Consider the following 111,192-nt stretch of genomic DNA (forward strand, 5'->3'; position numbering starts at 1 on the left):
TATATGGAGGTCAGCTACTTTGTGCTGTTGGCATTGACCCAAATGATGAAACATGGGTTATAACGTATGCAGTTGTAGAAATGGAGAATAAGTCCAGTTGGATTTGGTTCTTAGAGTTATTGGCCGTTGATGTTGGGATTGTCAATTAAGAGGGATGGAGATTTATTAGTGATCAGCAAAATAGGTTAATTCTGGCCTTTAGAAAAGTCCTCCTTAATTCCCACCACAGATTTTGTATGAGACATTTGTATACCAACTTCAAAAATTTGTTTAAAGGGAAAACATTGAAGGATGCTTTGTGGTCAATAGCCAGAACAACAACAGTTGCCTACTTCAAAAAAGCAATAGAGGATATGAAGAAGCTTGATGAAAAGGCCTACGATTGGTTGGTGAAGTTGCCTGCACATCATTGGAGCAAGTCTCATTTTGAAACACATCCCAAGTATGACATGTTGCTGAACAATCTCTGTGAAAGTTTCAATGCCGTCTTACTTATACCGAGACAAAAACATATTGTTACCATGTTGCTCCTTATTCACGCACTCTTGATGAAGAGAATTCAGATGAGAAGGGATATAATGGTGAACAAAGTTTGAGATCTCTGTCCTAAAATCAAGAAAAAGTTAGAGGAAGCCAAAATTCAAAGTGGCAAGTGCATTGCACAATGGTCAGGGGGCTTTAAATTTCAAGTTGATGCTGGGAGGGGGGAGCAATATGTTGTTGACTTGGTTAAGAAGACTTGTTCTTGCAAAAAGTATGCCCTTGACAGGAATCCTACGCAACCATGCAATATCGGCCATAAATTTCAAGAGAGAAAAACCGGAGGACTATGTCAATGCTTATTATTCGAAGGCGCAGTACTTGGAGGTGTATTCTCATTTAGTAATGCCGATGAATAAGATGTCTTTGTGGGAGGAAACTGATAAACTACCAATATTGCCTCCTACATATACAAGGCAACCTGGAAGGTCGAGGAAGAAGAGAAACAAGGAAGCTGTTGAAAGGGACAATAAGGGTGAACAAACTCCCACAAACCCAACCAATAATCCTCAAGGTCCTTTTTAGCCACTTAAGCTAGGAAGGAAAGGGCAAGTCACCTTGAAATGTACCATATGTAAAAAGGAAGGTCATAATGCAAGAACCCATCATAGACATCTTCCTCCAAGGGACAAACAGGTAACATTTTCTACTTTATATGGTTTTTTAAATCCTTTAACATCATATTACACTCTTAATTCTTTAACATCATTTTTTACTTTGTAGGCATCCACATTTGTTCAAGGACAAACTGCACCTAAAAAAGGACAAGGAAAACAAAGGTAAAAACTTAACCATTTCCTTAATTGTAAAACATTTGGATTTAGTTAAAAAGCTTGCTTGGTCTCTAAATGAACTTTGGATTTAGGCATCACAATCAATAATTGAATCACCTAGAAGCACCAAGCAAAGAAAGACCAAGCAATCCACTAACTGAATCATCCAAAGGCACCAAGCACAGAAATACCAACCAACCCAGCCATATCCACGTTTTTGGCACAGATGGTTGTTTTTTGTAAAAGAATTGTGAAGTTAGAACAAGTTTTATGCCTCCAATAGGTCTTTTGTGAATTGAATGGATGATGTAGTAGGTTTTTATGAATTCAGTAGATTTTGTAATGTTGGTTGGAGATGCTAGATGAATTATGTTAGTTTTTTTAACAGGTTTAACAATTTCTGGATAATCAAGCAGGTTTTATGCTTAATTTGGTCTATTTCATATTTTTCTTGCAAATGATGAGTAGTTTGTGTTTGAATACACTTGTTTTGTTGTTGTTGTGGTTATATCATTATTTTTGGGTGAGATTTTTCAAATTTGAGGTCAAGGATGATATAATATGTGCTTAAGGATGATAATCTGTGCTTAAAATGGTATATCACAGGGTTTTTTTTTTGGGGCGGGAAAATTCAAATTACCAAAAAAAAAAAAACCCAAATATATTTTCTGACGTGGATGCCATTTGGCGGGGAAACATTGGGTGTGGTGCCACGTGGAATCCATCTCGGCAAGGAACTAGGCCCCGAATCAAGCCATGTCAGCATTTAACTAACCAATTCATGGACAAGGTAAATGAGGTATAACATTGGACCAAATTCTAAAGATGAGGTATGACATTGTCAATTTTAAAAGATGAGGTATGAAAGTGTCGTGATGCCAATAGTTGAGGTAGTTTTTTGTACTTTACCCTTAATTTTATGAACATTTTAATGTAAAAATATTTAAATTCTGATAAATATTGAAAATCACTAAATCTTTCCACAAAGCAAGCCGTCAACTTTCATCAATCGTTTAACTTTCACCAAACTTTCAACGTAAGTACTTCTTCCTCTCTGGAATGTATTTGTTGAGGTCCTCCCGCGTCAAACTTATTTTGAACCTCTCTGGCTCCCTATCCCCTTCTTTCTTCATTTGCAAGTGCATTTGGGTCACTTTTTTAGTGAATTTTGAGTTAAATAATTTTTTTTAATTATTTTAACCGTTGGATTTAAATTTGGGCCATTAGATCTTTTTTTTTTTTTTTTTTTTTTTTTACTGTTAGATTTGATTATATTCGATGGGTTGGGTTTGGTGGCCGACACATGCGCTGATAGCGGGGCCCACCCTGTTGGGCGTTGAAGGGCTTAGCCCGCGTGCGGCGAGTTGGGCGCATGATCGGGCCGAGAGTGGGCTGGGAAAGGGAGAGTCCACGTATTTCTGGGCTATTTCTTGGGGGGAATTTGGCCCTCAATTGGCATTTGGCTTGGGTTGGCTTGGGTTTTGTTTGGGGGGGGGGGGAATTTGACATTTAGCCCAGGTTGGAGAGAGTCATAGAGTGAGCTGAGTTATGAATGAATATGGTTTGCGATGGGTAAATATAACACATTCTCATACAATTAACAGAAACCAACTAAAATGCATATATATATTGAATGTTTTTTCCTTTTGAATACAAGCAATTTGAATTTCCACTACGATTTAAACTCGTGGTACAATGGATTGAAAAAAATGACTCTAATCATCAGAATAATACCTGTGCATATGCACGATCGTAGTTGATAACAACCAAAATTATGTTAGTGGGTTAACTTGAAACCTAATAATCTAATGATTTTGGCCTTTTGCCATTCATGAGAAGTCAGGTAGCAGGCAACTAGTATATATGATTGGATCCTTTTCCCCCCAAAATCATATTCTCTATCCTTAAATATAAAAAAATAAGGGTTTGATATGAGTGGGGTTGGCTTTTGGCCTTTTTGTCTGGGATGATGGCGGTGAAGCTTCCACTGCAGCAGCAAAAATGGAAGACAAGAAAGTAGAACAGAAGGCAAGATTTTTAGGGGACGGCCTGGATTTTACGCGTGCCCTAATTCTAGCTTATGACTTCTCGAATCTCACATTCACCATAACATAAACACCTTCCCGACTCTTTTTCCAGAAACATGGTATCAAAAGGTTTATAGCTTTGTAGATAGATTAGATAGATGGACAAACACAAAAGACAAACAGGACACCGTGGCACTTTTACCAATCTCACCCTTCCAAGTTAACTCTCTTTATGGTTAACAATAGGGAACTGGCTTAGTTTCAAATGTTTTGTTCTAAGATTTGGAAGTTGGGGTTTTCAGTCAAATGTTGTTAGTGAAATGCTTTGATCGAGAAGCATGCGTTCCTTAAGATAATCATGTTCTTAAACACTAAATCTGTTGAGACAGCATGAGAATGTCACATAGAAGGATGAAAGTTTAGTATACGATCTTAAAAAGTTTTAAGCTTCTCCAGCCGTCCCTATATGATTTTGCATTGGATATTTCATTCAAACATGGTATCATAGTCAAGATTGTAAAGGTTCACGTCTCACCTATTAAGAATTGTCTACATGTTAGACTCAAAAGATGTCATAGGCAATTGGATATATTTTATGTAAGGATGTAGAGTGTTGTCCGGCGTAAAAAAAGTTCATTCTATATCATCACGCAACCATCATTCTGTATATAAAATTTTGATTCCACCAATGCATGTGCATGATTATAAAGAATAAAATGTTTTGACGAATACAAGTCCAGTATAGAAGTTTAAAAGAGATTTTGAACTTGTCTAACCATTACCTAGGTTAGGAACTCTCTGTTCTAGCAAATATTATTCATCTGCATAAGCAGAAAGAGGGGCAAAAGTTGCTTCCAAAGGAGACATGATCGAGATGACGATGATCGTGGGTTGGCACTTACCCAGCCAAATGCAAACCCTAGTGCGGTATTACCAGGATTAAACAAATTAAATAAACCCATGATCTATCCAAATTTGGTATATATCCTGACGATCACATATATTATCAGAGTCATAACTCACTGATCACCTGTTACCTGCATAGCCTGTTCACTAATTAACTAGATTACTTAGTATGGCACTAATTAATTAAGAGTCCAAGGAGTTAGATAGAAGACCACATTCACAGACAGCAGTCAGCAAACTATTGTGCCAAGTACAAACAGACAAATATTTTACTCGTGAATGCGAACATCATCGGGAATTGTTGAAAGTGCGCAACACAATTTGGCCAAATTGCTCTTCGATCTTGACTAGCAATTAACAAATCATATATTAAATACTATTCAAAATCTTGAGAGATCAAACCATGCATGCTCGAAGACTTTTCTTGGGATTTTGTCACAAACGTCTGAATTAAATGGATCATGAACCATTATCCTCGTTTTGAAGTAATCAATAAGGTTCTAAATATTACCGTTCCTAGTTTAACTTTATTTTCTTTTTAAGTATTGGAATAAATTTCGAGTTTGAATTTTTTTTTAAATAAAAAATAAAAAATACAAAACTTGATAAGATTAATAGCATGCATACATTCCATGTTAATTATAGTTCATTTTACTTAATTATTTTCATTCATCAAATGTTTAAGATTCATTCTATTTGATTATTGGCTTTGTTTGATTAATTAGTTGCTCATGGTTATGTCTATTTGCTCCTCTTAGAATTGATTGATCCACTTATTTTAAAAACCCTCCTCTAGCTACTAGCTAGGGTTTCTTTGATCTACACTTTGTCATGCACTCGTTTACCAATGAAACTTATATATGTTCATCGGCAAAAAAGAATAGCATGTGTTACGTAAATTAGTTCCTTTTTCCTTCTTGAAAGTTCAAACTTTCAAACTCCACATAAAAAAATAAATCGCAAGCAAATCTCATGGCGTATATATCATGCTTATAACCATTGTTCAAACTTTTCATTCAAAATAATCCCCTTGTAGGGACAAACCCTAAAGAACAAAACTTCACCTACACTTTTGATCACTCCCAGAATTGGATAGCCTGCTATCAAATGAGAAGTGCGTTTCTAAAATTTTCAATATATATTTCGAACCCTAAAGCAAAAGATGAAGCAAACCGAGTGACTGGAAAAAGGGGGATGTAGTTGCTTACGACAGGAGGCACATGACATAACATAATCCAATATGTCTCCTCTTCTCTTTTCCCTTTTTGGCTGGTCATGAGTTGTCTGTCCCTCCTAAATTTCAATTGTGGTGGCTTTATTGTCGCTTTGTTTATGTTCCCACACTGCGCATCCTTAAAAGGAGGTTTACGATTTCCCCACCCTATTTGACTGAGCTATGATCAGTCTTTAGGGTCAACCTAACTCAGTATCTTTGTCAGTCTGTTGCGAACAAAACCGTTCAATCCAAATCAGACAATGTGTAATTTTGACTTTCACTTGCATCGATCGATCTTTTTTTGCCCTGGATAATTACCTTCATGAGATTTGCACTCTTCTGTATGACCTTTAGCAGACACCAACTAAATTAACTATGAAGCTTGGCCTTACTCACATGTCTTAATTATCTTGGACTTACTATATTAATTATGGACTGTTTGAAAATGATTCTTTAAAAGGTACTTCTGCCAAGAAGTAGGATGAAATTTTTAAGAAACATATGCAAGCGTTTATTAAAAACACTTGAAATACTTGCTAAAAAAAGCACATACACAGAAAGTGTTATTCCAAAACGACTATTTTTTTTAAAGCACTTTCAAATTTGCTCTTATCTAATGTTCCGTAGCATGAGAATTATAAAATTGAAAAGCACAAAAAACCGAAAAAATCTATACTGTGCATATGAACTCAAGAAATATATACAAACCGTAAAATTGTATTATAGTGAAAACTTTCATCTTGTCTGCTCGCCGACCAATGTTGAACATTGGCAGCTTTCGCGCATGTCCCTCTATTTCTAATTTCTATCTCTCTGCGCACAAAAAACGGGGAAAAGATAATTAAAACGAACAAATCCACATAATTATTCAATCTCAAATTCCCTAAAAACAACGCAGACAAATGTATAAACAAAGTGCTGATTTCAATAAATCAAAAACCTTTAAACAATAAAAGATGTAGCGCAAAAAAAATTATAATAATAAAAAAAACCAATGGATCCACTTTAGGGTATTATATATGCACACGGGTTCACACTGTTTGGAGTTCAGAGGCTCAGAAAAAAGGAAGTTCCTGAGGCAGCAGGAGAGACCGGTTTTGTTTCTAGCCATTTGAAGCTGAAATATGGACGATGGCATGCCAGGGTTTTGCATCAAAGGATCGAGTTTTCGCAGTGGTGGTGGCGGTGGTAATGGTAATAGTGGAACCAAGTGCGGGCGTTGGAATCCAACCATTGAACAGGTTAAAGTGCTGACTGACCTGTTCAGGTCTGGACTCCGAACGCCGAGCACTGATCAGATTCAGAAAATCTCTTCTCAGCTAAGCTTTTATGGAAAGATCGAGAGCAAGAACGTCTTTTACTGGTTTCAGAATCACAAAGCCAGAGAAAGACAAAAGCGGCGTAAAGTTTCTATTGATGACAAGGATATCATTCGTCGAGATCAGGAGAACAAGCCGTCTCCAAAACGTACGTTAATTAATCATTAGCTGTTAAAATTTTATCTTTTTTGATGTTCTTCACTTTAGGGTTTTCTAGTATGCACCGGAATTCTGGGCCGCACATCTAATCATGAGTGTTCAAACTCTCAGTTAATATTTTTCTTTGCTGATGTCGTGGTTTTATGTTCCGTTCATTGCAGAAATAAATCAGGTTTCGGAGCCGGCGAGAGTGATTGAGACCCTTCAACTTTTCCCGATAAACTCTTTAAACGAATCTGAAGGAGAGAAGCTGAGATTTCATGCAAATGAATATTGCAAGGAGACATCAGCTTTTACTTACACTGTTGGGGCAGAAATGGACCTTCCACCTTTGGATCTGCGCTTAAGTTTCCAATAATTTACATGCTTCAAATTTATGAGAAAATGAACGAAAAAAAAAAGAAGCTCCAGCTAGCTAGCTAGTAGCCATGGCTGCCATTTGTAGAATTTAGGGTTTAGCAGCTGGCATGAAGGGTCAACAGAAAGGTAAGGAGGGAGAGATAGAGGTTGAAAAGTTTACGCAGTATTGACGCTAATTTGAGTTGTTGAATTAAAATATTGGAAAATTCTTGGACATTCTTCTCTGCATGTGCACTTTCTTGTTGTTATTAATTTCTCTGTGATTTACTCTGTTGGGTTTCTTGTTTGTATGAATGGCTTGGAAATCGGAACTTTCTCTTGGCCACGTGAGAAATGTCTCCTTGGGCTGCAAAATTGTGAATGGAATTGCTACACTTGGCCTTGGTCATATGACTCATATACCTTTTACTTACCTTGGGTCTGCTTCCCCACTTGCCCACAGCTCTCATTTTATCCTTACCAAGTAATGGCAACTACCAAAACTATTCTTAAATTTCATTTGGAGATTCTAAACCTGCTCTTTCATGCGGATCTGAGCGTATTTACATTATTTGATCGGATGTGTTATCTCTTATGCACTCGAGTTTGAATTCTTTCTATACAATTGGAATTAGATTAAAATATAATATTGTCGTTCAGAAAAATTGGCCATTCATGAATAACTTAAAGCTCCGGTTCTGGAATCTCATACATTGAGAGTAGTTTTGGAAGTTGTAATAATAAATAGTGATAGCATAAGAGTAATTTAACAAAAGGGATATTCGAGCTTAATACCCATTTCAATATTGAAACGAGAAGTGTGACTCTTCTAGTTCAAATTAAAGGGGAGTGTATACAACTTGTTTACTTCTTATTTACCTATGACATTTCAAAGAGTGAAATTGTTGTATATACTGTGTCATTTTATTTAGGAAAATTATAAACACACACTTTAGATGGTCCGAACACTCTAGATGGTCCGAACCACTTACAAGAGGAATTCTGGACATGGCCTTATGCAAGAGGAACCAACGTTCCTTCATGTGCAGCGTCTGCTTATATTCATGATATTTCTGCTTCTACCAGCTATCGTTTTAGATGATTTTTTTCATGTGTTTTCTTTGTAAGTGGGGTTCCCTTATCGTGTTACTTGCTATGTTATTTCCATCAATGAGGCTTGGCTTTATGTCCCCCTCATTTGTATTTCCATTCTTATCTTAATAAGATGATGGGGTTGAAAAAAAAAAGAAAAGAAAAAAAAAGGCCATACAACCATACTCGTAAACCTGGAGTCCCCATGTTTAATTTGCTGACCTTGGCTCACCCAAATAGTCTTCCTGTGTGCCTTGCTTATGCCCCATCCGCCAGGGCGGACGTAAGAACCTCTCCTCATGTAGGTACAAACTTCATTGCAAAGGTTCCGCTCTTTTCTAAATGAGTGGGACAATCTACCTAATCTGATTGTGGGACGTAAGAATCTCACCCTGCCATGGAATGGTTTTGAGACGAGCATGTATGAGTACTCTGATACAAGTGTCAGGGCCATAACAATAACATGACCGGCTAGAATGATTTGTTTTTAGCATGTCGGTGATATCTTATATTTGTGTCGTTGAAACTAGTCTATATATTTTCGACAAATTATCTCCGACATTTTAATTTTTATTTTCACAAAACCTGAGACTAATAATAGAAAGTGACTTTTTTATAATCGAAACATTTGTATTTCAACATCACTTTAGCCAAAAGCTCAAAAAAAAAAAAAAAAAAAAGGATAAACAATTTGCGAAAGGCCGAAAAGCAATGAAGTTTACCGTAATAAAGCCCATAAATCTTAGGCTCAATGTCACAACATGGGCTTTGCGGCCCAACGCATTTCTCCAGAAGCAAACAAAAGTATTTCACATATAATATTGGTGTGAGAACCGGAAGGAAACAGAACAACAGCCGAGCAAGCAGCTTTTTACAGACAAATTATAGGGAGAAAGGTTTCCTGCGGGAGAAGCTAACTCAAAAATTTCCGCAAAAAAGCAGGAAAATTCAGAGAAAGCAGAAGAAATCTAGCAATGGATGTGATCAAAACGCAGCAAATCTCATCGAGGCCGATCGAAAAGGTGATAGTTCACCCGCTGGTTCTGCTCAGCATCGTCGACAACTACAACAGGGTCGCCAAAGACAGTCGCAAGCGCGTCGTCGGAGTTCTGCTCGGCTCGTCGTTCAAAGGCACCGTCGACGTCACCAACAGCTACGCCGGTTCGTTTATTTCTCGCTCTTTTACTCCCGCAGCTTCTCGGCTCTGTCTGGATCTCGTTTGCTTTTATTTATTTTTAAATAATTTTATTGAATTTTCGATTTTTTTATCTGATTAAGGAAGTTTTGAATTTGAATTTGAATTTTGCTCCGGCTGTTGTTAATTATTGTTTGCTTAGTGGGAAAAATTGGTCTTTAAGCTCTATATATCTGCTGCTTTGCGCTTGAAATTAAATTGGCTGAACAAATTTATCTTGCATTTGTATGCTGATATATGAATTAGTACTCACGTAATTTAGACCAAGTTTCAAAATTTAGATGTACAAAAGGTAAAGTAATGCAATTTGATAATTCATTTCGGGTTGAACTCGGAGGTACTGATGTCTTTGTAGCATAAATGTGCAAATATTTGCTTTCCGAATGCGTAGACTCGTGCAATTTGGAGATTTATTAGTGTATGTACGGCACAATATGCTTTCTATTTCAGCTTCCTATTGAATTGTACGTTCCTTCGTTGTTGGTCTCTACACTTGCGTTCTTGTACTGCTTTGACTTCGAGATTGCTTGTTGGTTTTCCGAGAGATTGTGATGTAGCGTCAGCCTCGAGCTTGTCCCCTTAAATTTAACTTGTTAGTTTGGTTTGTGCTCTTATTAGACTAGAAGATTTCTTATTTTGCCTTTCCATGTTTTATTTTATAATTTTTATTCTAAAACCTTTTATGTTTCCAGTTCAAGCACGTTACTTTTGACTCATATAATACATGAATTTCTGTTCTCAGTGCCCTTTGAAGAGGATGACAAGGACCCAAGTATCTGGTTTCTTGATCACAACTACCACGAAGCCATGTATTCCATGGCAAAGAGAATAAATGGTACTAATCAAGGATACATCTCTTATTTCCGATACATACATTATATGTTATGATGAAAAGATTGACACATAATTTTTTGCAGCTAAGGAGCATGTTGTGGGATGGTACAGCACAGGGCCCAAATTGCGAGAAAATGACTTGGACATTCACGGTTTATTTAATGAGTAAGTTTCTCAGCTCTATGCAAACAGTGCTACTTGGACCTGAGATTCCATTAGGCTATGAATATCATGAATGCTTCCTATAAGTTATAACAAGGCTGGTCAACAAAATTAATTTGAGGGACTTCATGGAGATAAACTGAGACGTGTAAGGTTCATATTGCTCACACTGAGATTGGAGAAACTAAGTCCTCCATTGACTAAAACTAGAAGAAGCAAAAGTGCACTTCTTCCGGTTCTCCCCTTCTTTTTTTTCTCTTTACTCCTCATTGTGTTATACCGTTTTGTTGGTGTAACTTGAAGTTTGGTAAAAACAGTAACTAAGATGGCTGAGATTATGGAAATTTTGAGGTTGTGCATCAGTTATCTGTAAATTATTGATGGTTGGTTAAGAAGAAGCACTATATCTGTAAACAGTAACTATTGATGGTTGTATTTAATAAAACAGTTGAAATATTCTGGCATACTTATTTAGTTTTTTATCTCTATCGCGGCAGAACATTATTAAATTTAGCATCCATCTACAGGCACATACTTCCCTTTCTTATACTTTCGTTAATATTTATCTTTTTGTCCCCCTATATCATGTTTTCCTTTTGATTTTCAGCTATGTTCCAAATCCTGTCTTGGTCATTATAGATGTCCAACCTAAGGAGCTGGGAATACCCACAAAAGCTTACTGTACTGTTGAAGAGGTTAAAGAGGTAGAATCACAATTTTTTTACATTGCTTTTCTTAACTTGAAATCTGGTTTTAATGCTACAAACTTGAATTAACATTTCGGTATGGGTACAGAATGCTACCCAGAAAAGTCAGAAGGTGTTTGTTCATGTGCCTTCTGAAATTGCTGCCCATGAAGTTGAGGAAATTGGTATGCCCTCCTTTATTTTAACATTGATTGGAATGACTTCTAACTTATTGCGTTCACATTTTAATTTTTGCTTTCCTTTGTGCGTTGGTGGGTGTCATTTTGATCCTACATATGGTTTTTATTTACCATTTTTCCCTTTTAACAGGAGTGGAACACTTGCTTAGAGACGTAAAGGATACAACCATCAGCACTCTTGCAACAGAGGTTCGGTTTTATTAGATTTTCATTTAGCATTTTCGCTTTTTATTCACTCACAAACAGACATGCATGTCTGTGAATATGGATGTGTGTGCACCAGTGTATGTTGTTGAAATGATTAGAGTTTCTTATGAGTATAAAAGGCAATACAAAAAACTTAGTATCCTATCCTTGTACAGGTTACAGGGAAACTCACAGGTTTGAAGGGATTGGAAGCAAGACTTAAAGAGATTCGGGGTTATCTCGACCTTGTTATTGATGGCAAGCTCCCATTAAACCACGAGATATTGTACCACCTACAGGTCTGGCTTTGGCTTACCATATATATAGTACAAGCCATAATCTGATATCTCTCCAACTTTTATGAGGTTTTGGTGCAAGTTTGATTTATATCTAACTTTTGTAGCTCCACAATGAAATATGGTTCTTCTATGTATTTGCCGCCTATTGATAATTAGTAAAACTAATGAAAAGGGCTTGAAAACTTTGAGTTTAACGAAAAGGACAAAAATGTGTTATAAGTGAATAGTACCAGGATTGACTCTTTAGAGTAAAAATGTGGTTTTTCGTTAAAGTGAACAATACCGGAAGCTTTTCGTTAAATACTTTTGTTGCTCCAAATGAAATATGGTTCTATATATTCGCCCCTATTGATAATTTCACCATCAAACTTGGTAATTTTTCTTATTTCGCTATTCAAAATTCATGCAGGATGTGTTCAATCTACTTCCAAATCTTAATGTTTCTGATTTGGTCAAGGCCTTTTCAGGTAAACCCAACCTTTCGCATAAACCGCTTTTTGGTTAGATTTGTTCTTGTGCAAATGCTTCTTTTGTTAGAGAGTTCATGTTCTTGTTGTCATGTGCAGTGAAAACAAATGATATGATGTTGGTTATTTATCTTTCATCCCTCATCCGAAGTGTTATCGCTCTTCACAACTTGATCAACAACAAGGTGAGATGCATTTCCATGAATGTATTACTTTATTATTAGGATTCCTCTTTTACATCAATACAAGAGACGACATCATTCTTTGTCTGCTCATCACGATTTTATTGTGAAAATTTTGGAATATTTCAGATGCACAATAAGGAGCACGAAAAGGCAGAAGACTCTAAACAAGTTGCTGTATCAGCTGCCGCTGGAAGCTAGAAGTATTTAAATTTCGCTCGGACTTTAGAGGGGCGTCATCTGTTGGACGAAGATAACCGATGCGCTTGATGGATTTTGAGTTTGATTTGGAGGGATGCATAGGACATGCCTCCTTAGCAATCAACCTAATCTTTAGCTATGCCCCAGACGCTGCTCACTTCCTTTCGAACATATGATTTCCGGGTTCTCGAGCGATAATGGAGATACTTGTCTTGTATTCTAAAATTTCCGTTGATTTCCTTCTTTTTCCTTTGTTGACGCCTTGTTCCATCCGTGTTAGTAACCTAATGAAATTGGAACCGAAATATCGATCCTTGATTTTCCGTTCATTTCCAAACGCATAGCGTTTGAAGTATTCAGATTCATGATTTCTCGTGCGTTTACAAGCAACCAGTGCTTAAAAAGTACAGGGGTTCTAAATTACGATTCGGTTCAAACCGAGAACATCATTAGAAAATAAGTACGTTATCAAATTAAGTCGAAACGATTACAAAATCAAATTCATATGTTTCTCTGAGTAATTTTTGGAGGGTACAGGATTTGAAGTTAAAACATGATGTTAATTTGCAGATGTTGAGTTTTTTTTTTTTTCACTCTTTCACTCAGTCTTCTTCTTCTTCGGTCTGAAACGCTTGCTGGAACTCGGCATCCATGACAACCCCATCCATAACATGCACCACGCTCGCCTTCCTCCTCACATCAACCCTCTCCGACCGAACTCCGTTCACCACCACCGCCCCGTCCTCCTCCTTCGACAACCACAGCGTAAACCCAGATATCGAATCGTACGACAGCTCCTTCCCAATCGGCACATTGTCCGAAGCAATACTCCTCGGCACCGTCGAGAACCCCAGCACTCGCGAAATTATCGCGTAAGTGTCGTTCATCTTCTCGGGCGACAAGCTATCCTTCCATCTCAGCCGCAGATCGCGCGCGAAGGCTCTCTCCGAAGGGAGGAACACGGTGAAGGGAAGATCTTCCGGCAGCATTTCGAGCGTCATTTCTCCGAACTTCCCGATCGGTAATTTGTCGTTTTGTGAGGCTTTTCGGCTGGCTTTTGTGGCGACGTATGGTCCGAGCGGGATGTCTGGAAGCCGCAGTATTGAGATTGTGAGGATTACGAAACAAGAAATCGACACGAACCCGAATACGAATACAATCGGGTTTCTGAGAATCCGGGTTCTACTCATCGTCTGAGGTTCAGGACGGTCCGGATCTGGAGACGCGGCGGCAGGGAAGGCGTTTGATTCAGCCGAGATGGAGTTGCTGCTGAGGTCCAACTCCAGTTTCCGGCTGTCGAGAAGTTGAGACGAAGGCTGATGAAGCCTGAGATTTTGGGTTGTAAGAATTTTAAAAGCGTCGAGATTGATGCGACGTCGTACTCTTGCTGGACTCAGTGAAGAGACTTAACATCAATGCGGCCCAAACATTAGCCTCAAAACTACATCTATGGTTTGATTATAAACTAGGTTTACTGTTTGACACATAGTACGTTTATAATAACAAAATTAAGAAAAATTACGTTTATAAAATATGTCAGTCAATAATTGAAGCTACTGAGATGTCATATTTATTTTAAATGCAGAAGATTTAATCTCACTTCAGTTGATTAAGATAATATGCTTGTCTTTATCCTAGTTGACTATCGTACTTTGCATATATGTAGGTCTTGAAGGAAAAAAGGAATTAAAAATTGTAACGAAAATTAATACACATCTAAAATGACATAAGAAAATACTTATATTACAAATAAAAAGGAATTCACAAATAGACAGCAGTACATCCCTCCCTTTGTTCTTCCAGACCAGATTAATCACCCCCGTTCAACCCAATCCCACATCAGCACCCAGGGGCCCATAGTAATCCAACGGTCATTGGAGACTACTGATCGAATTTCATTCTTTGATCAAGGAGAAATTTTTCAAAATAACTGGAACGCGGATGATAAATTACATATTTTTATATAACTAGTTTAAAATTTTATTTTTTAAATACTGACACATAATATATTATCTTATATTCTGATCACATTGAAAAATCTCTCTTGACGAGAAATTTTTCGATGCGACTAATCCTCCCTACATTCACCCACATCCTATCTTTTTACCTCTTCCTTCTAAGCTTTAAACAAAATATAACGTCATTTTACAGGCTCAGCTGGACACGTATTGCATGAACTCAGAATCTGTTTCGAGACCAGCCATTGCGTCAGGCGCCAAAACCACCTCGAGGTCAACGCTGCCACCTCCTTCCCTCCCCGGAAACGCCGATATCTTCCCGTCGAACTTATTCGCCCGCCCGCTCCGAATCGCCATCGGCCGCCCCCACCCGAAATCGTTGTCGTACATCGGGAACCTCGGCGAGCTCCCCATCGTCATCATCGCACCGTCGAAGTTCCCAAGCGGGAACACCCGCGGGTTCCGTTCCCAATCCTCAATGACGCCCCGCACACTATTATTATCGTGCGCCTTCACACTCTTGTTCAGTTGCTCCGCGCACCACTTTGTGTCGTGCGACAGCACCTCTTCCGCCGTCGCGTACGTCGGGATGCTCTGAATCGCGTTCCCGAAGTAGAATGCGTCCAGTTTTGGCTCCAGCCTGTGACGGCAGTTCACCGCCATTCTGAACGTCGTCATTTGGGACGACGGCAGGTTCCTCGCGCGCGTCACGGATCGCCAGAGCAGCGCGCAGAGCGACTGAAACGACGAGATCTCCTCCGTAGTTTTGGAGTTCGCGTTCGAAGTTTTGAACCAGTTTTCAATAATTGACGTCACTCTCGCGCCGTTATCGTTGTTTTGGTAGGGGTCGTTACTCTGCTTCCCAAGAATCTCGACGGCGCTCAGCAAAACGTCTTCGCTTTCAGACCATTTTTTGTTGTTGGTTCGGGCCTTGAGCTTTTGTATAGCTTCTCTGCTGAAGCTGAAAATTCTCTCCCGCAATGGCTCGTCCACGTCGAATGTGACTTTCGGACCGCCGTCTGGGAATCGTAGCACTGCAGGCGAGATCAGAACCGAGTTCCGGCTGAAGTCCGGCTGCCTCGTGATTGTCAATTTTTTGTAGTTATAATTCTCATTCGGTGATAGTGAAGATGCTCGGCAGAGCTCCGCGAAGGTGTTGAAGAAGTTCCAGAAGGAGGTGCCGTCGGTGACGGCGTGGTTGACGGAGCATCCGATAAAAACGGCGTCGTTGAGCTCAGTGACCTGGACGGCCAGGATTGCGTTGTGATGGCCAGTGTAGCTGACGGTCCTGTCGAAGGCGAACAACTCCTTGACGCAATCGGGGACGTCAGCAGGGCCCAAAACATCTCTGATTGAGAGACTGGGGGCGGACGCGTGGATGAAGTCGGCGCCAGCATCGTTGCAGCTGATGTACACCTGGCCGGTGGGATAGGTGGTTAGTCTGCCAGCCAATGGGTGGAAGCGGGAGAGGGTTTGGGAGAGGGAGCTTTTGAGGAGGGGGATGAGGGTGGAGGGGATGATGGGGTAGGGAGGGAGGGGGAAGAGGAGGCCCTTCTGGATGTAATGGCAGGAGAGCATGGGGAGGTCGGAGACGGAGAGGGGGAGGTCGTCGAGGGAGGAGGGCAGGTCAGGGAAGACGGTGCATTTGGAAATGATTAGAGACATTGGCGAATCGGAAGAAGGCATTCTTTGAAATTTTTAGGGATAATCGAAGAATTGTTGCTTCGTCTTCTTCTTCTTCGGAGGATGGCCAAGTCTGTGTAGGTTAAACTGGAGTAGTGAGGAGGAGTGAGGAAAAGTGTGGGAGTTGGGAGTGGTATTTATAGGTGGGATTGGGGATTTGGGTTCATGAATGTGCATACGTACGATTTGTGGTTTAGCTGATGTTCCCCTTTGTTATTATTTGCTGATTTGGCTATCATGGACTTCTTAATTTTTAATTTTTGTGTTCCATGAGTATGTGTGTGTGTGTGTCTGATGATACATTGACTATGGGCTGTTTGGGGTTACTTCTAAATATATTTTTTTTAAGAAAAATGCTCGGAATGTTATATTTATGTTTATATTGGTATAATATTTGATTTGATAAGTAATATGTTTATGCTATGTTAATTAATGAATTTTTGGTATTGAATTTTAGTCATATCAATCATTTGTCATATTATATGGTACACTAATGTAATACAAATATATGGTGATGCAACGCATGCGTAAAAGGGATACAAACGTATACCCTGAAGAACAAAGTTTTCTGAATCCATTAGAGTTTAAGAGAAAACCCAAAGGTCGTTTAATTAATTCTGAAATTGATGATTACAATAGGAGCCAAAGGGTTTAAATAGACTTAATCTGACCTTGGTAAGTTTATAGGAGGTCTTAAGAAATACAAAACGTTAATAAGATGGAAAAATGAAAATTTTTATTTTTATTACAAACTTTAAAACGCTATTTTTGAAGCCTAAACTATCATTTTGACCTTAAACATGACAAGCTTGTGATCTAACCATGAGGCGTTCTTCTCACAATTCCCTTTAAAACGACATATATATGTGCAATTCTGACACCCGAATATTTCTTGATGGCTTTTTTGTCGCCATATCGATTAAATCCAATATTTCCGAACCTTAATTCTTCTTTTCCAAAATTTGAGACATTTTATTTTCTTTATCTTTTTTCATCAGAATTGACTCATATCTCTCCTACATCATATGATCTCCATAATACTCTAATCGAAGCATTTAGTACGTGCTTTTTCAAAAAGTTTTTTTTTTTGTTTATGAACTAGACACATTAAAATTTTTTGGCCTCTTAAGAACAAAATTTGAAGGATTTGGTCAGGACTTTCTATCTCTCCAAAAGCTCTCTCCCTCGACAAAACCCTAGCCGGCTGTTTCCATCGTCGCCAAAGGCTATGGTTGGGGGCCGATGGCAGCTTCCCTCCTAGCCTTTTCTCCCTTCTTTTTCCCCCTTCTTCCCCCTTTTTCTCCATCTCAACCTTCTCCTCCTCGACATCCATGACTTTCTTCCCCCCAACATCATGTTGACTTCTCCTTTTCGGCCTTCACCTACCTCATCTCCCCTCCTATGCTTATCTCCTACCTTTTTGTGTGTAGCATTCATCGGATTTATGCCTTGTACCCTGATATGGGCATGCCCTTTCAAGATTTTTTTGTTTTGGTATTGGCTTTTCTTGGCGTGGGGTGGATTCGAGCTGCAGGTGGTTTGGATCCATCTTCTTCAACTCTTTTATAGGGTAGTATGACCTTCCTCATTTGGTTCCAGTGGCTGCACTGTTGTGTGCACTCAGATTTGACGGTTCGACTTGTTCTGACGGCTTAGCTTGATCTGGTGGCTAGGCTTGTGCGGCTCGGACCTGGTGGCTCTACTGCCTGTTACAGTTAGCCGTTTTGGTGCTCGATGTGTGGATGCCAGTACCTCACTCAGGCGAATTTATAGGTGGTCTTGGCCTGTGTGCCTCATCCCCATCTGTGATGAGTGGACCAATGGATTCCTTCTCGGAGTAGTGCAGTTGTTTTCACTCGCCTTATGTGCACCGTGGTGGCGCTGTTGTTTTCGCTAGATTTGTCTTCACCTTTGTGCGATGCGTTATGTAGTCTCGTCTATCAACAGTGACTTGATGTGGTCTTGCTCTACCGTGATAACTTTATGTCACTACTACAAAAGTACTCAGTAGTATCGTTCTAAAAAACGACAAGAAAACCCTATTTATGTCGGATATTAGCAAAAAATCCGACAAAAATTCATGAAGTGGCAGATAAAATAACCAACAACATTGCATGAGTCACGACAAGGCTTTTCCTGTCAGATATGACTCTTAATCAGCCAAGAAAATAGTATCGGATACAAGTGACATTAATACTCCTCTCGGTTATAGGGGACATCAATTGTTGAGAAATCCAGTTAGATATAAAGGCAATGATGTCACATTTAATAAAAATATAAAAGAATATAAACTAAATTTATGTTTTGAATAAAAGTAAAAATAAACAAAAATGCTCCTTTATCCGACACCCATGCTCATTTAAAAAAATTAAAAAATTAAAATTCCATATCTGTCATAAATGCTTCCATTGGTAATGTTCTTTAACAATAAATCTCATTATACAAAGTGTTTATACAACAAAATAAAGAAAACATAATGATTTTATTTTAAAAAAAGGGACAATTGGTAGCAAGTCACGGTTATCCACTTCTGCCGAGGGCCGGGAAGACTCACAGAGGTATTTCAGTCTTCCCTTGGCCACAAGTCTGGCTTCCACTCTAGCAGCGGATTTCGAACCTGAGACCTCCAATTTTTAGTTTTAAAGAAGCCTCGTAATCCGCCTTTTACCACTGGACCACCAGTTCGTAGTTAAAAAACATAATGATGACTTTTCCTTTTTCCTATCTTCTTTTCCTTTTCTTCTTTTCTTCATCAGTGCTACCTTTCTCCTTTCCCCCTCTTCTTATTTCGGTGCTCTTCACTGCAGAACAACAGTCCATCACATGAGAAAACATGAATTAAGAAAATCTCAACAGCAATTGATGCCAAAAACATCACTAAATACTAACAAATTAGATAAAATAAATATGGTTTAAATAGAACAATGTATGAGAAATTTGATAATTAGCAAATTAGTATAAAAATAGATTGAATTGCACAAAAACTACAAAACCATAATAAAATTAGGGAACTAAAAATTTTTAGTTAACTCGAAAAAGTTGAAACAAAATCCATCACTAATTACCTCAGATAAGCAAAATCTCTTACACACAATAGAAAACGGGAGTAGGAAAGCGAGACATTTCTAGTGTTTCACATAAATCCTGTGTTGTCATCCTAGAGAGAGAAGACGGGGAGATGAGATCGGCGACTATCATGGAGAGAATGATGGAGGAACTGAATGAAGTGGATAAAAAAGCATGCTAAGAAGATGAAATGACAAGAAGGAAGGGGAGAAAAGAAGAAAGAGATGCCAAAAAGAAGAAGGGGGAAACGAAAAGGAAATGAAGGTGAAGAGGAGAATAAGACAGGAGAGAGGAGAAGGGGAGAAGAGAAAGAGAAGGAAAGAAGGAGGAGAGGAAAATGAATGCAGCGAGAAGGAGAAGAAACTGGGGAAGGGAGAAGGCAACAGTGCAAGGAAGAAGGAGAGCGGTTTTATAATGTAGAATTGGTAGTATTGTCGGTTAAAACTAACAACAATGTAAAAATGTGTTCGACACACTTTCCTATTATCGTTGAATAGAACCGACAACACACTTTTCAACGTAAAGAATGGTGGGAAATATCCCATCCAAAATTTGCCACAATTTAAAAATATAAAATAATAATTGTGTCGGATATAACCGACAAAGTTATTATAAAAAATTTGAAAATATTTGTGTCAGATATAACCGCCAGAGTTAGTATTAAAAATTTGAAAATAATACAATGTAATATGACACATTACTTACTCATGTTGGATATATCTGCTAGAATTGGTTAAAATTATTTAAAAAATAAATCTAGTGGAGTTAAGGTCCCGCTTCATTATTCTTGTTAGAAAGTAGTGCATTAATGTCGGATATAAGCGACAGTAGTACTTTGTTATCCGACACTTTTTAAACATGTTGTCGGAAATATTTTATCCAACAGTAATAGTATAAAACCGCCACCACTCTCTGACACATTAAACCAATTTTGTAGTAGTGTGTGGCCTCGTTGTTCAGGGATGACCATTATGGCTGCTGGTATTGCTCTGTTGCGGCTCTCGTTTATTGTGAGATATCTGTACTAGTGGCACTTGTGAGCTTGGCAGTTGTGTGTTCATGCTTGTGGTAGTCTACTAGGGGTTTACTCTTATTTGTCTGTTTGCCCAAATTCACTCTAGATCAATTTGTTGGTCACTGGAGCTATGTACCCAATAAAACCCTTGTATTTGTTTCTGTTGATTAATGAAAGAGCATATTATCGTTTCTTGTCAAAAAAAAAAAAAAAAAAAAAAGAAAAAGAAAAAGAAAAAAAAAAAAAGAAGAAGAACAAAATTTGAAGACATGCCCGCTCTCTCTCTTTCTTACTAGCCCTGATATGCTTGAAATACTGTCAAAATAGCATCAAAACTGCAGATACGTTTTTTTCATTCCATATTAGGACTAACTTTGGTAATACGATAGCATTCTCGGTAAGTTTCTCTTTATATGTGGTTCTCGTTTTATCTTTATTCTCACAAAATCCTTGTGGAAAGAAAGAGAATATATGCAATGGAGACAGAGAAGTTTTTCTTCTCATTGCGGCGCTTCTTATTGGATTTGGAAACTATATGCCCAAAATCCCTAGCGAGCTAGCTTCTTATTGTATTTGCATCCTGCACCGGAAGAGAAGTACAATTTGATCAGCTTGGTGCCATCTTTTGTTGACTTCAATTCAATTTCCACAGCCAAACTAAACTGATGACCTGCAGATCTCTCACCACCGTGGCAACTTTAAAATATTGTACGCGTTGACTGTTGACGAGCTAGCCACAGTATTTTATATATATATATATATATATATATATATATATATATATATATATACACGAGAAATTAGATTATTATCTCTTCTTTTGTTACTTCATTGATTAAAACCTTATTATTTTTCAATTTTTGATTAAGATAGTTGGGTATTAATAACATCATTAATTATTTCAATAATACAATATTTTTTATTGTTAAATATATTCATTTAGTGTTAAAAATGCTACAATTAGTATATTTATATTTATGGCTAAATTTTTTATCATATATTTTTATTTTTAGTTTGTACCCATTTTTAATTTGCAAACCTTTTTTTAATTTGCACCAATTTTTGTTTTCAATTTTAATTTGTACCCATATATTAATTTCTTTTTATGCCCATATTTTTTAAAATTTTATTTGTATTTGTGTCCATGTGTTTACCGTCACGTGACATTGTATAATTAATCAATGATAGAAAAATTACAAATAGTATATTTATGTTTTATGGCTAAACTTTGTATCATATATTTATATTTTTAGTTTGTACCCACTTTTAATTTGCAATCTTTTTTAAATTTGTAGTATTTTCTTTTTAGTTTTAATATGTACCCATGTATTAATTTCTTTTTGCACCCATATTTTTTAAAATTTTCATTTGTACTCATAATTTTTTAATCTTTTATTTGTACCCTAATTTATTTATAATGTACCCATTCTTCAATGTACCACTTTGTTATATGTGAAATGTACCAATTTTTTTTTTAACACTATGGATACATTCTTTTGCCATTTACTATTTCTTATTGTTACATAGTTTTTATCCATTTATTCAATCAAAATGTTTAAATTTTTTTATTGTAGCCGTTTCTAATAGTATTATAATGAGGGATTTTAAATTTGTAGGATTATAAATCTCATAAAATATCAAACAATTAATGTCAAAACTATAAAAATATAAATATTAATAGTAACATAATGAGGTGTACAAAGTCAATGGACTTTGATCAAACTTTGAATATCATTAAGGTTTTAGTCAAAGGGTGTTAGAGATTAGAGATCGCATCCAAAGTATCCCATATATATACACACACACTATTAGAATTCAATATTTTTGGAAAGGCAGCGAAGCAAATGCAAATGGGTGTTTGGAGGATTACAAACTAATTAAGCATATCGGTGTGAGATTTTCTGATATAGTTAAGAATCTGCAGTGAGATGTGATCTTCTACTTGCAAATCTGAGCTAATATATGCAGCCAACGGAGTCCTCCAGCAATATCCAATGGAGTCCGCCTTGGACTACACAATTCCCATACATAAAGAGATACTCATGCTTCCCCACGTATCCAATTAATACATATCTGCGATTTCACACCGGCACTCCTTCCCATCAATATACTGCAGATTTTGCAGTCCATGTCATATATGCATGCGAGTCAATGCATATATTTAGGTCATATAGGGGAATGCGGATTGGATAGCATTCTTCACATATTTATTTTTAGCTCTCAGACATTTTTATTAATTATTGATATTCTTCAATTTATTCGATCTGACGGCCGAAAATTGAAAGGGATGTGTAAGAAGTAAAAGTAAATGTGTAGATAACACTATTCTTTTGATACGTTCATATATCAACGACAATATTACTAATATCAACGACGTATATCAGTAATATTAAAATGTTCAAAAGCAAAGCTAATTAACTAGCTTAACTTTTTTTTTATATGTTAATACATATATCAACAATATAAATAATATCAACGACATATATATCATTAATTAATATATCCACAATATAAAATAGGGAAGTCTTATTGGCACACTTCAAAAATCTCATTCTACACTACTCACAAGTGTATTTTTTTTTCCTAATATAGAAAGTTTGGAGTGTGGAATGAGATTTTTAAAGTACTAATAATAATTCCTTATAAAATATTATAGTTAACCGTACATAAAAATACATTATAAAATTATATAATGCAGCATCATATACCCAATACCAAAAAATAAATCAAAAGCATATATTGGTATTGTAGTCACAAGTTGTCAACTAGCTAGGGTGATTGATGTTAATTTAAGTGTATAAATTGTTTTATTTTTGGTAGAATTAATCCCTATGGCAATATATTTATCTTCTTTCTTAACACTGCCAATTAGCTTAAACAGCACTCACTTGCCAGTCAGCGTACTTGTGATTGAGTTAAACTTTGTGAAGATTCCACGATAATCATATATTTTCCTCATGCAAAAACTTAATTATCCATTTAATTAATTAATTATATTAAGAATAGCGCCGACTATATACATTCTGTAGGTTGGCTGTCATTCTCCCGATCCCTAGAAAGGACGGCCCCAGAGAATCTCAACTGTTTAGTTAGCTAACCTTGAACTGTCCTCTCCAAATTAATCAATTAATTGTGCTTACTAATTAATAATTTTTTAGCTTATGTTTGAAATTACCTGAAGGAAATGGTCGGCTAATTAATTAAGTTATATTTTCGTGAGAATCTCCTAATTAAAACCCTCAATTCTGATTTGTCGGCGTGGGCCAGGTTTTTATTGCTAATTACTATTAAATTGTCACTAGTGAGATGGCAATATTTAAATAAAATTAGAAAATACTCCAAAAAAATGGAGAATTATATTAATAGAAAATAGAGCACAGTCGGTTGATGAAGTAGCTAACTGATGTATGTGGATTAAGTAATTGTTTGACTTGAGAAGGTCCATTGCTCCTTAATCTTTGAAAAAAATATATAAATAATATTATGCAGCAACCAAAAAGAAAAATATAGTATTGTGACAGCCCGTGCTGTCCAAATACTAAGACCCCATTTCCCAATTTGGGTTTTAATTGCTGGGATCGACGTAAGGTTTGGCTGCAGCTTCCCTGGATGTATGCCACCTGGATGTGTCCCAGCTTCCCTGGGATCAAGAGTTACCAAGCGTTGCAGTAGAGAGATTTTTCAGTGTGATCGGTACACGGAATAGTACATCACGTGTCATTATACAAATTGTAGAATATGTGTGTTAAAAAGTTAATAACTTAAAAAATAAAATTTCCCACTACTCCTATTCAAGCACGTGGTGTACCATTTGTGTTTCCGTCACAATTAAAAATTTCTCGTTGAAGTGAGCCTTGACATCTGCCACGTGTATGACAGTTCAAAGCCAGCCATGCATGGGATGTATGAAATGGCCAATTGGCAACGCATGTACTTCTGCATTTTTTTTTTTGTATTTACTTCTGCATGCATTTGCCTGGAAAGCTCAATCATCGGGTGTTAAGGTCCTTTGAATCTGAGACATTTTGGAGATTTTTATTTCAACTTGGTTTCTTCTTGGGGTAAAGTTCACGTTAGGGTTTCAGAACTATAGGAGCGTGGAAAATTGAGTAGAACTGGATAACATTATCGGCTAAGATAAAAATAGTTGAATGCAAGTGGATGCATGGTTGCAAATATTGGTTCATATATATGGAAAATGGTTTGATGGTATTTTTACTGCTGGTATTAGAATTATTTTGATTTTTCACGCGTTTATTAACATATGTGAATTAAAGTATACAAGCTATGTATTACAATTTACAATCCGTAATTTAAGGTGACTTCGGGAAATGCGGATAAAAATAAATTAAGGGAAGAAAAAGAGAGGAGCCAGAAAAGTTTTGGTCTTCATCAGCTCAAGAACACCACGAAGAACCCAGTAAATTATGAAGAAGGACAGAGTGGGTCTAGTTTATAATTAAAACTTGTTTTATTTGTTTTTATCCACGTGGCACAAATCTTGTGGTCTCTATGATGGCCATGTAGGCATATATCGGAGGCACTGATGGAAACTATAAAAATAAAATGAAATAATAAGTAAATGTATGAAATTGAAATGTTTTAAAGATATTGTATAAGGTTGCAACACAAATATGATAGAGTCAAATATAATTACCTTAAAATATATATTTAAATAGTCAAGGGCTATGTTTAACAAAACATTAGCTAGAGATAACCTAATGGGTTGACAAACATAGCAAAGGACTAAAACATAGAGAATGGCTACATTTTAGGTAAGAGCTACATGTAGCCTTTCATTTTTCCTTCTACCCCTAATTAGTCTCCAACTCTCCTTCCAAAAAAAAAAAAAAAAAAAAAAAAAAGTTTCTTTTAACCTAATTGTTGTTTGTTTGAAGCGCTAAAACCCCGACTACTGCTCATCACCACCCCCAACCTCCCCTCCCAAATTCGGTTCCCAATCTATCGATTCCTGTCGACGGTGGTAGTTTTTAGAGTTTGGTTTTTATTGGAAAGGTAGCTAGTATACCTCTAACTTTTTTGGAGTTGCTAAAATTAATGTGAATTTGCCATTGCAATTTATTCTATATAGTTTCATAAATAAAGATTGCATTACCGCCAACAACTCCCCAAATTTTTACATTTACTCCAACTCAATATTTTTGCATAATATACCAACTTGATTGGCTCTTTGTAACATTAAATAAGAAGTCTCCCAGTAAATAAAAGCAACTTGTGCATTGGGAGTAATTTTTAATTGTGCCGATAACACATTCCGGTACAAATTGTAAAATACATTTGGTTAGATTGTATTATGATATTTGTGTATAAGACCGTATTTTCAGCACACTGAAAAATTTGTCTTGCATTGAGGTTATGTGCTGTATCCCATTGAACGTTTAGTTCCATATAGCGTACGGTAATCAACGGATGATGACGAATGTGTACACAAAGTATTTTTCGGCGTTTCCAATCAACACATTTAAATTTTTGAACCAAGCAATTCAGCAACCATCACAATCACCACAGTCCAGTTTGTATATAACACAGTAATGGACAAAATAAAATGGAGACTAACTTAGATTTATTGACATATATGAAACGCTCGACCAAAGTGATTTAAACGTGTTTGTGTATTTTTTTTTTCTTTTTTTACAACCTTACCTTCTTTATATTTTATCTTTACGATAGATAACCTACGTCTACTATATTCTTGTAACATCTCACTATTTTTTGAGTCGACAAATACATTATCTCGCATGTATTTTTGTGTATTTGGGTGCAACCAAAACTTTTAATTCTGCCTAAAAGAAAAAGGAAAGAGCAAGTGACCCTTTACCACAGTAGTGGAAAAGTGTTATGCTCTTGCATGATGCCGTTGGTTCAAACATTGTCGATGGCTAAGCTAACATTTAATTTACTAACGTTATCGCTCGACTAAAAAAAAAAACAAAAAAAAAGAAGAAAGAAGATCAAGAAGAAGCAAAAGAAATGAGTCAATGAAGCACAAATGCAACAACAACGTTTATCTTTGCCACCCTCACCCTTTTCCTACATATTTTGGACTTATATTTACAATTTTTTTTTATGGTAATTATCTTCTCTGGTATGTTCAGGGTTTATGTGCTAACTATAATCCCCCTCTTACTTTATATTTATTTTGAAATTATTTGCATCCACCTTAATTGTAGAGTACACTACTTTATAATTAAAATCCTTGATTCTCTTTAAAGGTCACCATCAAATATTGTTTTTTCATCTATATGTATCAAACAAATGCAAATCAATGTAATTTATCACATATAGATCATAAGAATGGATTCAGGATTCAAAACTCAAGTGGGCCCGAATTTCATTAGTTGAGTGATTTTTTATAAATTTCGATAGTATCTCGTTTGTTTATAAGGAAAACTAATAAAAATGGCTTGAAAACTTTGAGCTTTAACAATAAGGACAAAAATAAAGGATAAAGTGAATAGTACCATGATTGACTTTTTAGTGTAAAAATGTGATTTTTCGTTAAAGTGAATAGTACCGGAAGTTTTTCATTAAAGTTCCCTTGTTTCTATGACTTTTCTCATATTTTATCAAACCTGTTAATTGACTTCAAGTATAACATATATAAAACTACATTAATAAATTACGAATTCATAATTAAAATTTCTAGTCGCACAGATTAAGAAAAAAAACAAATAAAATTCACAATTGAATTTCCAATTGTAGCTTGACCGCATATACATATCCCTTCGTAAATTTTCATAAAAAGAGAAACAATAAATGTTAATATATAATTAAGTTGTGAGTCCATGAAGTACCATTGAGAACAAACACTTATAATTACTTAATTAAGTTGTGAGTCCATGAAGTACCATTGGGGACAAACACTATTAGTTATTTATGGTCGGTTTGGAGGTGATTTTAAAATGGTCGAAAACATTTTTTGTGAAAATGTTTTTTTATACCAAACCTTAGTAAAAATTCAAGTGGATTCTGAAAAAACACTTGAAGTGTTTTCTCTAAGAAACACATATCTTGTACTTCTTTCAAAAAGCATTTGCTTTTAGAACCCAAGTTCAGTTTTACAAAATTTTTTTTAATTATTTTAAAAATACTTCTAAACAAACGTTTAATAAATGATGAGTACCACGCATTTGAACCAAAGCACATAAAATGAAAGAGCAAAGTACCTGCGTTATTCATGCCACCGACCCTAATACCAAAAATAAACATCGTTTCTCAAAGAATATTTATGCCAGTTTTATTCTCACTAACGTCTTTGTTTTGACGTGACCATTTTCTAGGGTTTCCTTTTATGTCTTTTTATGCATGAGCATGAACACATTGACGAAGGTCAAAATGTCTACAGTACAAAGTATATCAAATATTTGTTAATATTTTATTAACGTTCATGTACCTGGTGGGTTTATTTGGCAAAAAAATTGGAACAGTCCTCCTGCGTGAATTAAATATATTCCCCGTTGACGTTCTTTGAATTAGGGCATCGCCTCACTCGGCCGGCCAAGAAGCGCCCACAATTCTGAAAGGTTCAGCCCACCAAACTGCATGCGGCCGGCCGATGCCATGAGACAAAGACATTTAATTTCTTCTTCTTACTATTATCTTTAATTATTAATTCTTCATTTTAACCACCATTACGTATCATTGTCGTTGATGAGATTGAGAGTAGTATTTCTTAAATTTTATTCCAAATGATGAAATCATCCATACATTGTATAGATTCATGATCAATCAAGGGATAAATCTTCTTGCGTCTCAAGTAGCATAAACAATGATCAATCAAGTGATAAGTCCTTTTTGATAATATATAAAAGGCCTAGTTGATAATTAACTCTGTACAGTGAGAGAATCTCAGACGTATTCAATGCACAATCATAATAGCCTCTTCGTCACTATAGAGAAAACAATCACCATACACTCGTGATTGGGTAGGAGGCGTGTTATGTAGTGTAGTGTTGTTGGTACATGAGAGAATATAGATCATTAGAAGGAAAATAAAAAGAAAAATTATAGAAAACGAAACTACACTACCTAGATCATTGTATCAAAGTTTACAATAAAAATTGAGCAAAAGTAATAAAGGGGAGGGTAATATAGACCCATATTATAATGAAAGCTCAAGTAGTGAATTAATGTCCCTCATATGATTATCTTTTGTCATTATATTGATGATATACAGAAAATTGATTGTTAAGTTGGTTGAAGAGTATAGAGGTAGTTGGGGGAAGAAGGTAGTTAATTAAGGTACGTAATTTGGATGATGATCAGCATGGTGACCCAGGTTTGTAGGGCTTCATTGTCCAACTGATCTAATAATTAACAGAGATTTTAGTTTAAAGGAATATTTGAGATTCCAAGAATAAGTACGTAACTATTGTAAGTCTATTTTAGTGAGGGAATAAAGAGAAAATGCAGCACAGGAAGAAAGAGAGAAGATTGTTGGGAAATTTTTGTGGGTAGTTCTTACCACTTTGTGCATGTATTTATAATAAACATAGCGGGCTTCCTTGTTCAACAAAAAATACAAAGTACAATACAAAAGATCTAGAGCATAATCCTAAGTACAATCTATTAAGATTTACACAATTATACTCTTAATAAAATAAAATAAGTAACAGTAACCACACTCATCTTTCTCCAATATTCGAAGAGCATGAACCTCAAATTATTGAAAAGGTGATGCTCCGGACATGGTCGTTTTCTGTCACATTGTTACCCCCCATCAACTCATACAAATTGCATTCCGACAATCAAAACCAACTCTGAACCTCAGCCTTTCCCGTTGACTACATATAAATTTTGTTCATGGTCGCTGAATTATTACATCCATGGTTAAATGATATATTATTTAATTGATTGTTTGAAGAATAAAAAATAATATTATTCGTATAGAGAGTTCTTGGACTACCAACTACTTTCAACAACAATACAATACTTCATACATAGACGAAAGAAATATTTCAAATTACCTTGAGGTGTGTTAAAAATTGTAGGAAAGCCTTCTGAATGTGTGACCAAATTGCAGTAGGAACATATTCGCTTGGATTGTTGATAAATTTTGATTGCTTGTCAATTTCGTTGCATAGCTCGCGAAATAATTGATCATAGCATAAATAGGAAATTCTATTAGAGTAACTTCCATCAACTCAATAATGGAAGGAGAAAGATGTAACTTGCATAGAAAATATGTCATTCTTCAAGCTCTAAGGGTTTTTAAGTGATGACAGATGGCGAGATAAAAAGTTTGGATTAGGACATTTCACGATCACAAAGTAATAGTGCTCTATCTCCTCTAGTATTGGGAAAAGAAAAAAAAACTTCATTCTTCAACAAAACTTAGAAATCTCATGTAATTAATAAATCATCACTAAAAAAATTGTAGCGTAATAATTGAATACAATCACATGAAATAATCAATGTGTACATATTTGACGATCAAGAACTTTTTAACAAGGCACTTGATTAGTGAGGGTAGGCATACAAATTGGTACACCAAGAACAATTTCTACTTCAAATAATTGGATAGAGTATCCTTGTCCTCCACTTTGATGAGTCGGTCAGTGGTTCCGTTTTCGGAGTAGCGTACATTGTCTTGTTGCGGTTGCGCTTTTGCGATGATTGTACGTTGTCGTCTTCATGGAGTGATAATGTGGTCTTGTCTTCCAACGATGACTTGATATGGTCTTACTCTCGTTAGTGTGGCCAATATAGTCTTCTTTGGTAAAGATTTGTTGTGTCTATCATTATTTTGCGCATATTTATATTGGTGATGTCGGTATGTTTGTGTTTGTAGTAGCCGTATAGGGTTTACTCTAATTTGCTTAATTGTGCAAATTCATTCTAGATTAATTTATTACTCTCTGAAGCTAGGTACCCGACTAACACCGTTGTACTAATTTTGTTGATGAATGAAAATAATTCTATCGTTTCTTGTAAAAAGAAAATTGTGGTCATGATAATGAACGTCATTATACTTTGTACAGGATCCGTGAATTTCCTAAATGCATGCATGTTATCGTTGAAAACAAAAGGCTAGCTAGCAATAGCAATATTAGCATGCGGTGGGACGGTGAAAACAAAAGGCTAACTAGCAATAGCAATATTAGTATGCAGTAGGGGTTAGACTGTTCAGTTTGCATAAGTTTTACCTTTAAACTACAACCGAACAAATTAATTTATACTAAAACTAGTGGAGAAACCAAATTTTCAGTGTTTCATGTTCCTAATGGTTCGCTTCAGTTCGAGATTACACTTTTTACTTTAAAAGTGTACGATATTATTCAGATTTGTTTCATTCAGTCGGTTCTTTGCTCACCCCTGGACCATGCAGCGTTGTGGTCCAAAAAAGAACAGCATGTTATTAATTAGGTGAATAAAACTGGTAAGTTTTTGCAGTTTTGTTGTTGGTGCATGGTATCTATATATACAGAAAGTCGTAAGGTTAGATAGATATCTACACAGATGTTTCAGATCACGGAAAGTATAAAGCTAGAAACAGATAAAGGAAATGGCAATTGTAGCTTGATTATTCGAATTAAAACTAGAAATTCACACTTAATTTAACCAAGAAGCAGCAACAGCAGAAATTGACACTTTTGCTTTTGCGTGTGACAGCTAGCTCTTCTCAAAGTATATGTAATTACAAGTCCCGTTGATTCGACAGGCGATTAACGGAAAAATCTAGCTAGAAAAACATATAGAATAAGACTCAAAAAAACATAAATCTCCAAATAAACATATTTCGTCGGTCGGGGGAGTATAATTTTAGTAGGGTATATGACGAATTAAAAGAACGATCGATTGCAGGAAAGAAAGCATAAAAGAACCACAATGTTGCTATGATAACCAAAATGTTAGATCTAAGAACATATTGTAATCGCTTCTTGATGAATAATATCCATATATCTTTTCTTATATTCATGCTTGTTTTGTGAAGATAAATCGATAGATTTCATTTTTTAGGAAGAAGCACAACACCCAAAGGGCATCATAAGCTCACTAATCATTATATTCTTCCAAGAATAAATATGAAATAAGGTCATGAGGTTTCTCAAACCAAAACAGGAACAAGACGGATCCACCGGAGAAGCTCATTTCCCTTCTCTTTTTTCAGAACAAAAGGAGGATACGGACAAAATCGTGTCAAAATGAAGAATGTAGCAAGCAGTGATGAGCAATTCTGTTAGCCTAACGAGTAGAAAAAACTCCAATAATCCCAAGCAGCAAGCTTTTGATTAATCAAACTGAGATAAATCATATACCCTACTAAAATTTGAAAAAAATATTAATTATATGTTAGTCTTGAACGAAGAAATAATACAATAGCTTGTATATATCTGATCACATAGTCTGTTTTGTCTTCTGTATGTCTTAATCTGTCTTTTCACAATCAATCTAAGTCAAAGAAAAAAAAACAACAAAGATAATATGAATCTTACGTCTATACATACACACATACATTGAAAGGGGATAGAAGATGTTCATGTTCTCCTCCCCCACGAGTCACGACTGGATAAGCCAACTTTGTTTAGCCTAATCACGTCTAAGTTCTAACATCATTCATCCAATATTGTATACATATAGCTAAAAAAAAAAAGGAAAAAAAAAACAAAAAAAAGAAGAAGAAAGATGTGTTCTTGATAACAAAGTGGATTGGAATTCAGTTCCGATTCCACTTGAGCTTTCTTTCCAAGATCTTTTTGGGACAAGTAGATTGGACACCATGATTTCGTTTCAACACCCATATCAGCTGGGGAATTGGAAATGTATCTGCAAACAGCTCCCTCATCTAGTCTATGCTCCACTCATTTGGAATAAGAAAATAAATTGCTTTGCTGTGATAAGAGTTATTATGCTCTTGCATAGACGACAAATCATAATAATATGACATGTCTGCATATTTTATTATTTTTAATTTATAAACGAGTTGTGTTTCATATACATGCGAGACAATAATTTGCATACAAAAATAATATATAGCTTTTTCTTAGTCAAAATGATTTCGTTAACACCACAAATCAAGTGGAAGTTTAGGGATTTGGCATGGATACGGATGTGACAATTTGGTATCAGAGCCAATCTCTGGTTGGATGTGTGCCGACGACGACGTCGGCCCCGGTGGATTGTAACATCCCACATCGTCCAGGGAAGTGGATCATGTAAGCCTTATATATATATATATATATATATATTTCCATCTCTACCTAGCACGAACCCTTTTGAGAGCTCACTGGCTTCGGGTTACATCTGAACTCCGAAGTTAAGTGAGATCGCGCGAGAGCAATCCCAGGATGGGTGACCCACTAGGAAGTTCTCGTGTGAGTTCCCAGAAACAAAACCTTGAGGGCGTGATTAGAGTCCAAAGCGGACAATATCGTGCTACGGTAGAATCGAACCCGATATACGGTGGGGATGTGTCAATATGTGTTTTTGTCGTGTCCATTTCGAGTGGTTGTGGTTTTACAAAATCTGTAAACATTCCCAAATAAAAGTAGAGGCAAAGCTAAGTAGATATCATATATTCTATGTTTGTAATGATGAATTTTTATTTATTTTTTTGATAAACTTGCAATTTAGGAATACAAATATTTTATTTCTTACAAGTAACATATCTTTAACATATAAATTTTCATAGTCGAAACTGTTTAGTTTTTTAAAGTTTATGATTCATTTGAACCAGAGATCATTTGTTATCCAATTATAACAAATAATGAACGATTCATCATGAATATGTTATTTAATACTCACGTCAATTTATTTTATACATTTGGATATATAAACAATCTCAAATTCAAATCATTTTGATAGATAACCAAATTAAGTTAATAAATTAAATAGTTTTGGTTATAAAATTTATACGTTTAAGATACATTATTTGTAAATAGGAAAGAGGATCCTCTCTGGATCCACTTTGTAAGGATCCTAGAGATCCTCACATCCTAACCGTTTATCGTACATCATACAGCCAATTTTTGTCAGATACTATTTGTGTTTAATTTTAAATAAAAAAAGTCAAATAATTTATGACTGTACGATACACGATGAATGACTAAGATGTGAGGATATCTAGAATTCCCATAAAATGAATGCATATGGGATCCAATCCCTATAAATAGTGGGATCTTGCAATTCTCCCAATGGAAGGGTGCAAGTACTATCCCTTTTATTACGGACAGAGGATCCTCGCCAGATCTTCTTTGTGATGTGATAAACAGATGTGATTTAAGGATCCCTGTATCCTCACAAAGAGGATCCTCACTCTTTATTATGCAACGTGCCAAGAAAATAATAATATATTAATAAAAGGGCCTTGACAATCACGTGGGCTTCAGCGACGCATTCTTTCTCACGTGGCTTATGCATGGAGTCTGCCTTCTGATGATAAGCCCATTCGGCTACGCCCAAAATAGAGTGTTCAGTTGATTTTGGGCCCAGATACGCAGCGTGGCTGCTGTCGGCTTAAGAAAATACGTAGCTTCAACATTGAGAGCTTAAGGGGGAAAAAAAGTATAGGTACTTGAGATACAGTCTAATGATGTTACTCTTCGTTTATAAGTGAGTGATCCTAAATTTAAATCTCATGGATCGATTCGACACCAATTTATTCTCTTTGTGCCCAAAAAAAAAAAAACGAAAAAACCGAATGGTTAACAATGAAAATTGATTTTATCTTATTACAACCGGGGTTTTGATTATTCGGTACAAAAAGTTACAACCCGAAAGTCTATCTAGTTGTTATTATCGTTGGTATCCAGCCAATATCACGTCAACCGTCGATCTACAAGTCACTAGTACTTGATCGATATGCAATCAGTACTTGATCGATATGCAGTCAGTACTTGATCGATAAGTTGTTTGTCATCAATTTAGAGATTCAAAATCCTCCTCTTAGTCACCCATCCCGCCGCCCGTTCCTCCCTCGCCATCTCCGATAGACCATCGGCATCTGCAAAATCGGAATCGGATCAACTACCACAATAAAGCCCAACTCTTCATCCTCATATTGGATCTGAGAGACTTCACTAACTCGACGTCAAGATCATGAGAAGTTAGTACGAATGGAGCGAATTCATACCCTAAATGTCAATCACAGAAGCTCAAACGAACCGTCAAATATCAAAAAGCATGCCCTTGCTGCACCACATATAAGATCAGTTGTAGGAAGACGAAACACTTAGGGGTCCGTTTTATAACCATCCGATTTCAGTTTTTAATTTCATTTTTTGTGCTAAAGATAGACAAAAACGAGGAAAATTAAAAACTAAAAACGAAATGGCTATAAAACAGACCGTAAGATAACCTCGAATCAATATCCAGCTTCAGCATGAAAACTAAAATCACGGCCTTCCTGACTGTAGTGATTCAATCATCTAAACAAAAGCTCAATGCCGACTGAGGCTAGCATTCCTCTTCATCCTAAATGGCACTTTCATCCAACTCTATGATTTCCTCTACCATGCTAAAAACTACTCTCTGTATATAAAGCTTCAGCATGCTCCTGGAACATACAGTTCCAAACCCCCTCCGGAAACACGACCCTTAGCGATGATCATCGCTAGTAAATCAAACAACCAAACCCGGAACTGTACCAACTATTCGGGATCAATCACACAATTCATTCCAAGATGATCAATCAAGCAATTCACCCCAAGACAATCAATCGCGCGCGATTCATTCTAATATGATCAATCGCTGAATTCGTTCCAAGAATGATCAATCACACGATTCATTCCAAGAATGATCAAACACAAAATTCATTCCACGATACATAAACACTCATTCGATTAAAACGAATCAACTAATCACATTACGAGCTCCGCATAAATTTCAATAGCAAACCAGCATTTATTTCATTAAATGAAACGCTGACTTAACAACAAAGTTTAAATCTTTGTCTAAATTCATTCAGCAACAACCATCCAAAGATCCAAAACAAATTCCACATAAAACCAGATAAATATACAGTGTGAATTGTGAAACCGCCCGTTTACCATTGCGCTTTAGTAATTAAAGCGTACCTAAACCACGATTCAATCAGTAATCGGCACAATAATTGTTGTACTCATCACGCTCACGCATGTCATTCTCGACCCTCTCCGCCATCTTATCTTCTTCATACCGTAACCCCTCATCCAATGCCAGTGCACCAAGACCTCCGGCCACTGCGCCCACAGCCAATCCGGTGCCCAATCCCATCTTCCCACTCTTGGGCTTCTGATTCTGATCATAATTCGAGTAGTCCAATGGCGCTGAAGGCCCACCAGGTCCACCGGTCCCACTAGGCCCGCCATAGTTCACCGGTCGGTCGAAGAACGGCCTTGGTGGAGGCGGTGGCGCGCTGGAGTAGTACGCGGGATAGTAACTCGAGTACGGATCGGAATAGGAGCTGTAATGGTAAGGCGGAGGCGGTGGCGAAGGCGATGGACTAGGAGCTGAAGCTTGTAAAGTAGAGCTGTAAGGCGACGGCGAGTATGACCTGAAGTCGCGAACAGGCGGTGGGGGCATAGGGGCACCACCGTAAAAATAGCCAGGAGGAGGGGTAATATGGTAATCTGGCGGCAGAGGTCGCTCTCGAACGGCGAGCTTTACGCGGATCTTGCCCTGGGGACGGCCGGAGGGACGGACGAGCTGGAAGGTCCGGATTCGGGTCGAGTCGTCCTGATTCAGCAGGTCCTTGAGTGGGACCCGGAGGGTGCCGACTAAGGGCTTGGGAGTGTCGGAGGGTTTGGAGTGGAAGATTTCGAGGGTGAGGAACGAGTCGTGGAGGGAGAGGGTGAGGGGGACGGTGAACCGCTCGTTCCAGACCGGGCAGGTGGAGCCGGAGTCGTCGGACTTGGTGGCCAGCCGGCGGTCGGGGTCCGCCCAGAAGACCGCGTAGGGCTTGAGGTCGCCGTTCTTCCAGTTGACGTTCTTGAGATGCTTGGCGGAGACGATCGTGAGGTCGAGATCGAGAGGCTTCTGCGGCGGAGGGCGGGAGGAAGCCATGAGGTTAGGCGTCTCTGTGCTAACGTGCGCGAGTGGAGAGGGTGCTGAGGGTGCGTAGGATAATGGGCAAGAAGGAGAGAAGGGATTGAATTTTTGTTGGGCCATGGTAATGGGGTAGTCAAAGGGGGTGCGCGCATGTAAGATGACGATAATACCCTCCCTTGTATTTTAACTTCTTTCGCAGAAAGTAAATAGAAAAATTACTGAATAGAAAACGCATTTCTCAAACATATAATTGAAAATCTACCTTATCACGGAGAGGTTGACATATTTATATTAGTTGTGAGAGTATTAGGGATTAAGAAATTTTTTCGGTAACATGATCTAATTCTAATCCCTTGTTAGCTCGTAATCTTGGATTGGGAGAATTTTGATTTGGACCGCCCTCGAATAGAGAAAAACATAACAGAAACTGAAATCATTATATTCTACATATTTATTATCACAGTAACGTGAATACAGCTGGAAATATGGGGTGAATTTTGTTTATCAAATTACCATACCACTGAATTATCAATTGTACCATACCAAATTTATACCGTAATTTTATTCTAATTAATATTTGTATTGAACTATATATTTTTGCTATGATAATGGTATCCAAATCCATTATTCCATATCGAACCAATACTATATATGGGGAGCCTTACCTATATCTATAATTTATATACATTGTAATTACTATTTTGGTCACTCAAGTTAGCATAACTTCTCATTTTGATCTTATAATTTAAAAATTAATCAACCTCATCCCTGAAATTTGTTGTTGCGAAACTATTGGTTATTCTGTCTAGTTTATGTCCATTTTAGCATTAAAAGTGGTCATGTACGCTCATGTAACCACTATTTGAAGGGCAAAAAGGTCAAAAACCCAACCAACGAAATAAACCATCAACCAGCCCAATTTAATCACCATCAGCTATTCCATCTTTTCTTTTGACATTTGTGTTAATTAGACTTGGGAGCTCCTCATTCTACCAAACTTAAAAAAGAGTTAATTAGACGAGAATTAGACTAGTTGATCAAGAACATATACGCCGCAAGCTTGCAACGCATCAAAGCTCCTCACCGGTGCATTCGTTGTCGCCTTCATAAAGATGAGGTTTATTGCTCATCTTAACGGTGCCGACAGTGGTTGTGTGGACCAGCGACTTCTCCATTATGTTAGGCCATCTCCAACCGAAGGGTCCAGAGGGCTGAAAATAGTCCGAAAATCGTCTCCAACCAAGGGCTAGGCCAGAGGGCTTTAGAATCTGAGAGGGCCCCATGGAATCGGAGAGGGCTGGAGGGTTGGCCAGAAATACTGGGAATCCTGTCGGTTATAATCGACAGGAATACGTTTATATTATTTATATAAATGTATTCCTGTCGGTTTTATGCTTAAGAAAAATAAAATTCATATGCAATGGCTAGCTGACATCAGCTAGCCATTGCATTTGAAATTTTTTTTTTTATAGTTTTATTATTATTTTTTATTTACAAAATTTTTTCCTATAACTTCTATTTTTAATATTTTTTTTAAATTCTATTTTTTCCTATAACTTTTATTTTACAAAATTTGTTTCATTTTTTTTAAATTCCATTTTTTCCTATAACTTCTATTTCACATAGTTGCTTTATTTTATTTTAAATTCTATTTTTATCCTATAACTTCTATTTCACAAAATTTGTTTGATATTTTTTTTAAATTATATTTTTTTCCTATAACTTCCTAAGCCATTATACAACATTAAATTAAATTAAGTAACATGAAACAACATGAAACAATATGAAATAACATTAAATAACATTGACCAACATACAAATTATACAACGTAAAAAAAAAACATTTAACAACATGAAACTTAAACAACATTTAAAAAAACATTTAATAACATAAAACTTAAACGCCTACTCCATGCTTCTTTTGGTCCAAAGATGTGCAACAAGATCATGTTGTAGGTACTTATTTGTGGCATGAGAACATATCATTCTATAGTGCCTCATGTACTCATTTATAGAGATACTACCAGTTCTTGGATTGAAAGGCAAATTAGGCCCATCATATATTTTTGCACGAGCCATTCTTGACCTATTTGGATCTTCTTGGTCGTCATTAGACTCTCCATCAATATACTCATCTTCCTCATCCTCCACTATCATATTGTGTAATATGATGCAAGACATCATGATGGAGTCCAAATTTTCTCGACTCCACCCTCTTGCTAGTTCGCTAATAATCTTTCACTGTGCTTGTAGAATACCGAAAGCTCTCTCAACATCTTTCCGGTATGCCTCTTGGTGTAAGGTAAACAACTTTTCTGCGTCATTCCTAGGGTTTGGAATTGCTTGGACAAGTGTCTCTCACTTTGGATAGATGCTATCTGCCAAGTAATACCCCATATTGTATTAACGGTTGTTGATGTAGTAGTGAAGTTGAGGTGCTTTACCTTTCGTCAAGTTATTGAAGAAGGGTGAACGCCCAAGAGCTGTAATGTCATTTTGGGATCCAGGGACTCCAAAGAAAGCATGCCAAATCCATGTGTCATATGAGGCAACCGCCTCTAACACAACAGTTGACTTTCTCGACCTTCCGCTAAAGCCTTCTTGCCATCCGGTGGGACAGTTCTTCCAATCCCAATGCATGCAATCTAATGACCCTATCATGCCCGGAAACCCACGGTCTTCAGCTTTGCGAAGGAGCTGATTCAGTTCTTCTTGATTTGGCTCGCGGAGGTACTCGTCTTTGTGAACTTGAACAATTGTGTCACAGAATTGTTGAAGAGTATCAAGGCATGTAGACTCAGATATACCATGGGTTTCATCCATCAAATCAGCTGGGGAGCCATATGCCATCATTCGAAGTGCAACAGTAACCTTCTGATGAGGTGAGAAACCAGGGCGGCCTGTTCTATCCAGCTTTTGTCGAAAGTATGGATTGACTTGCTAGACATCACGAAGTAAACGCTTGAAGACATGACGCCTTATCCGGAGTCGACGTCTGAAATCTTCTTCTGTGTACACCGAGTTGGGGTTGAAGTAGTTGTTCATCAGATTAGCATGCGACATCGCTCTGTTTCGTGGTTTGTAAGAGCGACCAGCAATAGAGCCACCTCATTGAGATTGTTCCTCAGTTGGCTGACACACCATGGCTGCAGCCATGGCTGCTGCCATGTTTTGTTTGTTGCGCCTTACTTGAACTTCTTCATCACACTCCTCATCTTCTCGGCTCATTTGCGCCCATTTTGCTTCCAATTTGGAATTGGATGAGGACCCCCAGTTGGAATCCGAAGAGGATCCAAAGTTGGAATTCATTGCAAACTTGAATTGAAAGAGATTGAATTGAAATAGATTGAATTCAAAGTTATGTGAATTATAGCCCAATATCCACCATATTTATAGCAAAAGAAAAATTCAAATCCAACGGCTAGCTGACGTCACTTAGCCCTTTTTTTGAATTTAAGTTGTAGTTTTTAAATAATAAATTATGTTTGGCCCTATGGCCCTTTGGCCCTCGGTTGGAGACCGTTTTTTGTGGCAGGGCTAAAACGAGCCATCTGGCCCTCGGTTGGAGACGGAGACAAATATGGCCCTGTACTGTTCATTAAAATATTAATATCTTAGAGAATCTTAGAGGGCCAGAGGGCTAAAACGAGCCCTCTGGCCAACCATCGGTTGGAGATGGCCTTAAGTGTAAGATTTAAGTACGAGAGTTTGGGACCTTAATCAATCAATGTGGTTTATATTATAGGAAAACTAATAAAAATGACATGAAAACTTTGAGTTTTAAACAAACTGACAAAAATATGCTGTAAGTGAATAGTACTAAAAATGACTTTTTAGAGTTAAAATGTCGTTAACGTTAAAAATGAACAGTACCAAAAGTGCTTCGTTAAGACTCTATATTATTATTATTACCAAGGCTCATAATTTATAAATTGCTGTGCGGAACAGCGGCCTCTCAAGTATTTAGGTACCACCGGTGCCCTTAATTTATAGACTGTTTTGTGGACCAACGGCTTCTTCATTAAGGTAGGTGTAAGATTTAAGTTTGAGAGTTTTACCTCAATTCATTAAGATTCTTCTAGCATTCATAGCTCTCAAGTAAAAATACTTCATTAAAACAAGAAAATTACAAACAGAGTTTACAAAGGATTTTCCCTTTCGGAAAGCTCCTTGAAAAGCTTAAGATTTTACAAACATACCCTAAAAACACTCTCCCTAGACACGTAACAGGAGAAGAACTAATTTATCAATTACTTTATTTGTGAAACTGAACCATATATGCAGCAGGTTGGTAAAGAAAAGCACAAGCCTAACACGCACACTCTCTGTAATGGTAGGAGATAAAGGGTCAGAGATTGATTTATAATATAAAAAACTTCATTTTTAATTCTTAAAAATGATGAGTTTTAGACTATAACTTTGTGTAAAATTGAAATCTAATTTTAGTCCATGATACGTTTAATCATCTCATTTATTAATTACATTTTGGTGTTTTATTTCCCTATTTTCAATGTATAATTACCTTTAATTTTCATTTTCATTTCATTCATCATAATATATTTTGATGGAGACGTCTCCATTTAGGTAAACTAATTCTTTTATATAATACATTCCAATACAATTTGTATAATCTTTCATTTAGACACATTAATTCATTTAATATATTTCTGTATATCCATCGATACAAATATATAAGTACACTAATTCAATATAATACATTTTGGTACGTAAATTCTGGTACACTAATTCAGTATAATACCTTTCGGTATTGACATTTAGGTACATTAATTCAATATAATACATTTCAGTAAATACATTTAGGTTCATTATAATATATGTAGGTACAAACATTTCAGTTCTGTCATTTCTGTACACTTATATGTATTTACATATTTGTGTGTCACTAATTTCTTTTAATATTTCTCATTTATGTTCATTTATAATTGAAAGAACTAATATGTGCATATCAATAAAATTAAAATTTTAATGTGGAGACATTAAATAAAAATACACATTAAATAACAAAAATAGAATATAAATTGTAATAAAAATACACTTTAAGAGATTAAATTGAATATGTAATCTAGCACCATTTTTTTATTTATTTTAATTCTAATATTTTACAAGGACTAATGTTCAAAAACTCTTTCATAAAATTAGGCACAGAGATTGTGACATATGCCCTAGCTTCCAATTAGCTAGTATAAATAAAGAACTTCTGTCATCGATCAGTCACAACATTTTCAAGCCAAGCAACCACATAATCACTGTAATGGAGCAGAGCAAACACCGGAGAGTGATACTCTTCCCCTTGCCTTGTCCTGCATCACATATAAACCCAATGCTGCAACTGGCCAACATTATACACACCAAAGGCTTCTCCATAACCATTATCCACACCAACTTCAACGCTCACAAGTTCAACCCATCAGCCCATCCACACTTCACGTTTATCTCAATCCCTGACGGCTTATCTGAATCCGAGGCGGCCTCCAATAACATTCTCCATCTTTTTTCTCTTCTGAATGTCAAATGTGTTGAACCGTTCCTCGAACGCTTGGCTAGCTTGTTATCTGCTGACGCTAACTCAGAGGAGCCTATTGCTTGCTTAATTTCTGATGCTATTTTTGACTTCACACAACCTGTTGCTGAGAGCCTCAAGCTCCCAAGGGTTGTGCTAAAGACCGAGGGTGCCACTTGCGTTGCTGTTTATTCTGCATTTCCTCTTCTGCTTGAAAAGGGTTACCTTCCCATACAAGGTTCAACCGTACAAGCAATTTCATTCTTAACATTGCATATCACTCAATTCGAAAAATTTATGTGTAGCACAGTCACATGATATTACTAATTCATGTATACTAATGCGACAACTAATATTTAGTTATTGCTTTCCAAATAGATTCTCGACTAGAAGAGCTGGTGAAGGAGCTTCCACCTCTCAAAGTCAAAGACCTTCCGGTGGTCAAAGGGTACGATGCCGATAAAAATTTTGAGTTCGTTGTTTACGTGTCAAGTAAAACTCAGGCCTCAGATGGACTGATTTTCAATACTTTTGAAGACCTTGAAGAAACTTCACTGGCCAAAATACGCCACGAATATCTACCCAATACTCCGATTTTCCCAATAGGCCCATTTCACAAGTATTCCCTTTCCCCTTCTTCAAATAGCCTATTGACACAAGACCAAAGTTGCATTTCATGGCTAAACACTCAAGCACCAAAGTCAGTTGTTTATGTGAGTTTTGGGACCGTTGCCAAAATGGAAGAAGCTCAATTTTTGGAGATAGCTTGGGGACTATGCAATAGCAACCAACCCTTCTTGTGGGTGGTTCGACCTGATTTAGTCCATGGATCGAATTGCCTCGAACAATGACCTAGTGGGTTTGTGGAGACTTTGAACGGGAGGGGACACATTGTGAAATGGGCGCCACAAAAAGAAGTGTTGGCCCATCCGGCAGTTGGAGCTTTTTGGACCCATAATGGTTGGAATTCTACATTTGAGAGTGTTTGTGAGGGGGTCCCCATGATTTGTACGCCAAGTTTCGCCGATCAAATGGTTCTTGCAAGATATGCGAGTGAAGTTTGGAAGGTCGGGTTGCAGATGGAAGATGGGATTGAGAGAGGTGTGATTGAAAAAACAATTAGGAAAGTAATGGTGGAGAAGGAAGGGGAAGAGATGAGAGATAGAGCCTTGAAGCTAATGGAGAAGGCAAATCTTTGCCTCAAGCAAGGTGGCTCCTCAAACCAATCTTTGGATGGGTTGGTTAAACACATTTTATCATTCATATCATTTGGTGTTCTACAAGAATGACATATAAATAGTGCATCAAAACTGTTTTGTTCCCTTTTTTTTTTTTTGTTAAACAATTGATTTTGTTAGATTAATCACTGAAAGAATTTGAACCCACGTCGTCATATAAGGACTCAACACATTTTTACGACTATTTCTATTTTAACTTGACATTTCTACCAACAATATTTATTTTATTTTTTGTCACAAATTAACATTTATTTAAAACGAAAGAAGGGGTTGCACGGGGCCAATCCAAAAAAGGCAAAAACCCAACAGAGATTGAGGAAATCCAAGTAGACAGAGCCCAACTCAATAAGCAAAAAACAAAAAAAAAAAACGAAAGGGTATTCTAACAAACTATGAATGTTTTTTTCTTTTTTGACAACGATAGCAGTAATAGGTCAAAATATTACTCATTAAAATGTGAAAAAAAATCGGTAGAGATCGAAGTAGTATGATAATACATTATCAGGAATGAGAATCATCTCTGGATTTACTTTGTAAGAATTTAGAGGATTATTTAATCGTGTCCATTTATTATAAATTTTATGATCAATTTTTATGAAATACTATTTGTGTTAAATTTTAAATAAAATATTTAAAATAATTTCTAACCGTTATGATATATGATAAATAGATATAGTTAAAAAAGGCATTGAATCCTCCAAAAAAAGGATCTGGTGACTATGCTTCTTCCATTATCAGAATTACTTTATGCAAATGGGATCCAAGATTTCCTCCACTATCTTATTTGCGAGTCTTAAAAGTCATGAGCCTGTAGTTCAGAAAAGAAAAAAATCAACGTCAGTGACCCATTCAATCAGAAAAAGTTTTAGGAGTTGCGTGAGTAAATAGACGGCTGCTCTAGTTTATATTATATAAAAGGTTTGTCTTCGGTTCGTTTATTTTTTTATTTTATTTTTAAGGATACTACCAAATGAACAAAGCTGCTTTAAAAATACAAGGGTTTCTGCTCTTACTCAATAACGAGAAAATTTTCAATGTGATTGGAATACGATGTGGTACATTACGTGTCATTATATAAATAGTAAAATATATGTATTTAAAAATTAATAATTTAAAAAATACAAGTTTTCATCACTTATATCCATTTTCCGATCATAATGAAAAATTTCCCTCCAATAACAGCTTAACTAGCATCCGAGTTGTTTGTTCAAGCTCTAAATTTTCAATGATTTGGACACTTATCAAGTTGTTATTGGATGAAAGCTCCTGCTTTTTAAAAAAAAAAAAAATAACCAAGCTTTATTCATACCAAGTTCATATGCTATGCAAACAACAAACAATCTCGATTCACAAATGGAGCAAAGCAAAGGCAGGAGACTGATCCTTTGCCCACTGCCATTCCAGGGGCATATAAACCCTATGCTGGAACTGGCCAACATTCTCCATTCCAAAGGCTTCTCCATAGCCATCATCCACACCAACTTCAACTCCCTCAATCCTTCAACCCGAAACCCACACTTCACCTACCATTCAATCCCTGTTGACTTGACAGAAACCGAGGCCTCCATCAAGGATCTCACCGTCGTTCTTTCTATTCTAAATGCTAAATGTGTTGAGCCTTTCAGAGAATGTTTGGCCGAGTTGTTATCCGATGGCATGAATTCGGAGAACCCCATTGCATGCTTGATCTCCGACCCTCTCTTCAACTTCACTCGATCGGTTGCGGAGAGCTTTAAGCTGCCGACGATCATATTAAGGACCGGGTGTGCCGCTTCCTTCGCTGTCTACATAGCATTTCCACTTCTCAAGAAAAAAGGATTACTTACGAATACAGGTACAATCTCAAGCCAACAAAACCCTATTATCAAAAGTCTTTTTATCTCATCATTGTTACGAATCCACATAATATGAGTAGAATGATAATCGTAAAACCATACCGAGACTGATGACTCGTTTAAAATTCTTTCTGTAAGTAGCATTTTTGTTTTTTGTTCATAAGAGATTATGCAATATAATATGTGCTTTTATTATAAGAGAAACTAATGGAAAAAGCTTGAAAATCTTGAGTTTTATCGATAATGATAAAATAAAGAGTAAAGTGAATAGTACCAGGTTTGACTTTTTAGTGTAAAAACATGTTTTTTCATTAAAGTGAACAGTACTGAGAGTTTTTCGTTAAAGTTACCTTTATTATAAACATGTTCCAAATTCTATAAAAAATGTTGCTTGAAAAAAACACTTGAGAAGTCATTTTTTTCTTCTTTAGAAATAACTCTATAGATCCAAAATGTTTTTGTTTACCAAAAGAACTTTTAATTCTTCCAGAAGTGAATCCAAATTGATACTTAAACAACTTATGTAGAATTGAATTAAGCTAATTAGCCAGGTTAAGCATGTTTATCCCTTGCTCTCCCTCCTCATAAATTAACATTTTAGAATGTGTAAATGACCAAATATATATAACTATAGAAAACTTATAGTTGGCTTTCTATTTTGACAATAAACATATACTTGCTACAAGTGTTTTAATTGCCTAAATATATAATGAATGGATCCTGACTCTGTGTATTATTTATTAGTGCACATAATTGGGTAAGGATATCTAGTGCTAGTCATAATTTCCTTGTAGCGGTTACAATTGCCGAAATATTATTGTCTTTTTATTAATTCATTTTTATATAATAATATCACTTCACGTATTATAATAAGAACGTACGAAGATTTACCCAATTTATATTTGACTTTTTATTTTCACAAAACTTAGGTTCTCGACTAGAAGAGCCAGTGATCGAGCTATCACCTATCAAAGCTAGAGACCTACCCACGATGCCCAATTGTGACGCTGAGGATTTATATCAACTGATAACCAACATGGTAAATGAATCCAAGGCTTCTTACGGACTCATTTTCAATACTTTTGAAGATCTTGAAGGACATGCACTTGCCACAATTCGCCAAGAATATCACCCCAATATTCCAGTTTTCTCACTAGGTCCATTTCACAAGTGTGGCCCCACAACCTCTTCTTCTTCAAGTAGTTTATTAGCACAAGACCAAAGTTGCATTTCATGGCTAAACGCTCAAGCGCCAAAATCGGTTGTTTATGTTAGCTTTGGGAGCATGGCCAAGATTGATCAAGCTCAATTTTTGGAGATTGCTTGGGGGTTGGCCAACAATGGCCAGCCTTTTTTGTGGGTGGTTCGACCTGGATTAGTTCAAGGGTCGGACTGGCTTGAAACGTTGCCTGACGGGTTGTTAAAAGCTTTGAACAAGAGGGTTCATGTAGTGAAATGGGCTCCACAAAAGGAAGTGTTGGCTCACCCAGCAGTTGGAGCCTTTTGGACTCACTGTGGTTGGAATTCTACATTGGAGGGTATTTGTGAAGGGGTCCCTATGATTTGTACACCATGCTTTGGTGATCAAATGGTGAATGCAAGATATGTGAGCGATGTTTGGAAGGTAGGGATGCAGTTGGAGCATGGGATTGAGAGAGGTGAGGTTGAAAGAACAATTAGAAGACTAATGGTGGAGGAAGAAGGGGAAGAGATCAAAGACAGAGCCTTAAAGTTGATGGAGGCGGCAAATCTTTGCCATAAAGAAGGTGGCTCTTCATACCAATTCTTGGATGGCTTGGTTCAATATGTTTTGTCGTTATAAATCGTTTGTTTCTAAAACTCAGCATTATTCAATAAAATAAAAATGTTTTGTTGGCTTGCAGCCTTGCACCATGTGTATTAATATTGTTGATATTTCGATAATTTTAAAATTGCTAATATGCAGACATCATGCCTAGTTAACAAATATTAGAGTTTTTTTATAAGATGTCTTAAGAAAATCTGTAGCTTTTGATTAATAAGGTTTTCTTTTACATATTTTTTAAATAAAGTTAATCTTCATTAGACGTGGAAAGAGACGTATAGCAGCTGATTGCGTTAAAGATACCAAAAATTTAAAATTTATCCAAACTTTTAATATCTTTGTATTTGAGGTATAAATGTGAAGATATAAAGGGTTGAGATGTTGTCATGTGTCAGAAGATGGAGTAGGCAGTTAGTCTCTGATCGTATTAATTAGCTAACTCCTGGTTTGATATTTCTATGCTTTGAAAACAAGTTATTTATGTTGTGCTATGAAAATAAGTAACTGTGAAATAAAGTAGAAAAATGTTTGGTAAACTTTTTTGTAAAAGTGTTTTTGACAAAAAAAAAAAAAAAACTGTATTACAATGTTTGATAAACTTTTATATAAAACTGATATGAAAAAGCTAGTTTTTCAAAGCTGGGTTTTACAGCTTTATGTTTTTTGCTTCTTTTTAGCTAAAATTATTAAAAAAAAAAAAAAAATTAAAACTGAACGAATTTTTTTACTTTGTATGATCATTTTTTTTCAGAATCACATCAATATCAAATTAAACCTATGTTAGTAAATGGAAGTTATATAAGCTGTTGTAATGAACTCATTTGTACAGTGAATGAAATATGCAGAAACAATTGATTCCTTCTCTCTCTAATATTCTCTAAAGGATTCGTCTTTTGCAAGATTTACATGGTATCTACGCCATGGATGGAGCTCTCTTGATTTTGGCTGAGCTTCTTCCATCCCGATCTCTCTACTGCTTCCGCATTCTCTCTTTCTCTGGTATCTCTCAACTCTATCTTCGATCTTGATTATTCTTTGGAAATTGTGCGATTCTCTCTGGAAATTGTGATCTTCTTCTTAAGGTTTTTGCATCTTAACTGTTCGATGCAATGTCTGAATGACTTGATCTTTCTCTAAGGCTGTGATTCTGCATTTCAATCTCTGTTAATTGATTGTTCTCCGAATTTCTTTAAGAAATTGTGAATTTCTGAAACCCTAATTCTTCAAACTCTTCAAGATTTCTCTTATTTCTCCTCAAATTACAAGAATTACAAGCATGATGGTGACGACTGATAAGTTGCAGATTGTTCGGTCTCCGATCACGAATCTTATTCCTAATGTTTCTACTTCTGTGACTGAAACGTGATGATACGAATTACTTTGTTTGGCATTTATCAATTGAAGTTACTTCTTGAAAGCCATAGCATTCTTGGCTTTGTTGATGGCACATGACGGTGTCCTACTCGATTCACTGGCGATGTTGACACTGTAGTTGTTGAAATTGAAGCTTTTCAGATTTGGAAGATGCATGATTGAGTTTTGATGCAGCTGATTATTGCAACTCTTCCTCTAACAGCAATGTCTTGTATCATTGGCTGTTCTAATTCTCTGGGAATGTGGAATAATTTGAAGCATAGATTCTCCACTGTTACTAAGACTAGTATATTCCAGATGAAAACTGAGTTACAGAATATCAAGAAAGGTTCAGAATCTGTTTCACAGTATCTTTAACACATCAAAGATACTGGTGTCCCCTTTGAAGATGATGATATTGTGATTTTAGCACTTAAAGGTCTGCCTTCTGAGTACAACACTTTTCGAACGGTAATCAGAGGTAGAGATAATGTCATCTCCCTCAAGGAATTCAGGTCTCAACTTCGTGCACAAGAGGCTACACTTGATACCACTTCTAGTCCAGGCACATTCTTACCTGCAATGCTAGCTAATGATTCTTCTTCGAAAGGAAAAATGTTGTTGCTTAATGAAGGTTCAAAGTTCAAACAATTTTTGTTTGATAAGGGCATAATTCATCACAAATCGTGTCCTTATACACCTGAACAGAATGGTCTCGCTGAAAGAAAGCATAGACACATTCTTCAAATAGCAGTCACTCTTTTGCAAACTGCTAAATTGTCCTCCCAATTCTGGTTTCATGCTTGTGCTATTTCAGTCTATCTTATCAATAGAATGCCCTGCCAAATTTTAAAAATGACATCTCCTTATACATATATGTTTGGCAAGCCTCATGTGTTATCTCATTTAAAAGTATTTGGATGTGCATGCTTTCCATTTCTCAGACCCTATAATTCTACAAAACTTCAACAAAAAACAACAGTGGCTTTTTAGGGTATGCAGGGCAATATAAGCGATATTTGTGTCTTAATCCAGTTTCAGGGAGAATTTTGTCTCACGGCATGTTCTTTATGATGAGTCTGTTTTTCCCTATACATCATTATGTCCTCTTCCTCACACACAGACACATTTGAACTTTCATTTGTTTTTTGGCAAAAATCTTATCATTTTTTAATTGGAGTATATTTCTTTAAATAATTAGAGTTTTTAATGTTTTAAAATGAATTTTTAACGCTAAGATAACGAAATAGATTACATTGGCTAATGGTATAAAATCCAAAGACTACACTAAAACACATGGATTAAATTGACTAAAGTGTTAAAACACAAAGATCATTTAGGCCATCTCCAACCGAAGGCTTCAGGGGGTTGAAAATAGTTCGAAAATTGTATCCAACCAAGGACTAGGCCAGAGGGTTTGTGGGTCCCACGGAATCTGAAAGGGCCAAAGGGCTGGTCGCATGCAGCGAGCCAGGGGCTGGCTAGAAATTCCAGAAATTCTGTCAGATGTAACCAACAGAAATGCTTAAACAAAAATTTGAAAGCTGTCACCAATTACTGTTGGATTTAAATTTTTGGGCCTTTTTTATTTTTATTTTTTTAATTCTTAAAAATTCTAATTTTTTTTTTCCTATAAATACCTAAACCATTCATTCACCATTCTTCACAAAATTTTCACCATTCCTATACCATTTCAATTCTCATATAAGTTGTTGTAGTTTTTAAATTTAAATAATAAATTATGTTTAGCCCTCGATTGGAGATTTTTTTGTGACAGGGCTAAAACGAGCCCTTTGGTCCTCGATTGGAAGTGGAGCCAAATATGGTTATGTACTGTTAATTAAAATATTAATATTTTGAAGGATCAGAAAGTTAAAACGAGTCATCTGGCTAACCCTCAATTGGAAATGGCTTTAGACATTTAAACCTACAATAAACAGTAAACCTTTGGGCTTAGCAAAGATACTTACAATAAAGTACCTTGGTCTTAGCAAAGACACTTACAATTACGTAATGAATCCCTTCATCTATGGATTATCAGCACGATTTATCGTGTAAACACTTCATCACTTCCCCTCCAATCGAAATATAGTCGTGGGTTGTACTTGCAATTGTCGGTTAAGGGCGTACGGCCACCTATACGATAACAATTAATAATAGACTAGGATTCTCTTTTCTCATCTTTCTATCCCCTTTCATCATTTCCTCTTACATTCTTTATTTTGTCTTTATTTTTCTATAAAAAAAAATTAATATAAGATGTTAACGTAGTTTAATCGTGACCGTTCAAATAGGAGAGGAGGAAAGGGAAGAGGAAAAAAAAGGGGAGAGAATCTTACTCCACTATGTGAGATTGGTTGTATAAATCTTAAAAATGACATTGGACTTGATTTTGTACAAAATTTTTGGTTTGCCTCAAATACTCCACGTCATTTCTTAAAATCTCTTTCTAAATCTTCGTCTACCTCTTTATATTGATAAAAAAACGATATGAATGATCCCTTCTACAACTAATCTGATGTTACCGAAGTCATAATCTCATTATGAACCACCTAATGCATGCTACCAAATTAAATATGAGACTACAACTTCTCAGTCCTGCATGAAAATTACAATAATATTAAAGGACCTAAGAGCATCTTTCTTCTTTGAAGATGATCTAATATTGATATATTTTATCATTTTGTGTCGAACGTAGTTCTGCTTGACGAATCTTATGCTACTGGTGCTAGTGTTTTTATTTTATATATATATACACACACACAGAGATAGTGACATATAGGGTTTGTTTTGTATCAGCTCGTATGTTGATCATACTGAAAAATCTCTCGTGAAGTAGGATTTTCTCCCTTTTATTTTTATTCCTTTTTCTCTCCTCCTCTCATACTTTGCTCTTTATCTTATTATCTCTACAAAATATATATATATATATATATATATAATATTAACGTCATATAATCGTAACAATTCAAATAGATGAGAAGAGAAAGAGGAGAGAATCGTCCTCCTTGCCTTATAGGTACAGAGGAAGATATAAGTGATTAACTACTCAGGAGAAACGAAGAGAGTTACAAACTTACAACAATGGAGGAAAGGAAGGGCAGGAGATTGGTACTATTCCCACTGCCCTTGCAAGGCCATATAAACCCTATGCTAGAGCTGGCCAATATTCTGCACTTGAAAGGCTTCTCCATAACCATCATACACACCCACTTCAACTCCCTCAACCCTTCAACCTATCCCCATTTCACCTTCCACTCCATCCCCGACGGCTTATCCGAATCCGAGGCCGCCACGAAGGATCTTGTTCTCCTTCTTTCTCTACTGAATGCTAAATGTATTGAGCCTTTTAGGGAGTGTTTGGTTAGGTTGTTATCGGATGCATCGGAGGAGCCAGTTGCTTGCTTGATCTCTGATGTTATCCATTTCTTCACTGAATCTGTTGCTGACAGCCTTAAGATCCCAAGGATTGTGTTGAGGACGGGGGGTGCTTCTTCTTTTGCTGTTTTTGCCGCCTTTTCGCTTCTGAGGGAAAAGGGGTACCTCCCTATTCAAGGTTTGGTTTTCTTGCTTTTCTTTCTTTCTTGGTAATTGGTTGGTAAGATGCAGATTTAATGGTAAAATTTGTACCACCTTAAAATTGCCTCAGGCCTAAGGTTGATATGGTAGAACCTGATGCGGCCACGTTAACTAGAAACAGTGTGAGCGCTCTTCTTTCCATCAAGTTTGAACCCTCTTTCCACACTAGAAAAAGCTGATCTACTAAAACCCATGAGTCCGACAAAAATTATATGCTATTCGCCTTTTACATGTTGCTTGAACTAATCAGTTAGGCCGGTTATTCATGACAGTGTACATACTCACTTGCATCCAAACTCAGATGTCTCTACTTGTAGATTAGAGTAGTTTAAAACATTGCACCTTGTCAAAAGAAATCTAATCATAACTTATTTACCATAACAATAGGACAACTAATTTTCCTTTTCAACTGTGTTCTTCACAAATAATCCCCTCAAATCTACCGTTCATGGGCAAAGCCACTTAAAGCCCTGTTTTGAAGGAAAATAACTATAAGTGAAGGATGCTTCTGTAGTTTGAATCTTTAAATGTTTGTCACTAACATTATCATATCGCACGAACTAATTAAGTATTTTTAATTTGTCTTAAGAGTCTCGACTAGAAGAGCCAGTGATAGAGTTTCCACCTATCAAGGTCAAAGACCTTCCATTGATCAACAGGTGCATCACAGAGGAATATAGCAAACTAGTATCTGGCCTGTCAAACGGAGCCAAAGCTTCATGTGGAGTTATCTTCAACACTTTTGAAGACCTTGAAGAACATGCACTGGCCAGAATAAAACAAGAACTCCCCAACATTCCAATTTTCCCAATAGGCCCGTTTCACAAGTTTTACCCTACATCTTCTTCAAGTGACTTATTCTCAATAGACCACAGTTGCATTTCGTGGCTAGACAGTCAAGCACCAAAATCTGTTGTCTATATTAGTTTTGGGAGCATTGCTGCAATGAAGGAAGCTGAATTTTCAGAGATAGCTTGGGGGCTAGCCAACAGTAATCAGCCCTTCTTGTGGGTGGTTCGGCCCGGGTTAGTCCAAGCATCAGAGCCGTTTCCGAGCGGGTTTCTCGAGACTTTGAATGGGAGGGGTCACATTGTCAAATGGGCACCTCAGAAGGAGGTGCTCGCCCATCCAGCAATTGGAGCGTTTTGGACTCACAACGGCTGGAACTCGACACTGGAGAGTATTTGTGAGGGGGTCCCTATGATTTGTATGCCATGTTTTACTGATCAAATGGTGAATGCAAGATTTGCAAGTGATGGTTGGAAGGTAGGGTTACAGTTAGAGAATGGGATGGAGAGAGGTGAGATTGAAAGAACAATTAGAAAGCTAGTGGTGGAAAAAGAAGGGGAAGAGATCAGAGAAAGAGCCTTGAAACTAAAGGAGAAAGCTAATCTGTGCTTCAAACAAGGTGGCTCGTCGTACCAATCCTTGGATGGCTTGGTCAAACACATTTTATTGTTAGAATCAGTTGTCTTTCAATCTCAGAGTCATTAATGGGGAGAATCTATCTTTTAACTGGTTCAATGTCATTTTGTATCACATGGAGAAAAATAAATAAATAAATAAAAAGAGATAAAATCAAGAATAACTAGAATCTCTACAAGGAAATCCTAACTCAGCCTTCGGAGTTGTATGTTGAAAATCAGATTACATGTAACGAACGGATGAACAAACGGATTACAAAATTAGAATATTATGAAAAACGAAGGAATACTCCAAATTCGTCGAAATGGTTACATAACTCAAATGGACTACATTATGAGTGACTTGTTATTGTATGGGGTTACAAAATATTATATATATATATATATATATAACTAATATAATCCTAATAAGCAAGGAAACGAAACCCTAATACTAACGGGTTAGGCCCAAAAAACCAAACATTAAAATAAATCGAAATACTAATATTTTCCAACACTCCCATCAAACTCATTGTGGTACACAACATGAGTTCGCCAACAGACAGATATGGATATAAATTCCGTTATGCTAACTTCCGATGCTAATTCTCTTACGAAAGTTAGTGCAACTGCAAGATTCCGGTGGCAATGCCAATGCAAGATTTTGATGCTAGTGCTAGTGCAAAATTCTAATGCCAATACTAGTGCAAGTGCAAGTGCCATTGCCAATTCCAATGCCAATACTAGTGCAAACTTCCCTAAAGCTAAGTGCGAACTTCCAAACAAAAGAAAACGTTTATTCACCATGTACAGAACGTCATTCAAGTGGTCAACATTCCACGTTCGAACAATCATTGTGTTAGAAAAGCAACAACAAACTTCGAACAATTCAAGCAAATGAGCAACCAAATCATTCAAACAAACTAACATGTGTGTGGGCCTTAGGTCATCTCCAACCGATCCGAGGTCAGAGGGCTGAAAATAGCTCGAAATGACACAAAAACGATCTCCAATCCAAGGTTAGGCCAAATGGCTCGTGGGCCCTATGGGGCCAGAAAAAGGAAAACATGCCAACCAGCTGGCCCAAGGAAGCCAGCCAAGTAGCCCTGGGTTGGCCCAAGAGGTGAATCCAACGGCTACTAACGTGTAGCCCCGGGCTAGCCTAAGAGGTGAATCCAACAACTACTAACGTCGGCTAGCCGTTAAATTTGAATATTTTTTTTTCTTTACAACTTTTTTTAAACAAAAATTAAAAATTCTAATTGTTTTCCTGTAACTACCTAAGCCATTAAACAACATTAAATAACATTGAGTAACATTAAACAAAATTAAATAACATTAAACTTAAACAACATTTAACAACCTAAAACAACATTAAGTAAAATTATTGACACTCGAAATCCGAGACGTAAATTTATTGAGATTCCAATTCGAAAAATTATTGACATTTCATCTTGAAAAATTATTGAGGTAGTTTAATTTAAGTAACCATATTAATTCAATTAAAATAATAAATTATATTTGGCCCTATGGCCCTTTAGTCTCCTCGGTTGGAGATGATTTTTTTGTCACAGGGCTATGGTTGGTCTATGGCCCTCTGGCCCCTCAGTTGGAGATGGTAAGAAATATGGCCAGCACTGTTCATTAAAATATTAATTTCTTGAAAGGGTATAGGGCTAAAACGAGCCATCTAATCCTATTTCGGCTGGAGATGGCCTTAAAGATTCAAAAAGGCCAACCTTTTCTCCTTGCTGGTGTGGGTCTCAAAACCTCAAAAACAAACAACTATTTTTCTATTTTCATTGTCTTTTTCCTCCTTTCTTCCTCCCCTCATCTTTCTTTTTGTCTTTGAGAAATGCAAGAGAGATTAAATGTGTGGAGTAAATTTTGTAAAGTTAAGTAACATGAAAATTGATGATTGAACTATTACTTAAGTGTTGATTAATGTGCTTATTTCTTATTGGTGGGCGACACATCGTTTAGTTTACAAGTTTAATCCCAAACATTACTCTTTTTCTTTTTCTCTTTTTTTTTCTTTCCTCTTTTTTTCCCTTTTTTTTTTCTTCGTTGCCTTTCCTTTTCTGTTTACAAGTGCAGCATCAAAGCAACTCCAGTGCAAAACAAGCGAGGTGGAAAGGGTGCAGATGTAGTGCGGGAAATAGTGTGGTGATGCAGCTGGTGACGTGCATATCAGAGTGGCGACGATGCGGAAGTTCATCCGATTGAAATGGTGGTAGAACGAATTTGGGTACAAGCAGACGGAGAGAGTGCAGAGGGTGAGGACAAACTCGATCCGAGTTTGTGGTTTTTGGGTTGAGCACCAGTGGTTTTGGGGCAGCGGATACAGGCGACAGGCAGATTGATACCAAACAAAAGAAGCTCAATACCACGCTGACACCAAGTTGAAAATTTGAGTAGACATAACGTATTCGTCATTGGCATTTAGATTTTAAAGTCGATGGAGTGATAAGACAATTGGGTGGCTTAACACCACTCTAATTTTATGTTTAATTTCAGATATGATTTTTAACTAATCTCGTGATGTCACATATCATTATCTAGAGTAATAATTTTGCGGTTAGATTGTTAACTAATTCTATAGCGTCATGTATCATGATCCTGTAATTTTTATTTTTTTTAATATTTTTCTACCCAAATTAATACGGACTATTAGATTTTTTTTTTTTCCTTTTTCTTTTTTCCAATCTAACAACTCATATTGTGCCACGTGAGCCCACCAGTAAAAAGATACTTTTTTGAATTTTTCTTTTTTTTTTTTTGGAAAAAATATGGGCCATAGGATACATAGCCGTTGGCTTTTTGCGCGCCAACGTGGCCCCAACGCCTGGGTTTTGGGCAATTGACTCACCATCACACGCACGTGAAGCATACGCACATGACGCAAAAAAAAAAAAACTATAATGTGGTTGACGTCAGCCTGATATCTCATAAACTCAGGCACAAACACAAACAACTCTTACTCGATTGCATGGTCAAGAATTGATGGGCGCACGAATAGCCCGACTTTTTGAACTGGGGTGCAGAGGGTGTTTTGTGTTTTGGGGGATTCAATTACCAATTTCCTCGGCATATGGAATGGGGTAGAGCTCTAAAGGATAATGCAACTAGGTAAAGTCATATATTATCTTAGTATTTGCTTATACGTAGCTCACATATCCTTTCAATTGCTTATACTTTGCTGACTCACACACACATTCCTTTTTCTCGTATTTCTATTTAACTTTATCTCTTGATTTCTTCAATTAAAAAGCTAAAAATAAGCAAAAGTGTATTACTAAGACTCACTCTAATTCTTAATATAAAACTCAAAATTTAGCTTCTAAACTCATCCCAACTCACTCAAACCTTTGATTCAAAATTGAATTTTGCGTTAAAACTTATTTTTGGGGTAAATTTAACACAAGAAATCGGCTTGAGTAAAAAATATTGGCCCACTGTGGGCGTAGACACGCTGAGAAAAAGAGAGAGCGTGCTAGTTGACGCGCTAAAAGCATGGCAACACGCCAAAAAGCAAGAAAATGGGACAGCTTTGAGGGGAAGTGAGGCCCAACCTGATGGGTTGTCGGCCACCCATATGCAATCCCATCTCTTATATTTCTATCAGATGAAATAGATTATTGAGTCGTTGGATCACCACCAGTCTAGATTCAAAAGTATATAATTTTAAATTTTAAATTTACAAATACATTAAATCCAACGAGTGAGACTGAATATGATCAAATCTAACGATCCAAAATTAAATCAACAACTAGGTGCAATGCCTTGTTTCGTCGGTTTAGTGATTTTTCAATATTTATCGGAATCTAAATTTTTTTAGGTTAAAATGTTTACAAAATTAATTATGATAGTGTAACAATCAATTCCTAAATGTACGACTTTATAAATTTTAAAAATGTGAATTGATGAAAATGCCCTAGAGGCGAGATTATTGACTTCCATTGACCGTTATTTCGTGACTCGTGTGAGCCATTATTTTACCGTATTCTAGAAGTTCTTGATGATACGAACACGTACGCGCAGACGGAATGGAAATCGGAGTTACGTTGGAGGCTTTACGGAACTACAAATCGGAATAATACTTTTGTAAAAATTACTATTTATTATTTCTCATAATTATTATATTATTATTTTAACAATTATTGTTGAGATATTTTATTAATTTAATATTCTTTTTGGCCCGTGGGGCCCACACATCACAAACTCACCACTCACTCTCTACCGCGTGTTCCCCTCTCCCTCACTTTATCACTCTTGTTTTCCCTTAGCTCTCTGTCTTTCAGACACCCTCCTATCCTCTCCGTGGAACCTAGCAAGAACCGAGACCACTGGCCCTCTAACTCTAGTGAGAGTTAAAGACATCCAAGCCACCAACTCCTACTCTGTTTCCTTGTCCAAACACTAAAACCAGAAATGAAGTTTGCTGTGCTCAATGGCCATTGTCACTGTTCATAATAACCTCCGGAAAATCCTTCACGATTCGAGTTACGATAAACCTAGAAATTGACATCAATCATCTTTGATCACTGTTTTGTATATGATTCTTACCTTATTTGAGAGAAATGTTGAAGTTTTGATGCAAATCAATTCGAGGAAAACTTTCCCCAGTTTTTCGGTGAGAATTCGACGGCTTCGAGCCATTTTCCGACCAACTTCGGCCACAGCTGGGCCTTGAATGGATATAATTTGAATCCTTATCTCCCTAGCTTCATTTTTGTTTTTTAATTTTTTATTGTAGTTGAGTTTTGAACTCGTTATAGCCATTTGAAGTTTTCTGGCCATCATTTGCGATTCTGGCATTCTTTTTCATTTAGCCCCTGCGGGTTCAACCCGCGAGCCCAAACGAGTCCACCCGACCCGATAGGAAAAAAAAAAGATCTAAACCCATATTCAAGCCTGGATTTGACACGGGCCCAAACCCGAGGATCTGACCCGACCTACTTCCCAAGACCAGATATGGAATATTCCTGGGATATTCTCTATGTTGACATTTTTTAATGTTCTTGGAAACCTTCCTAGGCTAATTTCAATGCCTTGAGTTCATTTTTGACATCCATTTAGTGAAATTTTGAAGTTTTAACGTAGTTGATCGGCTCGGTGACTCAGTTGACTTTTTAGGATTGACCATTGATTTTTTGTTGACTTTTTACGAAAATTGTCCGGGACCCTTCTACGCGTATTTCGACTCCCTGATTCCAAATCCGCACTCTGTTTTCCCAACTTTAATTGTTTTAGTTGAGTTTTACTGACGGAACCCAATATTATGCATAGGTGTGATTACTATCGGAGACACCGGCCTTCTTAGTTCGAACTGTTGCGACCTTTCAAGTATTTGTGAGTGGGTCTTTTCTTTTATATAGTATATATAGTATATTTCTTTAGTTTCCATATGTACTTAATACTGAATTTTCTATGTGATACCATAATTAAATTAACGTTTATAAGAAATGTCATATTGATGAGAATTAGGAAATTATTATAAATCCTACGTGATGCACAGGTATGTGTACTATTATGGGATGCTTTAATTATATTTACAACCATGAATAATACCATAGTGACTAGAACTATTGGATTTCTGTGGCAGGTGACACACCCCGACCCAGAAAATCCACTTGGACCCTGAATCGAGCTGTGCTGGCCGACACCTGGAAGGTGACGAAGCCATAAAATGTGATAGTGTATAAAAAGTGAATGAATTTGATTCCAAAAGTGTCTAAATACCAAAGTGCGCTACGAGTGGGAGCGAACCCATTTCACGCGCGATGTCAGAGCATAAGTAAGGTACAGTAATGTGAGTAAGAATCATACCCTAAAAAATATCCATCAATACTAAGATTCGCCACAGATTCTTGTCGATACAAACTCAGCAGCTAAAACCTGGAGGGCACCAAACAGAAGGTGTGAGTAAGCAATAAAACCAAGCTTCCCAAAGTTACTACCTCTCTAAAAGTAATGCCCTTAACTGTAAAACCCGTATCATTTTCCATAAGACAGTACAACATATATACATATATCTAAACCAAACTCGGAAATGACCAAAACCACGGTTTGCCATCAAATTCACCATACATTAATAAGTAGGCCAAATGAACTAAATCAATACAAAGTGATATATCAGTCAGAGTCATCTAAAATGACATGTACAACTTAACCGTATCTCGTCAATCATGGCTAGTATATAAGTCGGAGTCACCTATAATGACCTGTACGACTTATCCACATCTTGTCAATCCTGGCTAGCATGTAAGTCGGAGTCACCTATAGTGACCTGTACGACTTATCCATATCTCGTCAATCCTGGCTAGCATGTAAGTCGGAGTCACCTATAGTGACCTATACGACTTATCCATATCTCGTCAATCCTGGCTAGCATATAGCTCAATAAGTATACCTGCACACGAGTCGGAACCACCTAAAGTGGTCTGTACGACAGGACTAGGTGTAAATAAATACGCTCGAGTGCTACGATCACGTGAAGACTGGGCGAATAATCGCGGGTCACCTACGAGTCGGAACCACCTAAAGTGGTCTGTACGACAAGACTGTGCACCTACCTTGGATCCAAGGTGAGCGTAAGGTGCGGAAGGTGAACATCACGTGAAGAACTGTGCCCTGGCCACGGGCGGGAGCACTAACACCGGGGTGCAGGTTTATGAGCTTTCAATGCATCTCAATATAACATGTGCAACTCATGGCAACCAGTACGACAGTATCGAAGTTGCCTAACTCATAACTGTAGTCGTACTATAACGCAATCGATTCAACTAGTACCATAAACTCACCTGAACTTACGTGGGTGTCCTGAGTTCACCTTTGCACTTGAAAGCATTCCCAATAATTATATGCAAGTAATATACATATGGATATATCATGATGCAATCTACTACTCAACCATGTCGTAGCATTTTCAATTATAAACAATATGGTATGAAGTGTACAATCAATAACGTCCTATTCCCAAACTACTTATTTTCAAGGATAATTATCCATGACAACCCAATTAACTCTAATTTAACTAACTAATTCACAAAACTAAAACTTGTCTTTACCAATTTCCTTCGCATTTCTTAATTTCCCAAGCAAGGCTTTTGTCTCTATTTTATGGCTGCATCTAACGTCTCGTTAGACTGCCTACGTACCCTAAACAGGGATCAAGCCATTCGTAGTTCACATAGTACTTCAAGCATTCACAATAATTATACGAAGGTAATGTACCTAATCAATTTAAAAGTGTCGATAGAACTCTCAATAATATGCACAATAAAAAGGAAAAGATCCACTCACCTGGAGTCCACGTTATACTTCTCTAGCACGCGCATCGAGGCGTCCTGAATGATCGGTCCCTGTGGCCAATTATCAAATCACATCTCAGAACTCTTATCTGAAGAATATGCAATTCACATAAAACACAACCTCAACGACATTCTAAAATAGGTTGAGACCTATTGACCACAAGTCAACCGTCAATCAAAGATCGACGGTAGGGTTTACAACCTTGTATAACTTGACCCAGAAGATCCGCATATCAGATTTCCAATCCGTAACTCCCAACGATCCACAATATGTTTCTAGAATAACATATTAAAATTTCATTACGATCCAACGGTCAGATCTCCGCCAATTGCCTAAAACAAGTGGCCGTGAACATTTATTTTACTAACTTACAAATCCAATTCAGGAAGATCCGTAAGTCGGATTCCTGATCCGTAAATTCCTATAATCTTTAAATATTACGTATTATAATGTATCCAATTTTGGTGACGATCCAACGGTCGGATCATCGTTTCACATTTTTATCAAGTAACGTATCGTAACGAATTTAGGTTCCAACTATCAACCTACGTCATTCAAATGACAAAACTGAATTCAAAACATTTTTCATAGCCTAAAAATAGCATTGGCAGCCCACTGGCCACGCGCCGCCGCGGGTGGCGGTCGGCCGCCCCGACTCGCCGGAAAATCCAACTATTTCCAAAAATTCTCAAACTTCACAGAAATGAAGATCTCAGTGAGTGGAGCAACTTTCATACCTTCCACGAAGTCCAAACATGGACGGAAGATGGTCAATTTTGCCTACGAAGCCGACGGGTGCCCAAAACTTCCCGACGTCGATTCGTCGTCCACGGTGGTCCAACGGGGTCAAGGTTGGTTGTGTTTTGCTCCTGGGATGATGGGCTACAAAGCCCAAGTGGTGGCATCGGCCATTGCTTTGCCGATTTGCCGGAAAATCGAAAAGGGTGGCCGGAGCACCATTGATTTTCGTCAACTTTCGTGGCCTCAAACCGCCTCATACCATGGTTAATCAAGGTGTTTCTTGGGTGGGTTTTGTAGAGGGGAATGAGAGCTTCAAGATGGTGGTGGTGGCATCGAAAAACTCCACCGGAGTTGGCCGGAATCGGCCTCGGAAAATGGGCACTCGCGGTGGTGCGAGTGGACGAAACCCACTTCCTATTTTTTTTTTTTTTCTTTCTTCCAATTCTGATTGGGCCTTTCCCCACAAGGGGGAATTTAATTTAAATAAACGTTAAACCTTGAATAACCAATTTCGAACGTCCGTAACTATACCGTTATAATCCGGACTCGCAAACAGCTTTCGCCGATACGTTCGTACCAATAAGTACTACGAGGATATGCTAAAAGAATAAGTCTCACATCTCTCGAGTCGATGGTCAACGGAAGTCAAAGCCCTTGCCTCTAGGGCAATTTTGTAAATTCACGCTTTTAAAATAAAATAAAAACGTAAAATTTGGAGCGGGTTGTCACAGCAGGACCATATTCATGTTATCTGTTCATAGTTGCTACACTGGTGTTTGTACTTGCCCGGGCTAAGGCCAGACTTCATGTGTATGTTCACATTGCATCGTACGCTCACTTTGGATCCATTATAGGTGCCAGTCCTGTCCTAGATTGTTATAGCTAATTAGGACTCGTATGTGAGCGCATAGCACCAGTTTTTACATGATTGTAGTATTATAACGTAAATCATTATTACACCCAGTCTTGTTCATGTCACAATATCTCCGCATGAACTCGTGTGTCAGCATATGTCGATGAGCACTCGATATGATATGTTTATTTCTACGAGATATTGTGATTACTAGAAGTTATATGCTTATTTACAAATTATTGTGAAATATTGCATTTTTGAGGTATTGATGGCTACGGAGTATTTTCATACTATAAGTAGTATGTTATAATTGGAAACTATACTTGTCTCACGACGAGGGGTTATAGGTTTTCAAAAAGGTTTCTACAAAGCTTTATTTTTAGGACCACTCACCCTTACTTTTCGCCCTTCCAGGATTTAGTGGCAGTGTTCGTGTCGACAAGGATTTCTAGCAAACGTTGATATCATAGACTACTCTCAATGGTATAGCTCTTATTCTAATTTTACTGTACTCTACTTATGCTCTGACATCCCGTGTGAAATGGGTTCATTCCCACTCACAAGCACACTCTTATATTTTAGGCACTTTTAGGGTCAAATTTATTCATTTTTTGCACATCACTACACTTTATGGCTTCGTCACCTTCCTAGTGTCGACTGACACGACTCGATTTGGAGCCTAAGTGGACATCCCGGGTCAAAGTGTGTCAGATAGTCTACATAATTTTAGACTAAAAATTTAATCCAAATTGATTGGAGCAGAAAAGTTTTTGAGTTAAAGTCTAAATTTTCTGGCTGAAATTTTTTAGATTTTAACCCAAAAAAATGTATGGATATTAGGGGTGGGCACTTTGGAACCGAAAACTAAAACCGAAACACGAACCAAATTGAACCACACCGAATAGTTTGGTTTTAACCGCAGTGTAGGAAAACGGTTTGGTTTCAATATTGGCTTTTGAAAACCCAACTGGACCACAAATATATAAAGAACCTTTAATTGAATAACCATATTAGATGTTATGTTTTAATTAGGTGTTTGTTACACTCCATATATTTAATTAGTTGTTTCCTGCTTAGTGCTACTCTCGGTCTCATTTGGCATTGGGGACAAAACATTTTCATAAGGGGTGTGATATCCATACACTCCATTTTACTTCTCACACACCCTTTTAATTTTCGATCATCAGATCGGATGAATTGAAGAAGATCAACGAACAGAAATTAACAAGAGGTGTGTGAGAAGTAATTTGGGGTGTGTGGATAGCACATCCCTTTCATAATATCGGTTCTTGTGTATGCATGTAAATCAGATTCAGATATGTATGTTTTTTGTCCTCAATTGCTCTGTTTGGGCGATTATTACTTTTTTTAGGCGCCGATGACGGGTTCTGGATAAGGTACTAAAGGCTTCAATATTAGTTTTTCTGGGTGATGAATGTGAAATGGTAATAGATATTGACTAGGGTACATTAATTTGTAAAAAATGGTTTATTTTGGTTGAAAATATTTTGGTACAAAATGATAGGAGTGTATCAATTTGTTTCATTGTTATTTACTCAAACTCTATCTGATTTGGTTAGGCCTTTTATGATACTTGCAGACTTTGACTATTTGATTTGGTTTGGTGTGTAATCAAGGGGCAGAGGAATCCTTACGACACTTTGTTGTGGTGGGGAGTGACAAGAGTCTAATTAGTAGTTAGCAGTAACACCTCTCTCTTAGGGTGTGTATGCTTTGTTTAATATTTTTTGTGAGAGAGGGGAGGGGAGAGAGAGAGAGAACAATGAGAAATTTTTTCATTTTGTATGTAAGTGGTTTGAAAACCGAACCGAAACTGTTTGAAACGGCACCAAATCGAACCCAACGATTTGATTTGATTTTGATTTTGACTTCAAAATTGCACCGAATCGAACCGTAAAAAATTATAGTTTCGATTTTGATTTCACTTAAAATCGTAGAATCCAACCGTGCCGACCCCAGTAGATATTGCTTCCCATAAACAAAACCGTTCCATTTCAATGGTGGCAATTCCAACTTGCCTCGAGTCAGAGTCGCATGCAATGTCCAATGGATTTTTTAACTAACAATTATTTTTGTGGGCTCAAAAGGAACTAACCCAATTTATTCATGGACCTGAGATAAGAGCACTGGGCTGCCGTTCTTGAAATTATTATTGTTTTTGTTTCTTAAAAAAAAAAGGCGTTTCGGGAAGTCAATGGAAGCTCGTAGAACTCTCTGTTTTTATCTCTTTTCTGGATAAGTATGGAACTTTCCGTAATTCTTAAAGATCCACGAAAACGCCTGAATCTTCTTTGGAAACCTATAAATACACCCAGTCCGTGCTGTCTCGTCAGATAAAGATCGTCCAAAGCGTTTAAAATACTTCTAAGTTTACACCCAGCAAAAAACCCAACACCCATGGCTCTCAGTCTCTTTGGAAACGGCCGACGAAGCAACGTCTTCGACCCCTTCTCTCTCGACATCTGGGACCCGTTCGAGGGCTTCAGCACTCTGGCCAACATCCCCTCCTCCGCACGGGAAACAACCGCCATCGCCAACACCCGCATCGACTGGAAGGAGACCCCGGAGGCCCACGTTTTCAAGGCGGACCTCCCGGGGATAAAAAAGGAGGAGGTGAAAGTTGAGGTGGAGGATGGGAGGGTCCTGCAGATCAGCGGCGAGAGGAGCCGGGAGCAGGAGGATAAGAACGACAAGTGGCACAGGGTGGAGAGGAGCAGCGGCAAGTTCATAAGGAGGTTCAGGCTGCCGGAGAACGCGAAGATTGATCAGGTGAAGGCGGCGATGGAGAATGGGGTGCTGACTGTGACTGTGCCGAAAGAGGAGGAGAAGAAGCCTGAGGTGAAGGCCATTGACATCTCCGGCTAAACTAGATTCGCATAACCTCGGCTGCTTTTGGGCTTAATTTAAATGTTGTAATATTAAATAACGGTTTGTTGTGGTTTTAATTTCTGTCTTTCGCATTTCCGAGTCTGTGTGTACGTGAGATGAGTGATATGTTGCGTCAGTTTTCATGTATGGTTTCTTGTTCTGAAATGTTATAAACCTCCACAAAAGTTTGAGTGCGTTCTTATTGAAAGACCGAGTCGTGAATCCTCTTCCAATACAAACTCTTGAGTTTGTTTACTTGGTCAGCATTTTGATTGGTTAGCCTTTCTGTTATTATTATTCGATTTTTTCAAAGTTGTTGTAATTAGTTTTCACCGTATGTTCAGTTTATGGTTTATCTTTGAATTTTGAAGTGCACTCTACGTTGTTGAGGGTACGCAATACAGTGAAGAAAAATCTGGTGCCATATTTACATTCTTGCAGAATCAGTTTATTGGAAATTTAGTTCTCTGCAAATCCTAGTTCTTTATGGTATGCCCACCAAAACCCCCCACCTACATTTCCTGCTGCTAAGATGGCGTCTTTCATGACTACCGTCGTCAGTATCAAGCTGGATAAGACTATCCCTTGTGGTTAGCTCAGATCGTTCCAATCCTGAAGAGTCGTGATCTTATGGGTTACGTTGATGGTGTATGCCCTCCCAAACACCTTGTTGGGAGCAATTCTGTCAATCCCGCCTACAACATGTGGATGCAGCAAAGACCAAATGATCATCAGTTGGATAAATGGCTCTCATTGCCTCAGTTCTTTCGATTGTGGCAAGCAAACGATAGGAAGCACTGGAGCAGAGGTATGCGTCCTCATCCCAGAATCGAATTCTTTTCCTCCGCAATGAATACTCCAAAGTAAGAAATGTGAGTTATCTGTCACTGATTATCTTGATAAGATGAATGTGATTGCTGACAATTTGGCTTTAGCTCCTATGTGGACGATGATGAACTTGTCCAAATCATTTTGAACAACATTGGTTCTGCGTTTGAAATGATTGTCAATGCTGCTCAGGCACATGATACACCTATCACATACCTAACTCTTGAAGCTCTTTCACTAGTTGAATCGCCCCCAGTGAATGCTTTTGTAGCAGCAAGAGGAAGTGGTGGACGTTCTCGTGGTACTGGGTGCGGTGGTTTTCCATCCAATCGTGGAGGTGTAAATCCACGAGTCTCTGGTTCTCGTAACAACAACAATTACCAGCGTGTTCTTGGTGGTAATGGTGATCCATTTGGGTCTGGAGACAGTCGTATTACCTGCTAGATATGTGGAAAGGAAGGGCATCTAACCCTTGATTGTTACCCACACATGAACACTGCGTATGAAGGTCGTATTCCCGCCAAGCGCCTAAGTGCAATGGCTTCTTCACCGACCGTTTTGAATCGCCAAAACAATTGCTCATGGTTGCTCGATACAGGAGATATTCAGAATTTGGTGAATCCCAAAGAGTACAATGGTAATAAAAACATTGGAGGTGTAGGTAATGACACTGGCATTTCTATTGCTCACTCTGGTTCGAATCAAATAAATACTACTTCTTGCTCGTTCAACCTTAATAATATTTTGCACTGTCCATCTGCTTCAACAAACATAATATGCTCATAGATTTACCCTAAATAACCATTGTTACCTTATAATTTTTCCATGCCATATTGTTGTTAAGGACCTCAAGACCCGGATGATGCTTTTCCAAGAGAGGTGTGAGAATGGCTTATATCCATTTCAAAGTGGTAATGGAATATCCAAGCATCCTTTGTTTGCATTTGTAGGAGTTCGTGTCTCAGTACAAAAATGGCACTCTCGTTTAGGCCATCCTACCCTTCAAATAATTAAGTTTTTAGTTTCAAATAATCAAGTGCCAGTTCATGGCACTAATGATGTAAAGTTTTGTCAGTCATGTCCATAAATTTCTAAATTGTCATTTAGTACCTCCAAGTCTATTTCTAGATTTCCATTAGAACTTTTGCATTCCGATGATTGGTGTTTTCCTGTGGTTTCAGTTGAAGCAGATAAATATTATTTGCTTTTTGTGGATGATTTTTTACGATATTCATGGATTTTTCCCCTTAAGCAAAAATCTTAAGTCTTTGAAATGTTTGTCACGTTTAAAAAGAAAGTGGAAAATATGTTTACTTGTACTATTGAAACTCTTCAATGTTATGAGAGAGGAGAATATAAGAGTCAAGCTTTTCCTTAATTTCTTGCACTACATGAAATTTCTCAAATATTTTCGTGCCCTAAACACCCTGAACAAAACAGTCTCGCTAAACGAAAACATCGTCATATTGTTGAAACGGGTTTAGTCATGTTGTCTCATGCTCATGTTCCTAATAAATTTTTGTTCGATGCGTTTCAAACAGCCACTTTATTTATAAAATAGACTTCTAACTCGTGTTCTTTCAAATATTTCACCATTTGTAAAGGAAGCCTAACTATAAGATGTTTAAAGTGTTTGGTAGTCGTCATTTTCCAAGGTTGAAACCATATAATAATAATAAACGTGAGTCCAAATCAAAGTCTTGTGTGCTTTTAGGACATTCACTTAACCATCAAGGATATAAATGCTTGGATTTATCCATCAAACGATTTATTTGTCTCGTCATGTCCTATTCGATGAGGACTCTTTTCCTTTCCAGGAACTCACACCTATCGAGGATTGCATGGATAAAACAGGTTTGATCTCTTCACATGATTTGTTTTTTAGTTTCCCATCTTCTTAACCTGCCTCCCATGAGATCATTAACCCCATTGAACCCGTGCCAAATCCCATAGTTCCACAAACAAATCATGTTGTACATAAAATCCTAGGATAGCATGCCATAGTGCCTTCCAATCCTACGAACAATAGACCACCTTTAGAATCCATAAATGAGCAAAAAACAGCGTCGTCCATCCAACAAAATGAACCAGTGAGTGCATCAACTAGTTCCATTGCTACACAAACTCCAATTCATCCCATGATAACTCATAGTAAAGCCGATGTTCAAAACCCCAATCCTAAGTATGCATTGCATATGACTTATGATAAAAAAAATGCTTGAACCAACTTGTTTTACTCAAGCAGTGAAGCATCAAGAATGGAGGGATGCAATGGTGAAAGAGTTCAATGCCTTACAAAGATGTGGAACCTGGAGGTTGATGTCTTACCATTCTTCCATGAACTTGCTTCCTAATAAATGGGTTTACAAGATCAAACAGTGTGCTGATGGCTCATTTGAATGTCATAAAGCAACGTTAGTAGCTAATGATTTTCACCAACAGCAATGGATTGACTACAATGAAACATTCAGTCGAATTGTCAAACATAGTACCATTCGGTTGGTTCTCAATCTTGCAGTTTCGAATAAGTGGTTGGTCCGTCAACTGGATGTTCAGAATGCGTATTTGCATGGCTATCTTGCAGAGGATGTTTACATGAGGTAGCCAGTAGATTTTATTGATCAACAGTTTCCCAATCATGTATGCAAGTTGCAGAGGAGTTTATATGGTTTGAAACAAGCACCTCGTGCTTGGTTCCAACAGTTTTTTGGATTTTTTGCTACAACTAGGCTTCCAGGAGTCGAGATGTGATTATTTTTTATTAGTGTTTAATCATTGTGGAGTCTACTTGATTTTATTAATCTATGTGGACGATATATTAATAATGGGAAGCAGTCAAGTTCAAACGAAGAATTTAATCACGAAGCTTGGCACCTTGTTTTCTATGAAGGATTTGGGGCCCTAAATTACTTTTTGGGAGTTGGAAGTTTAAGAATCATATGCATCTCAATCGAACAAAATGTGCTCTTGATTTGTTGAAGAAAACCAAGTTCACTAATGTAAAGCCTATTTCAACTCCAATACCTTCTGGACATAAGTTGAGTGCTCATGATGGAGACCCTTATCCTGATCCACAAACGTATATGAGTATTGTGGGTGCTTTGCAATATATTCACGATCACCTGTCCTGACTTGTCTTATGTTGTTAACCAGGTTTGCCAATTCATGCATTCACGAAAGAACACTCACTCGACAACTGTAAAATGCATAATGAGGTATTTGAAGGCCACTTATGATCATGGGTTGGTGTATAAGCCTGGTAGTATGCAACTTAGTGCCTTTTCTGATGCGGATTATGTTGGAGATCTAGATACTAAGCATTCTACGGGTGGCTTCTATATTTATTTGGGGTTTAATTTGGTTTCATGGAGTTCAAAGAAGCAAAAGACAGTGTCTCGTTCTAGTACTGAGGCTGAGTATAGACAATTAGCGTATAAAGTTGCAGAGTTATCATGGTTGTGATCCTTATTCAAGGATTTGCAACTACAGGTTGCTCGGCCAAAGATATGGTGTGACAATATTTCTTCAATTTCCTTGGCTTCCAATATTTTTTTTCACTCACGCACAAAACATTTGGAGGTAGATTACCATTATGTTAGGGAAAAAGTGATTCGTGGTGAACTTCTCGTGAATTACATATGTTCTCAAGACCAAATTGCAGATTTGTTTACTAAAGGGTTGTCCTTTATACGTTTCAAACTTCTTGTGTTCAAGCTTCCAGTCGTTCCTCGGTCTGTTAGCTTGCAGGGGGCTGAAAGATTGAGTCATGAATCCTCTTCCAACACAAACTATTGAGTTTGTTTACTTGGTAAGCAATTCTGATTGGCTAGCTTTTCTTTTATTATTATTTGATTTTTCCAAGTTGTTGTAGTTAGTTTCCACCGTGTGTTCAAGTGATGGTTTGTTATTTTTAAATTTTGAATTATACCTTGTAAATAGGATTTTGAAAGTCCTAATGCAATCTGAAGTTGATTATAAATAGATCGCACCCTATGTTGTTGAGGGTATGCAATACAGTGAAGAAAAACCTTGTGTGATATTTACTTTCCTGCAAAACCAGATTACTGGAAACCTAGTTCTCTATAAATCCTAATTCTTTACTTATTTCAAAAATTTTAACAGATAATTTAAGCAAGAAATACTTACAAACTTGCGTAGCGTCACGACTTGGATACAATGCTAATTGAATCCAGTAAGATACAATGCGTTTTGAATTGTAAATCTCGAGTTCTATATTGTATAGCTCTCGAGTTTGTGTCCCCCCGGCGTTTTAGTGATTGTGCCACCTTTCGAGGGTCATGACTGTTTGCTGGTCTAACTTTGTTCGGTGATGGTTGCAGACCTATGGTCGGTTCTGTGATCAAATCGCTTTCCATGGCCAAATATGTGAGACACCTTGTTGGGGTCGTGGCTGGTGCAATCCGGTTGCAGAGGTTCGAGATTAGTGCGCCATGCTTTGTTGTTGCGGAGATGAGCAGACCATAATTTATCTCCTTAGTTGTATTTTGTGTTTTTTGTATATGTTTGTGCGCCTTTTTGGATTTTGATGTGTCACCACTGATCTAGCGTGATTAATTTATACGATCGGTTTTCGCGTTTCTATGCGCATTGTAGTTGCTATATAAGAGATTAATTTTGTTTGTTTGTTGTGCGCTTATTCCCATCAAATCAAGAATGCTTAGTTGATACTTGTTTTGTAAATTACTATTATCGTTGTATTAATAAATTTTCGCCACCACTTCTTTAAAAGAACAAGACATTGAACTAATTATTGTATGTACTCTGCTCGTTTTAATAATTAGGAAGCCTAAGATATAAGGGAGCGTGCATTTATTTACTAAAGTATTGGCAAAGGCCAATTTGCTTCCTTCGAAAAAAATATATAATTTCCTTCCTTACGCCATTTCAACTAGACAAAAAAGCCTCATCAAATCTTTGCTAGTTTATTTTTCCTGGGCATTTGCCGAAGTCTTTTGGATAAGAGATTTTTCACTGTGATCAGTACACAAGGTGATACATCACGTGTTACTTTATAAATAGTGGGATATGTGTGCTACATAGTTAATAATTTAAAAAATAAAATTTATTATCACTTCTATAAAAACATGTGATGTACTATCTGTATTCCTGTTACAATGAAAATTTTCTTTTTTGAGGGGAGTTTTGCCTACGTAGCACACAAATTGGACTTGTCTTAACATTTCTTGGCAAAAACACATAAGTTCGGCGTTTAAACATCTCTGCTTAACTTTATGATTTTGTTCTCTTATTTTTTTAATTGAAATGCTAGAAATGTCCGAAGTGTGTAAGAAGAGGAGAACGCAAGGTCTTTAGTGACCTATTCTTGTGAGTCATCCTCACTAATCCAACGAAATGGGAGATTGGCCAAAGCGAAGAGAAGGATGAGCAGGGGCTTGAGGAATAATGCGTATACTGCTAACTATTGTGAGACTTAGGCAACTCTTTCACCTTCATCTGCATGAACGAACAATATGTATAATTGAGCAATATATGAAATATGTAAGGCAAGAAAAAATTTGGAGTTCATGTATAATTGGTGAATGTTTTCTTGTTGTCAAGACATAAAATATCAATTCCATATTTTAAAATAACCTTGATGAAAACAATAAAAGCTTTTTCAGTGCTAGTTGCAAAAAATCCTTCTGTTCCTTAGCGCAAAACGTGTTGTAGTATGAATTCAGTGAGAGAAGAAAGAGAGAGATCAGCCAGAGAAAAGAGAATGGAGAGAATGGCATGAGGAATTATATAGACCCAAACAGAGTAGTTGGGTTCTTTTTTGGATCCAACGGAGAAAGCCCAAAATTTACAAAAAAAATTAATAAAAATAACTTGAAAAATTTGAGTTTTAACTATAAAAAAATAAAGAGTAAAATAAATTTAAATTAAAGTGAAGAAAACTTTTCGTTAAAAACTTCTAAGTTTCTAAGTACCAATTATGTTTTGGGCCGAAAAAGAAAAAGAAAAACACTTTCAAGAAGTTGATGGAATTGGAATCTGACGGAACTCTCCGTTATCTACTTTTTTTTTTTCTCTTTCTTCTGGATAATTGCAGAAGTCTCTGCAACTCTCGGAGAAATCTTCTATGCCCCTATATATACATATATACACCCCACCCTGATCAGATAGAAGCGTCTAAAGCAGCCAAAGCAAAAATACGTCACTCAAATACTTCAAATTTGATACCCAGCAGAAACCCAGCATCCAATGGCTCTCAGTCTCTATGGCAACGGCCGACGAAGCAGCGTCTTCGACCCCTTCTCTCTCGACATCTGGGACCCGTTTGAGGGCTTCGGCACTCTGGCCAACTTCCCCTCCTCCGCCCGTGAAACCACCTCCATCGCCAACACCCGCGTCGACTGGAAGGAGACCCCGGAGGCCCACATCTTCAAGGCGGACCTCCCGGGGATCAAAAAGGAGGAGGTGAAAGTGGAGGTGGAGGACGGGAGGGTCCTGCAGATCAGCGGCGAGAGGAGCAGGGAGCAGGAGGATAAGAACGACAAGTGGCACAGGGTGGAGAGGAGCAGCGGCAAGTTTATAAGGAGGTTCAGGCTGCCGGAGAACGCGAAGATTGATCAGGTGAAGGCGGCGATGGAGAATGGGGTGCTGACCGTGACTGTGCCGAAGGAGGAGGAGAAGAAGCCTGAGGTCAAGGCCATTGAAATCTCCGGCTAAACTAAGCTCGCATATGTTAAACCTCGGCTTCTTTTGGGCTTAATGTCGTGATTAAGTTAAATAATCATGGTTTGTTTTTTGTTGTGGTGTTAATTTCTGCGCTTTGTATTTCCGAGTCTGTGTGTGTGAGACGAGTGATATGGTGTGTCAAACTTAATGTATGGGTTCTTCCTCTAAAATATTATATACCTTTATCAAAATTGCGTACATTTTAAATTTGTATTTTTGAATTTATTATCTTACAATTACGAGATTTATTTCAATATATAAGTACGAGGTTTATTCGAATATTAAATTTAATCCTGAAAATACAGCACCCACTCCCTTTTTTCACTTTCCAAGGCCTTCGTATATTTCTTTTTTTTTTTTCACCATTCAAGGCCTACAAATATTTCGAAATAGAGAAAATTTCTATCGGCAGGTGCTATTTGAGAACATTTATCCGATTTAAATTTGTGAGATATTATAAATTTTTTGTTGGTAAAATGGAAAGAATTAGGAGAAGAAGCGTCCACGAGTAATAAATGAGAAGACCGAAAAGTTAGGATGGATTTTTTATTAGGCGCATACACTTGCAAAATTACATAATTCCATATCGACTTACATTTATTCCATTACGAAAGTACCAGTTAATACAAAAAAAAAAAAAAAAAAAAACAACCGATCAAACGCATACATGACGCATAAGCTGCACTTGATTTATTTAATTTCGGTAATTAACTGTTAATAGACACGGAAAACTTAAATAACTAATGAATCAACCAGAGATCTCAATGGACCTGACATCCACCTTCTTGGCGTTCACCTTAGGCACAGTGATAGTCAGCACTCCGTTTTCCATCCCCGCCCTCACCTCCTCCACGCTCGCGTTCTCCGGCAGCCGAAACCTCCTCGTGAACGTCCCGCTGCTGCGCTCTACCCGGTGCCACCTTTCCGTCTTCTCCTCCTGCTCCCTCTTCCTCTCCCCGCTGATCTGGAGGATCCGGCCGTCCTCCACCTCAACCTTCACCTCCTCCTTCCTCAGCCCCGGCACGTCCGCCTTGAACACGTGCGCCGTCGGCGTCTCCTTCCAGTCGATGTGCGCGTGGGCGAACGACTCCGTTTCGGACCGGGACGACAGGTCCGAGAGTGAGCGGAACGGATGGTGGACCTGGTGGTCCCACAGGTCGAGTGAAAACGGGTCGAACACGCCCGATCGGCGCCCGAATGGGTTCGGAATCAGCGACATCGTTCGAGAATCTTCTGATCAATCAGGCAATTTGGAATTTGATTTTTCGGATAAGGGGCGGTTTCGAATTTGGGCGAATTTCATAAGTCAGTGATCAGATTTCTAGAGAGTTCAATTACGCGGCACGTTCTCCGCTTTCATCGCACGAAACATAAGGGCCGTTACATATTGGCAACTTTGTAAATATTACGATGTAAAAAACTCTATTCATCAAGGCCCAATGGCCCAAGCCCATGCCAACTTATCTCATTTTTATTGAAAGAATGAAGTGCTACATTAATATCTCATTTCAGTTTGGGGAAAAAGTTAAGACACATTAGAAAAATTCAGTAAGAAGCCTAATTGTAATTGGAAGCCCAATCACTATATATTCGTAGTAAATCAAGCTCTAATTCATGCGTAGAGTCTAAAACGAGAGATATGCAAATTCACAATCATGCCACGTCTAAATAAATTATAATTCATAATTCGAACATTCGAAAAATTCACAGTTACATATACAAAACTACAAATATTCATCATGTTAGGATCTATCAAAACAAGCTTACAATATTAATGCATTAAAATTTTAATTCGAATCATGCCAAGCTACTCTTCACACAACACTATTAAGGGGGCCCAAGTCACATAACAGGGCTTGTCAAAAGAGTTGTGGTGTGAACGATTATAAAAGTTCATTAGGTTTACGTGGAAGTCAAGCTTGTAGAGATTTTGGCCTGCTTGGGAGCACCAAAATTTTAGGCCCACAACTTTAGTTTGACGGGTTAAGGCTATGAGAGATAATTCTCTATCGATTTCTTTACAAACCAACTAAAATACTTCAAACCTAACCAAATTCAGAAACTTAATTCACCTAGATTTATGCGTTGACAGAGTATGATCTTCGGTTGTGCACCTCGTTGTAACGTGCTGGATGAACCTTACCATTTTAAGACAGAAATGAAATCAAAGAAGAAAATAGAGGAGTATAGCCAAAAATGAAACTTTGTTGTGGGACTTGGTGCAAGAAAGAAAGAATTCTGGGCAAAATGGTTAACCTAGCCTTCACGAGGCTACTTACTCTCTACAATACTACCCCAAAGAGGCATGATGTACCTACAACAATGGAAAAGAGAAAGGAAGACTTAACAAAACAAGAAGAAGTGAGAAACCTAAGGGATTCTCCGGTTAGGATTTTGAGGAATTCCCCGGTCGATCAATTGAAGCCTTCAGCACGCTTGAATGGGGGGATGGACCAAGCAGGCCAAGCAATCTCTAAGTGCTGGAAAACCCTAATTCATGAGCTTTAGCCTTTCCTTCATTATGACCTTTGCCATAATAGAAACCCTAATTAGGCACTTCAAAACCAACAACCAAGGATATCTCTCTCACGCTAAAATAGGGGCCTTTTAGCTTCCACATCACACATTACTGATGCAAGTTATAATTTGTTGTTATAGTTATTCAGTCATTGCTATTGGGGGTTGTTGGTTTATCTGGAATATCTCCTAAGACATGCTTTTCTTTTGAGGTATCTCAAGGCCTGGAGTCCGAAACAAACCAAGGGAGTTAAGCATCCCAAAGCCCAAGTTCTGCTTGATCAAAAAAAATCCCTAACAACAGAATGTTTGAAGAGTTGGATAAAGAGTCACTAAGGCTTGGTTTGGTACTGAGGTGATTCTGAAAAAAGTTGGTATAAAAAAAAGCTCATAGTTGTTTTTGTGTTTGGTAAACATTCAGCTTCAGCTTTTTTTCACAGTTTTGGGTGAAAAAAAGCCAAAAACAAGAAGCTGCAAAACCCAGCTTTGAAAAACTGACTTTTTTTCACATCTGTTTTACATAAAAGTTTACCAAACACTATAATACTGCTTTTTTTTTTTCAAAAGCACTTTTACAAAAAAGTTTACCAAACACTTTGCTGCTTTATTTCACAGCTGCTTATTCTCACAGCACAGCAGAAGCAGCTTTTTTTCAAAGCACAGCAATACCAAACCAGCCCTAAATCTAGAGTCTCTAGCACATTTTCTAAATTTGAAGAATCATTCGACAATTTTGTAGGAGCACAAAAAATCAAATGTAGGTACTTCAAATTTAGTTTTGTGAGTTCTCTTGGAGATGCTCTTATTTGACTACCAAACATCAAAACTGCATAACAAACAATAATTGTAAGATTCGCTTAGTTTTTTGTTTAGTGATACTCTTCGTAAAATTATGTACAAAATCAAAAAAATCACGAATTTGCAATTCTTAATCACTGTTATCGTTGTCTTCTGAATCATATTCAACATTGAGTGCAGCGACTTTCGAAGCACTAATTCTCCATGAAGCGGATCGAATTTTGTAGGGCAATTTGGAATGTGCACTAGTGACCATGGCACCACATTTGCCTTCCTTTTCTTCTTTCTTTAAGTCACCGGGAGGCAAGAAGCAGTCCATGGACAAACCCTTTATGTTAAAATCGACTTCCTCGATTTCCCAAGCCTCCTCCATTCGTGTCCTTGAATGGCCTTCCGTGCTGTCACCAAACCTAAACAACGATACACATGTCTTGCCCCCATGCGCAATGCTGATGCCTTCGACATTCCGGTAGTCTTGGATGTAGGACTCCATTGTGGTCTCCCAAAAGATGCTGTGGTCGTTGCCGGCGGATTTGATTCGGAGGAGGTGGGAGTCCTCTAGTTGGACAAGGAGGCCGGTTTTTTGGCTGAAGTGGCCCCAAACTGTGTGCCTTATTATCTCAACGTTGGAGCTGCTTCTTGCTTTTAGGGTTGAGAGTTCGGCTTCTAGTTTTAGTATGAAGCAGTCTTCGTCCTTGATTGCTTTCTCTCCAATGCAAACTGAGTTGCTGAATAAGTTAGCTGTTGACCTTGGATCAAGACCCTGTTTAGTACAAAAAATAGTATGGTTATTTAGTGTATTAAGGTATTTAGTTGTCTCTTTTTTTTTCTTTTTGAATAAAGAAAATGACTTTTGAAAACAAGCAAAGATAAAAAATAATAATAATAAAAAAAGGGCTATGCAGTTAGGGAAAGAGTGGTAAGAGACGTGTAGGTGGGGCATAGAATTATGCTATGGACTAATTGGATGGGGACAGACCAACTTACAAGTCGGTCTTCTCAAACGCAAAGTCAAAAAAAAAACAAACTAGAGTGGAATCCAAAAAGCACACAAATCACCATCAAAATTAGTGAAAAATGTCCCCAAACACACGCTTTTGCTAGAACTAATGAATTGCATAAAGAATCAAATGTTATAGATTGTGAGATTCATATGCATTAACGATTGATAATAATTTAATTATGTCTAGTAAAAGTACTTATTTGTAATTCATAATCGTTGATTGATATCAGACTCAAATGTATAAATGATCTACAATTAAGTTATGGAAGCCTAAGTGGTAATTAATTTTGTTCAAATGGTGAAAATAAAAGAACAACCAATTTTATTTTAAAAGAAAAAACTACCCGGAAAGGGAGAGGTGGGAGGGGTTGGTACCTGAAGGAGACGCCGGAGAGGACGAGGCGGGCCTCGAGAGGCATGAGAGTGGTGCCATGGCGTTTGGCGCCAAGCCACCTTTCCATCACTCCCTGCACTGATCTTGCAACCAGACACCACCAATTCCAAGCACCAAAGCTCTGGTCTTTTCTGCCACAGCACAAACCCACCCATCTCGCCGCCGCCGCCAACTGATCTCAACAAGCTCTTAACCTTCAACTTGTTCTTACCACCATTCAAGCTCCTCTCTCCAGTACAAAACTCTGACGCCGCCATCTTCACCTTCCCCATTGCGCACATGCTATCTACTGAATTCAAAGCCTTCTCTCCTCCCACTGCCGCTATGTATTGCTTCATTATGTACTTAGCCATCGAAGATTCCTACAAATCATAAAACACAAAAATAATTAAGGAACTTCATATGTGACCAAAATTATTTATATGCAACAAGACTTGTGACTTGTCATAATACTGTCTTACTAGTTATAATTATGTCGTCAAACTGAGAATCTGAATTATTAATAGTATTCGTTATTTTCTGAAAGTGCGATCCAAATTTCGGTCTAGCAACATAAGCGTTAATAATTAGGTATAAATGACTTACAATGGGTTGATCTTTCATGGCGTGGCTACTGGGTTGCTGATCGTTGGGAATTGGTAATGGAATCAGAGGGGCTCCAATGACTCCAAGCAAGAGCTGGACTTCGGCGTTTTTGCTTCCAAAAACCGCGTTGGCTGATTGTGATCGGTCGTTGTTTGAGGGTTTCATCCACGACTTCATGTTGTACCATGAAATGGTGGCGTTCTTGTGATTGCCTGAAGCATACATCTCTTCGGGGATTGGGACCTCGAGGACGGTTTCAAGGCCGTCTTCACGGTCCAGATTGGGACAAAGCTTCCTCATGACGATGACAAGAAAGAGCAGAGCAGATTAAGTGGCGAAAGAGAGTTTAGGAGGAGGGAGGAGGGTGTGGGATTGGATAATATTATATGGGATGGGAGTATTGGGTTATTGGTGGAAAGTGCTATTCCATGTAGGACAAGGAATACTAAGAGGAATTAAGGTTGCTGTGAGTTGAGTCTTGGATTCAAAGGGTCCTGTAGGGAGGGGTCTTTGCAGTCTGCAGCTGTTAAACATTACCAACCGACCAATGGCTCTCACTCTAACGTGGTTTGCTTTGTCCATATCGTGTTTGCACGCTCTCTCTCTCTCTCTCTCTGAAACTTGGTTTGTTCTGATTTTATAATTGATATAAATGGGCATCCAATGGAGTAAAACTTCTCATCTAAACTCAAAGAGTGTTGAATTAAAAATGGGTTAAAAGGAAAGTAGTGTTAAAGCCATTAAAGGTAGAGTTATTCATGTGTGTGACCTTAATTTCAACTACCAACCAGGTTTAATTTTTTTTGGAGTTGGATTAGGACGACTTTTCGACGGTTAAAGTTAGTGAATTTATAAAAATTTAATTAAAGCAATAAGTGTTTTTTCGTCAAGGATTTTAGGAATGGAGAAAAGGAAACAAAGAAATCATGGAACTTAGGAATGGAATAAGAACCTACTTGATCCAATTTATGATTTTGAGGAATAGAGAATAAGAACTTTAGTAGATACAATTCCTGACTTTGATTAGAATATCATTATATAAAAAATTTACGGATTCTGCAATCATATTTACATGCAATTTTTCTAAGAAAAGCAATATTGGAAAAGAAAGAATCGAATATAGGATATTAGGCGTAAGACGGTTCTAATCATTTGAACTATACCTTTTAAATCCATGTATTTTTACTTTTTTATTTTTCTTTTGACAAATAACAAGGTAATCTATACTAAATTTATCTAAACTACGAAAGAGAAATTCGAACAGGGACCGTATATTTTTATATTCCCCTATATGTTAGTAAACGAGCAAAAATCGGACGTGAATGATTCTCTCATACAGTAAACAAAGCTCATTCACAATACACCCAAAAAGAAAAAAGAGAAAAAAGATAAAGCAAAAGGGGACCGTATATAGCTCCAATAACTGTGGCATACACTTCGCATGCATGTATTGTCCCCATCCATATAACTGTGGCATACAATTTGCTGCCTTTAACCGCAGCATATAATCTGACGCAAAAAACTTTTTACGCATTAAAACGGATAAGAACATAATCATCATCCAGATTATCATTGGATGCTTGTGCTGGAGCATGCGACCGACATTTTGATTGAGTCGACACTCGATCCAACTTTGTCTCTCAATTCCAATATTTTTGCTGCATGCTGCTGCTTGTTGCTGCTGCATTGCATTAGCTGTATCTGTACGTGATTAATTGTTTTATTTTATGTTTTTAGTTAATTAGTTTGCTTTGTTTCCCTAATTGAGCAATTTGTCTTTTGCAAGACAAGAAACTGGAAGATACAAAGCTCCTGGATTAAAACCCTAAATTAATTGACACGCGTTGCTAATGGCTGCTCTCAATCATGTCCAGCACGTTCCTATGAAATCTTGAAAATATTGTTTTTTTTGTTTTTTTTGTTGTTTATTTATTTGGATTAACTTTTATGATCGATTGGAGCGGCAACGAGGTAACAAAGTATTGTTGTCACAGACATGCTTAGGGAGATGAGAAAACTGACCTACCAAAGATCTGCAACGCTGTCTTGCATTCTTTTTAGTGATATGCATATCTAACCAACAATAAAAAAAACATTAAAAAACAAAGCATAAGGCATCTCTAAGAGATTATATTAGATGAGTTCATTATCTGACCTAAATGAATATTCCTTCTTATACATTTTCTATTTAATTATCCATATTAATTTTTCTTAATGCAAACGTATTGAGGTGATTATTTTGATAATTCACACAATGAGTCAACAATAATTTAATATTAAATTTGGCATTGGAAGTATTTATTTATTTATTTATTTTTAATTCAAACGATAGTTCTACGATTCTAAGATAGACTAAGAAAATGAAGGGTGTAACTTTGAACCCATAATGTGGTTTTTATTTCTCACTTCACCCCTTGCTACTAGGGGTACTTCTACTATCAAGTTCTTGATCCATTTGATTATTATTCTTTTCCTGTTAGTAAAAGCAAATTGATATATAAGAAAAACGAAAGGAGAACGAAGAAAAATTTGAAGGAAAATTTCAATGATTTAGACGTGGATTGTTACAGAAAAGAAAGAAAAAAAAAACCTAAGGTTTACTTTCATGCTGGACCACGTGATGAGGTGAGAAATAAAGACCAATCTCTAAATAACACTAATTAATGGGCAGTGTTTAGATATTATCATGACTAATCTGTTATCAAAATGCACACCCTAACCCCCTTCAGAACCGGTATCTAACCGTATATACCCCTTTGAACTCTCATTTAATTTTGGAAGTTTTAACGAAACACTTCCGGCATTATTCACTTTTAACAAAAATAACATTTTTACTCTAAAAAATCACTTCTAATAATATGTACTTACAACACATTTTTATCATTTTTATTAAAACTCAAAATTTTTAAATTATTTTTATTAGTTTCTTTTTAATTTCCTTAAAATCTTTCATTCTTTCTCACTAATTGATTGGTGAAAGGTCTTTGAAAAACACCACCTCGATAAGTTTCTTCGTACACTGAGAATGCAGCTGTCAGTGTTTGCTTTTCTGTACAGAAGTTGTTATCCAGCTTGGAGAACGGGGCAATCTAATACTGGATCTACGGTGAGTGAGTACCTTTTATTATATGTGTCTCATTGTTATAACGTTTCGTGTCGATAATAAAAGAACGGTTTACATTGTAATATTAAGTATACGTCAGGATGACTGGTATACTAAGTCATGAATGTTTTTGCTCTAGAGTGCACTTACTATTAACCCCTTAAACTATAATAGGAACTCAATGCAACTTAAGAGCATAGCAGGCGTCACCAGCAGTGCAGAGCATCATAATAACAAACAAACAATTACTTCAATTTGTTTTCTTTTCCAATTTTTGGTGTCAGGAAATTATGATGGAGGCAGATTACATGCCCTCCTGTTTGGGTGTACTTCTCATCCCCTCTTATTTGTGTGGTCACGGTTAAGTCACGTTAACATTTTATATTCCTATTGCTTTTTGTTTTATTATCTTTATAAAAAAATCAATATAAAATATTAACGTAACTTAACCGTGACCACATAAAATAGAAAAAGATGAGAATGACACTTAAACAGAAAGGTAGACAATCTGCCTCCAATTATGATTGATTCGTCCACCTAAAAATAAAAAAAAATAAAAAATAAAAACAAAGAGAACAAAACTGAATGATGGAAAAATAATATTAAATTATATATCAATCATAAGAAATCCCTACCCTAATAATAAGAGTTGGTGATTTTTTTGGAGTGAGTTCCCACCAGCACGAGCTGTGTCTGCGGCCTATTAAGATTGTGATCGCCAATCACGGCACCTTCCACGCAGCAACTCGTGCATGGACCTAAAACCCTGACTTCCCCCCAACAACTGACATTGAATTTGGTTGCAACTTCATGTTTGCTTCGACTTGGGAAGTCATGAATGAGAAGACTTAAGAATAAACGAGAAAAAGAATGGGAATATGATCGACTATACTCCTCTAATCGATCTATGGAATTCACATATATTTATGTATATGTGCTAGTTAGGACGGACAAGCAAACACTCTTAACAGCTTGAGTTGCAAGCTTCTTAAATGGTGTCGAAAACTTTAAGCAATGATATCTCATGAAGCATGCCAAGCTTCTGCACTAGTATCCTTACCAACTTTTTTGTCAAACTCTTTACCAAATTTCAGGGTCATTGATAGAAACATCTGAGCAGTAATCATTGAGCTTGAATGTCAAACCATATTATATACATTTGACATTGCCGATGGTCAGTTCCAATGGCCAATTGCAAGAACACTACTCAGCTCAGCAAATACATTGCTTGCAGAGTCAATGCAACTCAATATCCAAATTTGAGTAGAAATGCCCCAGGATTCCCTGTTATGAGTCAAACTTTCACCCAGTTCCAATTACTTGCCTCCAAGAGTTAAAACTCATACCTTGTAGGATAAGAAATCTCCAACTAGTATTTTATGACCGAGAATGTTCTATTTAATCCATGCTACCCAAAAAAGAAAACCGGATTGGACGCAAACTCCAAATACACCCCATGGTAGGAGAGAAACTTCGGTATGATTGCCTGATTAGGGCAACTCTCATACCAATGAGATCATCATGGGGTAAGATGAGACCGAAATGCAAAGAGTCTTGCTTTTATAAGAGCTTCCCTTCGGATGACCTAATCCAAAAGCCCCTCTACAGCGTCTTACCTGCTTATACAACAATACAACATAGTGAAGCATCTGCCACAAATCTTTACATATAATTGGTTATGTTTATCTAATAAAGCATCTTGAGTTAGTACAATAAACTACTCTGGTGATGCAAATTCAATTCAAGTTTAAACTTTTAATAGTGGAAATATAAATTACACGACCTGCTGAAGCTAAGGCTACTAATATATGAACAACAAGTAGACAGAGAGAAACAGCTAACTCCAACATAGTTTTTGGAGGCACAGGTACAAGGAAGGTACCGCTGAGTGCTTGGTTGCTACCTCTCTATCATCACCGAAGGAAATGGGCAACCCTCTACACGAGTTTTTCATGAGGGCACATTGAAGTGAAACAGCCACGAGATGACAAACGCAAAGACCATACAAGCTAGCAAGAAGTTCAGGAAGCGGTGACCCTGCCAGAAGTTTCGGCTCTCTGCTGTCTGCACAGGGGCACCTCCTGCTGTTGTTGCCAGTGCGGCTTCATCATGCCACTGCTCCGCCAACTCAGCTTCACTCAAACCAGAAACATTACGTGCGGTTGATCCACAGATCTCACAGGTTCTGCAATCATATATATTCAGTACGAAAATTGAGCACTAATAACGTAGACATGAAGATGGAAAGGATACCCCAAAGAAGCATGTGAAACTCTACTCTTTTGTTTGGTTACAGGTTAGGCAATTGAAACTAAAAATATGGCATTGGATAGAAGATATTTCTTATTCCGAAGGCAGAACTGAAGAAAGAAGCAGGTGTAAAGAACAACTGTCATTCAGCATCCCTCCTGGGAGCTCTAACAAACTTTTTAGTTAGGGCAGAGTTATTAGTGTGAAACGCCATTCCCTGTATTCATATAAGAAGGTTTAGATTAGAAGTTGTCACAAATCTCATGCCACAGCTGGAAGCCCAATGTCCAGTTTTTCAGAAGTACAATGGGTTTATAAATGAATACATCAAATGGAACCAGTTCACTTCTAACTACGGTGTGGTAAAAAGCACACACATCTCCTTGCTCTATGCTTGGGTTAGAGTTACAAAACCTGCGTGTAAGACTGGGATCTTACCTAAAACAAATAACCTACACGTTTGATTTCCTATGGAAACAAAATAAAAAAACTATTTGCATAAACGCACAAACATTTTAATCCAATCACAAGGGAAAGATACAACTAGCCGGGACCAAATCAAGGTCAAGATACAACTAAGATTTTTTCGATAATGGTTTTAGGATGTGAGAAAAGTTTGACAAGTTGAACCGAATAAGATTTTTACTTTTACATGAAACTTTAAAATCTTTATCTTTTCAGGTATGTACTTGTTTTTACCATCTCAGTCAGATTGACATTGGCTTCTGCCATATTTCCATTTTAAAAACATACCAAGCATAAAGAATCTATGAGATCACCAGAATTCGGTAAGCAATGCACCACACAGCTCTGCTGAAAAGCTTGTCAACTTATAGCAAGGCGTTAATAGATGAAAGGAACAAAGTCTTAAACGAGAAAGCAGACGGAACTATGCAAGCAATTTCAATTTCAGTTATTTTCCTACCTTTTTTCCTTTAACACAAGTACAAGGACACGAGGCAATTTAAAGGTTTTTGTCTAATGGGAGTAGGAAAGGTAGAAACCTTCAAAGTTCAAACATTACAAAACACTGAGAGTAGCTTAAGGAGAACAAAGGAATATAAGCATGTGTTACTTAGAAGCAACGGGCAATGTAAACCTGAGCGAAATAATGATATTCATTCTATAACAGCTTGTGCTCTGATGATGCACAAAGGTGTTATTGAGATGATTGTTGTTTATACATACTCGATCTTCTAATGGATTCAAACAAAATCATATAAACCTAGAGACCAAAATGCAGATTCTTTTCCACTTAACTTGTGGTGCTTCCGAAAAGACAAACCCACTTCAGTTGGTAATCACTCACTCTTCATAAGACGGCTTCTTACAACAATTTGAGCCGTCTAAGTTGGTAAATTCACACAGTGGGTCCATATCAGGAAAACGAAACTGGGTAAAAGCACTTAATTATTTCTAAAACAACCATCATGAAGATAAATGCATGTGTAAAACACATGTTCAATACAGGTTTACAAAGTCAAAGTGATTCAGTTAACATATCATATCAGAAGAAAGTGCAAACAAACCAAATTATTTGACTTTAACAAAGCACACGCCACCAACCGGCTTTGTCCAAGCGGAAAGGCGGAAAAAGCATCGGCAAGGAGTGAGAGAAATGGAAAGTGCAGGCATTCCAACAAGCTAAGAATGGGAGAAGAATCATGTGCACGTTGGAATTCCATGCAGGGCTGCCGGTGCTTTCAACTTTAGTTATATGCTCTTGGTTTACACCAATATGCTTTTTCCTTAAAGCAGCACACAAACTTATTCTAATTTGAGCTTGCATTATAATGTGCAGACGTGAGTTAGGTGGGTTGGTCAGATGAGTGTGCTCGCCTCTAGCACATTCATTTCCCCGTAAATTAGCGTAGATTAGAATATCGCTTTTATTATTATGTTTATCTCACTAAGTATAACATTTTTTCATGCATTATCCCCAAATTACATTTCACAGTTTCACAATCCTCGGAGGAACAACCTAACAATTTAACCTAGCATTTCAACGAATCAATGCAAAACACATAAAAGTAAAAACTTTTAACAGCGATGTAATTACCAAAACACAGAAAGATTTAACCTTTTAGATGTAAAAACAAAACTTACTTGTTACCCTTGATCTTGAACCAAGCCTCAGCACACTGCTTGTGGGCAGCAGCCAAATCAGCCTTACAAGAACACCCCAGCTCAATAGGAATCCCAGATTCCTGATTCGTTGCATCCAAGCTCAGATGACAAATCCTGCAATCCCTCTCCACCTTCACCACGTGCATCTTCACCTCCTCCAGATCCACCTCAACCGAACCCTCCGACACAGAGGATTCCCTCTCCACAATCTCAGACCCTGACTCACTGGAGCATCTCCCCTCCTGGTCCTCCGACCCCTGTGAGCCGGAGTCAAAGTAACTACTTCGACCCGTGGCGGCGCTGCGGCGTCCCACTTCCTCCTCAACCACATCAACAACCACGTGGGATTTGTCTGCGGCTGCCATTTGCAAAACCCAGAGAGAGACTCTTCATGTAATGGCCCTGTGCGGCCGTGATCATCAACGCCCACAGATGTTGAAGAAGCTCTCAACCCAGTAGGCAGTCGGTTTCTTAGATTTTCAGCAACTGGGTTCTGTCGCAGTAGGTAACCCCTCCCTCTCTCTCCTAACTCCCTCTCCGCACTCTCAGCGTCGGTGAGCAAGGAAATATCTTTTATATAGAATAATGGAGGAAAACAGACAGAGAGTAAAAATATGCTTGCAGTGAGCAGGTGAAACATAGTAACCTATAAAGCTTTCTAATTTGTGTCCCCAAAACAGAGGACTTTTGACCCCGGCTCTGCTTTTTCTGGTTAAATTAACAGGATTAATGTGTTGTTTAGGTTAGTGATCATAAACAACGAACAATGTGCCCCCACATTGCCTATTCAACTTTGCCTTTTTGGTTTAACAAGTAATGAGGGAGATTAGTGTCTCTGTTTATTTGTTAATCTCTCTGCTTCATTGAGAAGAAAAAGAAAGGGTCTCTCCTCAAACTAACAATTTAAGGATCAACATATTTAAACCGCATAAATTGAATTTCACGGTTTCCCTTAATTCATTTGGTGGGCTTCGTACACACAAACCAACAATTTGATTTTTTTTTTTTTACACACCAATGAACGGTGGAGATGTGTTGATATGTAGGATCCGAACATTAATGTTCGTAGCGGATCCAATTCCGTATAATTGAACGAAATGGAGCTGAAACCATTATTTTTTTGGAACTTTAACAAAATACTTCCGGTACTGTTTACTTTAAAAAAACCACAATTTTAGATTAAAAAGTCAATTTTGATACTAGTCACTTCATCATTTATTTTATCTTTATTGTTAAAACTCAGAGTTTCAAAACATTGTCATTAGGGAGGAGGATTCTCTACCCTTCTATTCTCATCTTTTTTCATCTTCTCCTCTCACGTATTATTTTTTGTCTTATTATCTCTATAAAAAAAATTAATATAAGATATTGATTTGATTTAACCGTGATTGTTCAAATAGGAAGATAGAAAGGCTAGAAAATCCTCCTCCCTTCGTTAGTTTTCTTTTATTTTTTATTAGAAAAGAAGTGATTGAGGTGACTTTAGAAACTGTTGAGGAGAGAACACAGGAATTGTTTGCATGAAAAGTAGATTTCATTTGGTTTTCTTGACTCAAAGTGCTTTTCTTTTAGGAGGTAGATTGTTTGTCTTTTTGTTTGGGTGTCTTTCTCGTTATTTTCTATTTTGTACAATCACGATTAAGTTATGTAAATATTTTATATTAATTTTTTTATAAAAATAATAAGATAAAAAATAATAAAAATATAAAATATTGATTTGGTTTAACCGTGATCGCATAAGTAGGAAGGGATGAAAAAGACATTCAAACACGAGGATAGACAATCTGCCTCCTTTCTTTTAAAGACATGGTTTCTCTACCCTCCCACTTCCCATACATTCCTATCCCCTTTTATTTATACAATTAAGGTTAAATCATATCAATATTTTATATTACTATTAACTTTTATTTTATTATAAGAAGTCGAAGGAAACGAGAGTGTATGAAAAGTGAAAGAGTAAAGAAGCCAGGTCCTTTCTTTAATCTGCTTCCGTTTCACTTGCGTAACTGGCACGATGACCCCAGCCTTTTGTTTTCTGAGGACAGTCCACTTTAACTTGTGAAAGACAGACATGCCCCTGCATTTTCTGATGTTGAAGGGGTGGTTTTGACTTTTCAAAACGTTAAGCGATTAAAAAAAACATAGGTGACGTGAGCACTGTTACCTATGGAACAGCTGTTCCATCATCATAAATTTTTAGGGTAAGTTGAAAATTTTCGTTTTAACCTAATGTTCGGCAAAATTCTAAATTAAACTTTTGGTTAAAATAAAAAGAGTTTTAACGAAAAATTTATGGTACTGTTTATTTTAACAAAAAAATCATATTTTTACACTAAAAAATTAATCCTGATACTATTCATTTTACTCTTTATTTTGTCCTTATCATTAAAACTCAAAATTTTCAAGTTTTTTTCATTAGTTTTACTTAAAATTAAAATATAGGTATCGTAAGGATGGGCCTAACAAAGCAGACCAATTCGTTAGGCATAAGGTTTTGTCATAAAAAATTATTAGTTAAAATGTAATTAGAATATTTAAATTTTAATACGATCGTGTCATATTTCAACAATTTGTAGATCATTTTTAGCGATTGAATTGTTATTAGCACTCTAAAAATCTCATTCTTGACTTTAAACTTTCTATTTTAGGAAAGAAAAATACACGTAAAGTAAGATTTTAAAACTGTTAATAACACTTCCCTTTAGCAAGAGAAATAATGGGTTTTGGTATGGGTGTTTTTCAATGTTCACTACATAAGTGCCATCTTCTTAAATGGAGGATATGGGTAAAGCAACTGTTTTGAGTCCAAGATCGACCTATCACTTATTTTGGCACCATTTTTCATGGGTCATATAGATCAGGCCAGGTCCTAAGCCCGAAATCTTTTTCTTTACTGGAGATGATTTTCGACACTCATTTTCTTCTTTATACGCCTCTATTATTTATGATCTTCGAATTAAACAAATTAAAGGAGAAACAAAGGACGTAAAGAATGATGAGTGTACAGAAGGAAAATGTGCGAAAATCATTTCTCTTGTTTATTATTTACAAAAGTAATGATTTTCATAGTTCGTATAGATTTTTCTTCACTCTCGTTTTAACTTCTAGCTCTCCAACCCTGAATGTGAACAAGCTACAAAATAATCGATTTGGAGTGCCAGAAGCTAAAATTGGAGTGCCAAAGTTTTACCGATCAAGTTTTTGGATTTGAGATAAAATTGCACTTCTAGGAAGCATTAACTAGTCAACAGCTTCTTTGCTCATGACAAAAGGGGCAGAGAAGTACCTACATATATATCTTGATGTAATGCCCAAGTAAAACGGCTCTTGAACGAGATAAGTCAAAAGTGAAAAGCCTTGTAAATGAAACTGGAGACTTAACTTAATCTGCAGTAAATTAACCGGTCTGTATACATATTCTCCCGCTAAAACCGAAGCACCCCGAAGACCGAGGAAGACCAGCCATGAGTTCTAGCTCAATCCCTCAACTTCAGTTGGCATTGCAAAAGTTTGTCTAGGCACCTGGGTTGATGGCACTTCGGTCATCATTCCCATCAACTTGTTTCTTCCTTCCTCAAAGCGCATATGGTCATTCATCGGATTGTTTGCTGGCACTCCCATTTGCAAGGTAGTGGCAGCCGCTTGAACGACTCTTTGGCTTGCTACATTCTCTGGCATACCCATCGTGCTACTCTCAAGGCTACTCTTAATCCATGCAATCTTGTTCAAATCCGTAGCAATGGAGATTAATTCGTGGCTGGAGAAAGGCGGAGACTCGTCATACTCAACAAACTCAGGCCCCAACAACGAGCCTTGAGAATGCTCCTCAACTCGATCACAGCAACCATGGCTACAGTGCTCAGGAACCATAGGCTCATTACATGCACCTTCAAGGAAGTTGTCGAACCCAAAATCTAGTTTAGTTGTTGGGACCAAAGGGCCATGACTTGGGACTGTCCTTGAAAAAGCTGAAGCATTTGCTGGATCACTTGGACGGTTATAAACACTAAAAGCACTAACACGAGCCATTGGACGACAAAGGGTGGACTGGAGAGTCAGATGGTCTCTTGATTCGGCACGAAGAGTAGAATGCTCTTTTGACTCAGCAGCGCAACAACCGTCCTTTGCTTGACCTTCACAAGTCTTGAATGAACTGATATTCCCAACTGACAAGGTTTCTTCTGAGGATGCCTTTTTTCTGTCAAAGGTGTCATCTTCCATCATTTCCCCAGGTCCCGGATTAAACCTTACTTTATCAAAGCACCTGCGCTTTAGTGTAGAATTCCAATGATTCTTGATTGCGTTATCTGTTCTACCTGGAAGAAGCTTTGCAATTACTGCCCATTTGTTCCCATGGATAGCATGGGCTGAAACTATTATACGATCTTCTTCCCCTGCATTAATTATAACGTTCCAATTGAGAAAACTTCAGCAAAAGCAATGAAGCAAATAAATATGCAACTTTGGATAGAAAGTTATGCCGCAATTTACTCAGCATATTTCTCAAAATGTAATGACAACAAAAGCTATCCATGCAAAGGACAAGATTACGAAGTTCGCAAGCAGATAACTTCCCGCTATATTTGATTCACTAACCTGAACCAACAGCAACATTTTAGCAAAATGAGAACCAGCATGATACTAAATCTTAATGCAATTCCAAACAACAAAAACCGAGGTTCGCCCACAGACATCACGATCCCTTGGGGCCAAATAAAATAGATTTACCATCTAATTAAAATGATTTGATGCGCCAGCCCTACATATACACGATATCCTTTAAAATCTATCACCAAATTGTGACCAAAACTTCATATACGTTCTTCCATCATGGTGTTACAAATCATTCTAAATTCATTCCTTAAACATTGTCCAAAAGCAGCGTATAAAGAAGAATCAAGAGAGCCGACTATACAAATACATACGAAATCACAAATGACCAAACAGATGGATCACGACAAAAACAAGATATGTTAACATTATAGAAACAACGTACGCAAGACTGAAAACCACGCTGAGAAAAAGACCGTGCTAATTGGAGCATTTATGCTACACACTGCACAGTCCAAGCACACTACCAGTTCCAATTTCAACAAAATTCGAACAAATTCGCACCACACTAGACCAACCGCATAACTATCAAGGCTCCATCTTTAATCTTGAACTCATATTCGACACTAACCAAATGCTAGGCTCCTCGATCAACACACTAGGCTTACGACATACAAACATCAAATCCCACTCCTTTTGCGTGCTACTTAGGACCATCTCGAACGGTCATAATTTTTCGCCAAATGACATATTACATCTTTGATTAAACAAACACAAAACCGAGAATTAGTTCACCGAAATAACAAGAAACCAACACGACACTTCCGACATATGTAACAAACACGACACCAACAAACAAGAGTTGGCAAACATCTTCAAATTCGGAAACCAAAGATTCACAATCCGAACATCCTAATCGAAAATCAGTCGCCTTCAAAATCCGGACATGACAAAAGCAATCCAAGCACAAACAAAAACATCAAACAGAAAATGGCGGCGATTAAATTACCAGAAAAGGGTTTACGCTTGACGCAGGGGTCGAGCTGGTTACACCACCTTAGCCGGCACGACTTTCCAGACCGCCCGGGAATTCCGCGGGCGATCAGGCTCCAATTCCTCGCCCCGAAGTTGCTCACGAGCCGGGTCAGCACCGCGTCCTCCTCCGGCGACCACGGTCCCCTCACCTTCCCGCTGCGCACCGCCCCCTCGTTCAACTCGGCGGCGTTGCCGAGTTCAATCAACTCGGCCTCCGTGCCAGGGACGTCGTCGGCTTCTTTAGAGACGCCGTCGTTTGGGACTGTCATTGGTGGTTGGTTTGGTTGGGTGTTTCGGTTTGTTTGTTTGTTTGTTTGTTTTTATGAGTACCTACCCAGCGGAGCAAACCTCTGCCTTTATAACTGCAAATAGGAAAGCGATTAATGTGGGGCCCTGGCTTTTTGCGACCGTTTCGGATTCCGGTTTTGCACGGCAGTTTTTTGAAAATGACCAACGTGTCCCTCGTGTTGCGATACGTCGTCGTTTTAGTTTTGAAGGTGGAGTCTTCGTGCTGACTTTGTTTGGACTTTGGCTACGAAGGGAGGGAAACGGAATCCGTGAATCCAGTGCATGAATTCGGCAAATTACATTGACGTTCCGTCACCAAGACGACGGCTTGGCTTTTGTCGTAAAACGTAAATGCCCTCTGAAATTTTGGATAATTGCCCTTTTTCAAGCGGCATTGTTCGAGGAGTCTCGAGTCATTTTCGAGAGAATCTCGAGCAATTTTGCATATTTTGTATTTTTCGAAACTAAAGCTATCTTTTCATCTTTAAGCCGTAACTAAATTACTTTAACTCTAAAATGTCAAGGTAAATATAATCTTATTGTTCATGATCAACAAAGTTAAAACACTAAAATATCGTTGTATCGGAAAAAACGTTTTGCAAACTACTCGACAATTTAATCATGATCGATTATGTTGAAAAGTGAGAACCACCGTCCACTTGTTTCTTATTTTTCTTGTAAAGTCAACAAACGGTCGAAGTGTGCTACATCATGGTATTGGTGTTGTTTTATCAAGAAAAGAAGCACATATGATTTTTTACAAGCTACCTGAGCATGAATTAGAAAACTCCACTGTTGAAGAGCAGAAAGTTAGACAAGGGTGTGGTTGAAAAGATACAAGTGTTGGTTGAATACAAACCATTTTTCAGTCATTTCAAAGCAAGAGCATAAGAAAGGAAAAAACATGAAATTGATGTCATATCTTTTCTTAATACATTTGATGTTATCTATATTAAGGGATCAAAAAGTGAGCTAAATCTGACAATGAACTAGTTATAGTAATTTAGTTCTTATTCATAGTTTACGAGAATCAAACATAATTTCTCTCACAATTGATATTATACCGGACATGGATTTTCTCCGGATCCATGCATCATCATCCTAGGGATCCACCAATCCGGACCATTGAAATTTAATCTAACGACTACAAACATGGGGCCTACTTTAAAAGTTATAATAACTTTAGTCGTTGGATCAAATTTCAATGATCCGAATTGATGGATTCTTAAGATTCAGATGCATAGAGCCGGAGAGGATCCATGTACATATTATACCTACCGTTGACGAATGTTTTGTGTCTGACTCACCCTCATTATTAAGTATGTCCAAAACCCGATTAAAGTTGTTGAAATGGCACATGTGGGACCAGCTCTTTTCTTCGTGTTTGTGATACAAAGCAATATTTAGGAAATTAGAGAATTGACCCGTGAATTTTGACTCAAGTTGGAGCTTTGGTCTATGACTAAAAACTCATTAGTATTATTCTTGAACTTGCCACAATGTGGTGTAATGGTTATTTTCACCGTTCTAAAAATTCTCATCTAAGCGTTAAGTGGTTAGTTACCACCCCGATTAATGCATAGATATTTGAAAATTTAGAAATGACGTCTAAACTTTTTGAGGCGCCCTCCTAAGCACCCGTCCATACTCACCTAGGTTACAATTCACTTAGACAGAAAAATAGATAATTTTCATTTTGCATTTTTTTAATAAATTGTAAGAGAGTTATCGAATACTTAAATGAACACACATTATGTGCTTGTTCTCCAAGTTTTCATTATGTTTCAATACTTCATTATATATATGTCATTCTATTTTTTAATTTATAATGTAATTAGATATATTTTTAAGTATAAACAGACACTTATTTACACGAAATATAATATATTTACTTAAATCAGCCTAGTCCGCCTAGGCACCCACCTAGGCCCCAGTTCGCTACCCGACTAGCGTCTAGCATCTTTTAGAACCTTGATCATTTTAGATAACTTCGTTAGGTTTGTATCTCTTATTTTCCCCTTAAATTTTTAGGCTTAATGGTGTGATACCGAAAATGATCATTGCTAAAATAGCGATGAGTTTAAGAACCACTTCTCACAAATATTTAATCAATGATCAAAGGTACAATTAAGCCAAAATCTAGGGACCAATATTTCAATTTTTCAAGAAATATTAGCAAATTCAGAAATAATTGAAACATCTAACAGTGACAAAAAAAAAATTGACAAATTTAGTGTCTATAAGGAGAACTGAATTTTCTTACTAACAATTAAATGTCTAAATAATTTCACAGTCAATTAAATTTTCATATAAATAATCTATGAATTAAAATTTAAAATATAAATAGTTTGGATTGTTAACCATGCAAATTAGGCCCTACAAATTAACCGGCCACGTTTCTATAGTTGACTCTACGGACCCCTTGAAGATGAGTTGGAGAGGTTAAGGCCTTTAAAAAATTTTAGCAACTCAGTCACTCTCTATATATTGTGCACCCACACAATTTGCTTGAATTAATGGGATGTCATGTGATTGTTGTCGCGTTGGCTCTATTTCTGTACACAATTTGCTTGTTCATGTTCATGTTAATGTACCTCAACAATTGAAAGATTGAAAGTCTTGTAGAATATGATGTAAGCGTGCATAATTGCAATTTACTGTATATATTGCTGCCGTACACAGAAGAAATTGAGAGCCTTTCTCTCCTCCAGTGATGTAAGCGTGTGTTCTTTTGATTTTTGAGGTCCTTAATTATGTTCTTATACAGAGACAAAGAGTTAATGATGCGATTAGGATGGCTATGGCTGTTTACAATGTTGCAAATTATAATAGAACACACTCCTCTTCAATTACTTGTCATATAAATGCAATAAAATGCGGCGAAGCCTCTATGTGCAACTTTAGATGAGTCGCTGACTATATTAATCTAGTGACATCCATTGTTACTTTGTTGATAAAATATTTTTGCTCAAATGGACAATTGTTATCACATTGAAAACTTGACAAAATAATCTCCAATATCTGTATGTGTGGTTTCACTACTACTAGCACAGAGATTTTTTCGTTATAAAATCTCACACTTATCTTTTACTGTACCAACAAATCATTGGAAGTTTTACAGCCTAATAATTTTTCTTGGTGTCCCTTCTAGAAAATATTGAACTTATTACATAAAATTCTGGAAAATGTATGCGTGTAGAGGTTTAGGTTCAATATTTAACACATTGACGTTAACGTTGGACTTCTTCAAGCCTTCTAATTTGCCCAAGCATTAAGCGCATTAAGGAGTAAATATGCTTAATTTGATGAAAGAATTTCGTTTCATGTGCATTTTTTTTTTCTTGTCGTTGGCCTCAGTACAAACATTCTTTCTACATCATTTATCCATAATTTTGCCCCAGCCCCAAGAAGTCAAACGTCTAATCTGACTAAGCCCTTTTTTTTTTTTTTTTTTTTTTTTGGAAACTTGACTAGGCTTGTTTGGATCAGCCTCTCTCAGCAGGCCCCTCAATAATATATCTGGCTCTCTGTTCTTCCTTTCTCACAATCACAACCAAATCATTCAGCTCAGAGGGAAAAAAACCGTGAAAATTATCACAACATGTTGAGCCCCTTCAACTGTGCCACTTTTAATCACCAAGAAGAAGATGATGATGAGCCCATGATTTCAACTTCACCTCCAACTCCAAGAAAATCATCGAGATCGAAAAGCGCTGGCCTGATTTACAGAAGACACAACAAGGACAGCAAAAACCCTTATTCGGACAGCGGCCTCGACAAGTTTTCTGCACTTGTAGCTGACCTAGAAGAGAAAAGGAAGAAGATTTATGCACAAATGGACCCGAAAGACATATCTTTCGTGCGGTTCGTGTTCAAGGACGAGACTGATACAAGTGCTCCGGTTCCAATCGTGATAAAAAAGAAACACAAAAAGGTAGGCAAAACAAAGACAACTGGTAATCCTGAAGAGAACCGTTCAAACGCTAATTCAGTAGCCTCGGAAAATATTGACCAATCCCACATAGACAAGAAAGACGTGAAGCAGAAGCAACCGGGATCGAAATCCGATCAAGAGAGCAAGAAGGGGAGTTTTTCAAGTTCGAACATGAAGTCGGATGGGTGGAGAAGGCCATCTTATTATTTGCCGGTCGTTGTGATCTTTATTTTGGTGTTGTTGACTTTGTCTGGGCGGCCTTTTGCAATACTGTGTACGTCTATATTCTGGTACGCAATTCCAACGTTGAAACAGAGTTCGAGTAGTACAAGAAGGCCGGCGGCATCAAAGAAGAAAGATTATATTAGAAGATTGAGTGACAAGAAGATGGTAGCTACTGAGGGAATTTAGTCTCCGAAATGTACCAACGCCGTGGCTATACCGCTGTCTCGACGTCATGGTCACTAGAAAAGTTTGTGATGATCGATGATTGAGAGAAATTAGACACAATATCACAAGTGGTGGTAAGTGTTCTTAATTACTTTAGCTACAAGCGTGTTAGAGGAGTTTCAAATATTATTTTATGCATTGGTAAATGTAAATGATGTATAATATGAGTTTAGCGTAGAGAATTACCATGTAGGCTTTAGTATGAATTGTGATTGGAATTCATTTGTCTGATGATGATCAAGTTCTGTTGCCTAATAAGATGTAGAGAAATGCATAGTATTTAATAAAAGCTTGGCCACTTTCTTAAAAAAAAAGAAAAAAGAAATTGTTCATCAAAAAAATGAAAAAGAAACAAGGACACAAGTAGACTCTCTTCAATGGCCTCAAATTTGGGGGTTGCATGATCACAGCCCATATTGTCCTACAAACTTTTGGAGTTGCATCAGGCCGTAACTTGTATGAGCCATATTAGTCCATCTCTCTTGCTTTTTGTTAATTAATGTATGATCTTTGCTAGGTAAGATAAAGTAGAGGGATTGGATGAAAGCTAATAGTAATACCATCCTTATCCTGATTTACATCCTTATAGGATAACTATATCTTAAATAAATAAATAAATTAGGGTGGTTAATCCACTGGTCCAACCCGTGACCTCGAGTCCTCGACTCAAGACCCACGGCAAGTTACACCAACTTGAAACAAATATAGTACTCGATGTTTACAAGATTAATAAATTGATAACTATTCTCAATTTTCCTATCAAAAAATGAGTTATTGTATTATTACAATCTTGTTTTTATATCATTTTGCATGACACGAACTGTGACAACTCGTTCTAAATTTTAAGTTTTTATTTTATTTTAAAAGTGGGACTTTACAAAATTGCCCTAGAGGCAAGGACTTTGACTTCCGTTGACCATCGGCTTGAGAGATGTAGGATTTATTCTTTTAGCATATCCTCATAGTACTCGTTGGTAAGAACGTATAGGCGAAAGCCGTTTGCGAATCCGGATTATAACGATATAGTTACAGACGTTCGAAATTGGTTATTCAAGGTTTAGTTTTAATTAAATTAAATCCCCACTTTGTGGAGTGAAGCCATATCCAAAAATAAAAAAAAATAAAAAAATAAAAATAAATAAAAAAAAAAAGAAAAGAAAAAAAGGCTAAGTAGCCTCCCCATCGACCCACACCCACCTCAAGCTCCCATTTTCCAAGGTTGATTCCGGCCAACTCCGATGGATTTTTTCGACGCTACCAACCATCTTGAAGCTCTCATTCCCCTCTACAAAACTCACCCAAGAACCACCTTGATTAACCATGGTATATGGCGGTTGGAGGCCACGAAAGTTGACGAAAATCAATGGTGCTCCGGCCACTCTTTTCGATTTTTCGATAAATCGGTAAAGCGATGGCCGATGCCACCACTTGGGCTTTGTAGCCCATCATCCTAGGAGCAAAACCCAACCAACCTTGACCCCGTTGGACCACTGTAGAAGACAAATCGACATCGGGAAGCTTTAGGCACCCGCCAGCTTTGTGGGCAAAATTGACTATTTTTCGTCCACTTTTGGACTTCGTGGCAGGTATGAAAAGTTGCTCCACTCACTGAGATCTTCATTTTTGTGAAGTTTGAGAATTTTTGGAAATAGTTGGATTTTCCGGCGAGTCAAAGCAGCCGACCGCCATTTATGGTGGCGCGTACGGCGGCGTGTGGCCAGTGGGCCGCCAATGCTATTTTTAGGCTATGTCGAATGTCTTGAATTCAGTTTTGATATTTGAATGACGTAGGTTGATTATTGGAACCTAAATTCGTTACGATACGTTACTTGATAAAAATGTGAATCGACGATCCGACCGTTGGATCGTCACCAAACTTGGATACATTATAATATGTAATATTTAAAGATCATAAGAATTTATGGATTGGAAATCCAACTACGGATCTTCCCGAATTGGATTTGTAAGTTAGTAAAATAAATGTTCACGTCCACTTGATTTTGGGCAATTGGCGGAGATCCAACCGTTGGATCATAATGAAATTTTAATATGTTATTCTAGAAGCCTATTGTGGATCTTTGGGAGTTGTGGATTGGAAATCTGATATGCGGATCTTCTGGGCCGAGTTATACAGGGTGTAGAAAGATCGACAGTTGACTTGTGGTCAATGGGTCTCGAACTATTTTAGAATGTCCTTGAGGATGCGTTTTACATGAATTACATATTCTATTAATAAGAGTTCTGAGATGTGATTCGATAATTGGTCGCATGCGCCAATCATTCAGGACGTCTCGATGCGTGCGCTAGAGAATCATAGCGTGGACTTCAGGTGAGTGGATCTTTTCCTTTCGTACATATTATTGATAGTTCCATCAACACTTTTAAATTGATTTAGGTATATTACCTTCATATAATTATTGTGAATGTTTGAAGTACTATATGTACTACGAATGGCTTGATCCTTATTTAAGGTACGTAGGCAGTCTAACGAGACGTTAGATGCATCCATAATATATTTGAGACAAAAGCCTTATTTGGGAAATTGAGTAATGCGAAGGAAATTGGCAAAGGCAAGTTTTAGTTTTGTAAATTAGTTAGTTAAATTAGTGTTAATTGGGCTTGTCATGGATAATTATCCCTAACAATAAGTAGTTCGAGAGTAGGGCGTTATTGATTGTACATTTTACACCGTATTGTATATAATTTAAAATGCTACGACATGGTTGAGTATTTGATTGCATCATGGTATATCCATATGTATATTACTTGCACATAATTATTGTGAATGCTTTGAAGTGCAAAGGTGAATGCATGACACCCAAGTAAGTTCAGGTGAGTTTATGGTATTAGTTGAATCGATGGAGTTATAGCATGACTACATTTATGTGTTATGCAACTCCAATACTGTCGTACTGTTTGCCCATGAGTTGTACGTGTTATGTTGAGATGCATTGAGAGCTCATAAACCTGCACCTCGGTGTTAGTGCTCCCGCCCGTGGTCAGGGCACAGTCCTTCACGTAATGTTCACCTCTCGCACCTTATGTTCACCTTAGACTCAAGGTAGGTGCACAGGCTTGTTGTACAGACCACTATAGGTGGTTCCGACTCGTAGGTGACCCGCGATTATTTGCCCAGTCTTTATGTGATCGTAGCACTTGAGCATACTTATTTACACCCAGTCCTGTCGTACAGACCACTAAAGGTGGTTTCGACTCGTGTGCAGGGATATTTGATGAGCTATAGATTAAGTCATATAGGTCACTATAGGTGACTCCCGACTTGTATACTAGCATTAATTGATGAGATATGAATACCTGCACCCTGGTGTTAGTGCTCCCGCCCGTGGTCAGGGCACAGTCCTTCACGTGATTTTCATCTCCCGTACCTTACGCTCACCTTGGACTCAAAGTAGGTGCACATGTCTGTCGTACAGACCACTATAGGTGGTTCCGACTCATAGGTAACCCGCGATTATTCGCCCAGTCTTCACGTGATCATAACACTTGAGCGTACTTATTTACACCCAGTCCTATCGTACAAACCACTATAGGTGGTTTCGACTCGTAGGTGACCTGCGATTATTCGCCCAGTCTTCACGTGATTGTAGCACTTGAGCTTACTTATTACACCCAGTCCTGTCATACAGACCACTAGAGGTGTTTCCGACTCATGTGCAGGGATGTTTGATGAGCTATAGATTAAGTCGTATAGGTCACTCTAAGTGACTCCCAACTTGTATACTAGCATTGATTGATGAGATATGGATACCTGCACCCTAGTGTTAGTGCTCCTGCCTGTGGTCAGGGCACAGTCCTTCACGTGATGTTCACCTCCCGCACCTTACACTCACCTTGGACTTAAGGTAGGTGCACATGTCTGTCGTACAGACCACTAGGTGGTTTCGACTCATAGGTGACCCACGATTATTCGCCCAGTCTTCACGTGATCGTAGCACTTAAGCGTACTTATTTACACCCAGTCATGTCGTACAAACCACTAGAGGTGGTTTCGACTCGTATGCAGGGATGATTGATGAGATATGGATAAGTTATACGGGTCACTAGAGGTGACTCCCGACTTATATGCTAGCATTGATTGATGTGATATAAGTACAGTTGTACGGGTCACGTTAGGTGATTCCGGCTAATGTATCATTTTATATCGATTAAGTTCATTTAGCCTACTTGTTAATGCATTGTAGAGTCTATGGACATGGCATACCCGTGGTTTTGGCCATTTTATTTTGCATGGGTGGATATATATATATATATATATATATATATATATATATGTGTGTGTAGTACTGTTCAATAGAAAACGATAAGGGATTTACAGTGAGGGGTTATTACTGTTAGAAAGGTAATAGTTTTGGGAAGCTTGGTTTTACTGCTTACTCACACTTTCTGTTTTGTACCCCTCCAGGTTATGACTGCTAAGTCCGTATTGACGAGGATCTATGGCTAATCTTAGTATTGGTGGCTACTTTTAAGGGTATGATTCTTACCCACATTACTGCACTTTACTTATGTTCTGTGTGAAATAGGTTCGCTCTCACTCATAGCGCACTTTGGTATTTAGACACTTTTAGGTTCAAATTTATTCACATCTTATACACTATCACACTTTATGGCTTCGTCACCTTCCAGGTGTCGGCCAACACAGCTCGATTTGGGGTCATAGTGGACATTCCAGGTTGGGATGTGTCACAAACATTACACAATATCTTGGTGGATAAAGTGTTGAGTTTCTATCCATACTCCCGGGTTTGAAACTTTCCACTTTCTAAATTATTGTAATGGTTTGAAATCATCACCCTTCCCTTAATAATAACTAGTACATGTGTGTAAGAAATTTTTTTATTTATAGTTTTAAAATTGAAAGAGAGAAGAAGAGAGTGAGAGAGAATGTAGGAGTGGAGAGAGAGAATGGGAGAAAGGTTTTTATTTTTTTTTTTCAAATTAGGGTTGTTAAAATCACTTGTCGGTGATGTTTAAACAAAAACAACAAAATTTTATTTTGCAAAATTACATTATTGCCCTTAACTTTTTTGTTGTGATAGAAAACTAAATAATATTTTTCACCATCGTTTGGTTGACAAAAAAAAAATGGCTCTATTAATGTGTTTGGATAATAATGTTAATAAAAAAAAAATTAGAAAAACAACACAATATAACTAGATAAAAGCTGATCACGACTCATTGTCACCTTATTAAACCTAATCTAATCTAGTAACAGTTGAAATATGATTACGATAACATGGTTTTCACAATATGTGTAATCATGTATGAAGGTACACTATAACATGAGTGTACTAATATACATATAATTGTAGTGAAATAAATTGGCTTATTTGTTGATTTCCCCCTCGAACTTGTAAGGAGCTACCAATTTCTTCCTTGAATTTTAATTTCAGCCAATTGCCTCCCTAAATTCTTATAATTAGCCAAATTCCCCCATGCCATTAGATTTCCTAATTTTTCATCTGATATTCCATTCATCCTGAACAAAAACATCTTTTTACAAGCAGACTAACTCGTTCAACTTAACTCACCACAACCTTCTCCTCCTCCTATGAATATCTTATGAGCCCTTTTCATTTTCTATGCTTCTTTCTCTCTGAAGTTCACAACAAATTACACATGGAGCAATAAGAAATGCCACTCCTGCAAAATTTCCCACCAAATTCGACAGTTAAATCCCATTTCCAATTCTTTCCACCCCATGTCTCTAAACCTCTACCTCTCTCCCAAAACCACCTCCAAAATTCTACTTCCACCAATTAACACTCAAATCCCAACCTGCCCACCACCCTATGCTTCTTTTCTCTGCAACCACCCCACCAACACCTATCAATTTCCACTTTTACCCACATTTTCCCTCCTATTTCCCACAAACTCCATGCATCTCTTAAACCCAACGCCACTTCCACTCCTTAACCCCATGACCTCTTCATCATTATGCCTTCACACCCTCATCCCTCCAAAACTCAAGAAACCCCCTTCCCCACTGCCCTCTATGTCACATCACTCCGGCTTCGATGGCGACCCTAATTCCAATTCCATGGTCCATCGCTGTCCACCGTCGCCTCCTCGCTTCCACCTCCCTCGTCGACTTCTTGTACAGGTTCGAGAAGGACTAGAAGATCGTGCTCCCCAACCCCCACTTCCAGAAACTTTGTGTTCAACAGTTAGACCTCATTTGCCAAATCATCGACCCTGATGCTCTCTCTCGGTCAGTTTGGTTTTGGTGAGTGGTCAAATTACTTTTATGCCTGTAAAATTTTCTGACGTTGACAGAGATGGATGGAATATTTGACGGAAAATTAGAAAATCTAACAATATGGGGGATTTCGGCCAATTATAATAGTTTAGGGGGGTAATTGGCTAAAATTAAAGTTTAAGGAAGAAATTGACAGCGGCTTACAAGTTTGAGGGGAAAATTAACAAATACCTCAAATAAATTCAATAATATAATTATTTATTTAATTCCAAAGGATATGACTGTGGATATAACTAAAAATTGTATTCAACGGGAAAAGAAGTAACTTCCCCTGAAGAATACAACTGCTCCAGAAAGAGTATTTCATGTCTATAAATTCACCAAATCCCCTTCTTGTCAAAGCATTCAATTTCAACAGATAATTGTTTTCCCTCTTTGATTCATATATATTCTCACACCATATTATGATCGATAATCTAAATGACATCAATTTTCCGCTCCTGTTAACTACTCTATTTCCATCAGTAACTTAACAACAATTAATCAAATCTATTCCACCAAGTGAAAACCTGTACGTAATGGTGTCCATTTTCTACTCTTTGGATGTATTTTAACCTCTACTTTAGTAGCTGGCAGAAGTTCTTAATTAGACCACTCTTCACGTCACATGTGTTCCAGTAGAAATCCGTTTTCTACTCATGCAAGTGTTCCAGTCAACTTTGTACATTTCCCTCTTTTCCTATGTGATTTTTTGTGTGTTCGATCTTTAATTATGCCCCAATAAAAGGTCGAAAGAGCAGCATCTGTTCCATCGCACCACTCTTCACATCACATGCCCCCTCCCTTTCGGCCATGACATGGATTTCACACTAAAAAACTTGCTTTTTTTGGTCAAAGCTAGAGAGCAGATGATCAAAAGGCAAAGCAGTTCCGTTCACTTTTGGGTAAGTGAGTGTAAGCAGCAGCATCAATATTAAATGGAGAAGCAGGATGATGACAATTGACAAATGACATAATCAAGAAGTGCATGTTCTTTCCAACCAACCAAAGTGAAAGGTCTTTTCTAGGCAGACACAGATGCCCGGCCGCAAACGCATTCCTGATGGGGATTTTGAGGGCTGGAATTTCTGGTGCTCCATCGATCGATGTGTTTGACGTGATTAAGATTTGCTGTTTCTAGCATACCGTTGTTTACTCTAATTTTTTTGGGAAGTAATTTTTATGTATTATTTTTCTCCTCCGTACATCCTTGACTTTTACGTAAGAGAAATTTAATAAAAAAAATACGTGCGAAAATCATTGTTAACTAAGATCGTGATTAAAAGTACAAAATATTGTGACTAAAACATATATTCACCAAAAACTTCTGTAACTTTGTTATGATTGAAAACCCTGTAACAAAAGGATTTAGTCACAAAAAAAAAAAAAAAACAAACAAACGAATGAACGAACAAACAAACAAAGTGACTAAAATTGTATTAGTCAACATACCTTGTTACTAGAAAATTACACTAAATCTTCACTTTTAGTCACAACATCCTTTTAGTTATAACCACTCTTCATGACTAAAAAGTAATGACTAATAAGTATTTATCACAACCAATCTTCATGACTAAAAATCTTAGTAACAACTACAATCTATGACTGCAAATCTTGGTAACATCAGAGTCCTATAACAAAATCTCTATTAGTCACAACAGTAGTTATGGCTAAAATGTCACATCCCGGCCCGGGACGGACCACTTCCCGGGCCCGCTCCACCACCAAAGCACAATATTGTCCACTTTGGGCTCCGACCATGCCCTCACGATTTTGTTTCTGGGAACTCACACAAGAACTTCCCAGTGGGTCATCCATCATAGGAGTGCTCTCGCTCACTACTCGCTTAACTTCGGAGTTCCCATAGAACCCGAAGCCAGTGAGCTCTCAAAATGCCTCGTGCTAGGTAGGGATGAGAATATACATTTAAGGATCATTCCATGTGCGATGTGGGATGTCACATAAAAATCAAATAATAACAACTAACGAATATAAATGAAGGTATAGGCTTGGAACTTCTTCATATCATGCCTAGTATCTTCTATTCTATCACTTACACCTGTTTTTCAAGACTAACACTTACAGAAATATCATCAATAAAAGACAAAGAAATAGTGAAATACCATCAAGCTAACCAAATCAAATCAGTTTTCAAATTCTAACAATGGAGAAAAGCTTCAACAACAATATCTATAAAGCTGGGTGCATCAAGTATGCTGCTACTGTATACACCAGACAGAGAGAAAGCTCAGGAGCTATTGCTGCTACTGTGCACCAGACAGGTCGAAAGCTCAGGAGGTTGTTCGCTATCCCACATCGGTGAGGGAAAAGTTAAAAAAAAAAAAAAGAGTTTAAATATGATTATCTCACTCTAACTAATACTGAGATCCTTTGTGATAAAATCTCACTTGACGAATTGAGCAGGTGATACTTACTACGTTGTGACAATATCGATGTTATTTTTGGAGTGGGGCCATCGGCCTGTCGACCTAAAAATTCAACAGAGGTAATGATGCTATATTGCTGCTGGTGCCATCCATCTACAGTACTGCTCTTGTCACCAACTGAAACCAATTCCTCTGAGCTTCCAGCATCTGAGGTTAAGAGTTTGTGAGAGAGAGCAACAAACAATAGGAAAGGATAAAGCTAAGTCCATCTACATGTGCTGCTACAGAACTGAACTTTTCAGCGTAGCACTCCATTTAATCACAAGTTCGAAAGTAGCGAGATCAATAATTAATGTACGCTGACGTTTACGCTTGAATGTGAAGTCTTCTATTTCATAAGCGTTGATAGCAAGAGTCCAGCGTGTTGAACCTTTTGTATCAAGTAGTACTCTAGTCCTCCCGTTTTCTAAAGCGCGATATTTAGTGCATCTGATTACATCGAACATATTTGGTGGTATTGCCAACAGCCTAGCATTTTGAAATATACTTAACCTTCGGAAGACAATGAAACAATGATTTAGCTTGACTCTCCTTAGGAAATACCTGTACACATCTCTATGTCGTGTTACGTCACCGAAGAGTGAACTCTTTCTTAAGAGTAAGCATGATTTACCTCTTTCAAGGCATGCTAAATAGATTACATCTTACTGACCAGGCATGCATTAAGTATTGAAAATGATACGATGAAAATAGTAGCAATAAATAGATACTAAAGCTGAAGCAAAAATGAAACTTAAGTTAATTAATTGATAAGAAAAACTTCCAATACAATCAATATCGGAAAACCCAAACAAAGAACGACTATAATGCTTCTATTAGCATAAAAATTAAACTCAACATTTTGAGCAATAAAACCACTGTCGGAAAACCCGAAAGGCTCAAACTGCCAGCTACCAAAGAGACTAAAAATGCAGAAATTTCATGCCAACCAAATATGAATCTGGCTTTTTCATATATATTTTTTTTTATGTAAATAAATCCCGATTCGCCATTCTGCTTTTTTCTTGAAATTAAGTCGCATAAAACGCAAATTTTATAGCTTGAGCAACTTTAATCGAAAAAATTCCACCATAAATCGTAGAAACTAAATCTTATTAATCAACACTAAATCAAAATTTCCATCTATACGTTAATTGGAAAATCAGCAGCAAATGCTCATTAAATTTGTATAACAAAATCGGCAATAAGTCTAATCAATAAGGTGCCAAAAGTGAGAAAAATTGCGGCGGTAAATTTTGTTAGGGTCACAACCACAAATAAAAAACGAGGGAATTTGTAACGAATTAAAATAGAAAAAAAAAAAAAAGAAGAATTGAAAAGGAAAAATTAGTATTCGGCCCTTTGTTTCTAATGTTCATTGACTAAGACCTTATTAGTTTTTAGATTTTGATCAAAGTCCACAACATTAATATATTAATGAATTACATGTAAGTTATATAATTTTTATAATAAAAATTAGTGATTGATTTAGAGTTTTAATACTCACACCCTTATTAAACTCATATTAATTTCAATTCAAACATTTCCAAAATATAAAAAATAAAATCAAAATAAGTTTGTGCCCATTAAATTTTTATAAAAGAATGATAGGTACCCGTTCTTAAATATACCAATTTGTTATATGAAAAATGTACCCTTTTTTTAATATAAAATGTATCCATTTTTCATATAAAATTCATTCAATCTTTTCTCTAATCCATTTTTCAAACTTATATGGGTACATTCTATTTCGTTGATTTAAAAATGTATCCATGTCAAGTTTAATAGAAGAAATGCTTAATAATTATTAAGCCTAATATCTTTTCTTTTCTTTTTTTTTTTGTGTTTTTGAAAAATGTACCCATGTTTTGGTTAGTTTTTTATGAACGTACGTACCCATGTATACGCATAATATATTCGAGAGTATAATTTATCTTTAATATTTTTAATCCCATAAATTATGAGTTTTTATTTAGAATCTTATTAATATAAATAACTACAAATTTTATTTTTAGTTTAAAAATAAAATAACCTACATAGAAATACATTATTACATTAATGTCAGGGACTTCGATCAAAAAATAAAAATCACAAAGGTTTTAGTCAAAGAACATTGATAGTTAGGGACCACATCCAAAGTGTCCCAATTAAAAATGAGGCAATTCGTGGGTTTCTAGGGTTCTATGCATGCTATGCAAAAATTCGGGAGAGAGAAAGGAGAGAGTGAGACAAATTAGATTTGTGACTTATAGATTAAGGGTGCGTTTGTTGCATCGGACTATTTCGGACTGGACTAACTTTCGGGACTAAGCTAGACCGTCTTGGCTTGGACTAAGCTGGATAAGAATAATGAAATGTTTGGTGTACTATCGGACTAAATCACGGACTAAAATATTTTACTATTATTAATACATTTTTTTATCTTAAAAAAATAAACAAATTACACCTATTTTTATTTGACTCTCTCTCCCCCGTCTCTTTTTTTCTTTGTTCATTTGCTCTGGTTCTTCACGCCCAGATTTGCTAAACTCAAACCAGAAAAAATAAAACCCATATCTTCTCTTCTTTTCATTTACTTTCTCTTGAATTCAAACCCATATTTATCTTCTTTTAATTTACTTTTCTCCTCAAATCAAACCCAGAAAAATCCCCAAATTTTTTTTTCAATTTGCAGAAGCTTCGTCGATCATCGGATCTGCAAATCGACGAACTTGAGCTCCATTTGGTCCAAAGGGTCGAGCTTTGGCTCCTCCCTGGAACTGAAAACAACCCATTTCTTGAGCCTTAGAGGGAAGTTTTGGGTTGTGCAAGAAAGTGAAGGAAGAAGACGAGTGCGAGTGAGAAAGAAAAGGGTAGTGTTGATGGTGAGGGAGAGAGAGAAACCGTCCATTTCTTGAGAGAGAAGGGAATAGCCAAGCTCATCAGACAAAGATCTGGGTTCTGGGCTTTGGGTTCTCCGCGATTCGAAACGAGCAGACGAAGAACTGGCAATTCTGGGTTCTCCACGATTCGAAACGAGATGACTTGATTCTGGATTCTAGGTTCTCTGCAGTTCTTGCCTTCTTGGTTGGTGGGTGTAGGTGATGTTGGCGAAGCGAGCAGACAAGGTCTTAGCAATCCCATGGTATTTGGGGGGTCTCGCTAAGACCTCCTAGTGACGGATATAGTCCACGCGAGTCCGGCTTTATCCCATTAAACTTAGTCCGTGTAAGTAACAAACACAGGACTACACTAATATGTAGTCCAATCCAGTCCAGTGAGGGTTAAGGAGCTCAAACAAACGCACCCTAAGTTTCTAGGGCTCGAATCGCGACCTCAAAACGCAATCTTAAAATCGTAGCGGACAAAATCAATCAGACAACGAACATCAATTGGTGCCGGACACCAGACAGAGAGAGCTAGAGAGAGGGTGTTGGCATGCAAAATTTCCCATGCGAGCGTTGGAACCCTTTGTCAGTTTAAAAATGCCTTTTGGCAGGCCTTAGACTCTTTTAAATGAGTTATTTGTTAGTGTCAGGTGTGCCCGTGTTGTCTTAGACCAACAAAAAGATTGTATGGTGTTATTCTTAGGTCATAAATTTGCACGAAGTAAACTGAACTTTTAATCAAGAAATTGTGTCATAGAGAGGAGTTAAATCTATGTTAAGTTCTTTTTATGCCTTGTTAAGCCAAGAACTTTAAATATTTCTTTGTGTGTGCAAAACAATAATCACAAACAGTTCGAATCTTGGTTCAACTCATTTTTGTAATTATCATATAAATGTAAGAACAGAATGTAAGACAAGTTACATTAAAACGGGAAAGAAAGGAAAAGACAGGAAGGAAGTGAAGTTAAATGCTTATCAATTATTGAACAAAGAAGTAATAACTTGAAAAACAATGTAAGAACTTGACAGGAAGTGCAAAATGCAAGCAATCAGGCAAAGATTAAACTTATTCGGGCAAGTTCAATTTCCAGTTGAACAAGATCTTGCTAGTAACTGAAGTGTTTTGAAACAAAGTTTTAATACAAGAAATTGGTACTACAGGCAATGTAGCAGAGTTTTAAACTGAAATACAGAAAAATATAAGCTTTAGAGCTTTAAAGTCTTTTTATATGTTGAGTTGAGTGTCTTTATCTTCTGTCTTTCTGCTTCCTTTTATAGAACATGCCTTACTTCGAGTTCAGGCCTTTCCTTCCCAGATTAATCATCTCTAAACCCAATTGCTGATGTGACTGTTGTTAGAGAATTAACATTAGCTAGAGTTCTTCACAAAGATTGTTCACATTAAATTAATGCATTCCACATATTATAACCTTGTTTTACATCAAGATCAGGTCAAATCTTTGAATGATAAGGGGACAAAAGAAATCATACATGCAGACGCGCACACACCTAACTACCAAAGCAACTAAAATGGACGTATAAAATATTTTGCTGCAAATTGGTCGCCTGCTACCTGCTAACTGCAGATAAGGACTATACACAACAAACACCATAGAATTGTACAGGTTCACATTTTTAATTGAGAAGAACAAGTTGCAGAAATCAGGCCATGCCAAACACAATGAGGTGACCGAAAGGATCCAATGTGACAGCCAGCTAGATATTACCCACAAAGTTAACATATAACTCACGTCCCCACAAAAGCAATTATAATAAGTAATGACGAACCATAATATATATATATATATATATATATATATATAACCCTAATATAAACATACATGTGTGTGCATATGTTCTACTATCCTAGTCGATAAAGTGTTAGGCTTCTACTCATGTGTCCCGGGTTTGAAACTCCCCCTCCCTCAAATTATTGTAAAAGTTTCGAACTCTCCTCCTCTCCTTAATAATAGTTAAAAAAAAAATTAAAAAAGAAATACACACACAGTTTCTGACACGCCTTTTGGACAATATTTTAGGGAACTTTAATGAAAAGTTTCCGGCACTGTTCATTTTAACGAAAAACCACATTTTTACACTAAAAAGTCAATCCTGGTACTATTCACTTTACCTTTTATTTTGTCCTTATCGTTAAAACTTAAAGTTTTGAAGTCCTTTTCATTAGTTTTCCTAATATTTTAATACTGTGTAGCATTGACTGCTACTATAAATAAATGACTAAGATTGAAAATAAAAGATCTAAATAGTTGTGAAAATTAAATCTAACGGCTAAAACACCCATAATATTGAATGATAAATAGCATTGAAACCACACCTCATATTTTGGCACACTTTTCTTGTGGTTCCCATGTTGTATTTTTTTTTTCAAGAATCCTCAGCCCTCAACCGTCTATATTTCAATTCATCACGCATTAGATCATCATTACAAAAATTAAAGAAATCCAAATTATTAAGACATTTGTTTGTAGTGAAGAAAATGGACAAATACACATCTACAAATAAACACTAAAATGACTACCAGTTAATCAAACGTTCATATAATTTCGCATCTGGATGATTTTTAGTAGAAATGATTTTTTATGTAAAACCTAAAAAATAAACAGTTTGATCATTGAAATACATTATGGAGTGTGCCCTAAGAAAGTTTGTCCAATATGGTTAGGATTAAGGGCACAATTTTTAACACGCATTTTGGCATACTTTCTTAAAATTTTCATTCTGTAATTTTTTCAAAGATCCAAAATCATATGAATACCCATATTATTAAAGAAAGTTGAGGTTCCACCACAAAATAAATTTGCAATATAGGGAGTAACTCAACCTCTTATAAATCTTTGGATAGTTTGGTCCCTCACCAATGTGGGACTTCGTCCTTATATTCTGGAAGAGGATCCTCTCCGGATCCACTAGGATCCACACATCCTAGCCGTTCATCGTATATCGTACGGTCAGTTTTTGTCAAATATTATTTATGTTTAATTTTAAATAAAAAATTCAAATCATTTCTGACCGCACGATATACAATGAATGGTTAAGATGTGGGGATCATTAGGATCCCCACAAATTGGATCCAGATGGGATCCAATTCCTTATATTCTCACATGTGGCAAATTTTCAAGTCTAACACGTGGACACACAAACGGGGCGACGAGGAGCATGTGTGACCATTGGTCTTCACAAGTGGGCTAACCTGTTCTGATACCATGATAATATAAGAAGTAACTCAACTTCTTATAAACCTTTGTATAGTTTAGTATCTCACCGATGTGAGACTTTGTTATCGCATTCTCACAATTATCATTTGCATGTGAGGGTCCAAAACCCTAATTCCTTATATCGCAGTCTGTCCCATTTCTAACATGAAACCAGATTGAAGGCGCCATTGACTTTGATGCCAAAAAGGCTGGGTCAGGTTAGTGAGGGGTGTAGGACAGGAAGGGTGTCCTAAGCACTACAAATTGATTTGTCCTTTATGTTTCAAGACCCACTAATTGAATCCACGTGACAATGAAAATCCATGTCCATACTAACCCTAGCTCTAGCTCCAGTGAGAAACAAACAGGTGCGGACGTATTGTATCTGAAAATATTAAACCCTAGCTAGTGTCGATGTTTTTACATTTTCAGGAGTCCAGATCTCTTCCATCAAGATCATCGGATCAAGTGATCCATGTCTTTGAAATTTCATCCAACAACTTACTTGTTTTGACCCTTTAAAAGTTATAATAATTTCTTGCTGTTGGATTAAATTTCAAAAATCCGGATCACTTGATCTAGTAATGTTGGTGGAAGAGATCCGGAGAAGATCTCTTCTCCATTTTCAGTGCAAACCTGTTTAAACGTCCTTGAATGGGTCTACCAAGCTAGCTAGCTGTAACATGACAATGAAAATACTTAAGTAATTTGAAATTCAAATCCCCGAGTTCTGCAGAACCCTAGCTAGCTATATGTACATACACTGTTACACACACACACATATACAGTTTCTCCCACATGCCGGCATTCAGATAAACACAATTTGATACAACTTTTT

General features: G+C 37.2%; 15 protein-coding genes and 1 pseudogene across 15 annotated transcripts; 8 read left to right on the forward strand and 8 right to left on the reverse strand.

The window, feature by feature from the left end:
* Positions 1-6,586: 6,586 nt before the first annotated feature.
* On the forward strand, positions 6,587-7,319 carry LOC103942988 (WUSCHEL-related homeobox 7-like). Its single transcript, XM_009353178.2, has 2 exons — positions 6,587-6,929; positions 7,102-7,319. The coding sequence occupies exons 1-2, from the start codon at positions 6,587-6,589 to the stop codon at positions 7,296-7,298; spliced, it is 540 nt and encodes a 179-aa protein (XP_009351453.1). The 3' UTR covers positions 7,299-7,319.
* Positions 7,320-9,278: 1,959 nt separating this feature from the next.
* On the forward strand, positions 9,279-13,112 carry LOC103942449 (26S proteasome non-ATPase regulatory subunit 7 homolog A). The gene is made up of 10 exons (XM_009352641.3): positions 9,279-9,532; positions 10,309-10,401; positions 10,484-10,565; positions 11,170-11,266; positions 11,358-11,433; positions 11,579-11,637; positions 11,811-11,933; positions 12,343-12,400; positions 12,500-12,585; positions 12,712-13,112. The coding sequence occupies exons 1-10, from the start codon at positions 9,346-9,348 to the stop codon at positions 12,781-12,783; spliced, it is 933 nt and encodes a 310-aa protein (XP_009350916.1). The 5' UTR covers positions 9,279-9,345; the 3' UTR covers positions 12,784-13,112.
* Positions 13,113-13,232: 120 nt separating this feature from the next.
* On the reverse strand, positions 13,233-14,217 carry LOC103942989. The gene has a single exon (XM_018646237.2). It carries the CDS (start codon positions 13,971-13,973, stop codon positions 13,386-13,388), a length of 588 nt encoding a protein of 195 aa, XP_018501753.1. The 5' UTR covers positions 13,974-14,217; the 3' UTR covers positions 13,233-13,385.
* A 632-nt stretch (positions 14,218-14,849) lies between these two features.
* On the reverse strand, positions 14,850-16,540 carry LOC103942440 (uncharacterized acetyltransferase At3g50280). Its single transcript, XM_048565567.1, has one exon. The coding sequence runs from the start codon at positions 16,425-16,427 to the stop codon at positions 14,937-14,939; it is 1,491 nt and encodes a 496-aa protein (XP_048421524.1). The 5' UTR covers positions 16,428-16,540; the 3' UTR covers positions 14,850-14,936.
* Positions 16,541-35,343: 18,803 nt separating this feature from the next.
* LOC103942460 (formin-like protein 20) lies at positions 35,344-36,627 on the reverse strand. Its single transcript, XM_048565568.1, has one exon. It carries the CDS (start codon positions 36,610-36,612, stop codon positions 35,557-35,559), a length of 1,056 nt encoding a protein of 351 aa, XP_048421525.1. The 5' UTR covers positions 36,613-36,627; the 3' UTR covers positions 35,344-35,556.
* Positions 36,628-38,866: 2,239 nt separating this feature from the next.
* On the reverse strand, positions 38,867-39,555 carry LOC125468710. The gene is made up of 3 exons (XM_048564952.1): positions 39,470-39,555; positions 39,077-39,397; positions 38,867-38,870 (listed from the first exon to the last, which is right to left on the reverse strand). Exons 1-3 carry the CDS (start codon positions 39,553-39,555, stop codon positions 38,867-38,869), a joined length of 411 nt encoding a protein of 136 aa, XP_048420909.1.
* A 2,209-nt stretch (positions 39,556-41,764) lies between these two features.
* Positions 41,765-43,325, forward strand: LOC125468748 (annotated as a pseudogene).
* Positions 43,326-44,485: 1,160 nt separating this feature from the next.
* Positions 44,486-47,043, forward strand: LOC103942996 (UDP-glycosyltransferase 76B1-like). The gene is made up of 2 exons (XM_048565732.1): positions 44,486-45,085; positions 46,016-47,043. Exons 1-2 carry the CDS (start codon positions 44,575-44,577, stop codon positions 46,906-46,908), a joined length of 1,404 nt encoding a protein of 467 aa, XP_048421689.1. The 5' UTR covers positions 44,486-44,574; the 3' UTR covers positions 46,909-47,043.
* Positions 47,044-51,231: 4,188 nt separating this feature from the next.
* LOC103942718 (UDP-glycosyltransferase 76F1) lies at positions 51,232-53,346 on the forward strand. The gene is made up of 2 exons (XM_009352909.2): positions 51,232-51,799; positions 52,412-53,346. The coding sequence occupies exons 1-2, from the start codon at positions 51,328-51,330 to the stop codon at positions 53,314-53,316; spliced, it is 1,377 nt and encodes a 458-aa protein (XP_009351184.2). The 5' UTR covers positions 51,232-51,327; the 3' UTR covers positions 53,317-53,346.
* Positions 53,347-64,418: 11,072 nt separating this feature from the next.
* On the forward strand, positions 64,419-65,224 carry LOC103942700 (18.2 kDa class I heat shock protein). The gene has a single exon (XM_009352889.3). It carries the CDS (start codon positions 64,552-64,554, stop codon positions 65,017-65,019), a length of 468 nt encoding a protein of 155 aa, XP_009351164.1. The 5' UTR covers positions 64,419-64,551; the 3' UTR covers positions 65,020-65,224.
* Positions 65,225-72,030: 6,806 nt separating this feature from the next.
* LOC103942709 (16.9 kDa class I heat shock protein 2-like) lies at positions 72,031-73,177 on the forward strand. Its single transcript, XM_009352898.3, has one exon. The coding sequence runs from the start codon at positions 72,076-72,078 to the stop codon at positions 72,541-72,543; it is 468 nt and encodes a 155-aa protein (XP_009351173.1). The 5' UTR covers positions 72,031-72,075; the 3' UTR covers positions 72,544-73,177.
* Positions 73,178-73,220: 43 nt separating this feature from the next.
* On the reverse strand, positions 73,221-73,908 carry LOC103942692 (16.9 kDa class I heat shock protein 2). The gene has a single exon (XM_009352882.3). The coding sequence runs from the start codon at positions 73,769-73,771 to the stop codon at positions 73,301-73,303; it is 471 nt and encodes a 156-aa protein (XP_009351157.2). The 5' UTR covers positions 73,772-73,908; the 3' UTR covers positions 73,221-73,300.
* Positions 73,909-75,854: 1,946 nt separating this feature from the next.
* LOC103942684 lies at positions 75,855-78,452 on the reverse strand. The gene is made up of 3 exons (XM_009352874.3): positions 77,850-78,452; positions 77,246-77,626; positions 75,855-76,630 (listed from the first exon to the last, which is right to left on the reverse strand). Exons 1-3 carry the CDS (start codon positions 78,147-78,149, stop codon positions 75,998-76,000), a joined length of 1,314 nt encoding a protein of 437 aa, XP_009351149.2. The 5' UTR covers positions 78,150-78,452; the 3' UTR covers positions 75,855-75,997.
* Positions 78,453-82,590: 4,138 nt separating this feature from the next.
* On the reverse strand, positions 82,591-85,963 carry LOC103942995. The gene is made up of 2 exons (XM_009353184.2): positions 85,309-85,963; positions 82,591-83,137 (listed from the first exon to the last, which is right to left on the reverse strand). Exons 1-2 carry the CDS (start codon positions 85,692-85,694, stop codon positions 82,903-82,905), a joined length of 621 nt encoding a protein of 206 aa, XP_009351459.2. The 5' UTR covers positions 85,695-85,963; the 3' UTR covers positions 82,591-82,902.
* Positions 85,964-88,331: 2,368 nt separating this feature from the next.
* Positions 88,332-91,269, reverse strand: LOC103942674 (transcription factor MYB1-like). The gene is made up of 2 exons (XM_009352867.3): positions 90,890-91,269; positions 88,332-89,723 (listed from the first exon to the last, which is right to left on the reverse strand). The coding sequence occupies exons 1-2, from the start codon at positions 91,182-91,184 to the stop codon at positions 88,801-88,803; spliced, it is 1,218 nt and encodes a 405-aa protein (XP_009351142.2). The 5' UTR covers positions 91,185-91,269; the 3' UTR covers positions 88,332-88,800.
* Positions 91,270-94,562: 3,293 nt separating this feature from the next.
* LOC103942664 lies at positions 94,563-96,335 on the forward strand. The gene has a single exon (XM_009352855.3). The coding sequence runs from the start codon at positions 94,805-94,807 to the stop codon at positions 95,546-95,548; it is 744 nt and encodes a 247-aa protein (XP_009351130.2). The 5' UTR covers positions 94,563-94,804; the 3' UTR covers positions 95,549-96,335.
* The last annotated feature ends 14,857 nt before the right edge of the window (positions 96,336-111,192 follow it).

The sequence above is a fragment of a genome, unplaced genomic scaffold (genome assembly GCF_019419815.1).
Source record: "Pyrus x bretschneideri cultivar Hongxiangsu unplaced genomic scaffold, Pyrus_bretschneideri_v1 Contig4, whole genome shotgun sequence".
Classification (NCBI taxonomy): Eukaryota; Viridiplantae; Streptophyta; class Magnoliopsida; order Rosales; family Rosaceae; genus Pyrus; species Pyrus x bretschneideri.

Bases quoted from the DNA above. Each gene is read 5' to 3' on its own strand.
- LOC103942988 (XM_009353178.2), top strand. From the start codon at position 6,587: ATGGACGATGGCATGCCAGGGTTTTGCATCAAAGGATCGAGTTTTCGC. The intron at 6,930-7,101 runs GTACGTTAATTA...CGTTCATTGCAG, and splicing joins GAACAAGCCGTCTCCAAAAC to AAATAAATCAGGTTTCGGAG.
- LOC103942449 (XM_009352641.3), top strand. From the start codon at position 9,346: ATGGATGTGATCAAAACGCAGCAAATCTCATCGAGGCCGATCGAAAAG. The intron at 11,934-12,342 runs GTCTGGCTTTGG...AAATTCATGCAG, and splicing joins AGATATTGTACCACCTACAG to GATGTGTTCAATCTACTTCC. The intron at 12,401-12,499 runs GTAAACCCAACC...TGTCATGTGCAG, and splicing joins TTTGGTCAAGGCCTTTTCAG to TGAAAACAAATGATATGATG.
- LOC103942989 (XM_018646237.2), bottom strand. From the start codon at position 13,973: ATGAGTAGAACCCGGATTCTCAGAAACCCGATTGTATTCGTATTCGGG.
- LOC103942440 (XM_048565567.1), bottom strand. From the start codon at position 16,427: ATGCCTTCTTCCGATTCGCCAATGTCTCTAATCATTTCCAAATGCACC.
- LOC103942460 (XM_048565568.1), bottom strand. From the start codon at position 36,612: ATGGCCCAACAAAAATTCAATCCCTTCTCTCCTTCTTGCCCATTATCC.
- LOC125468710 (XM_048564952.1), bottom strand. From the start codon at position 39,555: ATGTCGCATGCTAATCTGATGAACAACTACTTCAACCCCAACTCGGTG. The intron at 39,398-39,469 runs GCGTCATGTCTT...AAAGCTGGATAG, and splicing joins AGACGTCGACTCCGGATAAG to AACAGGCCGCCCTGGTTTCT.
- LOC103942996 (XM_048565732.1), top strand. From the start codon at position 44,575: ATGCAAACAACAAACAATCTCGATTCACAAATGGAGCAAAGCAAAGGC. The intron at 45,086-46,015 runs GTACAATCTCAA...CACAAAACTTAG, and splicing joins AGGATTACTTACGAATACAG to GTTCTCGACTAGAAGAGCCA.
- LOC103942718 (XM_009352909.2), top strand. From the start codon at position 51,328: ATGGAGGAAAGGAAGGGCAGGAGATTGGTACTATTCCCACTGCCCTTG. The intron at 51,800-52,411 runs GTTTGGTTTTCT...ATTTGTCTTAAG, and splicing joins GGGGTACCTCCCTATTCAAG to AGTCTCGACTAGAAGAGCCA.
- LOC103942700 (XM_009352889.3), top strand. From the start codon at position 64,552: ATGGCTCTCAGTCTCTTTGGAAACGGCCGACGAAGCAACGTCTTCGAC.
- LOC103942709 (XM_009352898.3), top strand. From the start codon at position 72,076: ATGGCTCTCAGTCTCTATGGCAACGGCCGACGAAGCAGCGTCTTCGAC.
- LOC103942692 (XM_009352882.3), bottom strand. From the start codon at position 73,771: ATGTCGCTGATTCCGAACCCATTCGGGCGCCGATCGGGCGTGTTCGAC.
- LOC103942684 (XM_009352874.3), bottom strand. From the start codon at position 78,149: ATGAGGAAGCTTTGTCCCAATCTGGACCGTGAAGACGGCCTTGAAACC. The intron at 77,627-77,849 runs GTAAGTCATTTA...TATGATTTGTAG, and splicing joins CCATGAAAGATCAACCCATT to GAATCTTCGATGGCTAAGTA. The intron at 76,631-77,245 runs GTACCAACCCCT...TGTACTAAACAG, and splicing joins CTCTCCGGCGTCTCCTTCAG to GGTCTTGATCCAAGGTCAAC.
- LOC103942995 (XM_009353184.2), bottom strand. From the start codon at position 85,694: ATGGCAGCCGCAGACAAATCCCACGTGGTTGTTGATGTGGTTGAGGAG. The intron at 83,138-85,308 runs GTAAGTTTTGTT...ATATGATTGCAG, and splicing joins TTCAAGATCAAGGGTAACAA to AACCTGTGAGATCTGTGGAT.
- LOC103942674 (XM_009352867.3), bottom strand. From the start codon at position 91,184: ATGACAGTCCCAAACGACGGCGTCTCTAAAGAAGCCGACGACGTCCCT. The intron at 89,724-90,889 runs GTAATTTAATCG...TAATTAATGCAG, and splicing joins CAAGCGTAAACCCTTTTCTG to GGGAAGAAGATCGTATAATA.
- LOC103942664 (XM_009352855.3), top strand. From the start codon at position 94,805: ATGTTGAGCCCCTTCAACTGTGCCACTTTTAATCACCAAGAAGAAGAT.